This window comes from Petromyzon marinus, unplaced genomic scaffold, assembly GCF_048934315.1.
Source record: "Petromyzon marinus isolate PM22_M1 ecotype Great Lakes invasive population unplaced genomic scaffold, UKy_Petmar_22M1.pri1.0 PM_G_Scaffold_44, whole genome shotgun sequence".
Lineage (NCBI taxonomy): Eukaryota > Metazoa > Chordata > Hyperoartia > Petromyzontiformes > Petromyzontidae > Petromyzon > Petromyzon marinus.
This window is the reverse complement of record NW_027422996.1, coordinates 1-144179: the sequence shown is the minus strand read 5'-3', so window position 1 is coordinate 144179 and position 144179 is coordinate 1. Positions and strand designations below refer to the sequence as shown.

Sequence of the window (144179 nt, the reverse complement as noted above, 5' to 3'; positions counted from 1 at the left end):
CTAAGTTGCTGAAATAAACCTATTTAAAAATGCAATTTAATAAGCCTAAATTGCTGAAATAAACCTTTTTAATAAGGCTATTTAATAAGCATAAGTTGCTGAAATAAGCCTATTTAATAAGCCTAAGTTGCTGAAATAAGCCTATTTAATAAGGCTATTTAATAAGTCTAAGTTGCAGAAATAAACCTATTTAATAATGCTATTTAATACGCCTAAGTTGCTGAAATAAGCATATTTAATAAGCCTAAGTTGCTAAAATAAGCCTATTTAATAGGCCTATCTAATAAGTCTAAGTTGCAGAAATAAGCATAATTCATAAGCATATTTAATGAGCCTAAGTTGCTGAAATGTCTATTTAATAAGTCGATTTAATAAGTCTAAGTTGCTAAAATAAGCCTATTTAATAAGGCTATTTAATAAGCCTAAGTTGCTGAAATAAGCCTATTTAATAAGGCTATTTAATGAGCCTAAGTTGCTGAAATAAGCCTATTTAAAAAGCCTAAGTTTCTGAACTAAGCCTATTTAAAAAGGTATATTTAATAAGTCTAAGTTGCTGAAATAAACCTGTTTAATAAGGCTATTTAATAAGCGTAAGTTGCTGAAATAAGCCTATTTAATAAGCCTAAGTTGCTGAAATAAGCCTTTTTAATAAGTCTAAGTTGCTGAAATAAGCCTATTTAATAAGCCTAAGTTGCTGAAATAAGCCTATTTAATAAGGCTATTTAATAAGCCTAAGTTGCTGAATAAGCATATTTAATAAGTCTAAGTTGCTGAACTAAGGCTATTTAATAAGCCTAAGTTGCTGAAATAAACCTATTTAATAATGCTATTTAATACGCCTAAGTTGCTGAAATAAGCATATTTAATAAGCCTAAGTTGCTAAAATAAGCCTATTTAATAGGCCTATCTAATAAGTCTAAGTTGCAGAAATAAGCATATTTCATAAGCATATTTAATAAGCCTAAGTTGCTGAAATGTATATTTAATAAGTCGATTTAATAAGTCTAAGTTGCTAAAATAAGCCTATTTAATAAGGCTATTTAATAAGCCTAAGTTGCTGAAATAAGCCTATTTAATAAGGCTATTTAATGAGCCTAAGTTGCTGAAATAAGCCTATCTAATAAGCCTAAGTTTCTGAACTAAGCCTATTTAAAAAGGTCTATTTAATAAGTCTAAGTTGCTGAAATAAACCTATTTAAAAATGCTATTTAATACACCTAAGTTGCTGAAATAAACCTGATTAATAAGTCTATTTAATAAGCATAAGTTGCTGAAATAAGCCTATTTAATAAGCCTACATTTCTGAACTAAGCCTACATAAAAAGGTCTATTTAATAAGTCTAAGTTGCTGAAATAAACCTATTTAAAAATGCAATTTAATAAGCCTAAATTGCTGAAATAAACCTTTTTAATAAGGCTATTTAATAAGCATAAGTTGCTGAAATAAGCCTATTTAATAAGCCTAAGTTGCTGAAATAAGCCTATTTAATAAGGCTATTTAATAAGTCTAAGTTGCAGAAATAAACCTATTTAATAATGCTATTTAATACGCCTAAGTTGCTGAAATAAGCATATTTAATAAGCCTAAGTTGCTAAAATAAGCCTATTTAATAGGCCTATCTAATAAGTCTAAGTTGCAGAAATAAGCATAATTCATAAGCATATTTAATGAGCCTAAGTTGCTGAAATGTCTATTTAATAAGTCGATTTAATAAGTCTAAGTTGCTAAAATAAGCCTATTTAATAAGGCTATTTAATAAGCCTAAGTTGCTGAAATAAGCCTATTTAATAAGGCTATTTAATGAGCCTAAGTTGCTGAAATAAGCCTATTTAAAAAGCCTAAGTTTCTGAACTAAGCCTATTTAAAAAGGTATATTTAATAAGTCTAAGTTGCTGAAATAAACCTGTTTAATAAGGCTATTTAATAAGCGTAAGTTGCTGAAATAAGCCTATTTAATAAGCCTAAGTTGCTGAAATAAACCTATTTAATAAGCCTAAGTTGCTAAAATAAGCCTATTTAATGAGGCTATTTAATAAGTCCATTTAATAAGCCTATTTAATAAGCCTATTTAATACGCCTATTTAATAAGCCTATTTAATACGCCTATTTAATAAACCTATTTAATAAGTATTTAATGAGCCTATTTATTAAGTATATTTAATAAGCCTTTTTAATAAGCCTATTTAATAAAGCCTATTTAATAAGCCTATTTAATAAGCCTATTTAAAAAGCCTATTTATTGAGCCTATTTAATACGTCTATTTAGTAAGCCTTTTTAATAAGCCTATTTAATAAGTATGTATTGAGCCTATTTAATCAGTCTATTTAATAAGCCTATTTAATAGGCCTATTTAATAAGTCTAAGTTGCTGAAATAAGCCTATTTAATAAGCCTAAGTTGCTGAATAAACCTATATCATAAGCCTAAGTTGCTGAAATAAGCCTTTTTAATAAGTCTAAGTTGCTGAAATAAGCCTATTTAATAAGCCTATGTTGCTGAAATAAGCCTATTTAATAAGGCTATTTAATAAGCCTAAGTTGCTGAATAAGCATATTTAATAAGTCTAAGTTTCTGAAATAAGGCTATTTAATAAGCCTAAGTTGCTGAAATGAGCCTATTTAATGAGGCTATTTAATAAGTCTATTTAATAAGCCTATTTAATAAGCCTATTTGATAAGCCTATTTAATAAGCCTATTTAATAAGTCTATTTAATAAGTCTATTTAATAAGCCTATTTAATAAGTATTTAATGAGCCTATTTAATCAGCCTATTTATTGAGCCTATTTTATAAGCCTATTTATTAAGCCTATTTAATACGCCTATTTAATAAGCCTATTTAATAAGCCTATTTATTAAGCCTATTTAATGAGCCTATTTAATAAGCCTATATATTGAGCCTATTTAATAAGTCTATTTAATAAGCCTGTTTAATAAGCCTATTTAATAAGTATTTAATGAGCCTATTTAATAAGCCTAAGTTGCTGAATAAGCCTATTTAATAAGCCTAAGTTGCTGCAATAAGCCTATTTAATAAGCCTATTTAATAAGCCTAAGTTGCTGAATAAGCCTATTTAATAAGCCTAAGTTGCTGAAATAAGCCTATTAAATAAGTCTAAGTTGCTGAAATAAAGCTATTTAACAAGCCTAAGTTGCTGAAATAAGCCTATTTAATAAGCATAAGTTGCTGAAATAAGGCTATTTAATAAGTCTAAGTTGCTGAAATAAGCCTGTTTAATATGCCTAAGTTGCTGAAATAAGTATATTTAATGAGCATAAGTTGCTGAAATAAGCCTATTTAATAAGTCTAAGTTGCTGAAATAAGTATATTTAATGAGCCTAAGTTGCTGAAATAAGCCTATTTAAAAAGCCTAAGTTTCTGAACTAAGCCTATTTAAAAAGGTATATTTAATAAGCCTAAGTTGCTGAATAAGCCTATTTAATAAGGCTATTTAATAAGCGTAAGTTGCTGAAATAAGCCTATTTAATAAGCCTAAGTTGCTGAAATAAGCCTATTTAATAAGGCTATTTAATAAGTCTAAGTTGCTGAAATAAACCTATTTAATAAGCCTAAGTTGCTAAAATAAGCCTATTTAATACGCCTATTTAATAAGCCTATTTAATACGCCTATTTAATAAACCTATTTAATAAGTATTTAATGAGCCTATTTATTAAGTCTATTTAATAAGCCTATTTATTGAGCGTATTTTATAAGCCTATTTATTAAGCCTATTTAATAAGCCTATTTAATAAGCCTATTTAATAAGTCTATTTAATAAGCCTATTTAATAAGCCTATTTAATAAGCCTATTTATTAAGCCTATTTAATGAGCCTATTTAATAAGCCTATTTATTGAGCCTATTTAATAAGTCTATTTAATAAGCCTGTTTAATAAGCCTATTTAATAAGTATTTAATGAGCCTATTTAATAAGCCTAAGTTGCTGAATAAGCCTATTTAATAAGCCTAAGTTGCTGCAATAAGCCTATTTAATAAGCCTATTTAATAAGCCTAAGTTGCTGAATAAGCCTATTTAATAAGCCTAAGTTGCTGAAATAAGCCTATTTAATAAGTCTAAGTTGCTGAAATAAGGCTATTTAACAAGCCTAAGTTGCTGAAATAAGCCTATTTAATAAGCATAAGTTGCTGAAATAAGGCTATTTAATAAGTCTAAGTTGCTGAAATAAGCCTATTTAATATGCCTAAGTTGCTGAAATAAGTATATTTAATTAGCATAAGTTGCTGAAATAAGCCTATTTAATGAGTCTAAGTTGCTGAAATAAGGCTATTTAATAAGTCTAAGTTGCTGAAATGAGCCTATTTTATCAGCGTAAGTTGCTGAAATAAGCCTATTTAATAAGCCCAAGTTGCTGAAATAAGCCTATTTAATAAGGCTATTTAATAAGCCTAAGTTGCTGAAATAAGCCTATTTAATAAGCATAAGTTGCTGAAATAAGGCTATTTAATAAGTCTAAGTTGCTGAAATAAGCCTATTTAATATGCCTAAGTTGCTGAAATAAGTATATTTAATTAGCATAAGTTGCTGAAATAAGCCTATTTAATAAGTCTAAGTTGCTGAAATAAGGCTATTTAATAAGTCTACGTTGCTGAAATGAGCCTATTTTATCAGCGTAAGTTGCTGAAATAAGCCTATTTAATAAGCCCAAGTTGCTGAAATAAGCCTATTTAATAAGGCTATTTAATAAGCCTAAGTTGCTGAAATAAGCCTATTTAATAAGCGTAATTTGCTGAAATAAGGCTATTTAATAAGTCTAAGTTGCTGAAATAAGCCTATTTAATTAGCCTATGTTGCTGAAATAAGCCTATTTAATAAGCCTAAGTTGCTGAAATAAGCCTATTTAATAGGCCTATCTAATAAGTCTAAGTTGCAGAAATAAGCATATTTCATGAGCCTATTTACTGAGCCTAAGTTGCTGAAATGTCTATTTAATAAGTCGATTTAATAAGTCTAAGTTGCTAAAATAAGCCTATTTAATAAGGCTGTTTACTAAGCCTAAGTTGCTGAAATAAGCCTATTCAATGAGGCTATTTAATGAGCCTAAGTTGCAGAAATAAGCCTATTTAATAAGCCTAAGTTTCTGAACTAAGCCTATTTAAAAAGGTATATTTAATAAGTCTAAGTTGCTGAAATAAACCTATTTAAAAATGCTATTTAATACGCCTAAGTTGCTGAAATAAACCTGATTAATAAGGCTATTTAATAAGCATAAGTTGCTGAAATAAGCCTATTTAATAAGCCTATGTTGCTGAACTAAGCCTATATAAAAAGGTCTATTTAATAAGTCTAAGTTGCTGAAATAAACCTATTTAAAAATGCTATTTAATAAGCCTAAATTGCTGAAATAAACCTGTTTAATAAGGCTATTTAATAAGCATAAGTTGATGAAATAAGCCTATTTAATACGCCTACGTTGCTGATATAAGCCTATTTAATAAGGCTATTTAATAAGTCTAAGTTGCAGAAATAAACCTATTTAATAATGCTATTTAATACGCCTTAGTTGCTGAAATAAGCATATTTAATAAGGCTACGTTGCTAAAATAAGCCTATTTAATAGGCCTATCTAATAAGTCTAAGTTGCAGAAATAAGCATATTTCATAAGCCTATTTAATGAGCCTAAGTTGCTGAAATGTCTATTTAATAAGTCGATTTAATAAGTCTAAGTTGCTAAAATTAGCCTATTTAATAAGGCTATTTAATAAGCCTAAGTTGCTGAAATAAGCCTATTTAATAAGGCTATTTAATGAGCCTAAGTTGCTGAAATAACCTATTTAATAAGCCGAAGTTTCTGAACTAAGCCTATTTAAAAAGGTATATTTAATAAGTCTAAGTTGCTGAAATAAACCTATTTAAAAATGCTATTTAATAAGCCTAAGTTGCTGAAATAAACCTGTTTAATAAGGCTATTTAATAAGAGTAAGTTGCTGAAATAAGCCTATTTAATAAGCCTAAGTTGCTGAAATAAGCCTATTTAATAAGGCTATTTAATCAGTCTAAGTTGCTGAAATAAACCTATTTAATAAGCCCAAGTTGCTAAAATAAGCCTATTTAATGAGGCTATTTAATAAGTCCATTTAATAAGCCTATTTAATAAGCCTATTTAATACGCCTATTTAAAAAGCCTATTTAATACGCCTATTTAATAAACCTATTTAATAAGTATTTAATGAGCCTATTTATTAAGTCTAATTAATAAGCCTTTTTAATAAGCCTATTTAATAATGTCTATTTAATAAGCCTATTTAATAAGTCTATTTAATAAGTCTATTCAACAAGCCTATTTATTAATTATTTAATGAGCCTATTTAATAAGCCTATTTATTGAGCCTATTTAATAAGCCTATTTATTGAGCCTATTTAATACGCCTATTTATTGAGCCTATTTAGTAAGCCTATTTATTGAGCCTATTTAATAAGCCTATTTAATAAGCCTATTTAATAAGCCTATTTAATAAGCCTATTTAATAAGCCTATTTAAAAAGCCTATTTATTGAGCCAATTTAATAAGTCTATTTAGTAAGCCTATTTAATAAGCCTATTTATTAAGTATTTATTGAGCCTATTTAATCAGTCTATTTAATAAGCTTTTTAATAGGCCTATTTAATAAGTCTAAGTTGCTGAAATAAGCCTATTTAATAAGCCTAAGTTGCTGAATAAGCCTATTTCATAAGCCTAAGTTGCTGAAATAAGCCTTTTTAATAAGTCTAAGTTGCTGAAATAAGCCTATTTAATAAGCCTAAGTTGCTGAAATAAGCCTATTTAATAAGGCTATTTAATAAGCCTAAGTTGCTGAATAAGCATATAAGGCTAAGTTGCTGAATAAGCTTATTTAATAAGCCTAAGTTGCTGAAATAAGCCTATTTAATAAGCCTAAGTTGCTGAATAAGCCTATTTATTAAGCCTATTTAATGAGCCTATTTAATAAGCCTATTTATTGAGCCTAATTAATAAGTCTATTTAATAAGCCTATTTAATAAGCCTATTTAATAAGCCTATTTATTAAGCCTATTTAATGAGCCTATTTAATAAGCCTATTTATTGAGCCTAATTAATAAGTCTATTTAATAAGCCTGTTTAATAAGCCTATTTAATAAGTATTTAATGAGCCTATTTAATAAGGCTAAGTTGCTGAATAGGCCTATTTAATAAGCCTAAGTTGCTGAAATAAGCCTATTTAATAAGCCTATTTAATAAGCCTAAGTTGCTGAATAGGCCTATTTAATAAGCCTAAGTTGCTGAAATAAGCCTATTTAATAAGTCTAAGTTGCTTAAATAAGGCTATTTAATAAGCCTAAGTTGCTGAAATAAGCCTATTTAATAAGCCTAAGTTGCTGAAATAAGGCTATTTAATAAGTCTAAGTTGCTGAAATAAGCCTATTTAATATGCCTAAGTTGCTGAAATAAGTATATTTAATGAGCATAAGTTGCTGAAATAAGCCTATTTAATAAGTCTAAGTTGCTGAAATAAGGCTATTCAATAAGTCTAAGTTGCTGAAATGAGCCTATTAAATCAGCGTAAGTTGCTGAAAAAAGCCTATTTAATAAGCCCAAGTTGCTGAAATAAGCGTATTTAATAAGGCTATTTAATAAGCGTAAGTTGCTGCAATAAGCCTATTTAATAAGCGTAATTTGCTGAAATAAGGCTATTTAATAAGTCTAAGTTGCTTAAATAAGCCTATTTAATAAGCCTAAGTTGCTGAAATAAGCCTATTTAATAAGCCTAAGTTGCTGAAATAAGCCTATTTAATAGGCCTATCTAATAAGTCTAAGTTGCAGAAATAAGCATATTTCATAAGCCTATTTACTGAGCCTAAGTTGCTGAAATGTCTATTTAATAAGTCGATTTAATAAGTCTAAGTTGCTAAAATAAGCCTATTTAATAAGGCTATTTACTAAGCCTAAGTTGCTGAAATAAGCCTATTTAATAAGCCTAAGTTTCTGAACTAAGCCTATTTAAAAAGGTATATTTAATAAGTCTAAGTTGCTGAAATAAACCTATTTAAAAATGCTATTTAATACGCCTAAGTTGCTGAAATAAACCTGATTAATAAGGCTATTTAATAAGCATAAGTTGCTGAAATAAGCCTATTTAATGAGGCTATTTAATGAGCCTAAGTTGCTGAAATAAGCCTATTTAATAAGCCTAAGTTTCTGAACTAAGCCTATTTAAAAAGGTCTATTTAATAAGTCTAAGTTGCTGAAATAAACCTATTTAAAAATGCTATTTAATACACCTAAGTTGCTGAAATAAACCTGATTAATAAGTCTATTTAATAAGCATAAGTTGCTGAAATAAGCCTATTTAATAAGGCTATTTAATAAGTCTAAGTTGCAGAAATAAACCTATTTAATAATGCTATTTAATACGCCTAAGTTGCTGAAATAAGCATATTTAATAAGCCTAAGTTGCTAAAATAAGCCTATTTAATAGGCCTATCTAATAAGTCTAAGTTGCAGAAATAAGCATAATTCATAAGCATATTTAATGAGCCTAAGTTGCTGAAATGTCTATTTAATAAGTCGATTTAATAAGTCTAAGTTGCTAAAATAAGCCTATTTAATAAGGCTATTTAATAAGCCTAAGTTGCTGAAATAAGCCTATTTAATAAGGCTATTTAATGAGCCTAAGTTGCTGAAATAAGCCTATTTAAAAAGCCTAAGTTTCTGAACTAAGCCTATTTAAAAAGGTATATTTAATAAGTCTAAGTTGCTGAAATAAACCTATTTAAAATGCTATTTAATATGCCTAAGTTGCTGAAATAAACCTGATTAATAAGGCTATTTAATAAGCATAAGTTGCTGAAATAAGCCTATTTAATAAGGCTATTTAATAAGCCTAAGTTGCTGAAATAAGCCTATTTAATGAGGCTATTTAATGAGCCTAAGTTGCTGAAATAAGCCTATTTAATAAGCCTAAGTTTCTGAACTAAGCCTATTTAAAAAGGTCTATTTAATAAGTCTAAGTTGCTGAAATAAACCTATTTTAAAATGCTATTTAATACACCTAAGTTGCTGAAATAAACCTGATTAATAAGTCTATTTAATAAGCATAAGTTGCTGAAATAAGCCTATTTAATAAGCCTACGTTTCTGAACTAAGCCTATATAAAAGGTCTATTTAATAAGTCTAAGTTGCTGAAATAAACCTATTTAAAAATGCAATTTAATAAGCCTAAATTGCTGAAATAAACCTTTTTAATAAGGCTATTTAATAAGCATAAGTTGCTGAAATAAGCCTATTTAATAAGCCTAAGTTGCTGAAATAAGCCTATTTAATAAGGCTATTTAATAAGTCTAAGTTGCAGAAATAAACCTATTTAATAATGCTATTTAATACGCCTAAGTTGCTGAAATAAGCATATTTAATAAGCCTAAGTTGCTAAAATAAGCCTATTTAATAGGCCTATCTAATAAGTCTAAGTTGCAGAAATAAGCATATTTCATAAGCCTATTTAATGAGCCTAAGTTGATGAAATGTCTATTTAATAAGTCGATTTAATAAGTCTAAGTTGCTAAAATAAGCCTATTTAATAAGGCTATTTAATAAGCCTAGGTTGCTGAAATAAGCCTATTTAATGAGGCTATTTAATGAGCCTAAGTTGCTGAAATAAGCCTATTTAATAAGCCTAAGTTTCTGAACTAAGCCTATTTAAAAAGGTCTATTTAATAAGTCTAAGTTGCTGAAATAAACCTATTTAAAAATGCTATTTAATACGCCTAAGTTGCTGAAATAAACCTGATTAATAAGGCTATTTAATAAGCATAAGTTGCTGAAATAAGCCTATTTAATAAGCCTACGTTGCTGAACTAAGCCTATATAAAAATGTCTATTTAATAAGTCTAAGTTGCTGAAATAAACCTATTTAAAAATGCTATTTAATAAGCCTAAATTGCTGAAATAAACCTGTTTAATAAGGCTATTTAATAAGCATAAGTTGCTGAAATAAGCCTATTTAATAAGCCTAAGTTGCTGAAATAAGCCTATTTAATAAGGCTATTTAATAAGTCTAAGTTGCAGAAATAAACCTATTTAATAATGCTATTTAATACGCCTTTGTTGCTGAAATAAGCATATTTAATAAGCCTAAGTTGCTAAAATAAGCCTATTTAATAGGCCTATCTAATAAGTCTAAGTTGCAGAAATAAGCATATTTCATAAGCATATTTAATGAGCCTAAGTTGCTGAAATGTATATTTAATTAGTCGATTTAATAAATCTAAGTTGCTAAAATAAGCCTATTTAATAAGGCTATTTAATAAGCCTAAGTTGCTGAAATAAGCCTATTTAATGAGGCTATTTAATGAGCCTAAGTTGCTGAAATAAGCCTATTTAATAAGCCTAAGTTTCTGAACTAAGCCTATTTAAAAAGGTCTATTTAATAAGTCTAAGTTGCTGAAATAAACCTATTTAAAAATGCTATTTAATACACCTAAGTTGCTGAAATAAACCTGATTAATAAGTCTATTTAATAAGCATAAGTTGCTGAAATAAGCCTATTTAATAAGGCTATTTAATAAGTCTAAGTTGCAGAAATAAACCTATTTAATAATGCTATTTAATACGCCTAAGTTGCTGAAATAAGCATATTTAATAAGCCTAAGTTGCTAAAATAAGCCTATTTAATAGGCCTATCTAATAAGTCTAAGTTGCAGAAATAAGCATAATTCATAAGCATATTTAATGAGCCTAAGTTGCTGAAATGTCTATTTAATAAGTCGATTTAATAAGTCTAAGTTGCTAAAATAAGCCTATTTAATAAGGCTATTTAATAAGCCTAAGTTGCTGAAATAAGCCTATTTAATAAGGCTATTTAATGAGCCTAAGTTGCTGAAATAAGCCTATTTAAAAAGCCTAAGTTTCTGAACTAAGCCTATTTAAAAAGGTATATTTAATAAGTCTAAGTTGCTGAAATAAACCTATTTAAAATGCTATTTAATAAGCCTAAGTTGCTGAAATAAACCTGTTTAATAAGGCTATTTAATAAGCGTAAGTTGCTGAAATAAGCCTATTTAATAAGCCTAAGTTGCTGAAATAAGCCTATTTAATAAGGCTATTTAATAAGTCTAAGTTGCTGAAATAAACCTATTTAATAAGCCTAAGTTGCTAAAATAAGCCTATTTAATGAGGCTATTTAATAAGTCCATTTAATAAGCCTATTTAATAAGCCTATTTAATAAGCCTATTTAATACGCCTATTTAATAAACCTATTTAATAAGTATTTAATGAGCCTATTTATTAAGTCTATTTAATAAGCCTTTTTAATAAGCCTATTTAATAAAAGCCTATTTAATAAGCCTATTTAATAAGCCTATTTAAAAGCCTATTTATTGAGCCTATTTAATACGTCTATTTAGTAAGCCTATTTAATAAGCCTATTTAATAAGTCTAAGTTGCTGAAATAAGCCTATTTAATAAGCCTAAGTTGCTGAAATAAGCATATTTAATAAGCCTAAGTTGCTAAAATAAGCCTATTTAATAGGCCTATCTAATAAGTCTAAGTTGCAGAAATAAGCATATTTCATAAGCCTATTTAATGAGCCTAAGTTGATGAAATGTCTATTTAATAAGTCGATTTAATAAGTCTAAGTTGCTAAAATAAGCCTATTTAATAAGGCTATTTAATAAGCCTAGGTTGCTGAAATAAGCCTATTTAATGAGGCTATTTAATGAGCCTAAGTTGCTGAAATAAGCCTATTTAATAAGCCTAAGTTTCTGAACTAAGCCTATTTAAAAAGGTCTATTTAATAAGTCTAAGTTGCTGAAATAAACCTATTTAAAAATGCTATTTAATACGCCTAAGTTGCTGAAATAAACCTGATTAATAAGGCTATTTAATAAGCATAAGTTGCTGAAATAAGCCTATTTAATAAGCCTACGTTGCTGAACTAAGCCTATATAAAAATGTCTATTTAATAAGTCTAAGTTGCTGAAATAAACCTATTTAAAAATGCTATTTAATAAGCCTAAATTGCTGAAATAAACCTGTTTAATAAGGCTATTTAATAAGCATAAGTTGCTGAAATAAGCCTATTTAATAAGCCTAAGTTGCTGAAATAAGCCTATTTAATAAGGCTATTTAATAAGTCTAAGTTGCAGAAATAAACCTATTTAATAATGCTATTTAATACGCCTTTGTTGCTGAAATAAGCATATTTAATAAGCCTAAGTTGCTAAAATAAGCCTATTTAATAGGCCTATCTAATAAGTCTAAGTTGCAGAAATAAGCATATTTCATAAGCATATTTAATGAGCCTAAGTTGCTGAAATGTATATTTAATTAGTCGATTTAATAAATCTAAGTTGCTAAAATAAGCCTATTTAATAAGGCTATTTAATAAGCCTAAGTTGCTGAAATAAGCCTATTTAATGAGGCTATTTAATGAGCCTAAGTTGCTGAAATAAGCCTATTTAATAAGCCTAAGTTTCTGAACTAAGCCTATTTAAAAAGGTCTATTTAATAAGTCTAAGTTGCTGAAATAAACCTATTTAAAAATGCTATTTAATACACCTAAGTTGCTGAAATAAACCTGATTAATAAGTCTATTTAATAAGCATAAGTTGCTGAAATAAGCCTATTTAATAAGGCTATTTAATAAGTCTAAGTTGCAGAAATAAACCTATTTAATAATGCTATTTAATACGCCTAAGTTGCTGAAATAAGCATATTTAATAAGCCTAAGTTGCTAAAATAAGCCTATTTAATAGGCCTATCTAATAAGTCTAAGTTGCAGAAATAAGCATAATTCATAAGCATATTTAATGAGCCTAAGTTGCTGAAATGTCTATTTAATAAGTCGATTTAATAAGTCTAAGTTGCTAAAATAAGCCTATTTAATAAGGCTATTTAATAAGCCTAAGTTGCTGAAATAAGCCTATTTAATAAGGCTATTTAATGAGCCTAAGTTGCTGAAATAAGCCTATTTAAAAAGCCTAAGTTTCTGAACTAAGCCTATTTAAAAAGGTATATTTAATAAGTCTAAGTTGCTGAAATAAACCTATTTAAAATGCTATTTAATAAGCCTAAGTTGCTGAAATAAACCTGTTTAATAAGGCTATTTAATAAGCGTAAGTTGCTGAAATAAGCCTATTTAATAAGCCTAAGTTGCTGAAATAAGCCTATTTAATAAGGCTATTTAATAAGTCTAAGTTGCTGAAATAAACCTATTTAATAAGCCTAAGTTGCTAAAATAAGCCTATTTAATGAGGCTATTTAATAAGTCCATTTAATAAGCCTATTTAATAAGCCTATTTAATAAGCCTATTTAATACGCCTATTTAATAAACCTATTTAATAAGTATTTAATGAGCCTATTTATTAAGTCTATTTAATAAGCCTTTTTAATAAGCCTATTTAATAAAAGCCTATTTAATAAGCCTATTTAATAAGCCTATTTAAAAGCCTATTTATTGAGCCTATTTAATACGTCTATTTAGTAAGCCTATTTAATAAGCCTATTTAATAAGTATGTATTGAGCCTATTTAATCAGTCTATTTAATAAGCCTATTTAATAGGCCTATTTAATAAGTCTAAGTTGCTGAATAAGCCTATTTCATAAGCCTAAGTTGCTGAAATAAGCCTTTTTAATAAGTCTAAGTTGCTGAAATAAGCCTATTTAATAAGCCTAAGTTGCTGAAATAAGCCTATTTAATGAGGCTATTTAATGAGCCTAAGTTGCTGAAATAAGCCTATTTAATAAGCCTAAGTTTCTGAACTAAGCCTATTTAAAAAGGTCTATTTAATAAGTCTAAGTTGCTGAAATAAACCTATTTAAAAATGCTATTTAATACACCTAAGTTGCTGAAATAAACCTGATTAATAAGTCTATTTAATAAGCATAAGTTGCTGAAATAAGCCTATTTAATAAGCCTACGTTTCTGAACTAAGCCTATATAAAAAGGTCTATTTAATAAGTCTAAGTTGCTGAAATAAACCTATTTAAAAATGCAATTTAATAAGCCTAAATTGCTGAAATAAACCTTTTTAATAAGGCTATTTAATAAGCATAAGTTGCTGAAATAAGCCTATTTAATAAGCCTAAGTTTCTGAACTAAGCCTATTTAAAAAGGTCTATTTAATAAGTCTAAGTTGCTGAAATAAACCTATTTAAAAATGCTATTTAATACACCTAAGTTGCTGAAATAAACCTGATTAATAAGTCTATTTAATAAGCATAAGTTGCTGAAATAAGCCTATTTAATAAGGCTATTTAATAAGTCTAAGTTGCAGAAATAAACCTATTTAATAATGCTATTTAATACGCCTAAGTTGCTGAAATAAGCATATTTAATAAGCCTAAGTTGCTAAAATAAGCCTATTTAATAGGCCTATCTAATAAGTCTAAGTTGCAGAAATAAGCATAATTCATAAGCATATTTAATGAGCCTAAGTTGCTGAAATGTCTATTTAATAAGTCGATTTAATAAGTCTAAGTTGCTAAAATAAGCCTATTTAATAAGGCTATTTAATAAGCCTAAGTTGCTGAAATAAGCCTATTTAATAAGGCTATTTAATGAGCCTAAGTTGCTGAAATAAGCCTATTTAAAAAGCCTAAGTTTCTGAACTAAGCCTATTTAAAAAGGTATATTTAATAAGTCTAAGTTGCTGAAATAAACCTATTTAAAATGCTATTTAATAAGCCTAAGTTGCTGAAATAAACCTGTTTAATAAGGCTATTTAATAAGCGTAAGTTGCTGAAATAAGCCTATTTAATAAGCCTAAGTTGCTGAAATAAGCCTATTTAATAAGGCTATTTAATAAGTCTAAGTTGCTGAAATAAACCTATTTAATAAGCCTAAGTTGCTAAAATAAGCCTATTTAATGAGGCTATTTAATAAGTCCATTTAATAAGCCTATTTAATAAGCCTATTTAATAAGCCTATTTAATACGCCTATTTAATAAACCTATTTAATAAGTATTTAATGAGCCTATTTATTAAGTCTATTTAATAAGCCTTTTTAATAAGCCTATTTAATAAAAGCCTATTTAATAAGCCTATTTAATAAGCCTATTTAAAAGCCTATTTATTGAGCCTATTTAATACGTCTATTTAGTAAGCCTATTTAATAAGCCTATTTAATAAGTATGTATTGAGCCTATTTAATCAGTCTATTTAATAAGCCTATTTAATAGGCCTATTTAATAAGTCTAAGTTGCTGAATAAGCCTATTTCATAAGCCTAAGTTGCTGAAATAAGCCTTTTTAATAAGTCTAAGTTGCTGAAATAAGCCTATTTAATAAGCCTAAGTTGCTGAAATAAGCCTATTTAATGAGGCTATTTAATGAGCCTAAGTTGCTGAAATAAGCCTATTTAATAAGCCTAAGTTTCTGAACTAAGCCGATTTAAAAAGGTCTATTTAATAAGTCTAAGTTGCTGAAATAAACCTATTTAAAAATGCTATTTAATACACCTAAGTTGCTGAAATAAACCTGATTAATAAGTCTATTTAATAAGCATAAGTTGCTGAAATAAGCCTATTTAATAAGGCTATTTAATAAGTCTAAGTTGCAGAAATAAACCTATTTAATAATGCTATTTAATACGCCTAAGTTGCTGAAATAAGCATATTTAATAAGCCTAAGTTGCTAAAATAAGCCTATTTAATAGGCCTATCTAATAAGTCTAAGTTGCAGAAATAAGCATAATTCATAAGCATATTTAATGAGCCTAAGTTGCTGAAATGTCTATTTAATAAGTCGATTTAATAAGTCTAAGTTGCTAAAATAAGCCTATTTAATAAGGCTATTTAATAAGCCTAAGTTGCTGAAATAAGCCTATTTAATAAGGCTATTTAATGAGCCTAAGTTGCTGAAATAAGCCTATTTAAAAAGCCTAAGTTTCTGAACTAAGCCTATTTAAAAAGGTATATTTAATAAGTCTAAGTTGCTGAAATAAACCTATTTAAAATGCTATTTAATATGCCTAAGTTGCTGAAATAAACCTGATTAATAAGGCTATTTAATAAGCATAAGTTGCTGAAATAAGCCTATTTAATAAGGCTATTTAATAAGCCTAAGTTGCTGAAATAAGCCTATTTAATGAGGCTATTTAATGAGCCTAAGTTGCTGAAATAAGCCTATTTAATAAGCCTAAGTTTCTGAACTAAGCCTATTTAAAAAGGTCTATTTAATAAGTCTAAGTTGCTGAAATAAACCTATTTAAAAATGCTATTTAATACACCTAAGTTGCTGAAATAAACCTGATTAATAAGTCTATTTAATAAGCATAAGTTGCTGAAATAAGCCTATTTAATAAGCCTACGTTTCTGAACTAAGCCTATATAAAAAGGTCTATTTAATAAGTCTAAGTTGCTGAAATAAACCTATTTAAAAATGCAATTTAATAAGCCTAAATTGCTGAAATAAACCTTTTTAATAAGGCTATTTAATAAGCATAAGTTGCTGAAATAAGCCTATTTAATAAGCCTAAGTTGCTGAAATAAGCCTATTTAATAAGGCTATTTAATAAGTCTAAGTTGCAGAAATAAACCTATTTAATAATGCTATTTAATACGCCTAAGTTGCTGAAATAAGCATATTTAATAAGCCTAAGTTGCTAAAATAAGCCTATTTAATAGGCCTATCTAATAAGTCTAAGTTGCAGAAATAAGCATATTTCATAAGCCTATTTAATGAGCCTAAGTTGATGAAATGTCTATTTAATAAGTCGATTTAATAAGTCTAAGTTGCTAAAATAAGCCTATTTAATAAGGCTATTTAATAAGCCTAAGTTGCTGAAATAAGCCTATTTAATAAGGCTATTTAATGAGCCTAAGTTGCTGAAATAAGCCTATTTAAAAAGCCTAAGTTTCTGAACTAAGCCTATTTAAAAAGGTATATTTAATAAGTCTAAGTTGCTGAAATAAACCTATTTAAAATGCTATTTAATATGCCTAAGTTGCTGAAATAAACCTGATTAATAAGGCTATTTAATAAGCATAAGTTGCTGAAATAAGCCTATTTAATAAGGCTATTTAATAAGCCTAAGTTGCTGAAATAAGCCTATTTAATGAGGCTATTTAATGAGCCTAAGTTGCTGAAATAAGCCTATTTAATAAGCCTAAGTTTCTGAACTAAGCCTATTTAAAAAGGTCTATTTAATAAGTCTAAGTTGCTGAAATAAACCTATTTAAAAATGCTATTTAATACACCTAAGTTGCTGAAATAAACCTGATTAATAAGTCTATTTAATAAGCATAAGTTGCTGAAATAAGCCTATTTAATAAGCCTACGTTTCTGAACTAAGCCTATATAAAAAGGTCTATTTAATAAGTCTAAGTTGCTGAAATAAACCTATTTAAAAATGCAATTTAATAAGCCTAAATTGCTGAAATAAACCTTTTTAATAAGGCTATTTAATAAGCATAAGTTGCTGAAATAAGCCTATTTAATAAGCCTAAGTTGCTGAAATAAGCCTATTTAATAAGGCTATTTAATAAGTCTAAGTTGCAGAAATAAACCTATTTAATAATGCTATTTAATACGCCTAAGTTGCTGAAATAAGCATATTTAATAAGCCTAAGTTGCTAAAATAAGCCTATTTAATAGGCCTATCTAATAAGTCTAAGTTGCAGAAATAAGCATATTTCATAAGCCTATTTAATGAGCCTAAGTTGATGAAATGTCTATTTAATAAGTCGATTTAATAAGTCTAAGTTGCTAAAATAAGCCTATTTAATAAGGCTATTTAATAAGCCTAGGTTGCTGAAATAAGCCTATTTAATGAGGCTATTTAATGAGCCTAAGTTGCTGAAATAAGCCTATTTAATAAGCCTAAGTTTCTGAACTAAGCCTATTTAAAAAGGTCTATTTAATAAGTCTAAGTTGCTGAAATAAACCTATTTAAAAATGCTATTTAATACGCCTAAGTTGCTGAAATAAACCTGATTAATAAGGCTATTTAATAAGCATAAGTTGCTGAAATAAGCCTATTTAATAAGCCTACGTTGCTGAACTAAGCCTATATAAAAATGTCTATTTAATAAGTCTAAGTTGCTGAAATAAACCTATTTAAAAATGCTATTTAATAAGCCTAAATTGCTGAAATAAACCTGTTTAATAAGGCTATTTAATAAGCATAAGTTGCTGAAATAAGCCTATTTAATAAGCCTAAGTTGCTGAAATAAGCCTATTTAATAAGGCTATTTAATAAGTCTAAGTTGCAGAAATAAACCTATTTAATAATGCTATTTAATACGCCTTTGTTGCTGAAATAAGCATATTTAATAAGCCTAAGTTGCTAAAATAAGCCTATTTAATAGGCCTATCTAATAAGTCTAAGTTGCAGAAATAAGCATATTTCATAAGCATATTTAATGAGCCTAAGTTGCTGAAATGTATATTTAATTAGTCGATTTAATAAATCTAAGTTGCTAAAATAAGCCTATTTAATAAGGCTATTTAATAAGCCTAAGTTGCTGAAATAAGCCTATTTAATGAGGCTATTTAATGAGCCTAAGTTGCTGAAATAAGCCTATTTAATAAGCCTAAGTTTCTGAACTAAGCCTATTTAAAAAGGTCTATTTAATAAGTCTAAGTTGCTGAAATAAACCTATTTAAAAATGCTATTTAATACACCTAAGTTGCTGAAATAAACCTGATTAATAAGTCTATTTAATAAGCATAAGTTGCTGAAATAAGCCTATTTAATAAGGCTATTTAATAAGTCTAAGTTGCAGAAATAAACCTATTTAATAATGCTATTTAATACGCCTAAGTTGCTGAAATAAGCATATTTAATAAGCCTAAGTTGCTAAAATAAGCCTATTTAATAGGCCTATCTAATAAGTCTAAGTTGCAGAAATAAGCATAATTCATAAGCATATTTAATGAGCCTAAGTTGCTGAAATGTCTATTTAATAAGTCGATTTAATAAGTCTAAGTTGCTAAAATAAGCCTATTTAATAAGGCTATTTAATAAGCCTAAGTTGCTGAAATAAGCCTATTTAATAAGGCTATTTAATGAGCCTAAGTTGCTGAAATAAGCCTATTTAAAAAGCCTAAGTTTCTGAACTAAGCCTATTTAAAAAGGTATATTTAATAAGTCTAAGTTGCTGAAATAAACCTATTTAAAATGCTATTTAATAAGCCTAAGTTGCTGAAATAAACCTGTTTAATAAGGCTATTTAATAAGCGTAAGTTGCTGAAATAAGCCTATTTAATAAGCCTAAGTTGCTGAAATAAGCCTATTTAATAAGGCTATTTAATAAGTCTAAGTTGCTGAAATAAACCTATTTAATAAGCCTAAGTTGCTAAAATAAGCCTATTTAATGAGGCTATTTAATAAGTCCATTTAATAAGCCTATTTAATAAGCCTATTTAATAAGCCTATTTAATACGCCTATTTAATAAACCTATTTAATAAGTATTTAATGAGCCTATTTATTAAGTCTATTTAATAAGCCTTTTTAATAAGCCTATTTAATAAAAGCCTATTTAATAAGCCTATTTAATAAGCCTATTTAAAAGCCTATTTATTGAGCCTATTTAATACGTCTATTTAGTAAGCCTATTTAATAAGCCTATTTAATAAGTATGTATTGAGCCTATTTAATCAGTCTATTTAATAAGCCTATTTAATAGGCCTATTTAATAAGTCTAAGTTGCTGAATAAGCCTATTTCATAAGCCTAAGTTGCTGAAATAAGCCTTTTTAATAAGTCTAAGTTGCTGAAATAAGCCTATTTAATAAGCCTAAGTTGCTGAAATAAGCCTATTTAATAAGGCTATTTAATAAGCCTAAGTTGCTGAATAAGCATATTTAATAAGTCTAAGTTGCTGAACTAAGGCTATTTAATAAGCCTAAGTTGCTGAAATAAACCTATTTAATAATGCTATTTAATACGCCTAAGTTGCTGAAATAAGCATATTTAATAAGCCTAAGTTGCTAAAATAAGCCTATTTAATAGGCCTATCTAATAAGTCTAAGTTGCAGAAATAAGCATATTTCATAAGCATATTTAATAAGCCTAAGTTGCTGAAATGTATATTTAATAAGTCGATTTAATAAGTCTAAGTTGCTAAAATAAGCCTATTTAATAAGGCTATTTAATAAGCCTAAGTTGCTGAAATAAGCCTATTTAATAAGGCTATTTAATGAGCCTAAGTTGCTGAAATAAGCCTATTTAATAAGCCTAAGTTTCTGAACTAAGCCTATTTAAAAAGGTCTATTTAATAAGTCTAAGTTGCTGAAATAAACCTATTTAAAAATGCTATTTAATACGCCTAAGTTGCTGAAATAAACCTGATTAATAAGTCTATTTAATAAGCATAAGTTGCTGAAATAAGCCTATTTAATAAGCCTACGTTTCTGAACTAAGCCTACATAAAAAGGTCTATTTAATAAGTCTAAGTTGCTGAAATAAACCTATTTAAAAATGCAATTTAATAAGCCTAAATTGCTGAAATAAACCTTTTTAATAAGGCTATTTAATAAGCATAAGTTGCTGAAATAAGCCTATTTAATAAGCCTAAGTTGCTGAAATAAGCCTATTTAATAAGGCTATTTAATAAGTCTAAGTTGCAGAAATAAACCTATTTAATAATGCTATTTAATACGCCTAAGTTGCTGAAATAAGCATATTTAATAAGCCTAAGTTGCTAAAATAAGCCTATTTAATAGGCCTATCTAATAAGTCTAAGTTGCAGAAATAAGCATAATTCATAAGCATATTTAATGAGCCTAAGTTGCTGAAATGTCTATTTAATAAGTCGATTTAATAAGTCTAAGTTGCTAAAATAAGCCTATTTAATAAGGCTATTTAATAAGCCTAAGTTGCTGAAATAAGCCTATTTAATAAGGCTATTTAATGAGCCTAAGTTGCTGAAATAAGCCTATTTAAAAAGCCTAAGTTTCTGAACTAAGCCTATTTAAAAAGGTATATTTAATAAGTCTAAGTTGCTGAAATAAACCTGTTTAATAAGGCTATTTAATAAGCGTAAGTTGCTGAAATAAGCCTATTTAATAAGCCTAAGTTGCTGAAATAAGCCTTTTTAATAAGTCTAAGTTGCTGAAATAAGCCTATTTAATAAGCCTAAGTTGCTGAAATAAGCCTATTTAATAAGGCTATTTAATAAGCCTAAGTTGCTGAATAAGCATATTTAATAAGTCTAAGTTGCTGAACTAAGGCTATTTAATAAGCCTAAGTTGCTGAAATAAACCTATTTAATAATGCTATTTAATACGCCTAAGTTGCTGAAATAAGCATATTTAATAAGCCTAAGTTGCTAAAATAAGCCTATTTAATAGGCCTATCTAATAAGTCTAAGTTGCAGAAATAAGCATATTTCATAAGCATATTTAATAAGCCTAAGTTGCTGAAATGTATATTTAATAAGTCGATTTAATAAGTCTAAGTTGCTAAAATAAGCCTATTTAATAAGGCTATTTAATAAGCCTAAGTTGCTGAAATAAGCCTATTTAATAAGGCTATTTAATGAGCCTAAGTTGCTGAAATAAGCCTATTTAATAAGCCTAAGTTTCTGAACTAAGCCTATTTAAAAAGGTCTATTTAATAAGTCTAAGTTGCTGAAATAAACCTATTTAAAAATGCTATTTAATACACCTAAGTTGCTGAAATAAACCTGATTAATAAGTCTATTTAATAAGCATAAGTTGCTGAAATAAGCCTATTTAATAAGCCTACATTTCTGAACTAAGCCTACATAAAAAGGTCTATTTAATAAGTCTAAGTTGCTGAAATAAACCTATTTAAAAATGCAATTTAATAAGCCTAAATTGCTGAAATAAACCTTTTTAATAAGGCTATTTAATAAGCATAAGTTGCTGAAATAAGCCTATTTAATAAGCCTAAGTTGCTGAAATAAGCCTATTTAATAAGGCTATTTAATAAGTCTAAGTTGCAGAAATAAACCTATTTAATAATGCTATTTAATACGCCTAAGTTGCTGAAATAAGCATATTTAATAAGCCTAAGTTGCTAAAATAAGCCTATTTAATAGGCCTATCTAATAAGTCTAAGTTGCAGAAATAAGCATAATTCATAAGCATATTTAATGAGCCTAAGTTGCTGAAATGTCTATTTAATAAGTCGATTTAATAAGTCTAAGTTGCTAAAATAAGCCTATTTAATAAGGCTATTTAATAAGCCTAAGTTGCTGAAATAAGCCTATTTAATAAGGCTATTTATTGAGCCTAAGTTGCTGAAATAAGCCTATTTAAAAAGCCTAAGTTTCTGAACTAAGCCTATTTAAAAAGGTATATTTAATAAGTCTAAGTTGCTGAAATAAACCTGTTTAATAAGGCTATTTAATAAGCGTAAGTTGCTGAAATAAGCCTATTTAATAAGCCTAAGTTGCTGAAATAAACCTATTTAATAAGCCTAAGTTGCTAAAATAAGCCTATTTAATGAGGCTATTTAATAAGTCCATTTAATAAGCCTATTTAATAAGCCTATTTAATACGCCTATTTAATAAGCCTATTTAATACGCCTATTTAATAAACCTATTTAATAAGTATTTAATGAGCCTATTTATTAAGTATATTTGATAAGCCTTTTTAATAAGCCTATTTAATAAAGCCTATTTAATAAGCCTATTTAATAAGCCTATTTAAAAAGCCTATTTATTGAGCCTATTTAATACGTCTATTTAGTAAGCCTTTTTAATAAGCCTATTTAATAAGTATGTATTGAGCCTATTTAATCAGTCTATTTAATAAGCCTATTTAATAGGCCTATTTAATAAGTCTAAGTTGCTGAAATAAGCCTATTTAATAAGCCTAAGTTGCTGAATAAACCTATATCATAAGCTTAAGTTGCTGAAATAAGCCTTTTTAATAAGTCTAAGTTGCTGAAATAAGCCTATTTAATAAGCCTATGTTGCTGAAATAAGCCTATTTAATAAGGCTATTTAATAAGCCTAAGTTGCTGAATAAGCATATTTAATAAGTCTAAGTTTCTGAAATAAGGCTATTTAATAAGCCTAAGTTGCTGAAATGAGCCTATTTAATGAGGCTATTTAATAAGTCTATTTAATAAGCCTATTTAATAAGCCTATTTGATAAGCCTATTTAATAAGCCTATTTAATAAGTCTATTTAATAAGTCTATTTAATAAGCCTATTTAATAAGTATTTAATGAGCCTATTTAATCAGCCTATTTATTGAGCCTATTTTATAAGCCTATTTATTAAGCCTATTTAATACGCCTATTTAATAAGCCTATTTAATAAGCCTATTTATTAAGCCTATTTAATGAGCCTATTTAATAAGCCTATATATTGAGCCTATTTAATAAGTCTATTTAATAAGCCTGTTTAATAAGCCTATTTAATAAGTATTTAATGAGCCTATTTAATAAGCCTAAGTTGCTGAATAAGCCTATTTAATAAGCCTAAGTTGCTGCAATAAGCCTATTTAATAAGCCTATTTAATAAGCCTAAGTTGCTGAATAAGCCTATTTAATAAGCCTAAGTTGCTGAAATAAGCCTATTAAATAAGTCTAAGTTGCTGAAATAAAGCTATTTAACAAGCCTAAGTTGCTGAAATAAGCCTATTTAATAAGCATAAGTTGCTGAAATAAGGCTATTTAATAAGTCTAAGTTGCTGAAATAAGCCTGTTTAATATGCCTAAGTTGCTGAAATAAGTATATTTAATGAGCATAAGTTGCTGAAATAAGCCTATTTAATAAGTCTAAGTTGCTGAAATAAGTATATTTAATGAGCCTAAGTTGCTGAAATAAGCCTATTTAAAAAGCCTAAGTTTCTGAACTAAGCCTATTTAAAAAGGTATATTTAATAAGCCTAAGTTGCTGAATAAGCCTATTTAATAAGGCTATTTAATAAGCGTAAGTTGCTGAAATAAGCCTATTTAATAAGCCTAAGTTGCTGAAATAAGCCTATTTAATAAGGCTATTTAATAAGTCTAAGTTGCTGAAATAAACCTATTTAATAAGCCTAAGTTGCTAAAATAAGCCTATTTAATACGCCTATTTAATAAGCCTATTTAATACGCCTATTTAATAAACCTATTTAATAAGTATTTAATGAGCCTATTTATTAAGTCTATTTAATAAGCCTATTTATTGAGCGTATTTTATAAGCCTATTTATTAAGCCTATTTAATAAGCCTATTTAATAAGCCTATTTAATAAGTCTATTTAATAAGCCTATTTAATAAGCCTATTTAATAAGCCTATTTATTAAGCCTATTTAATGAGCCTATTTAATAAGCCTATTTATTGAGCCTATTTAATAAGTCTATTTAATAAGCCTGTTTAATAAGCCTATTTAATAAGTATTTAATGAGCCTATTTAATAAGCCTAAGTTGCTGAATAAGCCTATTTAATAAGCCTAAGTTGCTGCAATAAGCCTATTTAATAAGCCTATTTAATAAGCCTAAGTTGCTGAATAAGCCTATTTAATAAGCCTAAGTTGCTGAAATAAGCCTATTTAATAAGTCTAAGTTGCTGAAATAAGGCTATTTAACAAGCCTAAGTTGCTGAAATAAGCCTATTTAATAAGCATAAGTTGCTGAAATAAGGCTATTTAATAAGTCTAAGTTGCTGAAATAAGCCTATTTAATATGCCTAAGTTGCTGAAATAAGTATATTTAATTAGCATAAGTTGCTGAAATAAGCCTATTTAATAAGTCTAAGTTGCTGAAATAAGGCTATTTAATAAGTCTAAGTTGCTGAAATGAGCCTATTTTATCAGCGTAAGTTGCTGAAATAAGCCTATTTAATAAGCCCAAGTTGCTGAAATAAGCCTATTTAATAAGGCTATTTAATAAGCCTAAGTTGCTGAAATAAGCCTATTTAATAAGCATAAGTTGCTGAAATAAGGCTATTTAATAAGTCTAAGTTGCTGAAATAAGCCTATTTAATATGCCTAAGTTGCTGAAATAAGTATATTTAATTAGCATAAGTTGCTGAAATAAGCCTATTTAATAAGTCTAAGTTGCTGAAATAAGGCTATTTAATAAGTCTACGTTGCTGAAATGAGCCTATTTTATCAGCGTAAGTTGCTGAAATAAGCCTATTTAATAAGCCCAAGTTGCTGAAATAAGCCTATTTAATAAGGCTATTTAATAAGCCTAAGTTGCTGAAATAAGCCTATTTAATAAGCGTAATTTGCTGAAATAAGGCTATTTAATAAGTCTAAGTTGCTGAAATAAGCCTATTTAATTAGCCTATGTTGCTGAAATAAGCCTATTTAATAAGCCTAAGTTGCTGAAATAAGCCTATTTAATAGGCCTATCTAATAAGTCTAAGTTGCAGAAATAAGCATATTTCATGAGCCTATTTACTGAGCCTAAGTTGCTGAAATGTCTATTTAATAAGTCGATTTAATAAGTCTAAGTTGCTAAAATAAGCCTATTTAATAAGGCTGTTTACTAAGCCTAAGTTGCTGAAATAAGCCTATTCAATGAGGCTATTTAATGAGCCTAAGTTGCAGAAATAAGCCTATTTAATAAGCCTAAGTTTCTGAACTAAGCCTATTTAAAAAGGTATATTTAATAAGTCTAAGTTGCTGAAATAAACCTATTTAAAAATGCTATTTAATACGCCTAAGTTGCTGAAATAAACCTGATTAATAAGGCTATTTAATAAGCATAAGTTGCTGAAATAAGCCTATTTAATAAGCCTATGTTGCTGAACTAAGCCTATATAAAAAGGTCTATTTAATAAGTCTAAGTTGCTGAAATAAACCTATTTAAAAATGCTATTTAATAAGCCTAAATTGCTGAAATAAACCTGTTTAATAAGGCTATTTAATAAGCATAAGTTGATGAAATAAGCCTATTTAATACGCCTACGTTGCTGATATAAGCCTATTTAATAAGGCTATTTAATAAGTCTAAGTTGCAGAAATAAACCTATTTAATAATGCTATTTAATACGCCTTAGTTGCTGAAATAAGCATATTTAATAAGGCTACGTTGCTAAAATAAGCCTATTTAATAGGCCTATCTAATAAGTCTAAGTTGCAGAAATAAGCATATTTCATAAGCCTATTTAATGAGCCTAAGTTGCTGAAATGTCTATTTAATAAGTCGATTTAATAAGTCTAAGTTGCTAAAATTAGCCTATTTAATAAGGCTATTTAATAAGCCTAAGTTGCTGAAATAAGCCTATTTAATAAGGCTATTTAATGAGCCTAAGTTGCTGAAATAACCTATTTAATAAGCCGAAGTTTCTGAACTAAGCCTATTTAAAAAGGTATATTTAATAAGTCTAAGTTGCTGAAATAAACCTATTTAAAAATGCTATTTAATAAGCCTAAGTTGCTGAAATAAACCTGTTTAATAAGGCTATTTAATAAGAGTAAGTTGCTGAAATAAGCCTATTTAATAAGCCTAAGTTGCTGAAATAAGCCTATTTAATAAGGCTATTTAATCAGTCTAAGTTGCTGAAATAAACCTATTTAATAAGCCCAAGTTGCTAAAATAAGCCTATTTAATGAGGCTATTTAATAAGTCCATTTAATAAGCCTATTTAATAAGCCTATTTAATACGCCTATTTAAAAAGCCTATTTAATACGCCTATTTAATAAACCTATTTAATAAGTATTTAATGAGCCTATTTATTAAGTCTAATTAATAAGCCTTTTTAATAAGCCTATTTAATAATGTCTATTTAATAAGCCTATTTAATAAGTCTATTTAATAAGTCTATTAAACAAGCCTATTTATTAATTATTTAATGAGCCTATTTAATAAGCCTATTTATTGAGCCTATTTAATAAGCCTATTTATTGAGCCTATTTAATACGCCTATTTATTGAGCCTATTTAGTAAGCCTATTTATTGAGCCTATTTAATAAGCCTATTTAATAAGCCTATTTAATAAGCCTATTTAATAAGCCTATTTAATAAGCCTATTTAAAAAGCCTATTTATTGAGCCAATTTAATAAGTCTATTTAGTAAGCCTATTTAATAAGCCTATTTATTAAGTATTTATTGAGCCTATTTAATCAGTCTATTTAATAAGCTTTTTAATAGGCCTATTTAATAAGTCTAAGTTGCTGAAATAAGCCTATTTAATAAGCCTAAGTTGCTGAATAAGCCTATTTCATAAGCCTAAGTTGCTGAAATAAGCCTTTTTAATAAGTCTAAGTTGCTGAAATAAGCCTATTTAATAAGCCTAAGTTGCTGAAATAAGCCTATTTAATAAGGCTATTTAATAAGCCTAAGTTGCTGAATAAGCATATAAGGCTAAGTTGCTGAATAAGCTTATTTAATAAGCCTAAGTTGCTGAAATAAGCCTATTTAATAAGCCTAAGTTGCTGAATAAGCCTATTTATTAAGCCTATTTAATGAGCCTATTTAATAAGCCTATTTATTGAGCCTAATTAATAAGTCTATTTAATAAGCCTATTTAATAAGCCTATTTAATAAGCCTATTTATTAAGCCTATTTAATGAGCCTATTTAATAAGCCTATTTATTGAGCCTAATTAATAAGTCTATTTAATAAGCCTGTTTAATAAGCCTATTTAATAAGTATTTAATGAGCCTATTTAATAAGGCTAAGTTGCTGAATAGGCCTATTTAATAAGCCTAAGTTGCTGAAATAAGCCTATTTAATAAGCCTATTTAATAAGCCTAAGTTGCTGAATAGGCCTATTTAATAAGCCTAAGTTGCTGAAATAAGCCTATTTAATAAGTCTAAGTTGCTTAAATAAGGCTATTTAATAAGCCTAAGTTGCTGAAATAAGCCTATTTAATAAGCCTAAGTTGCTGAAATAAGGCTATTTAATAAGTCTAAGTTGCTGAAATAAGCCTATTTAATATGCCTAAGTTGCTGAAATAAGTATATTTAATGAGCATAAGTTGCTGAAATAAGCCTATTTAATAAGTCTAAGTTGCTGAAATAAGGCTATTCAATAAGTCTAAGTTGCTGAAATGAGCCTATTAAATCAGCGTAAGTTGCTGAAAAAAGCCTATTTAATAAGCCCAAGTTGCTGAAATAAGCGTATTTAATAAGGCTATTTAATAAGCGTAAGTTGCTGCAATAAGCCTATTTAATAAGCGTAATTTGCTGAAATAAGGCTATTTAATAAGTCTAAGTTGCTTAAATAAGCCTATTTAATAAGCCTAAGTTGCTGAAATAAGCCTATTTAATAAGCCTAAGTTGCTGAAATAAGCCTATTTAATAGGCCTATCTAATAAGTCTAAGTTGCAGAAATAAGCATATTTCATAAGCCTATTTACTGAGCCTAAGTTGCTGAAATGTCTATTTAATAAGTCGATTTAATAAGTCTAAGTTGCTAAAATAAGCCTATTTAATAAGGCTATTTACTAAGCCTAAGTTGCTGAAATAAGCCTATTTAATAAGCCTAAGTTTCTGAACTAAGCCTATTTAAAAAGGTATATTTAATAAGTCTAAGTTGCTGAAATAAACCTATTTAAAAATGCTATTTAATACGCCTAAGTTGCTGAAATAAACCTGATTAATAAGGCTATTTAATAAGCATAAGTTGCTGAAATAAGCCTATTTAATAAGCCTACGTTGCTGAACTAAGCCTATATAAAAAGGTATATTTAATAAGTCTAAGTTGCTGAAATAAACCTATTTAAAAATGCTATTTAATAAGCCTAAATTGCTGAAATAACCCTGTTTAATAAGGCTATTTAATAAGCATAAGTTGATGAAATAAGCCTATTTAATAAGCCTAAGTTGCTGAAATAAGCCTATTTAATAAGGCTATTTAATAAGTCTAAGTTGCAGAAATAAACCTATTTAATAATGCTATTTACTAGCCTAAGTTGCTGAAATAAGCATATTTAGTAAGCCTACGTTGCTAAAATAAGCCTATTAAATAGCCCTATCTAATAAGTCTAAGTTGCAGAAATAAGCATATTTCATAAGCCTATTTAATGAGCCTAAGTTGCTGAAATGTCTATTTAATAAGTCGATTTAATAAGTCTAAGTTGCTAAAATAAGCCTATTTAATAAGGCTATTTAATAAGCCTAAGTTGCTGAAATAAGCCTATTTAATAAGGCTATTTAATGAGCCTAAGTTGCTGAAATAAGCCTATTTAATAAGCCGAAGTTTCTGAACTAAGCCTATTTAAAAGGTATATTTAATAAGTCTAAGTTGCTGAAATAAACCTATTTAAAAATGCTACTTAATAAGCCTAAGTTGCTGAAATAAACCTGTTTAATAAGGCTATTTAATAAGCATAAGTTGCTGAAATAAGCCTATTTAATAAGCCTAAGTTGCTGAAATAAGCCTATTTAATAAGGCTATTTAATAAGTCTAAGTTGCTGAAATAAACCTATTTAAAAAGCCTAAGTTGCTCAAATAAGCCTATTTAATGAGGCTATTTAATAAGTCTATTTAATAAGCCTATTTAATACGCCTATTTAATAAGTCTATTTAATAAGCCTATTTAATAAGCCTATTTAATAAGCCTATTTATTGAGCCTATTTAATAAGCCTATTTAATAAGCCTATTTAATAAGCCTATTTATTGAGCCTATTTAATAAGTCTATTTAATAAGCCTATTTAATGAGTATTTAATGAGCCTATTTAATCAGTCTATTTAATAAGCCTATTTAATAGGCCTATTTAACAAGTCTAAGTTGCTGAAATAAGCCTATTTAATAAGCCTAAGTTGCTGAAAAGCCTATTTCATAAGCCTAAGTTGCTGAAATAAGCCTTTTTAATAAGTCTAAGTTGCTGAAATAAGCCTATTTAATAAGCCTAAGTTGCTGAAATAAGCCTATTTAATAAGGCTATTTAATAAGCCTAAGTTGCTGAATAAGCCTATTTAATAAGTCTAAGTTGCTGAACTAAGGCTATTTAATAAGCCTAAGTTGCTGAAATGAGCCTATTTATTAAGCCTAAGTTTCGATTTAAAGCTTTCGTGACTGCAATGATTCATCTTCTTTGGTTCTTTCGGTAAAGTCACGTAGAATGAGAATAAAATAATAAATTGATAAAATAAAATAACACAATAATATTCTCACGACGTTTCGGCCACAACACAAGCGGCCTTCATCAGGTGAAGGGGGCGAGACTGTCTGGTAGGACAGCGCTGGAGTGAGAGAGCCACGTTCAGATCACGGCTTTTAAGCTGTGTGAGAGGAACAAAGAGCCTTGACAAAGGAATTAGCATAAAATTTAGCATTGAAATGGCTGAATGATTAGCTTGTGACTGGTCACAGAAATAGCTATGTTAAAAGTTAAAGCATACACATCCGCAGAGGCACCCATTGTTAAAAGGAATTAGCATAGAATTTAGCATTGAAATAGCTAAGTTAAGGCATACACATCCGCAGAGGCACCCCTTGACAATGGGATTAGCATAGAATTTAGCATTGAAATGGCTGAGTGATTCGCTTGTAACTGCTACAGAAATAGTTACGTTGAAGTCAGAGCATACACATTCACCGAGGCACTTAGTACAAATCAAACAGGAGAATTTAGCATTGAAATAACTAGGCGAATTTAGCATTGAAATAACTGGGGGATTTGCTAGTGACTGGTCACAGAAATGACTACACATCTGAGCTATTCACAGTACTATATAGTGAACCAATAAAAACTAAAATATAAATTACCTTCATGTTATCAATAAACTCTATATTCTCCAATCAGCTAAGCTACCAACCATAAGTCGTTATATATCACAATGCTATATGGCGAAAAAATGGGTGGATTCTTACCCTCAAATTTCCGTACCACGGATAGCTACGGGCCCCGTTCAGACGGACGAGTTCGTCCATGGTCGGAACAGAGGAGGGGGAGAGAGACAGCTGCGAAGCCCTAGTATACTCCATGTTGTAAACCATACCATTAACCGTGGTGTGAGAGGTATTAAGAGGCAATGCTGGCGAAAGAGCTGCGGTCTGAAGGTCATCGTAAAATTACAATTAATTAAGAACAGAAATGATTTAACACATCTTTCCAGTGGTTACTAAGCCTGAATCCATCTTCTCGGTTGAAATTGTCTCTGTGCTTGTATATGTGAATGGCCTCATGAACGAATCTCTCATGGTAGCCAGTTGGTTTGCAAAGAACCTCCGTCTTGGAGAAGTCAATGTCATGTGAGCCCACTGAATTGTAACAGTGATCTGCCACGGCAGAGGAGTTCGTCTTACCGTGTTTCAAGTCTGCTTCATGTTCGTGGATGCGGTCCAAGATATGTCTTTTGGCCGAAACGTCGTGAGAATATTATTGTGTTATTTTATTTTATCAATTTATTATTTTATTCTCATTCTACGTGACTTTACCGAAAGAACCAAAGAAGATGAATCATTGCAGTCACGAAAGCTTTAAATCGAAATTTAACCACCTCTACGGGGAGGGATTCCACACATCCTTAAGATCATTCAACAGACTTCGGGATAAGAAGGCTCAACTAATCGAGTCTCTCACCTTTCTGAAGAGATGCCGCGACTCTAAGGTAATACCAACCGCATTTACACTAACCTCTGCTGTTGCAACTTCTCTCAATGCAAAACGAATTCTAGCTAGAACTAGCTTCGCTCTTATCTCGGAAAAAATCAGACTTACACGCCACGAACTCGATCAGTTAGACAAGACACTCTACAAATCACACTTAAAATTGACAGCAACAATGTCTACATCGGATTGGGAACATGTAGACAATATGACTACCTTTTCGGCTGCAACTATGTCGAACAAATGTAGGGACAATTTGATTTCCAAATTCAATCACCTCTCCAGCAAAAAATCGGATCCACACACCGAAAAGATAGACGTCAACAAAGTCGTAATTAATCGCAGTAACAGTTCCATTTATGATGGTCTGAAATCCGTTTTAGCTAAAGGTCTAAACTTTGCTGTATCATTGCCCATGTCGACGTTGCACTCAAGGGCTTGAGTCACATCTCTGCAGACGTAGCAAGATCTGAAATCGCTGCAACCCTCAAAAACGCTAAGTTGCCACCTAGCAACATCAGCAAAGACGAACGTTTTGAATTATCTCAATTAAAAAAGAGGGATGATATTGTCGTTCTCTCAGCCGACAAAGGCAATGCCACTGTCATCATGGACAAAACAGAATATAACAACAAAATTCAAGAACTACTCAACGATGGCAGCTATACAAAAATAAAAAGAGATCCCACCAACAGCCTGGTCACCAAAACGAACAAAATTATCTCTGATTCAACAGCATTAATTGATGAGATCAAACAGTTCTCGTTGAAACCCTCTGCTGACAGACCACCAAGATTATATGGCCTTCCAAAGATACACAAAGAAGATACACCCCTTCGTCCCATCGTCTCTACTATCAGCTCCCCCACCTACAAACTGGCACGTTTTCTGGCTGATATACTGCGACCTTTCACTGGAAAAACCACCTCTGCGGTACTAAATTCTACTCACATGGTATCGACAATCAAAGACATTTCCCTGTCCCCAAACGACCTGCTTGTCAGTTTTGATGTGGTGTCCTTGTTCACCAAAGTCCCGGTACCTGACACCATCGCTATCATTGAAGACCTGGTTCATCAAGGACTGCATACTGATGTACCCCCCCTGGTGAGACATTGCTTAACCAACACATACTTCACCTGGAATGGAACTTTCTACAAACAAACTGAGGGCACCCCAATGGGCTCCCCCCTATCTCCGGTTGTAGGCAACGTATTCATGGAAAAATTTGAAACTGACGCCATCCAGACTGCCACTCTACGCCCGACCTTATGGAAGAGGTACGTTGATGACACCTTTGTCATCTGGCCACATGGCCAGCCTGCTCTAGACCAATTCCGCGACCACATCAATTCCATACACCCAGCCATCAGATTTACCATGGAGGTCGAAAAAGATGGCAAACTACCCTTTCTGGATGTCTTAATTAAAAGGAGACATGATGGTTCAATGAGCCACTCTGTCTACAGGAAAGCTACCCATACAGATGCTTACTTGAAATCGGATTCCCACCACCATCCATCCCAGAAGAACTGCCTCATCAAGACTCTATACCATAGAGCCCAATGCATTTCCGACCAGGAACACATTACCAGTGAACTCAAGCACGTACACCAGGCTCTCAGGGCTAATGGCTACTCCGACTACACAATCCGCAAAGCCATCACTCCAGTCATGAAGAAGGATCCTCTTGTGGAGCCACTCAAAACCATCACCTTACCCTACATTGCAGGGGTCACTAAAAAGATCTCCAAAATCCTGAATAAACACAAGATCCAGGTCCGATTCAACACAGTACACAAAATCCGTGATTTAGTTCCATCTGTAAAAGATGCTCTTCCAGACATACAGTACCCGGGCGTTTACAAACTAAAGTGCCTCTGTGGTAGTAGCTACATTGGAGAAACCAAAAGACATATCTCGGACCGCATCCGCGAACATAAAGCAGACTTGAAACACGGTAAGACGAACTCCTCTGCCGTGGCAGATCACTGTTATAATTCAGTGGGCTCACATGACATTGACTTCTCCAAGACGGAGGTTCTTTGCAAACCAACCGGCTACCATGAGAGATTTGTTCATGAGGCCATTCACATATACAAGCACAGAGACAATTTCAACCGAGAAGATGGATTCTGGCTTAGTAACCATTGGAAAGATGTTTTAAACCATTTCCGTTCTTAATTTTGGTACCGCCAAAGGTGGTCTAATGATGTAGATGACTTCCCCACGCTCAGATTTTAATCTGGCTGAAAGAAAAAAATCATCCAATCCAAATCGATGTTATATCTGCCGAGTTTCCAAATCCAGAGGAAGACCCAAAATCTGTTTGCAGTAGTGACCGCAAATATGATTCATGGACCATGCGGAAACCTTAATGTCAATGCAGCAGCATGTATGAAGGACATAGAGAGCAGCAAGAAATATCCGAGACAATTTATTAAAGACACACAAACTGGAGATGATGGATATCTTCGCTATAGAAGGTGAGCTCCAGCAGACGGTGGATACACAGCAAGACTGAAGATTAGAGGCAACACGGAAATCGAAATGGACAACAGGTGGGTTGTTCCGTATTCTCCGCTTCTTTCTAAAATGTTTCAGGCGTAGATGTGTTGACCACGCTCCACCTCCTCCAGTCAGTGTGTGTATCATGGTGTGTCAGTGTGTGTGTCAGTGTGTGTCCGGCAAAACAACCCCCTACCTCCTCGCGGTGCCGGACGGGCAACTCTGTCGTGGACAGTGCTGTGGGGGGAGATCCAATTTTGATTGGCTCCTCCCCTCATGGCATATGTGTCCACCACAGGGGCTAAACGGGGGCTCTGGATAGGTGCGAGGGGCTGGTAACCCCTCCACCTTCAATTAATTACCACGAAACCACGAATTAAACTGAAATATGTAACTAATAAGCTTGTGCCGGAGGCCCCGGGGGGCCAGGCGTCTATGACGTCTCCTGGCCAAACCCCAATTGGCGGAGCCAGGAGATTGAATACCTACCCTCGGGGCTACTCCAGAAACAACGAAAAGCCACTACGGGTGGCCACGTGGAATGTTCGAACGCTCAGTGCAGAGGAGAGGCTGCCACTCCTCTGTCGGGAGCTGGACCGGTACCGCCTGGATCTATGCGGCATTCAGGAGGTCCGGTGGACCGGCTCTGGCTCCTGCCACCATGAGGGGTGGACAGTCCTCTACTCGGGGCAGCAGACTGCCAAACAACAGGGTGTGGGTCTTCTTTTGAACAAAAGAATGAAGGGGGCGTGGGAGCGTGGCGGTGAGGTGTGGGAAGCTGTAAGCCCCAGGCTACTTTGGGCTCGCCTTCCCATCAACTGGAGGCGAGGAATGGTGGTCGTGGTTACTTATGCCCCCACCGAAGATGAACATCCGTGGAGGGATGCAGGCAAAGCCGATGAGTCAGATGCCTTCTATGACCTCCTGTCACAGGTGCTGGCTAAAGTGGCCCCTCGGGATAGAGTCATCATGTTGGGTGACTTCAATGCCCGAGTTGGTCATGATACTGGCACCTGGTCTGGAGTGATTGGAGGGCATGGGCCAGATCAGCTCAATAACAACGGTAGGAGGCTGCTAGATTTTTGTGCAGCCCATGGGCTTGTAATTACCAACACGCTGTTCCGGCATCGGCGCATCCACACAACATCATAGATGCATGCCGGGTCCAAGCAAGAACATCTGCTGGACTACATAGTGACAGACCAGCGAATGCGAGCCCATGTCCTTGACACCAGGACCTACCGTGGAGCTGATCTGCCCTCTGACCATCGACTAGTCATCTGTAAGATGCGCCTGCCATTCTTCCACTCCGGTGGTGGGTGTACACCCAGGACCCCATTCCAACATAAAGTGGCCTGGTCTCAGTTATCTGATGAAAGTTGCAAGCGAGAATTTCATCATCGCTTGCGGCTGGGATTGGCATCGTCCCCGACTCCTCCTGATGTCGAGGGTAAATGGGCGAGGTTTAGGACTGTGACTCATGCAGCTGCAATGGCTGCTTTGGGTACGCGGTCCAGACCTCCCCAGAGACCCTGGCTGACAGAGGAGGTGTTCAGGATGGTTGAGAAAAAGCGACAGGCCCACTGTCATCGGCTACAGAATCCCACGTCAGAGAATGTGGAGGCTTACCGCAGCCTTCGCTCGGAGGTTCGGAGAGCCGTGAGGCGCTGCAAGGATGGGTGGTGGTCGCGGGTTGCTGAGGAGATGGAGTCTGCCTCAGTGGCCCGTGATCACAAATCTCTATTTAACTCCATCAAAAAAGTAACCTGCAGCGCCACACCTATTACCATCATTAGGGGAAAAAACGGTGATCCAATCTCCGACCCCCAGGAACAGGTTCGCAGATTTGCTGAGCATTTCTGTGAGGTCCTGGGGGAGGGAAAATCCCTCAGCCAGGAAAACATCGTGGCACAAAGTGAGGATGACCCTGCTGAGGCTGCGGTGCCTCAAATATTGGAAGAAGTCACCCCCTGTGAGTGGCTGGCTGAGGTGCCATCTGCTGAGGAAGTATTGAATGCGATCCGGAGTCTGAGACCAGGAAAGGCAGCGGGCAGAGATGATCTCCCAAGCGAAATGCTGAGGGAGGGTGGCGTTTGTGCACAGACTGCCCTATATGACATCATAGCAACAGGGGTGAAGAACTCACCCCTGTGAGTGGCTGGCTGAGGTGCCATCCGTTGAGGACAGCAAGTTGGCACAGTAGGTGGTGCATCAGCCTGTCGTCTCAGTCAGTCGACCTGTCGCATCTGGGTCTGCCCCGTGACCTCCTGCCAGCGGGCGTTCGACAATTCACGTGGCCTCAAGGTGCACATCGCCTGGCACAAGCGTTGTGGTGATGTCACCGCCACTTAGTGGCGAACTGCGGTTGTTGTTGTTGATAGTGGAGCTGCTGGTAGTATATTTGGAGTGTGCGTGTCTCTGCCTCGTGGTTGCATGGATTTGTTTCTGGTTCCTCCGGTTTCCCCCCCTCCAGATTTAGAATTAACGTCACGCATTTAAAATATTTAACTGCGATACATTTCCACACGATGAAGTCACTTTGTGTTGAGCTTTCATTCGTGATGGCCAGGTCGCTTGTGAAAAAAAGCTACATAGCTCAGTGGGCCTTACCTTGTACAATAAAATAGAAAAACTAGTTTATAGTTTAAGAGAGATTAGTTGGATCTGTCACGTGGGTTATTTTAAAAAAAAGGTTATTCGTTTCATCAGGTCATGTGCACAAATTAAAAAAACATTTGGAGGGAAAAAAAAACATGCTGGCCGTTATGTGACTTCACCGAAAAAGCCAAAGAGTACGTTATGGTCAAGTTTTATCAAAACATTTTTTTTAGGATATTTGCTCTTAATGTGCTTACTTTCACCCAGCACATTCACTGCATTGTCTTGGTGAATGCGAGGCATCGCGTGGTCATAACCCACCGGGATATTTTCCCCTTACGCGTCAAGAGATTTACATTCTCAATGGAAATCATTTCAGGTATTCACTGAAAGTGTCAGAGATGAATTTTCAGGAAAAAACTGAACATTCGTGCTAAAGATTGGTGCCATATTGTACGATTATAATTGTGCAAAATGCAACCAGAACACAATTAGCACGGTTAGCTACGTACCGCTACAGTCTACATTATAGACTGTCAGTACACTCACTCAGCTTAATAACCAGGCTACATTCTACATTATAGACTGTCAGTACACTCACCATACTTAATAACCATTACTACAGTCTACATTATAGACTGTCAGTACACTCACCATACTTAATAACCAGGCTACAGTCTACATTAGACTGTCAGTACACTCACCATACTTAATAACCAGGCTACAGTCTACATTATAGACTGTCAGTACACTCACCATACTTAATAACCAGGCTACAGTCTACATTATAGACTGTCAGTACACTCACCATACTTAATAACCATTACTACAAGTCAGTCTACATTATAGACTGGCAGTACACTCACACAGCTTAATAACCAGGCTACAGTCTACATTATAGACTGTCAGTACACTCACTCTGCTTAATAACCATTACTACAGTCTACATTATAGACTGTAGTACACTCACTATACCTAATAACCATTACTACAGTCTACATTATAGACTGTCAGTACACTCACCATACTAAATAACCATTACTACAGTCTACATTATAGACTGTCAGTACACACACCCAGCTTAATAACCAGGCTACAGACTACATTATAGACTGTCAGTACACTCACCATACTTAATAACCATTACTACAGTCTACATTATAGACTGTCAGTACACTCACCATACTTAATAACCAGGCTACAGTCTACATTATAGACTGTCAGTACACTCACCATACTTAATAACCAGGCTACAGTCTACATTATAGACTGTCAGTACACTCACCATACTTAATAACCAGGCTACAGTCTACATTATAGACTGTCAGTACACTCACCATACTTAATAACCAGGCTACAGTCTACATTATAGACTGTCAGTACACTCACCATACTTAATAACCAGGCTACAGTCTACATTATAGACTGTCAGTACACTCACTCAGCTTAATAACCATTACTACAGTCTACATTATAGACTGTCAGTACACTCACCATACTAAATAACCATTACTACAGTCTACATTATAGACTGTCAGTACACACACCCAGCTTAATAACCAGGCTACAGACTACATTATAGACTGTCAGTACACTCACCATACTTAATAACCATTACTACAGTCTACATTATAGACTGTCAGTACACTCACCATACTTAATAACCAGGCTACAGTCTACATTATAGACTGTCAGTACACTCACCATACTTAATAACCAGGCTACAGTCTACATTATAGACTGTCAGTACACTCACCATACTTAATAACCAGGCTACAGTCTACATTATAAACTGTCAGTACACTCACCATACTTAATAACCAGGCTACAGTCTACATTATAGACTGTCAGTACACTCACCATACTTAATAACCAGGCTACAGTCTACATTATAGACTGTCAGTACACTCACTCAGCTTAATAACCATTACTACAGTCTACATTATAGACTGTCAGTACACTCACCATACTAAATAACCATTGCTACAGTCTACATTATAGACTGTCAGTACACACACCCAGCTTAATAACCAGGCTACAGACTACATTATAGACTGTCAGTACACTCACCATACTTAATAACCATTACTACAGTCTACATTATAGACTGTCAGTACACTCACCATACTTAATAACCAGGCTACAGTCTACATTATAGACTGTCAGTACACTCACCATACTTAATAACCAGGCTACAGTCTACATTATAGACTGTCAGTACACTCACCATACTTAATAACCAGGCTACAGTATACATTATAGACTGTCAGTACACACACCATACTTAATAACCAGGCTACAGTCTACATTATAGACTGTCAGTACACTCACCAAACTTAATAACCATTACTACAGTCTACATTATAGACTGTCAGTACACTCACCATACTTAATAATCATTACTACAGTCTACATTATAGACTGTCAGTACACTCACCATACTTAATAACCAGGCTACAGTCTACATTATAGACTGTCAGTATACTCACCATACTTAATAACCAGGCTACAGTCTACATTATAGACTGTCAGTACACTCACCAAACTTAATAACCAGGCTACAGTCTACATTATAGACTGTCAGTACACTCACCAAACTTAATAACCATTACTACAGTCTACATTATAGACTGTCAGTACACTCACCATACTTAATAATCATTACTACAGTCTACATTATAGACTGTCAGTGCACTCACTCAGCTTAATAACCATTACTACAGTCTACATTATAGACTGTCAGTACACACACCCAGCTTAATAACCAGGCTACAGACTACATTACAGACTGTCAGTACACTCACCATACTTATTAACCAGGCTACAGTCTACATTATAGACTGTCAGTATACTCACCATACTTAATAACCAGGCTACAGTCTACATTATAGACTGTCAGTACACTCACCATACTTAATAACCAGGCTACAGTCTACATTATAGACTGTCAGTACACTCACCATACTTAATAACCAGGCTACAGTCTACATTATAGACTGTCAGTACACTCACCATACTTAATAACCAGGCTACAGTCTACATTATAGACTGTCAGTACACTCACCATACTTAATAACCAGGCTACAGTCTACATTATAGACTGTCAGTACACTCACCAAACTTAATAACCATTACTACAGTCTACATTATAGACTGTCAGTACACTCACCATACTTAATAATCATTACTACAGTCTACATTATAGACTGTCAGTGCACTCACTCAGCTTAATAACCATTACTACAGTCTACATTATAGACTGTCAGTACACACACCCAGCTTAATAACCAGGCTACAGACTACATTATAGACTGTCAGTACACTCACCATACTTAATAACCAGGCTACAGTCTACATTATAGACTGTCAGTATACTCACCATACTTAATAACCAGGCTACAGTCTACATTATAGACTGTCAGTACACTCACCATACTTAATGGTTTGCAAAGAACCTCCGTCTTGGAGAAGTCAATGTCATGTGAGCCCACTGAATTATAACAGTGATCTGCCACGGCAGAGGAGTTCGTTCTACCGTGTTTCAAGTCTGCTTTATGTTCGCGGATGCGGTCCGAGATATGTCGTTTGGTTTCTCCAATGTAGCTACTACCACAGAGGCACTTTAGTTTGTAAACGCCCGGGTACTGTATGTCTGGAACAGCATCTTTTACAGATGGAATCAGATCACGTATTTTATGTACTGTGTTGCATCGGACCTGGATCTTGTGTTTATTCAGGATTTTGGAGATCTTTTTAGTGACCCCTGCAATGTAGGATAAGGTGATGGTTTTGAGTGGATCCACAAGAGGATCCTTCATGACTGGAGTGATGGCTTTGCGGATTGTGTAGTCGGAGTAACCATTAGCCCTGAGAGGCTGAGAGCCTGGTGTACGTGCTAAAGTTGAGGGTAAGAATCCACCCATTTTTTCGCCATATAGCATTGTGATATATAACGACTTATTGTTGGTAGCTTAGCTGATTGGAGAATATATAGAGTTTATTGATAACATTGAGGTAATTTATATTTTAGTTTTTATTGGTTCACTATATAGTATTCATTATATAGTGTAGTGTATACCCAGTTACTGTGAATAGCTCAGATGTGTAGGCTTTAATAGGTGCCTCTGTGAATGTGTATGCTGACTTTAACATAGCCATTTCTGTGACCAGTCACAAGCTAATCACTCAGCCGTTTCAATGCTAAATTCCAAGCTAATTCCTTTGTCAAGGCGCTTTGTTTCTGCTCACACAGCTTAAAGGTCGCGATCTGAGCTTGGCTTTGTTCGCTCCAGCGCTGTCCTCCAGACAGTCTCATCCCTTCACCTGATGAAGGCCGCTTGTGTTGTGGCCGAAACGTCGTGAGGATTTTTTGTGTTATTTTATTTTATCAATTTATTATTTTATTCTCATTCTACGTGACTTTACCGAAAGAACCAAAGAAGATATCCTGGATCGTTTTGGTGAACGCTACAACAACAATACTCATTTCTATACAACGTCTGCCTCACGTGATTACTCTGTGTGGTTCATAAGGTGGGGCGTGTGCTGCTTTGATGATGGCAATTCAACCCCCGACCCACCACCCTCCCCAACAACTCGCTCCAACCATTCTGCGGTCATGATTTGGGACTGTGATTCCATTTGCAAGTAAACTCACATTTCAACAATGAGGGTTTGAAAGCATTAAGCATTAGCTCTGTCTGCATGTCTGCTCTGTTGTAAAGATGATCCAATATGAACACAATTGTAGTACAACAGCTCACGTTGCTATTAGGGACCTAACAATGTTGAAAACTGGCCAAAATTGATTAAACGGCCCACTCATGGTCCAGAGCAGAACTCAGTACCACCTAAGGTAGCAAAACTTCAGTCGTACCCATTTATTTGGATGGAAAATGAAAGTAAATTACTTGATAGTCTCACTCATTGCATTTGTTTATCACTGGCCACATAGAGAAATTGAAACTGCTCAATGTAGGCCACCTCACGTGGTACCGACAAAGGAGACATCTCATGGGCTATGAAAAAATAAGAATAGGTTGTATCCTTTCTGGCAATAAAACAGATCTTAAGATTCATTGAAGAAGGTTTCTGTTTGGTGTTTGAACATCTAAACACCCGTTTTATTGCCAAAAAAGGATCAAATCTATTCTTATTTTGTCATACTTTGATACCGTCAAAACGGTCTCATTGTGAAGCGTCTCATGGACTATTGGATGGGGAGAAAAAAACCGGCGCTAAAAGTCAGCGCCGACCTCTCCTGTCGTGCCCAGTGACGTCATCACGGGCGAAGTTCACCGCGCGAAGTCAAACGCCGCCTCGTGGGCGCCGCTCGAAACGCAAAATCATCGCTCGGTGAACATTTCCGAGGACAAACAAGCGTATGCCGGGAACCGTGTGAGTTTGTGTTTCTTGTTTCCTCTGCGCAATGTGGGGGAGGGCTTCATCCAGCAGTGGATTGACAAAAGCGCTGTATGCATACTGCACAGGCTACGCTAACGTCACATTTAGGCCCATGGACCGAACAAACGCGGCTCTCTTTCTCCATCCGTCTCCACTCTCTCTCTCTTCCTCTCTCCACTGCTGGCCTGTAGGTTTGGGCCGAGCGAGTTCCTGCCGGGGATTTGGCTCTTCAGGAGCTGATTCCCCCCGTGGCTTTGTCGGCACGAGGCGACTGCGAGGAGTGTCAAGGGCTCCACCGGGCCCCAAGGCGCCGCCCCGGCACCACCGTAGTAGCCAAACCATCGGCGCTCGGCATGGCCTGTATGAAGGTCCTGCTGGACCGCATGTTGCGCACGGGGTACAACATCGTCCAGGAGAACGGACAGAGGAAGATCGGACCACCGCCCAACTGGCAGGGGCCCCCTCCCGCCCGTGGCTACGAGGTGTTTCTGGGGAGGATCCCGCGCGACCTCTACGAGGATGAGCTGGTGCCCGTGCTGGAGACGGTGGGGAAGCTCTACCAGCTCCGCCTCATGATGGAGATTAGCGGAGAGAACCGCGGCTATGCGTTCGCTACCTACGCGACGCTCGCCGAAGCCACGGATGCCGTCAAGAAACTCAACAAATTAGAGATCCGTCCCGGACACCGCATTGGAGTCCACTTTAGCGTGGACAATCGCCGCCTCTTCATTGGGGGTGAGCGGTGCCACGGAGGGCGTGGTGGACGTCAAGATGAGCGTCTGTCGCTGGAACAAAACTCTCAACCGAGGCTACGCGTTCATCGAGTACGGGAGCCCCTTTGTGCTTTTGCGTGAGCCGGATTTCAACACAATTCCCGATCCGTTGTGGTGCCACGGTCTCGGAGCAACTCCGCCAGCGCCTCGACTCTCCCGTGGCCCCCCACACCGAGCACGCACCTGCAGCGCGCACACGTAGCGTCCTGGCGGGGGTTTGCCCGTCACGACGGGTTTTCATCCGAAGGGTCTCTGGGATGAAAGTCCCGCAGTTTCCCGGTGCCAGGAGAATGGCCGACCCTCGCAGAGCGAGGCACATTGCGGCGCCCCTGAGTTGGCTTAAAATTGTTTGGGCGCGAAGGTTCGCCGGGTCGGCGGCGACGAGTCGCGCGCGACGCTCCCCGCCTTCTCAAGCCGCTCGCGGCATCCGTGCGATGCCGGCGAGCGCCGCTACGATGCGGCGATAGGCAAAGTTCCCTTTTGTCTTCGTCCCTCCGACTCTCACGGCGTCCACGCGACGCCGTGAGCACGGCCGCGAGGTACGTGACGGGGAGTGCGAGCACTTGCGGACTTGGGTAGCGGTAGGCCTAGGCTCTGCTCGTAGAATATTCCCTCCGGGCGGTGCGGGGTTTGTGCCACGAATAAAAGTTAGCAGAGAGCATCGGTGTGGTGCGTGTGTGATTCCTGTGCGGAGCGGCTCCGTGGGTGGATGCGCGGCGAGAGCGAGGGCGGAGTCACGGCCTGAGCTCACGCGTTGAGATCATCGCCCGTCGGCGTGGACGCGAGTGGGCCGCCGCGTGCTGCGCCAGCGTCAGCCGTAGTGGGCGCGCGGCGTGCACGGACGCGCCTTGAGATAATCGCCCGCAGGTGCGAGACCGTTCGGGCCCCGTGTTAACGATGGCTGCGGTGCGCGCGGATGCTCGTGGAGGTAATCGCTCGCCGGTGTAGGCGCTAGCGTGCCGCTGTCCGCTGCGTTAGCGATAGCCGCGGTGCGCGCGGGGGTGCGTGGGTTTACTCCGTGCGGCCGTGAGCCAGCAGCACGAGTCTGTCCCTCGGAGAGGGCGCTAGCGCGGCGGGCCCGATCGCTCGGTCGGCGGGGGCCCGGCGGGAGCCGACCGACGTGGTGGAGGAGGCGGCGGAAGGGGCGGACGTCGCACCCCACCTGCCCAGCGAGGGCGGTGGGGTGGACGTCGGCCCCCACACCGCCATGGCCCTGTACACAACTCAAGGAGCAGGGAAAATGGTAATGTTGCTTGGATTTAATTTTAATATTATTGCAACTGTATAGTTTTGATATGTTTTATTGAAAAACATTCACGTGCATTGGCATGTCCCTCTGTCTCAAACATTAATAATGTATCATCTGCAAATGTCCTTTAGCAATGTAAATGTTTGTTCAACATTGGTATGCAGCTTGAAGAATGACGGAGTCTTATAACTGAAGACACTTCGGATTTTCAATCAAAATTTACAAATAATCCACTCTACCATAAACATGCTACATTCCAGCTAAAGTATAGTAGTATATTACTGTAAAGTAGTATGGTGTATAGCACAGATATTTTGTACAAATCCAGTGAGATGGGAGTGCTGCTTTGATGCATTACGCTTGGATCGGATCTCATGGGTTTAATTCAGGCTAACCCCTAAGGGTACAATTTTATTTTTACAGTTTCAATCGGACCAAGTACCTGGGGAGGTTTATTCCAAGTCAACATGGCTTAAAATCTGCCATGCTGAAATAAAATAGCTGGACGTTATTGCTTCTGACGTGAGTGCAGGACTCGCTATCCTTGCCAAGGTGCAGAGGCTCATTTGGGCGACCAAAGGAATTCCGAATGCATGTTACAATCACGTTAATTTCCGATGACTGGATTCATTGGTAGAGTGCTCCAACTTGGGCAGAGATTTCTGGCTGGAAAGTGATGTTGTTAAAACGTTTGTCTCGCAGTTTTAAAGGTTGCAATTTCAAAATACAGTTTGCGCATCAGAGCTCAATAAATTGAGTACTATTCTGTGTGAGGTTAACAGTCATCCAATGGAGAGACTGGGCCATGCCATATAAATGTGGAATTTATATCAGTTGACAGGTCAAACGTACTCTTTGTCTTTTTTGGTCACTTTATTATTATAGGCTAGTGGTGTTTGTGTGTTTTAATCACAGAGATGGGGGGGGGCATTGCACCTCGCTACACTCATCCACTGCTGATCCAGTCATGACCAAAAGTGATTGCTGATTTTAAAACCGTCGTCTCGGTTGAATTTGTGTCTGTATATATGGATGGCTTCGTGAACGAATCTTTGTGGATAGCCAGTCGGCTTGCAAAGTACCATCGTCTTCGAGAAATCAATTTCATGTGAACCTGTTTTATATGAGCCTTTTCCTCATCAAGACTCTGCACCATAGAGCCCAATGCATATCCGACCAGGAACACATAGCCAGTGAACTCAAGCATGTACACCAAGCTCTTAAGGCTAATGGTTACTCCGACTACACAATCCGCAAAGCTATCACTCCAACCATGAAGAAGGACCCTCTTGAGGAGCCTTTCAAAACCATCACTTTACCCTACATTGCGGGGATCACAAAAAATATCTCCAAAATCTTGAATATACACAAGATCCAGGTCCGTTTCAACACATTACATAAAATCCGTGATCTAGTTCCGTCTGTAAAAGATGTGATTCCGGACATACAGTACCCTGGCGTCTATAAACTAAGTTGCCTTTGTGGTAGTAGTTACATTGGAGAAACCAAACGACATGTCTCGGACCGCATTCGTGAACACGTAGCAGACCTAAAACACGGTAGGACCAACACCTCGGCCGTGGCAGATCACTGTTATAATTCAGTAGGCTCACATGACATTGACTTCTCCAAGACGGAGGTTCTTTGCAAACCATCTGGCTACCATGAGAGATTCGTTCATGAGGCTATCCACATATACAAGCACAGAGACAATTTCAACCGAGAGGAAGGAATTCTGGCTTAGCAATCATTGGAAGGATTTGATAAACCATTTCGGGTCTTAATTGATTGTTCACGCTTACGGTGGCTTTCAGACAGCATACATTAATTTTAGTCCCCCCCCTCTTTTCAAAACATAGATGGACTCGTCCTTCTAAATAAACTGCCAAATCACTCTCCGTGGAGCTAACGTTAATAAATAAATAAATGCGAACCGCCACTTCTTTCAAATGTTTCTTGCCGTTGGTTTTCACACCTGATGATGACTGCTTGTGTTACAGTGGAAACATCGTGAGAATTTTATTGTTTTATATATTTATTTTATTTTATTGTTTCCCTTCAACGTGACTTTACCGAAAGAACCAAGAATATAATTCATTGTTTATTATGTTCGTGTTACATTTTAAACAGAAAATGTTTACGTTTGCGGGACCTCTTTGGCCCAGAATTAAAATGGTGACAGAGAAAGGGACGTGGCGTGAACACCTACACACACTCAGTGTACACACACACTCAGTGTACACACACACAGAGAAAAGGACGTGGCGTGAACACCTTCTGCCTATAAACAAACAGCAGCAGCAGCAGTGGCTGTGAAGGTGTTGATCTGACTGGTGTCAGAACATCAACATCAACAACCACCACCACCAGGGTGATGGGGGGTGGTGGTGAAGGGTGGTGCGGGGGTGGTGGGGGGTGGTGGAGGACTCCCCGGGTCTGCCAAGTGGTGGCCTGTGTCTGCGTGTGTACACACAGAGAGTGTACACATACAGAGTGTAAACAGTGTACACACACACAGTGTACACACACAGTGTACACACACACAGTGTGTACACACAGAGAGTGTACACATACAGAGTGTAAACACACGTCGTGAAAATTTTATTGGGTTATTTAATTTTATTCTCATTCTACGTGACTTTACCGAAATAACTAAAAAAGATGAACACACAGTGTAAACACAGTGCATACACACAGTGTACACACACAGTATACACACAGTGTACACAAACACAGTGTACACACACACAGTGTAAACACACAGTGTACACACACAGTTTACACACACAGTGTACACACACACAGTGCATACAGTGTACACACACACACTGTAAACACAGTGTACACACACAGAGTACACACACAGTGTACACACGCACACTGTATACACACAGTGTACACACACACAGTGTACACATACACAGTGTACACACACACACAGTGTATACACACAGTGTACACACAGTGTACACACACAGTGGACACTGTACACACACACAGTGTACACACACACACAGTGTACACACACACACAGTGTACACACACACACAGTGTACACACACACAGTGTAAACACACAGTGTACACACACACACAGTGTATACACAATAATGTCCACTTTGTTGTTGTAGCTGAGCCCACACACCCAAGGGAGGGAGCAATGGAAAATGAATCTAAATCAACTTAAACTCCAATTCCGCTCTGTGACGTCACCTCTCAGCATTACTTCATCGGCGTGAAACGCCAGGGGGAGGTGTACCTCGCTAGTGACGTCATGTCACCAAGGTATTCACCCCTCCCCCGCGCTGGTGACCATGACGTCACCTCCGCTTGGGTCACTGCCGATATCGTTCCAGTGCCAATCCTTATTTGGGCAAAGCTACGCCCAGTGACCGGCGGCTCATTAACATAATGTATCCGTTAAAGCCGTCGCGAGTTTATTGCAACGGGTTCAGCACTCACGACATATGGGCGCAACATTAACATAATTTATTCATTCAATAATTTAGTTACGGAGCCGCTCATTGTGGGAGGAGCGTGTCTCGTACCCCGGATGTGACGTCACGTTACATGCTTCTGTGTGACGTCACGAGCTAAACAGGAAGCTATCGCTTCCGGCACTGAAATCCGAGGTGAGAAATTCTCATTGCGATTGTGGTTGTTGTGGTGGTGGTTGTTGTGGTGGTTGTTGTTGTTTACCAAGGTAGAGCCTCGCTCTCTCGTAGGGATGTCAGTTGAGTAGCAGCGAGCATGGGAATCGATGTCCAGGTTGGAACTTTACAACGCGGGGCCTAGCCACGCAGGGCCTTGCCTCCTGCCATCGCCTGATTGCATTCACTTTAATTATCTGGCTTAAGTTTAATTTGTCTTCACCCGGCTCGCCACTTTGTAACTTTGTTTTATTGTAAATATTCACGCAGTTTTTATTTTCTTTTGTTAGCAGGCCAAGCCCGCTTGAGCTGCTATACCGCTGTTGTTATTAGAAGCGACCTGCCCACAACAACACAAGGTGAGGCTTTGTCAACGTGTGTGAATGTTTTGACTTAAAACTTTGGTTACTGCAGGAATTAATATTCTTGGTTCTTTCGGTAAAGTCACGTAGATAGAACATAAAATTAAAATAACAGTTAATATTTTTTTCTTTTTTACAATGAAGCAAAACACCCCACGACGTTTCTATGGCAACATTAATGTTGAAGATGCGAGGGCTTACAGGAATATTTATGACATTTGCCCTCTCATTGCGTGCCATGACAGTGCTGTTTGCACAGTCACACATAGTCACTGTAAGATGTTTTTCTTGGTCGTGTTTTTGTTTTTTTGCTTGTTGTGGTTGCACCCGATTCAAGAGCCGAATGGCTCACGGGACTATAACCAAAATAAATCAAACTGAAAATCAAAATACTGAAACCGCGTGATGAATTTGGGAAAGTTTTTCACTGCATCTCCAAATATATATAAAAGGCAAAGTTGTGATTTTGTGTGTTGTCTGTTCAAAATGTTTAGCGTACTTCGCGACATGCAACAAACTGGAAATTTGCCATGTGGGTACTTTCCAGACTGTACACCGTGCAAACATTATACAAATACACTTTTGTGTTTTTTAGGGGGGGAGGGGAGCTCAATAATGTATAGATTTTTTGGACGGCAAGTGAGCTGTGACGTCAAATCTGTCACGTGACCCTCGCATGTGGAAGAGGAACGCATTGTAGTGTAGCGGTTAGCGTTGTCTGTGTGTTTGTGTCTGTGTGTGTCTGTGTGTGTGTGTCTGTGTGTGTGTGTCTGTGTGTGTGTATCTGTGTGTGTCTGTGTGTCTCTGTGTGTGTGTGTCTGTGTGTGTGTGTGTGTCTGTGTGTGTCTGTATCTGTGTGTGTATGTGTGTCTGTGTGTGTGTGTCTGTGTGTGTCTGAGTGTCTGTGTGTGTATCTGTGTGTGTGTGTGGAAGAGTAACTCATTGTAGTGTAGCGGTTAGCGCTACGCTGCGCTACGAACCCGGCGACCCGAGTTCGATTCCCGCTCACGGCCACCACCGGTGACGATTACTTGAACCGCTTCTGGGCCTCCCCTAGGTCGACTCAGCCTCAAACGAGTAACTGCTGTGGTGTGAACATCGCCACTGGGGAGACAAAGGCGGCCGGACGTGGTGGATCCAAGTCCCGGGCGAAGCCGGGTAGTACAGCTAGTCATGAATACATGAATGAATATAGACGTGTAAGTCACGTGTGACTGTATATATTCATTCCTCCATGGCTCGATACTGACGTGTAGATGGTGTGGATATTCTTATTTTCTGTCTGCAGCTGACGCTGGTCTGATGGAGCAAAGGCAGTCAGCACAGCAGCTCGGTACGACAAGTCAACATTGCGACCGGCGTGCATACAGCACGGATCGGACGGGAAATTTGACACAGCACCAGAGAACTCGCAAAGGAGAGAAACCCTTCAAGTGCACTGTGTGTGACAAGGCATTTGCATGGCCATCAGTTCTTGAGACCCACCAGAGAACACACACAGGAGAGAAACCCTTCAAGTGCAGTGTGTGTGGGAAGACATTTTCAGATTCATCTGCTCTTAAAAAACACCAGAGAATACACACGGGAGAGAAACCTTTCAAGTGCAGTGTGTGTGGGATGGCATTTTCACGGTCATCTGCTGTTAAAACACACCAGAGAACACACACGGGAGAGAAACCTTTCAAGTGCAGTGTGTGTGGGAAGACATTTTCATATTCATTTGCTCTTAAAACACACCAGAGAACACACACGGGAGAGAAACCCTTCAGGTGCAGTGTGTGTGGGAAGACATTTTCAGATTCATCTGCTCTTAAAAAACACCAGAGAACACACACGGGAGAGAAACCTTTCAAGTGCAGTGTGTGTGGGAAGACATTTTCATATTCATTTGCTCTTAAAACACACCAGAGAACACACACGGGAGAGAAACCCTTCAGGTGCAGTGTGTGTGGGAAGGCATTTCCAGATTCATTTAATCTTCAAAGGCACCAGAGAACACACACGGGAGAGAAACCCTTCAAGTGCAGTGTGTGTGTCAAGGCATTTTCACAGTCATCTGCTCTTAAAAAACACCAGAGAACACACACGGGAGAGAAACCCTTCAGGTGCAGTGTGTGTGGGAAGGCATTTTCACGGTCATCTGCTCTTAAAACACACCAGAGAACACACACGGGAGAGAAACCCTTCAAGTGCAGTGTTTGTGGGAAGACATTTTCAGATTCATCTACTCTTAAAAACACCAGAGAACACACACAGGAGAGAAACCCTTCAGGTGCAGTGTGTGTGGGATGGCATTTTCACGGTCATCTGCTTTTAAAACACACCAGAGAACACACGGGAGAGAAACCCTTCAGGTGCAGTGTGTGTGGGAAGGCATTTCCAGATTCATTTAATCTTCAAAGGCACCAGAGAACACACACGGGAGAGAAACCCTTCAAGTGCAGTGTGTGTGTGAAGGCATTTTCACAGTCATCTGCTCTTAAAAAACACCAGAGAACACACACGGGAGAGAAACCCTTCAGGTGCAGTGTGTGTGGGAAGGCATTTTCACGGTCATCTGCTCTTAAAACACACCAGAGAACACACACGGGAGAGAAACCCTTCAAGTGCAGTGTGTGTGGGAAGACATTTTCAGATTCATCTATTCTTAAAAAACACCAGAGAACACACACGGGAGAGAAACCCTTCAGGTGCAGTGTGTGTGGGATGGCATTTTCACGGTCATCTGCTCTTAAAACACACCAGAGAACACACACGGGAGAGAAACCCTTCAGGTGCAGTGTGTGTGGGAAGGCATTTCCAGATTCATTTAATCTTCAAAGGCACTAGAGAACACACACGGGAGAGAAACCCTTCAAGTGCAGTGTGTGTGTGAAGGCATTTTCACAGTCATCTGCTCTTAAAAAACACCAGAGAACACACACGGGAGAGAAACCCTACAGGTGCAGTGTGTGTGGGAAGACATTTTCAGATTCATCTGCTCTTAAAAAACACCACAGAACACACACGGGAGAGAAACCCTTCAAGTGCAGTGTGTGTGGGAAGGCATTTCCAGATTCATATCATATTAAAACACACCAGAGAATGCACGCAGGAGAGAAACCCTTCAAGTGCAGTGTGTGCGGGAAGGCATTTGCACATTCATCAAATCTTCAAGTACACCAGAGTACACACATGGGAGAGAAACCCTTCAAGTGCAGTGTGTGCGGGAAGTCATTTGCACATTCATCAAATCTTCAAGTACACCAGAGAACACAGAAGCATCAGAAGATCCACAAGGAGTGTAGTCTGAAATCAGCTTGTGAAAGTCAAAGTGCCACCATGAGCCCATCCCTCATGAAACACGAACCAGAAGAAAATCCCAGCTTGGACACTTTTAAAGTTATCGAGGTGAAATATGAAGAAGTGATGGTGAAGAGGGAAGAAGTGATGAGCGAAGAAGTGAAGGTGAAATGTGAAGAAGTGATGGTGAAGAGGGAAGAAGTGAAGGTAAAATGTGAAGATGAAGATTCAACTCCAAAATGGGACCTTCATATCGATGGAGGCAACGTGAAGCAGGAGGAGAATTCTGACTGTGAGGCAGAGCGAGGCAACTCCCAGCAGTTTGTGGCAGTGGAGGTGTGGGTGGACTTCCTAGACAATACAAAGTCAAGTGGAGACCCGGTAGATGTGTAAGCCAGAGACGATGTTGCTACAATAGGTGCACCTTTGTCACAGGCCTTTAATGACAAGAACGTGAAGTTGAACACTCAGCTCCTAGGTTCAACCTGCAGAGTAAGAACGGCCAGTCTTTGTGGACCTGTGGGTTGGGTCAATCTCTGACCAGGAGCGAGAGCCAATAAGCTCCCAAGCATTCACGATGTTCTCATGATAATTGCTTTTACGCGGTGCTCGCTTAATCGCCTCGGCATCTCGGAGTTTCGTATCTCGTCTGAGACGCTCGAAGAGCATCCCCAAATAGCAGCTGCCCCTGTGTGGCACCGGGTGGTGGCCCTGCACCGGCCTGCATGTGGACAAGAGCCTGTCAGTAGGGGGCAATGATTGATGCGTCATCTAGGTTGTGTAGTTTGTCGGCAATCTTGATTCGAAGCTTTCGTGACTGCAGGAATCCATACTCTCTCGTTATTTCGGTAAAGTCATCACGTGGGTAGAAACATAACAGATAACGGCGTTTAGATCACAACACAAGCAATCGTCATCAGGTGGGACAACCACAGCAAGAAGAAGACGCTGAAGTAGGCGCCTACTTCAGCAGTTTTGTCTTCTTGCTGCTGTGGTTGTCCCACCTGATGACGATTGCTTGTGTTACGATCTAAACTCCGTGATCTATTATTTGTAGCTAATGTTTAGAATTTGCTACATTTTGACCCAGACGCCAGCATGCAATGGCCTACTCGTTTTGAATGACACTGCAATAGTTTGTTGTACATACACTGTTAAGCAGGAGTTGCGTATTTTTTAAATAGCTTCTTGTTAATACGATGTAACCTGATGCAGTATATTTCACTGCAGTAATTCAATTTTGTTAATATGCCTGTCAATAATTACGAATGAATACTTGTCTGTGCGTATTTTAAATGTTATTCTTTTATAAGGTGATGTTGATATCGAAAACTGACACATAGCTGGCATGCCATAAATAGGAAATTAACTCTGCTTATTCGAATCAATGTATTCATATATGTTGATAAACTGTTTCAAGCAGATTTTGTCTCTTAACGGCGACTACAGGGACCACGTGATTGTTTAAAAATGTCTTTGATTATAACTATAATTGCCTACAATTCGTCATGTGTAGCTTATTTAGACTACAATTTATTCACTACCCAAAATGTATTTACTTGAAAACATAGAGCTGATATTTGTAAGCAGTCTTTTTTATTTATACGTTTGAAAAAATATATTTGCACAAATTGAACTTGTTCAGATACAAGGTGAATTCACAAGGCTTTGTAAAAAATCCAATATTTCAGAATTTTGCCTTAACGGAGAATATTTTAAAAAATGTTGGTAACAATAAAGATTCAGAAATATATATTGTGCCGTGTCTACAATTTTATTGTAAAGTGGAATTGGTAAAAAAAAAATGTATTTGTACACGTATAGGCGTTGTGGTCCATAAGTCTGGTGACACAGAGGAATTGTGGTCCATAAGTCTGGTGACACAGAGGCATTGTGGTCCATAAGTCTGGTGACACACAAGTTTCATTTATTAGGTATAGCCCTGTGAGCCATGCGGCTCATAAGTCGGGTGCAACCGCAACAAACATAAGTCTGGTGACACAGAGGCGTTGTGGTCCATAAGTCTGGTGACAGAGGCGTTGTGGTCCATAAGTCTGGTGACACAGAGACGTTGTGGTCCATAAGTCTGGTGACACAGAGGCGTTGTGGTCCATAAGTCTGGTGACACAGAGGCGTTGTGGTCCATAAGTCTGGTGACACAGAGGCGTTGTGGTCCATAAGTCTGGTGACACAGAGGCGTTGTGGTCCATAAGTCTGGTGACACAGAGGCGTTGAGGTCCATAAGTCTGGTGACAGAGGCGTTGTGGTCCATAATTCTATGGGCTGTGTTGAGTCTATGGCAGTGTTGAGTCCATGGGTAGTGCTGAATCTATGGGCAGTGTTGAGTCTATGGGCAATGTTGAGTCTATGGTAGTGTTGAGTCTATGGTAGTGTTGAGTCTGTGGGTGGTAGTGTTGAGTCTATGGGTGGTAGTGTTGAGTCTATGGTAGTGTTGTGTCTATGGTAGTGTTGAGTCTATGGGTGGTAGTGTTGTGTCTATGGTAGTGTTGAGTCTATGGGTAGTGTTGAGTCTATGGTAGTGTTGAGTCTATGGTAGTGTTGAGTCTATGGGTGGTAGTGTTGTGTCTATGGTAGTGTTGAGTCTACAGTGAGGGAAAAAAGTATTTGATCCCCTGCTGATTTTGTACGTTAGCCCCATGACAAAGAAATGATCAGTCTATAATTTTAATGGTAGGTTTATTTGAACAGTAAGAGACAGAATAACAACAAAATCCAGAAAAACGCTTCGCTACGTGGCCACGAGTGACGGTGAAATATGAAGAAGGGGCGACCCTGAAGCGTGAAGGTCAGGAATCTTCTCCGGGTGCTCCTCCTCCCACGTTTGCAGGCGCCTATCACCGTCATCACAGCATCCCAATGGCAGTATTCTCGACACGAATATCTCGAGACTCAAGGAGGCTATTCTGGACAAATTCATTCGCGGTATTCTTATTATTGTAATCCTCATGTGTGTATGTTGAACTTCTTTCGCACAGTACGTAGCAAACCTTGCTATACATCCTAAATAGAAGAGTCATCCTATGCAGAGGCCGGTGCCTGCCAATAAATGTATAATTTCCACCCTCAAGCTCAGATGAGAGCCGTCAAATGTATATTTGACAATGGTGACACTTTGATTTGTGTTTCTGGATAAGGTTAACATATAGGTTGCATTTTGCATTCAAACAGATGCTTATACAGGAATACAGCTTCTGACCTTCAAGTGTGCATAGCGTTAATTTTATTTAAGCCGAGATGCCATTCATTAATGTGAATGGAAATAAGCTCAAATATATGTTTTATGAAAGTATACCACATTGATGAAATGTATGGTGTGCATTATTGAAGGTCTGTGAACTTTCTAACAGTTTTCCCAGGAAGTGAAGAAACTTGTCAAGCATTTCTAAAACACTTTATATAAACAAGGTTAATGTTTTAATGGTATCTGTGAAAGCAGAGGATGGAGCTCTTTTTTCATCAGCGGAGTACGGTGCCCACACTCCTCTTACACAGCAACTCTTTGAGTTATGGATCACGCAGAGATCGTAAAACTCTGCACGCCCGACTTGAAGGGCAGCACTGTGGTGTCTGTAAGAGCATTCATTTTTATCTATGCACGTAGTCTTCAGTCTCGGTGGTGCTTTCCTGGGTAAATATTCTAATGAAATATGGATGATGAACGTTAGCAACTGCTCAATCTGCTGTGTGTGTATATTTACATTTCTGCTCTAATTTGATGCGTGAGAAGGGGAGATCCATTTTTCACTTAATGGGAACCAGTCTCCCCGAAAAAAGACTGCAGTATAGTGGTTGTACAAATATACTTACAGCTTTGTTGAACAGCACCACTCACCTTCATTACAGTGGAGATAACCCATGTATATCAGTTCACCAACATTGATCTGTTGTTCACACATTACTAAGGTTGTGGTTATGGTGCTGGAAACAGAAAAATGCATTTGTGGGGGCTACCGTCCCCCGCCATCACCGAATTGTCGGGGCCGTTGGCTCCCGACTCCCCCGTTAAATTCATACCACTACCACAACTGCAACACCCGTTGTATGATTATGCCCGTGGGTACCCGTGTACCTCACGGCGCAGCTCTACTCACGCGGTAACCACCGCCAGCAGCATCGCGTGCTTGAATTGTGTAATCTTGTTTCATTTACCTTCGCAGCCGGTCGGAAGCAACTAATTAGGTCGCGCTGCGCAATTCCCGGCACGCGCGGCGCGTGCCGTGAGCGCCGCTGCTCCTGCACGTCCCCGTACTGGCGCGGGCGAAGTGCAACCAGTACCACACAATGCAGAGGCTCACCACACCACGCACGAGTGCATTTAATGATCGAAGGACCCGTACTTTTATTCCCAGGGCGATAGCACGTTGCTGCTGCCCCGGCATGCCCGTCAAGCCCCGAGTGGACTCACCCGTGCGAGCGTAAACACGTGGGTAAAATTAATCACTCACGCGCAAACAAAAGAATCACCGCGGGCAGGCTCGCCACACCACGCACCGCCCCTCCGTACTCACAGAGACAACACGATGCGGTTTATACCCTACGGACGGTTTATTCCCCACGAATAAACGAACTAGACTGTGCGTGTCAGTACGGACCAGCAGGACAGGTCTAACCTATCTCGCTACTGCCTGATACTTAATCGACCTGTCTGCCCTCTATTTTCTCTCCCCGTGCTTCCCCAAAGCGTCCCTTTTTATCCTCCTTTCAAAGCCCTCGCACCGCCCATCCGCGGTGCATCACGGGTCAGGCCGTTAATCCGCGGTGCATCATGGGTAGGGCCGTTAATCCGCGGTGCATCATGGGTAGGGCCGTTAATTCGCGGTGCATCATAGGTAGGGCCGTTAATCCACGGTGCATCATGGGTAGAGACGCTAACCCGCGGTGCACCATGGGTAGAGACGCTTAACCCGCGCTGCCCCGCTCCCCACCTGTCTGCTGGTCCGCGTGTGTCCTAGGCATCTCCTCACTGCAGTTCTCAGCGAGTTCTCCATGGTCATTTAATTCTAAGTTAAGCCACGGCGCCGCAGTGCCATTTGGCCTGGGGGGGGGGGGGTGCCTGCCAATTCCCTAACCCTGAGAAACCGTGGAGCACCCCCACGAGGGGGCCTCTCGGGTAACAACTCAGGGCAGGTGCCCCCCCCCTCCCCATGAGGCCCTACTTGAGTGTGTGTGTGTTTAGGTGGGGGGGGGGGGGGGGGGCAGGGGAAGTGCTGTGATGGGAGCCAGGTGGCTTCTCGGTCGCAGCAGCACAGCGACTGCCCCGGTTTCGACGGAGCGGCTTCTCTGTTGTGGCACCACAATGGCAATTGTCATCCCGGCCGAGGGCCGCCTGACAGCGAGGGACATCCGTCGCTTCATTACTGAGAACTTCCCCTTCTATCAGAACAATGACAAGAAGCGGGGAAACTCTGTCCGTCGCTGCCTCACGTTTGAAGACTGCTTCGTTAAAGTGCCCAGAAGGCCGGGCCGGCCGGGCAGAAGCAATCACTGGGTCGTGGACCCGGCGGCTGCGAACATCTTTGATGACGGCTCGTATCAGCGCAGGAGGAAGAGGTTCAAACGGTGCGGTGTGGTGTGGGGTGAGTGGGCGAATGACTGGATGGGTAGGTGAGTGGGTGGGTAGGTGAGTGGGTAGGTGAGTGGGTGGGTGAGTGGGTGGGTAGGTGAGTGGATGGGTAGGTGTGTGGGCGAATGACAGGGTGGGTAGGTGAGTGGATGGGTAGGTGAGTGGGCGAATGACTGGGTAGGTAGGTGAGTGGATGGGTAGGTGAGTGGGTGGGTAGGTGAGTGGGTGGGTAGGTGAGTGAGTGGGTAGGTGAGTGGGTAGGTGAGTGAGTGGGTAGGTAGGTGAGTGGGTGGGTAGATGAGTGGGTGGGTAGGTGAGTGAGTGGGCGAATGACTGGATGGGTAGATGAGTGGGTGGGTTGGTAGGTGAGTAGGTGGGTAGGTGAGTGGGTGGGTAGGTGAGTGGGTGGGTAGGTGAGTGGGCGAATGACTGGATGGGTAGATGAGTGGCTGGGTAGGTGAGTGGGTAAGTGAGTGAAAGGGTGGGTGAATCGGTTGGTGGGTGAGTGGGAGGGTGGGTGTGGATGTGTACTGTGATGCATCTGCCAATTGCCTCAAGTCAGTCAACCCATGGCATCTGGGTCTGTCCCGTGACCTGTCAGCGAACTTGGCCTAAGCTCCGTGGTGATCTCACGGGTGGTCGGGGCATTTAAACTGGAGCATGATGTGTTTATTTTGCTCCCCATAGAATGTGGAGATTTTACGTGGTAACAACTTCTTTAAACACCACCGAGGCGTCGTTAAGCGTCTCTTTCAAACCGTGATAGTTTGCGAACGGTAGTTTCCCTTATCTCCAGATATATAAAAGGCAAAGTTGTGATTATGTGTGTCTGTTCAAAATGTTTAGCGTACTTCCCGACATGCAACAAACTTTAAATTTGCCATGTGGGTACTTTCCAGACTGTACACCGTGCAAACATTATAAAAATACACTTTTAGCTTCTATTTTAGGGGGGGGGGGGGGAGCTCAATAATGCATTTATTTTTTGCACGGCAAGTGAGCTGTGACATCAAATCTGTCACGTGACCCGCGCACGTGGAAGCGTAACGCATTGTAGTGTAGTGGTTAGCGTTGTCTGTGTCTGTCTGTGTGTGTGTCTGTGTGTGTCTGTGTGTGTCTGTGTGTGTCTGTGTGTGTCTGTGTGTGTGTCTGTGTGTGGCTGTGTGTGTGTCTGTGTGTCTGTGTGTGGGGGGGGGAGCGGTAGTGTAGTGGTTAGCGCTACGCTGCGCTACGAACCCGGCGACCCGAGTTCGATTCCCGCTCACGGCCACCACCGGTGACGATTATTTCAACCGGTCCTGGGCCTCCCCTAGGTCGACTCAGCCTCAAACGTGTAAATGTTGTGGTGTGAACATCGGGAGACAAAGGCGGCCGGACGTGGTGAATCCAAGTCCCGGGCGAAGCCGGGTAGTTAAAGCTCGTGCTGTTATATTCACAATCAGATGTTTTTATTTCGACTCGAGGAAAATCGGTGAAATCAGAAGCCAACGATAGGCCCCAGTTGTGGGCCCTTCTTAACCTGGTAACAAAATAATATTCTTAATCAGTGATGTCCTCACCTAAGCGTGTGAGACGAGACGGACGCACAAGACTCTAGTCTCCCTTTGCTGTACATCACTCACAGAGCACCACAGCGCCCCCCCCCCCCACCAGATCCACAACAGCGTTCGCCCCGCAAGACTAAGGCAGCTTCTCCCTGCCTCAGCTGGACCATCAACAACGGCAACATTTGTGTCAACAACAGCAGCAACAGCTAACTTGGCGCCTTTATCATTACGTCTTCAGCACGGCAGCAGCAGCAGCACGGAACAACTTCAGGGCATGACTCAGTCGCAACTCGCGTTTAAAATCGTCACGCAAGACGGCTCTCCGCGAGACGTCGCGGGCACACGGCGAGTTACTTTTTTCCCCGAATAAAACTCGGGACAACGTGAATGCGTGGAAACGAGAAACGATGTCGGAACGCAACGGGGCATCGCAAATCGTAAAGATTTTTGCGAGAGCGAGAAAGAAAAGCTTCCTTCTAGACGTCGCCGCCGCACGCCAACGACGGCACCAGCGCGAGCAGAAGCGCCGTGGGCCAAGCGGCACCGGGGCAGCAAGACGCCTTGCTGGTGGCGGACGCCCGCCCCGCTGACGTCGTCACCACTGACGTCGTCGCCGCTGCTGATGATGCCATCGCCGCTGCAAAGGGGCAAGCGGAGAAACGAGACGTCAGTCGCCATCGCTACGATGAGAGCGATGTACGAGTACCGGGGGGGCCTCCTATAACCCTCCGCCTCCTCCTCCATTTCCACCACCACCAACAACACCAACACCACCAACACCACCAACACCAACACCACCACCAACATCACCACCAACACCACCACCAACATCACCACCAACACCACCAACATCACCACCAACACCACCAACACCACCACCAACATCACCACCAACACCACCAACACCACCAACATCACCACCAACACCACCACCAACACCACCAACACCACCACCAACACCACCACCAACACCACCAACACCACCAACACCAACACCACCAACACCAACACCACCAACACCACTAACACCACCACCGCCACCACCTCCTAGGGGATGGAAGATTTGTTGGAGGTTGTTGGTAGTTGAGACTGAAACCTCTTCCTCACTTGTTCACTCAGCCACTCACCCACCCACCCAATCACTCATTCAGAGAGACGATCCATCACACTACGTTTAAAACTATTTGGTAAATTAAAACGCCGACTGTCACATCATTGACGTCAGGTGCCCGATTGTAACTCCTCTGCGGTGAGCGGTGGACCACCACCACCACCACCGCCACCCGCGTGTCAACAACGCTCTTTGCCAAAACAGCAAACCCCTGCCCAGAGTTGCGATGCTGAGAATCGTTTTATTGTCAAAGCGTTATTTTATCTCCGTTTGACCGCAAATTGGTTGACTGCCCTCGATGTGTGCACCTCCATGAGTCCATGGGAGCCTTTAACATTTAAGTCTATGGGAGCCTTTAACATAGAAGTCTATGGGAGCCATTTAACATTGAAGTCTATGGGAGCCTTTAACATTGAAGTCTATGGGAGACTTTAACATTGAAGTCTATGGGAGCCTTTAACATTGAAGTCTATGGGAGCCTTTAACAGTGAAGTCTATGGGAGCCTTTAACATTGAAGTCTATGGGAGCCTTTAACATTGAAGTCTATGGGAGCCTTTAACATTGAAGTCTATGGAAGCCTTTAACATTGAAGTCTACGGGAGCCTTTAACATTGAAGTCTACGGGAGCCTTTAACATTGAAGTCTACGGGAGCCTTTAACATTGAAGTCTACGGGAGCCTTTAACATTGAAGTCTGTGGGAACCTTTAACATTGAAGTCTGTGGGAGCCTTTAACATTGAAGTCTATGGGAGCCTGTAACATTGAAGTCTATGGGAGCCTTTAACATTGAAGTCTATGGGAGTCTTTAACATTGAAGTCTATGGGAGCCTTTAACATTGAAGTCTATGGGAGCCTTTAACATTGAATCCAAGCATGAATGGAGCAAGCACTTGGGAACCCGAGCAGCCAATGGAGATTCACGGGGTGGCCAGAAACCAAGTTTTTTTAAAACCCAGGACTTTCCGCGCCGCCGATCTCATTGGGCTGACCACGGCCATTTGCATCGTCAGGGTGGTCAGACGATCCAAGCCGCCGCCCTCCCGCGTACCTGGCGAGGTAGCTAACAGCTCGTCGTCGTCATCCTCGCCCTCATCAGCACCGCCGTCACGGCCGCTACCGGCGTTGGGGGCCGATGGCGAGGACGTAGAGGCCTCCTTGCCATCGTCCTGGCCCTCCTCCTCGTCCTCCTCCTTCTCGTCCTCCTCCTCGTCCTCCTCCTCGTCTCCCTCCTCGTCCTCCTCCTCGTCCTCCTCGTCCTCGTCCTCCTCCTCGTCCTCCTCCTCACCGCCCGGCGCCACTGTGGGGGTGGTTGTGGGGGTGATGGTGGTGGTAGTTAATGGTGGCGGTGGCGGGTGTAGCGGTCTACACCGCGCTACACCGCGCTACGAACCCTGCGAACCCGAGTTCGATTCCCGCTCACGGCCACCAACACGCGGTGACGATTATCTGAACCGGTCTTGGGCCTCCCCTAAGTCGACTCGGCCTCAAACGAGCACCCGGCGCGGTGTGTGGCGAACATCGCCAGCACCGGGGAGACAAAGGCGGTCGGGCGTGGCGCCGGCCACCCGCCCCCTCGTGCGCCGTGCCGGCCTTCACAGGCGCCGCTCGCTAACGGCGCTCGCCCCCGCGGCCTGTTGAGGCTACACGGCGGGGGATCTTCGTCTTCGACGGCGGCGGTTAATGGCTCGGCGCCGGATCGGAGAGGGATTCCGGCCGGCGGGTTTGTTGCCGGCGGCGACTTTGCTCACCTTCGACGGAGAGGTGCGCCCGCAGCTGGTCGCTGTTCAGGTTGTTGGTGGCGAAGCAGGTGTAAGTGTCCGTGTCCTCGCGCCGCAAGTCCAGGATGCGAAGGGTGCCGTTCTCGAAGATCTGGAAGCGCTCGCCCTTAACTTTCAAGCTCCGGTAGTTCCTGAACCTGGCGGTGCGCGGGAAGGCATGGGGGGGGGCAGGCGGGGGGCAGGTGGGGGGCGTGAACCGTTGCGGTTTGACGGCGATGCCGTCGGGGGTTTTGAGATCCGGGGTCGGCGGCTTCGGGAGACGCGGAGGCGAACGTCCCGGGGGACGTTGGAGCGGCGAGGTTCACGCGGCCCTCCGCCGCGTTGAGTGCCCTTCTCTCGCTCTCTCGCTCTGAGCCACATCCGCGTGGCGGCCATCGACAGTCGCCCAACCCCGCCCCCGCACGCGCGAAATTATAAATGTTAGCCTATGGGAGCCTTTAACATTGAAGCCTATTGGAGTCTTTAACATTAATGTCTATGGGAACCTTTAACATTGAAGTCTATGGGAGTCTTTAACATTGAAGTCTATGGGAGTCTTTAACATTGAAGTCTATGGGAGTCTTTAACATTAATGTCTATGGGAGCCTTTAACATTGAAGTATATGGGAGCCTTTAACATTGAAGTCTATGGGAGTGTTCTATGTTGAACTTTTTTCGCTCCGTACGTGGCCAGCCATGCAAACCCGCTGGCGGCATTCACAAAACAGACTCAGCTCCCGTACCTCTTATTAGCACGGTTGGCCATGTAGGGTGCGAAAGAAGTTCAGGGCACGTACAGCCCTCGCGACAGGGAGCGTCGAGGCGCGATGACGGCATGCCGAATGAACGAGGAGCCTCTTCGTCGTCAGGGCTGTCGTTTGCGACATGGCCGGGTAGCTTCTGAAAAACAGCTGCACGGCTCGGTGGGCATCAGGCGGTGAAATAAACAAAAAGAGTCTCCAGCGAACGGAGAGCGAGAGGAGAGGCGGAGCGGGATGGACGCTCAGGCGCGGCGTTCGGTCTCACCACAGGATGGTGGCGGGCGGCCACACCGAGCACTCCATGTACACCGCCTCTCCCTCTCTCGCCCTGTACATCCTGTCTGGCTCCGTCAGCATCGACGGGGGGCTGGCTGTGTGAGGCGGTGGTGGGGGGGGCAGAGACAGCGAGCGGGCAGAGGTCGCTCCCGAGGGTGGTGGGGGGGGTCGCTCCGGGCCGAGCAAGTACTTGCAGTGCTGCACCTTAACAAACTGCGTACTCAACTGGGCCCTGTACGTGTGTGTGTGTGATGTCGCAACCGTGCACCTTTCCGTCGTGTGTCCGGAGGTTGCTGCTTTGCTGCATACACCTGATGTGAGCTTCTTTGGTACCGTACGTGGCCAGAGATGATAACCGCAGCTGCGGGCGAAAATACAGCAGAGTGTTAGTAGGGTCTCTGTGTGAGTAGTGTGTGGGTCTCTGTGTGAGTAGTGTGTGTGTCTCTCTGTGTGAGTAGTCTGTGGGTCTCTGTGTGAGTAGTGTGTGGGTCTCTCTGTGAGTAGTCTGTGGGTCTCTATGTGAGTAGTGTCTGGGTCTCTATGTGAGTAGTGTGTGGGTCTCTGTGTGAGTAGTGTGTGGGTCTCTCTGTGTGAGTAGTGTGTGGGTCTCTCTGTGTGAGTAGTGTGTGGGTCTCTGTGTGAGTAGTGTGTGGGTCTCTGTGTGAGTAGTCTGTGGGTCTCTGTGTGAGTAGTCTGTGGTTCTCTGTGTGAGTAGTGTGTGGGTCTCTCTGTGTGAGTAGTGTGTGGGTCTCTGTGTGAGTAGTGTGTGGGTCTCTGTGTGTGAGTAGTGTATGGGTCTCTGAGTGAGTAGTGTGTGAGTCTCTGTATGAGTAGTGTGTGGGTCTCTGTGTGAGTAGTCTGTGTGTCTCTGTGTGAGTAGTGTGTGAGTCTCTCTCTGAGTAGTGTGTGGGTCTCTCTGTGAGTAGTGTGTGGGTCTCTGTGTGAGTAGTGTGTGGGTCTCTGAGTGAGTAGTCTGTGGGTCTCTGTGTGAGTAGTGTGTGGGTCTCTGAGTGAGTAGTGTCTGGGTCTCTCTGTGAGTAGTGTGTGTGTCTCTGTGTGAGTAGTGTGTGGGTATCTCTGTGAGTAGTGTGTGGGTCTCTCTGTGAGTAGTGTGTGGGTCTCTGAGTGAGTAGTCTGTGGGTCTCTGTGTGAGTAGTGTGTGGGTCTCTGAGTGAGTAGTGTCTGGGTCTCTATGTGAGTAGTGTGAGGGTCTCTGTGTGAGTAGTGTGTGGGTCTCTGAGTGAGTAGTGTGTGGGTCTCTGTGTGAGTAGTCTGTGGGTCTCTGTGTGAGTAGTCTGTGGGTCTCTGTGTGAGTAGTGTATTGGGTCTCTGTGTGAGTAGTGTGTGGGTCTCTGTGTGAGTAGTGTGTGGGTCTCTGTGTGAATAGTGTGTGGGTCTCTGTGTGTGAGTAGTGTGTGGGTCTCTGAGTGAGTAGTGTGTGAGTCTCTGTGTGAGTAGTCTGTGTGTCTCTGTGTGAGTAGTGTGTGGGTCTTTGTGTGAGTAGTCTGTGTGTCTCTGTGTGAGTAGTGTGTGAGTCTCTGAGTGAGTAGTGTGTGGGTCTCTCTGTGAGTAGTGTGTGGGTCTCTGTGTGAGTAGTGTGTGGGTCTCTGAGTGAGTAGTCTGTGGGTCTCTGTGTGAGTAGTGTGTGGGTCTCTGAGTGAGTAGTGTCTGGGTCTCTCTATGAGTAGTGTGTGTGTCTCTGTGTGAGTAGTGTGTGGGTATCTCTGTGAGTAGTGTGTGGGTCTCTCTGTGAGTAGTGTGTGGGTCTCTCTGTGAGTAGTCTGTGGGTCTCTGAGTGAGTAGTGTATGGGTCTCTGTGTGAGTAGTGTGTGGGTCTCTGTGTGAGACCCACAGATACCCACACACTACTCACAGAGAGACCCACACACTACTCACACAGAGACCCACACACTACTCACACAGATACCCACACACTACTCACACAGAGACCCACACACTACTCACACAGATACCCACACACTACTCACACAGAGACCCACACACTACTCAAACAAATACCCACAAGTGTTTCGAGTACTCGGCCCCGCTTGAACGTCGAAGTGCTTCGTTGAAGCTATCATTTGCAAGAGCCGGGGCGCTTCTGAAAAAAAAAAGAGCCACGAAGCTCAGTGGGCATTGCCTGGTGAAGTCAAAAGAGTCGAGTTTAGTCAATGGCCTTTAGTGGGAGTAGCGTTGAGAGGGGGCATCGTCTCAAGTGGGGTAGCGGCGCTGTTTGCTACTCACAGTCAAGGGGCAGGGCGAAGGGGTTGTGACGGTCGCCCAGCACAACGACCAGCAAGGCCACTAAACGGGTGGTGGTGTGGAAAGTCTCCATGGGGGGGGGGGGGGGGTGGCAGATGGTCGGCCTGGCGGCTTCCTTCACTTGGCTAGGAGGGGTGAAGGGGAGGGAGTAGGAGGAGCAGTGGGAATGATATTTATTTAGACTGCAAGAGGAGGAATCCAAAGCGCTATGAAGCTCTTTTTTCACAGATGTCCAGCTGTGGCGCTGGGTCAGAAACATGACAACAAACACAAAACAAAAACACGGCGTGAGTGCAGAGTTACAGGAAGAGTAAAACAAATCACTTTAAAAAAATATATATACTAATAAAACGAGAAACGTCAACTCCAAAGATAGAGCAGGGAGTGTCAGGGTCGGTATCAAACCCCACGACCTCCTGTACACCAGGTGACAACCATGCCGGGTTAAAGACCTCCTCCTTCACAACGGGACAATTGGATGCATGCCTAAGGCTCCCTCACTGATGGACACGTTCCTCCTGTGTTGAGCAAAATGTTTAGGTTCTCATCGTTTCGCAGAGGCTGCATTTTTTGCCACCGCAGAAAACGAACGTTGGGGGAAACGCCTCCTCGCATCGGACTCTTTGTTTTTTTTTGCTGAAGTCACGTAGGTAAAAAAAATCTATAAAATAAATAAATGAAAAAAACAACTCAATTAAAATCACGACGTTTCGGAGGCAGCAGCACAAGCTTCCGTCTTGAGGTGGAAACCGTCACAGCAAAATTGCTGCATCAGGTGAAGAGAACTCTAAGACACCCGAGATTGTATACAGGTTAAGGGGGGGGGGATAAGAAGGGCCGTGGGGGGGGGGGCTAAGTTAAGCCACCTTCTGTTATGCTGCAGGGGGTTGGGGACGGAGAGATGGCCGTGTGCAGGTTGAAGAGCGTTACACACGTGAACCAGAGGCAGGAGGCAGTAGTTAAGCTGACAAACTGGTTGCCTTGCAGAGTATACTGCTGTAAACTATAAGGCTGCTAAAGTTTAACTTGGGTTTAACTTGATTTTTTTTTACCTCCGCGGCTTTACCGAAAAAAATCCAAAGAGTATGAATCCTTGCACATCACGAAAGCTTCAAATCTAGCGCCTCACATCGTGTTAGTTTGGCACCGATGTTCGTGCTGATGTTTTAAACTAGATCAATAAAACAACATTGATTACAGCCCCAGCTCAGGTTTTTTCCCATCAATGAAACAGCCCCTGAAGTGAGAGCACCTCCCAGGGTATAAACCAACACTGCCGCACATCTGTCCAAGAGCTGTGTAATAAAAACAATTGAGTTGAAAAAAATGTCAAACCGACAGGGAAAGGGGCTCCTGGCAAGTGTGACCGCCAGCCAGGTTGATGTATTGGTAATGAGAATGTGCAATTTTTTTTGTCCTTGGAAACACGGACTATGAATAAAACGAGATATTCTTAGCTCTTTCAGTAAAGTCACGTTGAAGGGAAACAATAAAATAATAAAATATATAAAACAATAAAAATTCTCACGACGTTTCGACCATAACACACCGGTCGTCATCAGGTCGAAACGTCGTGAGAATTTTTTTTGTTTTATATATATTTTATTGTTTTATTGTTTCCCTTCAACTCTGACTTTACCGAAAGAGCTAAGAATATGAATTACCGCAGTCACGAAAGCTTCAAATCAAAATTTAAAACGAGATACTCGCAGAGTTTACGCTTCTGAATGTGCACTTGTTCAAGCAATTCACTCGGCCTAAGAGGCAGACGCACGGTAAATTATTGGGCGGCACTTTGTAAGCTCCTAAGGTAGACAAAGCGAGCTTGAACGCGACGCGCTCTAGTGAAGTCTTTCGAGCGACGCATAGTTCATAGTTGATTTATTTGGTATAGCCCTGTGAGCCATTCGGCTCTTGAATCGGGTGCAACCGCAACAAACAAAAAACATGAACAAGAAAACATCTTAAAGTGATTATGTGACTGTGCAAACAGAAAATACAGGAAAAAATATCAAAATATCCCTGAAATAGCACCGTACACCAACGCTGTGTGCAAAAATCCCAGTGGGATACAAGTCAAATAACAACAACCACAAGACAACTAAGATTAAAGCCATCAGTCTAACTCCGTACTACAATAAACAAAAACATGGCCAAAACAAAAAAACTTTTCGAAATCACCAAAATAAAAGCCATAAATCCAATGTAACAGTGATCATAGGGACTGTGACCGAATTTTTAACAATAAACTACATAAATAAATTATAACACCAAAATCTAGAGCCATAATTTAGGCCACTGAATAGCAGTGGCAGCTAGGGTTGTACAACTCCTCTAGAGCACATTGACACGCGTGCATTGCAAATAATTCAAGTTTAAAACACGCAGCAAATATTCGTTACAGAAGCCTAGCGGCAGCCTTCAGGCATCCTTTGGAAGCTTGCTAACCCACAACATAACCTAGAGACCATCTTCCAGGTCTCTATGGAGACCATCCCATGACAGCGGCATCTGTAGCCGGCCAAAGTGCCGCCTCGGCCGGCTGGGCAATCTAGCCGAGACCGGTGACACTCCCGGAATAGGCCTCAACGCGGCACTCACCAGCGCAACGCTGCGTAGGTGTCTGGGGAGGGGGTCTTGAGCTATATCCTCCTTCGTGGTGAGGTTACAAACAAAACAATGTCCTCGTGTGGTCGTGGTGGAGGAGGAGATTCGACGTTCCGTGCCTCGAATCATGGGCAGGCGACTCGGCGGGGCTGTTATCACGTGAGGCCTTAGCAGGGTGCTTTTATAAATCGTAGTGCGGATAGGCGAACACGCAGTGCGAGCGAGGCTCAGATTCTGTAGAATTGATAAACACTGCCCATAGACTCAGCACTGCCCATAGACTCAACACTGCCCATAGACTCAGCACTGCCCATAGACTCAACACTGCCCATAGACTCAGCACTGCCCGTAGACTCAACACTGCCCATAGCCTCAACACTGCCCATAGACTCAACACTGCCCCATAGACTCACCACTGTGATCTCTACATTGGGTCAAACTTAACATCTCTTAATGTTCGACAGCTTGTGCACCAGATCTTATTTATTCACGATGTACTTACAAAAAATTCCGCAGACTACCTACTGGATCTCCTCTCTGTTTCAAAGAACAAATTTGACCTCAGGTATTCGCTCATTTACCAGCTTCACATTCCCATTGCCGTACAAAAACTGGAGGAAGGGCCTTTGCTATTCATGACCCCAGGGTCTGGAATGCTATTGCCAATAAACTGCAACTTGAATCACTACCTATGAGATCTTCACTCAAAACTGCTCTAGAGGAGTTGTACACCCCTAGCTGCCACTGCAATTCAGTGGCCTAAAATATGGCTCTAGATTTTGGTGTTATAATTTATTTATGTAGTTTATTGTAAAAAAAATCGGTCACACTCCCTATGATCACTGTTACATTGCATTTATGGCTTTTATTTTCGTGATTTCGAAAAGTTTTTTTTGGTTTTGGCCATGTTAATGTTTATTGTAGTACGGAGTTAGACTGACGGCCTTAATCTTAGTTGTATTGTGGTTGTTGTTGTTATTTAACTTGCATCCCACTGGGATTTTTGCACACAGAGTTGGTGTACGGTGCTATTTCAGGAATATTTTGATATTTTTTTCCTGTATTTTCTGTTTGCACAGTCACATAATCACTTTAAGATGTGTTCTTGTTCATGTTTTTTGTTTGTTGCGGTTGCACCCGATTCAAGAGCCGAATGGCTCACAGGGCTATACCAAATAAATGAACAAATGAACTAAAATGAACTAATATCGAAAGGTACATTAACATAATTTGTTCATACTCTAATTTATTTATTTACGGAGAAGCTCATTGTGGGAGGAGCGTGTCCCGTTCCCCGGAAGTGACGTCATGTCACCTGCTGCCGCTTGACGTCACGAGGTAACAACAGGAAGCTATCGCTTCCTGCACTGAAATCCGAGGTGAGAAATTCTCATTGTGGTTGTGGTTGTTGTGGTGGTGGTTGTGGTGGTTGTTGTTGTTTACCAAGGTAGAGCCTCGCTCTCTCTCGTAGGGATGTCAGTTGAGTAGCAGCGAGCAGGGGAATCGATGTCCAGGTTGGAACTTTACAACGCGGGGCCTAGCCACGCGGGGCCTTGCCTCCTGCCCTCGCCTGATTGCGTTTACTTTAATTATCTTGCTTAAGTTTAATTTGTCTTCACCCGGCTCGCCACTTTGTAACTTTGTTTTATTGTCAATATTCACGCAGTTTTTATTTTCTTTTGTTAGCAGGCCAAGCCCGCTTGAGCTGCTATACCGCTCTTGTTATCAGAAGCGACCTGCCCACAACAACACAAGGTGAGGCTTTGTCAACGTGTGTGAATGTTTTGACTTAAAACTTTGGTGACTGCAGGAATTAATATTCTTGGTTCTTTCGGTAAAGTCACGTAGATAGAAAATAAAATTAAAATAAATAAAAATAAATTGTAAATAAAGCAAAAAAACTCACGTTTTGATCGCAACACAAGTGCTCTTTATTTAATGTAATTGTATTATCTGTTATTGTTATTTTCTATCTACGTAACTTTACCGAAATCAACAAGAATACGTGTGTCAATGTCTATCGGTCAAAGACGCTAAACGGAGTGACGTGCAAACTCCAAATATACAGCAGGCGTCAGGGTCGGGATCGAACCCACGACTTCCTGTATACCAGGTGAGGTAGTTAACATCTCACCACGGAGAGAGACACGCAAACTCCAGTTAGCCTTGGCTATGTTCGTTGATCCTCAATTAATTACTTGGTGGAGTGAGAAAGCATTCATGCCAAGCAGATGAAGGTGGCCAGGCATGATTCTAGACACGCCACCGCCTGTTTACCCAGTGACAGCGTACAGTTTGTGTTTGCAGTAACGTCTATTAACTCTGTTGAACACGGAGGTTATATCATAACAGTAGTTTCGTTTTGTTTTCCTCTGCAACTCTTCATAAGAATGGAAACAGGAAGTTAACACAGCACACACATTCAGCTGAAGTCGGAACTGTTCATCCCAGCATTTAAGGACATCTTAGCCTAGATTCGCACCTCTAAGTTGCGATTGAACATTAATTTATGCATTTCTGCCGAACACAAATAGTATTGTTTTAAACACCCTTTGCTATGTCAGCTGAATTTAGCTTTCATAAATATTCATTTTTTTCGTTATTTTATTTTCACCTACGTGACTTTACCCAATAGAACCAAAGAGTATGGATCCTAGCAGTCACGAAAGCTTTAAATCTATAATTATTCATTTTGAAGCCAGACAGCTGAAATTGTGTGCTTGGAGTTTTGGGTGAACATTCATTTTGAAGATACGAATGCTTCCAGGCATGTTTATAACCATTTGCCCTCTCATTGTGTGCCATAACAGCCTGTGTGATGAATTTGGGACACTTTTCACTATATCATGAATATATGAATAAGTATAGATGTGTAAGTCACGTGTTACTGTGTATATATGCTTTCCTCTGTGCATCGATACTGACGTGTAGATGGTGTGGATATTATTTTTTTCTGTCTGCAGCTGACGCTTCCTCTGATGCTTCCTCTGCAGAATTGGTCTGATGGAGCAAAGGCGCTCGGCGCAGCTCGGTATGACGAGTCAACAATGCGACCGGTGTGCATACAGCACGGATCGTACTGGAGATTTCACACGGCACCAGAGAACTCACACGAGAGAGAAACCCTTCAAGTGCAGTGTGTGTGGGAAGGCGTTTACACATTCATCTGCTCTTGTAGCACACCAGAGAACACACACGGGAGAGAAACCCTTCAGGTGCAGTGTGTGTGGGAAGGCGTTTGCACGTTCATCAAATCTTGAAGTACATCACAGAACGCACACGGGAGAGAAACCCTTCAAGTGCAGTGTGTGTGGAAAGGCATTTGCACAGTCATCTGCTCTTGTAATACACCAGAGGACACACACAGGAGAGAAACCCTTCAAGTGCAGTGTTTGCGTGAAGGCGTTTGCACATTCATCTGATCTTGTAAAACACCAGAGAACACACACGGGAGAGAAACCCTTCTGGTGCACTCCGTGCGGGGAAGGCGTTTTCACAGCAACAACATCTTCAAGTACACCAAAGAACACAGAAGCATCAGAAGATCCACAAGGAGTGGAGTCTGAAATCGGCTTGTGAAAGTCAAAGTGCCACAATGAGCCCATCCCTCATGAAACAAGAACCGGAAGAAAATCCCAGCTTGGACACTTTTAAAGGTATCGAGGTGAAATGTGAAGAGGTGATGGTGAAGAGGGAAGAGGTGAAGGTGAAATGTGAAGAAGTGATGGTGAAGAGCGAAGAAGTGAAGGTGAAATGTGAAGATGTTTTCCTCTGCAACTCTTTGTAAGAATGGAGTCAGGAAGTTAACACAGCACACACGTGCAGCTGAAGTCGGATCTGTTCATCCCAGCATTCAAGGACTTCTGTGCCTGGCTTCACATCTCTTAAGTTGCGATTGAACATTAATTTATGCATTTCTACCGAACACAAATAGTATTGTTTTAAACACCCTTTGCTATGTCAGCTGAATTTAGCTTTCATAAATATTCATTTTTTTTGTTATTTTATTTTCACCTACGTGACTTTACCCAATAGAACCAAAGAGTATGGATCCTAGCAGTCACGAAAGCTTTAAATCTATAATTATTCATTTTGAAGCCAGACAGCTGAAATTGTGTGCTCGGAGTTTTGGGTGAACATTCATTTTGAAGATACGAATGCTTCCAGGCATGTTTATAACCATTTGCCCTCTCATTGTGTGCCATAACAGCCTGTGTGATGAATTTGGGACACTTTTCACTATATCATGAATATATGAATAAGTATAGATGTGTAAGTCACGTGTTACTGTGTATATATGCTTTCCTCTGTGCATCGATACTGACGTGTAGATGGTGTGGATATTATTTTTTTCTGTCTGCAGCTGACGCTTCCTCTGATGCTTCCTCTGCAGAATTGGTCTGATGGAGCAAAGGCGCTCGGCGCAGCTCGGTATGACGAGTCAACAATGCGACCGGTGTGCATACAGCACGGATCGTACTGGAGATTTCACACGGCACCAGAGAACTCACACGGGAGAGAAACCCTTCAAGTGCAGTGTGTGTGGGAAGGCGTTTGCACATTCATCTGCTCTTGTAGTACACCAGAGAACACACACGGGAGAGAAACCCTTCAGGTGCAGTGTGTGTGGGAAGGCGTTTGCACGTTCATCAAATCTTGAAGTACACCACAGAACGCACACGGGAGAGAAACCCTTCAAGTGCAGTGTGTGTGGAAAGGCATTTGCACAGTCATCTGCTCTTGTAATACACCAGAGGACACACACAGGAGAGAAACCCTTCAAGTGCAGTGTTTGCGTGAAGGCGTTTGCACATTCATCTGATCTTGTAAAACACCAGAGAATACACACGGGAGAGAAACCCTTCTGGTGCACTCCGTGCGGGAAGGCGTTTTCACAGCAACAACATCTTCAAGTACACCAAAGAACACAGAAGCATCAGAAGATCCACAAGGAGTGGAGTCTGAAATCGGCTTGTGAAAGTCAAAGTGCCACAATGAGCCCATCCCTCATGAAACAAGAACCGGAAGAAAATCCCAGCTTGGACACTTTTAAAGGTATCGAGGTGAAATGTGAAGAAGTGATGGTGAAGAGGGAAGAGGTGAAGGTGAAATGTGAAGAAGTGATGGTGAAGAGCGAAGAAGTGAAGGTGAAATGTGAAGATGGATATTCAACTCCAAAATGGGCAAACCTTCACATTGATGGAGGCAACGTGAAGCAGGAGGAGAATTCTGACTGTGAGGCAGAGCGAGGCAACTCCCAGCAGTTTGTGGAAGTGGAGGTGTGGGTGGACTTCCTCCGAGACAATACAAAGTCAAATGGAGACCCGGTAGATGTGTAAACTTCACGTTTTAATAATTGTGTTATTTTATTTTGGGCACCTTTATAATATATGCCACAGGACCCGCACGAGCTTAATCCGGCACTGTCCGGGATACCGTTCCAGTGCCCAACCAGGCTGTTGAAAACACCGTGAGTGGATATTCTTAGCTCTTTCGGTAAAGTCACGTTGAAGGGAAACAATAAAATAATAAAATATATATAAAACAATAAAAATTCTCACGACGTTTCGACCATAACACAAACGGTCGTCATCAGGTGTGTCGAAACGTCGTGAGAATTTTTATTGTTTTATATATATTTTATTGTTTCCCTTCAACGTGACTTTACCGAAAGAGCTGCAGTCACAAAAGCTTTAAATCAAAATTTAACCGCGAGTGGAATTGAGGGTGACGGTGGAGGGCGCGAAGGGGGCGAGTGATGCCGATGGGCGGCGAGGGGGTCATCCGAGAGGATGCCCAGTGGGGAGATTAAGCAATGAAATCGCTCCACGTGTCAGGCGCTGGGTGGATCACCGCACAGCGGCATCGTGGGAGATGGCGACGGCTCAGGGAGGTCTCTACCCGCCAGTGGATTGACGGTGGCTGATGGTGACGACGACGACGATGGATGTTGCTCACTCAACTCTGCGAGGTACGAAACGCCGGAGACGCACGGCGATGTGCGGGGTGTCCAGCGGCACGGTAGAGCCGATGGCCTCCTTGCTGCCGCTGTACAGCTGACGCACGACGTGGAGCAGGGCAGGGAGCACGCTGTCCACTATGTCCTGGCAGCCACTGCACAGCTGACCCATAGCCTGCGGTAGGGCAGGGAGCACGCTGTCCACTATGTCCTCACTGTGGCTACTGCACAGCTGACCCATAGCCTGCACTAGGGCAGGGAGCACGCTGTCCACTATGTCCTCACTGTGGCTACTGCACAGCTGACCCATAGCCTGCACTAGGGCAGGGAGCACGCTGTCCACTATGTCCTCACTGTGGCTACTGCACAGCTGACCCATAGCCTGCAGTAGGGCAGGGAGCTAGCTGTCCACAATGTCCTCACTGTGGCTACTGCACAGCTGACCCATAGCCTGCACTAGGGCAGGGAGCACGCTGTCCACTATGTCCTCACTGTGGCTACTGCACAGCTGACCCGCAGGCTGCAGGAGAGGAGTCGGCGCGCTGTCCATGAGCCAGGACATCCCAGGGGGCCAGGCTGGGCCGTCCCTCTCCTGTCCGTCTGCGTGGCCGCTGGTGAACATCGGTCCCCAGGTGGCGACCGCTGCCGGTGGAGAGACGTTCTTCACGAGTCCCGAGTAGTTGTTGATCGTGGTGGTGGTGGTGGTGGTGATGGCGTTGGAGCCGTTGATGTTCGAACCCCCACGCCGAGATCCTCCGAGGAGTTCCACCATCGGCTGCGTGAGCAGCAGAACCACAGTGAGCACAGCCGTGAAGATCGCCACGCTGGTGGTGGTGGTGGTGGCGAAGTTCTCCGCAGACCTCGAAGTGGAGGAGCGGCGTGGGGCGAGGTGGTTGCCTCTCCCGGAGCCGACTCCACTCTGGTCGCTCCAATGGATACACCTTAGTCACAGGCCTTTAATGACAAGAATGTGAAGTTGAACACTCAGTTCCTAGGTTAAACCTGCATGGTGAGAGTGGCCAGTCTTTGTGGACCTGTGGGTTGGGTAGATCTCTAACCAGGAGCGAGAGCCAATAAGCTCCCAAGCATTCACTCGGTTTTAATAATTCCATTCTAGATTTGAAGCTTTCGTGACTGCAAGGATCCATACTCTTTGGTTCTATTCGGTAAAGTCACGTAGGTAAAAAGATAAAATAACAAAAATCACGACGTTTCAGCCACAACACAAGTGGCCTTCATCATGACAGCACGGTCCCTTCACCTGATGAAGGCCACTTGTGTTGTGGCCGAAACGTCGTGATTTTTGTTATTTAATTATTCCACTTATATGGTGCTTGCTTAATCGCCTCTGGCAATTCGGACTTTTGTATCTCGTCTCAGACACACGAAGAGCATCCCCAAGTAGCAGCTGCCCCTGTGTGGCACAAGGTGGTGGCCCTGCACCGGCCTGCATGTGGACAAGAGCCTGTCAGTAGGGGGCGATGGTTGATGTGGCATCTTAGCTGTGGAGTTTGTAGGCAATGTTTAGAATTTGATCAATTTTGACCCACACGCCAGCATGCAATGGCCTACTCGTTTTGAATGACACTACAATAGTTTGTTGTACATACACTGTTAAGCAGACGGTGCATATTTTTAAAAATAGCTTTTTGTTAATACGATGTAACCTGATGCAGTCTATTTCACTGCAGTAATTCAATTTTGTTAAAATGCCTGTCAATAATTTAGAATGAATACTTGTCTGATTGTGCGTGTGCATGTAACATTTTGTCTGAGGGTCAAACATTGAATAAGTGATGTTAGGACAAAGTGTGTGTGTGTTTGGAAGTAACCTGTACAGAGAACTCGGGTGAGACCCGTTGTTCTTGTGATACAGGTCAAAGGGTACTTTTGTGTTTCACGAAGCGTCTGCCTCTGGAGCAACTCATCGTCTTTGAAATAGGGAGCACGCTCGGATCATTCATCAGTTACAAGGCATACCACTTGAAAGTTACACGTATAGGAGGAGGTACATTCTCTACAACACGAATTGTAGTTTTGTCTTACATGTTGACGTAGATTTTGTCTAACTGGGACTAGAAATGGTCCTTGCTGATTGACGTGTGGATGTTCGTACCTATCGGTTGAAGCAAACCCCACTGCTGTTGTTGAGACGCTGTGCACCAATAATAGTCCAACACATTGACGGCCTTCAGGCCAGGAAAGTCACAACATTTGCACACGAAGGACGCATTCACGCAAGCACCCGGTGCTCTGTTTTGAAGTTTTAAAATGAAACATCTTTGAATCGTGTTGTGTTTTGAATTAGATGATTGTTATTTCTTCATTAAAAGCTTATTTCATTTTACATCCGGAAGGCTTCATTGAAAAGGACATTTCGTGTGAATTTTCTCTCGTCGTTAAGTAGACGGCCTTGCCGGGGGTTCGGTTCGATGCGGACTTTCACCTGGTAGGGGATCGCGGGATCGAGATGAGGCGACACGGAGCGGCTGGCCGTCTGCAGATCGATTCCAACGTAATCGAGCGTCTGTCCCTGCGCCTCCGTAGTTGGTACAGGGGGTGCTGGATAATGTTTGGAATTACCCCAATTTTGACCGTGACACCAACATGCGTTGTGAATGACGCAACGTTATGTTTTACATCCGCCGTTTAGCAGACTGCGCATATTGTGGTGAATGTTACTGGGGTAGCCAGGTGTGCCTGTCCGTCGTTCGCATGTAGGGGGTGCGTGTAGGTTTACAGCGCCCCCTGCGTGAAAACGACGGAAAGGGCAGCGTTCATCACGGATAAAGTTGTGCGCTTTTATTTTAAATGTTATTCTTTTATAAGGTGATGTTGATATCGAAAACTGACACATAGCTGGCATGCCATAAATTGGAAATTAACTCTGCTTATTCGAATCAATGTATTCATATATGTTGATGAACTGTTTTCAAGCAGGTTTTGTGTCTTTAACGGCGACTACAGGGACCACGTGATTGTTTAAAAATATCTTTGATTATAACTATAATTGCCTACAATTCGTCATGTGTAGCTTATTTAGACTATAATGTATTCACTACCCAAAATGTATTTACTTGAAAACATAGAGCTGATATTTATTCTTGGTTCTTTCGGTAAAGTCACGTAGAAGGGAAACAATAAAATAACACAAATATAAAACAATTACATTCTCACGACATTCCGACTGCAACACAAGCAATCATCATCAGGTGTCACACAGGCACACACACAGAGACTCAGGCACACACAGAGATACAGACACACACAGTGTGTACACACACACAGTGTACATACATAGTGTACACACACACAGTGTAGACACTGTATACACACACAGTGTACACACAGTGTACACACACACAGTGTATACACAGTGTACACACACACACAGTGTGTACACACAGAAACAGTGTGTACACACAGTAATGTCCACGTTGTAGTTGCTGAGCTCACGCATCCAAGGGGTCTCTGTTCAAGAGATGGAGCAATGGAAAATGAATCTAAATCAACTTAAACTCTATTCCCGCTCTGTGACGTCACTACTCAGCATGACCTCATCGGTGTGAAACGCCAGGGGGAGGTGTGCCTCGCTAGTGACGTTATGTCACCAAGGTATTCACCCCACCCCCGTCCACCGCTCTCTTGAGCGTGACGTCACCTCTGCTTGGTCACTGCCGATATCTGTTCCGGTACAATCCTTATTTGGGCAAAGCTACGCCCAGTGACTGGTGGCTCATTAACATAATGTGTCCGTTAAAGCCGTCGCGAGTTTATTGCGACGGGTTCAGCGCCCACGCCCCCATCCCTCCACATATGGGCCGGCCTCATTAACATAATTTATTCAGTTACAGAGCCGCTCGGGGGAGGGAAGTGACGTTATACTACTTCCTGCTGTCGCTAGGTAACAGGAAGCTGCCGTGTGCGCGCTTGCACTGAAATCCGAGGTGAGAAATTCTCATCGTGGTGGTGGTGGTCGTGGTGGTGGTTGTTGTTGTTTACCAAGGTAGAGCCTCGCTCTCTCTCGTAGGGATGTCAGTTGAGTAGCAGCGAGCATGGGAATCGATGTCCAGGTTGGAACTTTACAGCGCGGGGCCTAGCCACGCGGGGCCTTGCCTCCTGCCCTCGCCTGATTGCGTTTACTTTAATTATCTCTCTTAAGTTTAATTTGTCTTCACCCGGCTCGCCACTTTGTAACTTTGTTTTATTGTCAATATTCACGCAGTTTTTATTTTCTTTTGTTAGCAGGCCAAGCCCGCTTGAGCTGCTATACCGCTCTTGTTATCAGAAGCGACCAAGCCCGCTTGAGCTGCTATACCGCTCTTGTTATCAGAAGCGACCTGCCCACAACAACACAAGGTGAGGCTTTGTCAACGTGTGTGAATGTTTTGACTTAAAACTTTGGTGACTGTAGGTATTAATATTCTTGGTTCTTTCGGTAAAGTCACGTAGATAGAAAATTAAATGAAAATAACAATAAAAATGAATGTAAATAAAGCAAAAAAAGTCACGTCGTTTTGATCGCAACACAAGTGCTCTTTATTTAATGTAATTGTATTATCTGTTATTGTTATCTTCTATCTATGTAACTTTACCGAAAGAAACAAGAATACGTGTGTCAATGTCTATCGGTCAAAGACGCTATACGGAGAGACGCGCAAACTCCAAATATACAGCAGGCGTCAGGGTCGGAATCGAACCCACGACTTCCTGTATACCAGGTGAGGTAGTTAACATCTCACCACGGAGAGAGACACGCAAACTCCAGTTAGCCTCAGCTATGTTCATTGATCCTCAATTAATTACTTGGTGGAGTGAGGAAGCATTCATGCCAAGCAGATGAAGGTGGCCAGGCGTGATTCTAGACACGCCACCGCCTGTTTACCCAGTGACAGTGTACAGTTTGTGTTTGCAGTAACGTCTATTAACTCTGTTGAACACGGAGGTTATAGCGTAACAATAGTTTACTTTTGTTTTCCTCTGGAACTCTTTATAAGAATGGAAACAGGAAGTTAACACAGTACGCACATGCAGCTGAAGTCGGAACTGTTCATCCCAGCATTCAAGGACATCTGAGCCTGGATTCACACCTCTAAGTTGCGATTGAACATTAATTTATGAAGTATTGTTTTCAACACCCTCTGCTATGTCAGCTGAATTTAGCTCTCATAAATATTCCTTTTGTAGCCAGACAGCTGAAATTGTTTGCTCGGAGTTTTGTGTTAACATTCATTTTGAAGATACGAGGGCTTGCAGGCATGTTTATAACCATTTGCCCTCTCATTGTGTGCCATAACAGCCCGTGTGATTAATTTGGGAAACGTTTTTATTACATAATGAATATATGAATAAGTATAGACATGTAAGTCACGTGTGACTATATGCATTCCTCTGTGCCTCGATACTGACGTGTAGATGGTGTGGATATTATTTTTTTCTGTCTGCCGCTGACGCTTCCTCTGACGCTTCCTCTGCAGAATTGGTCTGATGGAGCAAAGGCACTCAGCGCAGCTCGGTATGACAAGTCAACAATGCGACCAGTGTGCATACAGCACGGATCGTACAGGAGATTTGACACGGCACCAGAGAACTCACACAGGAGAGAAACCCTTCAAGTGCAGTGTGTGTGGGAAGGCGTTTGCACATTCATATAATCTTGTAGAACACCAGAGAACACACACAGGAGAGAAACCCTTCAAGTGCCGTGTGTGTGGGAAAGCGTTTGCACATTCATCTGCTCTTCTAGCACACCAGAGAACACACACGGGAGAGAAACCCTTCAAGTGCATTGTGTGTGGGAAGGCGTTTGCACAGTCATCTAATCTTGTAGAACACCAGAGAACACACACAGGAGAGAAACCCTTCAGGTGCAGTGTGTGTGGGAAGGCGTTTGCACAATCATCTACTCTTGTAGAACACCAGAAAACACACACGGGAGAGAAACCCTTCAGGTGCAGTGTGTGTGGGAAAGCATTTTCACGGTCACCTGCTCTTGTAATACACCAGAGAACACACGGGATAGAAACCCTTCAAGTGCAGTGTGTGTGGGAAGGCGTTTGCACAGTCATCTCCTCTTGTAATTCACCAGAGAACACACACGGGAGAGAAACCCTTCAGGTGCACTCCGTGCGGGAAGGCGTTTGCACAGCAACCACATCTTCAAGTACACCAGAGAACACAGAAGCATCAGAAGATCCACAAGGAGTGGAGTCTGAAATCAGCTTGTGAAAGTCAAAGTGCCACAATAAGCCCATCCCTCATGAAACAAGAACCGGAAGAAAATCCCAGCTTGGACACTTTTAAAGTTATCGAGGTGAAATATGAAGAGGTGATGGTGAAGAGGGAAGAAGTGATGGTGAAGAGGGAAGAGGTGATTGTGAAGAGGGAAGAAGTGAAGGTGAAATGTGAAGATGAAGATTCAACTCCAAAATGGGACCTTCACATCGATGGAGGCAACGTGAAGCAGGAGGAGAATTCTGACTGTGAGGCAGAGCGAGGCAACTCCCAGCAGTTTGTGGAAGTCGAGGTGTGGGTGGACTTCCTCCGAGACAATACAAAGTCAAATGGAGACCCGGTAGATGTGTAAGCTTGAGACGGTCGCTACAATAGATGCACCTTTGTCACAGGCCTTTAATGACAAGAATGTGAAGTTGGACACTCAGTTTCTAGGTTCATCCTGCAGAGTAAGAGTGGCAAGTCTTTGTGGACCTGTGGGTTGGGTAGATATTTAACCAGGAGCGAGAGACAATAAGCCCCCAATGATTCACTATGTTATAATAATTGAATTTACACCGTGCTTGCTTAATCGTCTCAGCAACTCGGAGTTTTGTGTCGTACCTCGTCTGAAACACTTGAAGAGCATCCCCAAGTAGCAGCTGCCCCTGTGTGGCACAAGGTGGTGGCCCTGCACCAGCCTGCATGTGGACAAGAGCCTGTCAGTAGGGGGCGATGATTGATGCGTCATCTCAGTTGTGTAGTTTGTAGGCAATCTTGATTCGAAGCTTTCGTGACAGCAGGAATCCACACTCTTGAGTTATTTCGGTAAAGTCACCACGTGGGTAGAAACATAACAGATTACGGCGTTTCGATGGCAACACAAGCAATCGTCATCAGGTGGGACAACCACAGCAAGAGAAACTGCTGAAGTAGTAGGCGCCTACTGCAGCAGTTTCTTCTTCTTGCTGCTGTGCTTGTCCCACCTAATGACGATTGCTTGTTTTGCCATCGAAACGCCGTGATCTATTATTTGTAGCGTAATGTTTTAAATTTGCTACATTTTGACCCAGACGCCAGCATGCAACGGCCTACTCGTTTTGAATAACGCAACAATAGTACGTTGTACATACACTGTTAAGCAGACGGTGCGCATTTGTAAAATAGCTTCTTGTTAATACGATGTAACGTGATGCATTCAATTTCGCTGCAGTAATTCGATGTTAATATGCCCGTCAATGGTTTAGAATGAATACTTGTCTGATTGTGCGCGTGCATGTAACATTTTGTATGAGGGTCACACATTGAATAAGTGATGTTAGGACAAAGTGTGTGTGTGTGTGTGTTTGGAAGTAACCTGTACAGAGAACTCAGGTGAGACCCGTTGTTCTTGTGATACAGGTCAAAGGGTACTTTTGTGTTTCACGAAGCATCTGGAGCAACTCATTGTCTTTGACATAGGTAGCACGCTCGGATCATTAATCAGTTACAAGGCATACCCCTTAAAAGTTACACGTATAGGAGGAGGTACATTCTCTACAACACGAATTGTAGTTTTGTCTTACGTGTTGTCGTAGATTTTGTCTAACTAGGACTAGAAATGCTCCTTGCTGATTGACGTCTGGATGTTCGTACCTATCGGTTGAAGCAAACCCCACTGCTGTTGTTGAGACGCTGTGCACCAATAATGGTCCAACACGTTGACGGCCTTCAGGCCAGGAAAGTCACAACATTTGCACATGAAGGACGCATTCACGCAAGTACCCCATGCTCCGTTTTGAAGTTTTAAAATGAAGCATCTTTGAATTGTGTTGTGTTTTGAATTGGATGATTTTACTTCTTCATTAAAAGGTTGTATCAATTTACATCTGGAAGACTTCATTGAAAAGGACATTTCGTGTGAATTTTCTCTCGTCATTAAGTAGATGGCCTTGCCGGGGGTTCGGTTCGATGCGGACTTTCACCTGTTTGGGATTGCGGGATCGAGATAAGACGACATCGAGCTGCTGGCCGTGCGAGAAGACCGCCGTCTGCAGATCGATTCCAACGTAATCGAACGTCTGTCCCTGTGCCTCCGTCGTCCATGCAGGGGGTGTGTAAGTTTGCAGCGCCCCCTGCATGAAAACAACGGAAAGTGCAGCGCTCATCACAGATAGATAAAGTTGTGCGCTTATATTTAAAATGTTATTTTATAAAGTGATGTTGAAATCGAAAAGTGTTTGGCCAGTTCATGATTGCAATCAGATTGATTCATTTATTATGAACCACATATTTGAGCTTTTGTGGTCCTGTTGAGCTAAAGTTGGAAAAAGTCCGTGACTATAACTTCGCTCAATATTGTAAACGTGTTTCTATTATTTAGTTATTTAATACAAACTACTTCAGATAATGGGTTTCAAGATGCACTTGAATGGCACGTTCGTTGTTCCGGTGTTTAATGGCTTGGACGTCATGGCAAATGGTGTATGACGTCACAGAGCAGTCCTTATAAGGGCCTCAATGCACGTTGGTGTATGACGTCACAAAGCAGTCCTTACAAGGGCCTCAATGCACGTTGGTGTATGATGTCGCAAAGCAGTCCTTATATGGGCCTCAATGCACGTTAGTGTATGACGTCACAAAGCAGTCCTTATAAGGGCCTCAATGCACGTTGGTGTAGGACGTCACAAAGCAGTCCTTACAAGGGCCTCAATGCACGTTGGTGTATGACGTCACAAAGCAGTCCTTATAAGGGCCTCAATGCACGTTGGTGTATGACGTCACAAAGCAGTCCTTATAAGGGCCTCAATGCACGTTGGTGTATGACGTCACAAAGCAGTCACGAGGCCGTCCCACAGCGCGACAAAGCTGCAAACGTCACCCACCGACGTGGGGGTTGGCCATGTTGCGCACGCACGCAGTTTTGTTGGGGTCCGTGGCTATCCCGGACTCGCTGATGATGTGCCCCAAGTAGCGAACCGATGTCTGCAAGAGATGACACTCCTGTGGTTTAAACGTAAGATTGGCCGCCCGAACGTTTAACAAACACCGATCGCGACCGCTGCAGCTGCTCCTGGAACATGCATCCGAAGACGATCACGTGGTCCAAATAAATAAGGCACGAGTCCCATTGGAGGCCTGCTAGGACCAGCTGCGTGAGTCGCTGGAACGTGACCGGAGCCGAGTGGAGTCCCATCGGGAGACAATTAAACTGGAATAGAGCCCGAGGTGTTCAGAACGCAGGATTTGGTTTAGAGCTCTCATCAAGAGGCAACTGCCAACACCCCGACGACAAGTCAAGTGTGGTAGAAAACCCACACGGCCGACAGGGCATCCAATGAATCGTCCATCCGTGGGAGCGGGTGTGCATCTGCCACGGAGACCCTGTTCAATTGGTGGAAATCCACGCGAAGCCGCAGACTCCCATCGTGTTTCTTAACGGGAACAACGAGAGCTCCCCTCGTCGACCGCAGTGGCGAACGTGGTCCTCCTCCTGACGACTGAGCCCGTGTGAATTCTGGCGTACGGAAGCGGCGTTGCCCGTGTCAATGCGGTGCTGCCATTAGGGACGTGCGCCCAAAGTGTCATATTTACCCTGACTGAAAATGTTTTGAAAATTCGCCCCGCCGCTCGCCGGATAAAATCGGAATTCTTGCAGCGCAGCGCGTCCATCCATGATTCGTCCGGCTCGCTCCTCCACTTCACCATGGCCACGAGACATCTGTGGTCGCCTTGCCGGCCTCCCCACGACACGCGGCCACTGCGTGGGCCAGAACGGTGCCCGCCTGGACGACCGCAGCACCCAGGCCGACGTTGAACACTCTGAACGGCTACGTATGCATAGTCACACCGTTAGTGTCAGTAGCATAACTCTCAACCACTTATCAGTGCCCTACCTTATTACAGACCAACTCAGACCTTACTGATCACCCCGTGGCCCTTATAAATCTCAACGTTCATCCTATACATTATACTACACTATACACTACACAGCTGTCAACCCCTTATCGGCGCTCTGCCTTATTACAGACCAATTCAGACCTTGTCGATCACCCCGTGCCCCTTATAAATCTCAACGTTCATCCTATACATTATACTACACTATACACTACACAGCTGTCAACCCCTTATCAGTGCCCTACCTTATTACAGACCAATTTCAGACCTTACTGATCACCCCGTGCCCCTTATAAATCTCAACGTGCATCCTATACATTATACTACACTATACACTACACAGCTGTCAACCCCTTATCAGTGCCCTACCTTATTACAGACCAATTCAGACCTTACTGATCACCCCGTGCCCCTTATAAATCTCAATGTTCATCCTATACATTATACTACACTATACACTACACAGCTGTCAACCCCTTATCAGTGCCCTACCTTATTACAGACCAATTCAGACCTTACTGATCACCCCGTGCCCCTTATAAATCTCAACGTTCATCCTATACATTATACTACACTATACACTACACAGCTGTCAACCCCTTATCAGTGCCCTACCTTATTACAGACCAATTCAGACCTTACTGATCACCCCGTGCCCCTTATAAATCTCAACGTTAATCCTACAAAGTCCCATCACAAGGAAGAAACACAAACAAATCGACACAGATTTTTATTGTTGTTTGCCCGTATTGAAACGGCTGTACGCCCGTACGGGCCTGAGAACTCACTTTGCCTGCGCAAAGACCACGACGGGGTAAAAGCGTGATGGGCTTCTACAGCTCCGCAATAGTCGAGTGTGAATAGTCGCCTAATAGTCGCTATTGGCTATCAGAGGTTCTCCCCAACAACCAGTCAAACAACGTGTGGGCGGTCATCTTAGGTAGGGGGGGGTGTGTGGTGGATTCTCCCTTACCAAGATGGCAACCCCCCTCCCACCACGAGTCACGTGGTGTTGATATTTTGTGGGTGTTTTTTAATTGGTCAGCTCCATTGCACGTGACATTGAACTTTATTTCATAGCCCGGAGTAAGGCCCATGGTAAATAGCATAGACTAGATAAGGCGCTGCTGCGTTTCAGATTATACCAAGCATAGCCCGGAAGAGGGGGATGAAAAGCATCAAAACTCAAGACGCGCTGAATAAATGTAGCGAATTTGTTTGATGTTTAATTATTTCATCCATAGCGACAAGAAGCAAGAGGGGCTCACTGGCGTTAGTGAAAGGTGGAGTTTGCTGTGTACCCCCCTAAATTAAAACAATTTAAGTTCGCCGGTGGCATTCACCCCTCCATCGCCCGCTGCTCGCGTTGGTTTCGCCCACGACCCTCTCCCTCCACCACCGAAGAGTCGCGTTTTGGCGGGAGAAGGCGGCTGTGTGTTCTGAGGAGACTAACAACCAGCACCACCATCACCACAACATCTATAATCGTAAGTATAACTACTACTATAATAACAACATCTACAATCATAACTATAACACTAATAATAACATCAACAACTTACAACAGCAATAATATAAACAATTACAATAGTAAAAACATGAACTGCTATAATAACTAATACTGTAATATCAACAACTACTACGACTATAATAAAACAAAAACGTGAACGAGAGCGGGCGACACAACAACGAGGGCGGTGAGTGAGAGAGTGGAGCCGACCTCTCGCCCTCACAGCCTGAGGCCCACAAAGACGCGCGGGCTCTGTCAGCCTCACGCAGCCCGTCAGGGAGACTACACGGGGAGACATTTGTGTTGTGTCTGTGTCTCTGTGTGTGTCTCTGTGTGTGTCTCTCTGTGTGTGTGTCTCTGTGTGTGTCTCTGTGTGTGTGTCTCTGTGTGTGTCTCTGTGTGTGTGTCTCTGTGTGTGGGTGTGTGTGTCTCTGTGTTGTGTCTCTGTGTGTGTGTCTGTGTGTGTGTCTCTGTGTGTGTGTCTCTGTGTGTGTGTCTGTGTGTCTCTGTGTGTGTCTCTGTGTGTGTCTCTGTGTGTGTCTCTGTGTGTGTGTGTCTCTGTGTGTGTGTCTGTGTGTGTGTGTCTCTGTGTGTGTGTCTCTGTGTGTGTCTCTCTGTGTGTCTCTGTAAGCCTCACGCAGCCCGTCAGGGAGACTACACGGGGAGACATTTGTGTTGTGTCTGTCTGTGTGTGTTGTGTCTGTGTGTGTGTCTGTGTGTATCTGTGTGAGTCTCTGTGTGTGTGTGTCTCTGTGTGTGTGTGTCTCTGTGTGTGTGTCTCTGTGTGTGTGTCTCTGTGTGTGTCTCTGTGTGTGTGTCTCTGTGTGTGTAAGCCTCACGCAGCCCGTCAGGGAGACTACACGGGGAGACATTTGTGTTGTGTCTGTCTGTGTGTGTCTCTGTGTGTGTGTCTCTGTGTGTGTGTGTCTCTGTGTGTGTGTCTCTGTGTCTGTGTGTGTATCTGTGTGAGTCTCTGTGTGTGTCTCTGTGTGTGTGTCTGTGTGTGTGTGTTGTGTCTGTGTGTGTGTCTCTGTGTGTGTGTCTGTGTGTGTGTGTCTGTAAGCCTCGCGCAGCCCGTCAGGGAGACTACACGGGGAGACATTTGTGTTATGTCTGTCTCTCTGTGCGTGTCTCAGTGTGTGTGTGTCTGTGTGTGTTGTGTGTCTCTGTGTGTGTGTCTCTGTGTGTGTTGTGTCTGTTGTGTCTGTGACTTTAATGCCCGAGTTGGTCATGATACTGGCACCTGGTCTGGAGTGAGTGGAGGGCATGGGCCAGATCAGCTCAATAGCAACGGTAGGAGGCTGCTAGATTTTTGTGCAGCCCATGGGCTTGTAATTACCAACACGCTGTTCCGGCATCGGCGCATCCACACAACATCATGGATGCATGCCGGGTCCAAGCAAGAACAGCTGCTGGACTACATAGTGACGGACGAGCGGATGCGAGCCCATGTCCTTGACACCAGGACCTACCGTGGAGCTGATCTGCCCTCTGACCATCGACTAGTCATCTGTAAGATGCGCCTGCCATTCTACCACTCCGGAGGTGGGTGTACACCCAGGACCCAATTCCGACCTAAAGTGGCCTGGTCTCAGTTATCTGATGAAAGTTGCAAGCGAGAATTTCATCATCGCTTGCGGCTGGGATTGGCATCGTTCCCGACTCCTCCTGATATCGAGGGTAAATGGGCGAGGTTTAGGACTGTGACTCATGCAGCTGCAATGGCTGCTTTGGGTACGCGGTCCAGACCTCCCCAGAGATCCTGGCTGACAGAGGAGGTGTTCAGGATGGTTGAGAAAAAGCGACAGGCCCACTGTCATCGGCTACAGAATCCCACGTCAGAGAATGAGGCTTACCGCAGCCTTCGCTCGGAGGTTCGGAGAGCCGTGAGGCGCTGCAAGGATGGGTGGTGGTCGCGGGTTGCTGAGGAGATGGAGTCTGCCTCAGTGGCCCGTGATCACAAATCTCTATTTAACTCCATCAAAAAAGTAACCTGCAGCACCACACCTATTACCATCATTAGGGGAAAAAACGGTGATCCAATCTCCGACCCCCAGGAACAGGTTTGCAGATTTGCTGAGCATTTCTGTGAGGTCCTGGGGGAGGGAAAATACCTCAGCCAGGAAAACATCGTGGCACAAAGTGAGGATGACCCTGCTAAGGCTGCGGTGCCTCAAATATTGGAAGAAGTCACCCCCTGTGAGTGGCTGGCTGAGGTGCCATCTGTTGAGGAAGTACTGAGGGCGATCCGGAGTCTGAGACCAGTAAAGGCAGCAGGCAGAGATGATCTCCCAAGTGAAATGCTGAGGGAGGGTGGCGTTTGTGCACAGACTGCCCTATATGACATCATAACAACAGTCTGGACCACTGGACGGGTTCCGCAGGATTGGAAGGATTCCCTGGTGGTCCCCCTCTTTAAGAAGGGGGACCGCACAGACTGTAACAACTACAGGGGCATCTCAATCCTCAGTGTGCCGGGAAAGGTCCTGGCAAGGATTATTCAGCATCGCCTTGCCAGGCACGCTGAGGAGAGGCTTGCGGAGCCCCAATGCGGCTTCAGGAAAGGGCGGTCCTGCACAGATGCCATATTTTCTGTCCGTCTGCTACAGCAGAGATGTAGGGAATTCCAACAAGACCTACATTTCTGCTTTATTGACCTGGTCAAGGCCTATGATACCATCAGTAGGCCTGGGCTCTGGGTCGTTCTTCGTGCTTTTGGAGTACCTGACCCTCTGCTCACGATCATTAAGGACCTTCATGATGGTGAGCGGGCCCGGGTAAACTACGTGGCCGGGAGTCAGAGCCATTCCCTGTACACCTTGAGGTGCGACAGGGGCAAGTGCTGTTAAGTGCTGTTAGCGAGTAGCAGCACCTATGAAGGCTACCGGCACTGTGGCACACGAGGGGGCGGGTGGCCAGCACCAGGCCCGGCCGCCTTTGTCTCCCCCAGTGCTAGCGATGTGCACCGCTCTACTACACCGCTACACCGGCTACTTATTTGCGGCTGAGTCGAACTGGGGGAGGCCCAGGACCGGTTCAGATAACGGCCGTCACTGGGTGTGGGTTGAGTCGCGAGCGGGAGACAAACTCCCCAAACACCACCACCACCGAGAGAGAGGGGGGGGGCACAGGGGGGTGAATGAGAGGGGGGCCCCAGGGGGTGAATGAGAGGGGGAACCCAGGGGGTGAATGAGAGGGGGTGGGGACCCCAGGGGGGTGAATGAGAGGGGACCCCAGGGGGGTGAATGAGAGGGGACTCCAAGGGGTGAATGAGAGGGGGTGGGGACCCCAGGGGGGTGAATGAGAGGGGACCCCAGGGGGTGAATGAGAGGGGACCCCAGGGGGGTGAATGAGAGGGGACCCCAGGGGGTGAATGAGAGGGGACCCCAGGGGGTGAATGAGAGGGGACCCCAGGGGGGTGAATGAGAGGGGACCCCAGGGGGTGAATGAGAGGGGACCCCAGGGGGGTGAATGAGAGGGGACCCCAGGGGGTGAATGAGAGGGGACCCCAGGGGGTGAATGAGAGGGGACCCCAGGGGGGTGAATGAGAGGGGGTGGGGACCCAGGGGGGTGAATGAGAGGGGACCCCAGGGGGGTGAATGAGAGGGGACCCTGGGGGGTGAATGAGAGGGGACGCCAGGGGGTGAATGAGACGGGACCCCAGGGGGGTGAATGAGAGGGGCCCCAGAGCGGTGAATGAGAGGGGGGGGGACCCCCGTTACCTGAGACTGTTGCTCTGTGATCAGCGCCACCGCCGCCACCGCCAGCAGCAGCAGCAGCATCACGCGGCGCTCCATCAGCCTCACCCACGGGGTTCTCTCTTCAGTGCCACACTCACTGATGCTGCTGCTCATGGCGACATTAAGCAGGAAGTGACATTATCAGGTGACATTAAGAAGGAAGTGACATCGTCAGGCGACATTAAGAGTAAAGTGACATCATCAGGCGACATTAAAAGGGAAGTGACATTTTCAGGCGACATTAAAAGGGAAGTTACATCATCAGGCGATATTAACAGGGAAGTGACATCAGGCGACATTAAAAGGGAAGTGACATCATCAAGCGACATTAAAAGGGAAGTGACATCATCAGGCGACATTAAGAAGGAAGTGACATCATCAGGCGACATTAACAGGGAAGTGACATCATCAGGCGACATTAAAAGGGAAGTGACATCATCAGGCGACATTAACAGGGAAGTGACATCAGGTGACATTAAAAGAGAAGTGACATCATCAGGCGACATTAAAAGGGAAGTGACATCATCAGGCGATATTAACAGGGAAGTGACATCTTCAACAGGTGACATTAAGAAGGAAGTGACATCATCAGGCGACATTAAGAGTGAAGTGACATCATCAAGCGACATTAAAAGGGAAGTGACATCATCAGGCGACATTAAAAGGGAAGTGACATCATCAGGCGACATTAAGAGGGAAGTGACATCATCAGGTGACATTAAGAAGGAAGTGACATCATCAGGCGACATTAAAAGGGAAGTGACATCATCAGGCGATATTAAGAGGGAAGTGACATCATCAGGTGACATTAAGAGGGAAGTGACATCGTCAGGCGACATTAAGAGGGAAGTGACATCATCAGGCGATATTAACATGTAAGTGACATCATCAGGCGATATTAACATGTAAGTGACTACGAGATTACGAGTTAAATGTTCTTGCTGTGGTTTTCACACCTGACGGTGATTGCTTGTGTTGCGGTCGAAACGTCTTAAGAATTTTATTGTTTTATATTTTTATTATTTTATTGTTTCCCTTCTACGTGGTGACTTTACCGAAAGAACAAATAATATGAATCGCTGCAGTCACGAAATATTTAAATAATTAAATAGAATCACAAGAGATTGTGTTGCGTGCAAAAGAGAGTCGCGTAACCGATCACTCAGAAGTGGGACCTGCGCCTTTAGTGGCACCCCGACGTGAAACGAGCACACGGCACCAACTGTCCCCACCTGAAACGGAACGGGGTTTTACAATCGATGCACGTGCAACTAGTCTAAATGATTGTTGCGCACAGGAGTGCTTCAGGAGAGCATCAGCGAGGTTTTACTGTTCCTCCTCCACTGGAGGGGCGCAGGCTACAGCACAGCGGTTTACCACCAGGCACTCCGTAGTTTGGGTTGTGTGGACACAACATCGCAGGGCTGTGAGACTTCTTGAAGGAGGAGATGTGGCACATCAGCCTGTTGATGTTTTGATTTAAAGCTTTCCTTACTGCAGTAATTCATATTCTTAGCTCTTTCGGTAAAGTCACATTGAAGGGAAACAATAAAATATATATTGTGTTTTATATATATTTTATTGTTTCCCTTCAACGTTACTTTACCGAAAGAGCTAAGAATATGAATTACTGCAGTCACGAAAGCTTTAAATCAAGAGTCCATCTATGTTCTGAAAAGAGGAGGGGGGAGACGAAAAATTAATTTATGCTGTCTGAAAGCCACCGTAAGCGTGAATAATCAATTAAGACTTGAAATGGTTTATCAAATCCTTCCAATGATTGCTAAGCCAGAGTCCATCTTCTCGGTTTAAATTGTCTCTGTGTTTGTATATGTGGATAGCCTCATGAACAAATCTCTCATGGTAGCCAGATGGATTGCAAAGAACCTCTGTCTTGGAGAATTCAATGTCATGTGAGCCTACTGAATTATAACAGTGATCTGCCATGGCCGAGGTGTTGGTCCTACTGTGTTTAAGGTCTGCTTTGTGTTCACGAATGCGGTCCGAGACATGGCGTTTGGTTTCTCCAATGTAACTACTACCACAGAGGCAACTTAGTTTGTAGACACCAGGGTACTGTATGTCGTGATAGCGAACTAATGCGTATAACGCTCCCACATTTATAATGAACTTAGGTGGGTGACCACTTGATTCCCATGTCACAGGGCTATACCTAATACATGAAAACTTGAAATGAAACTTGAAATAACAGACTGTTGAGGCAATTGCTGTTGGCGAGTAGCAGCGTCTATGAAGGCTGGCACAGCACACGAGCAGTGCGTGGCCAACAGCGGGCCCGGCCACCAGAGACCCACAGGGACACACAGAGACCGACAGAGACACACAGAGACCCACAGAGACTCACAGAGACCGACAGAGACACACAGAGACCCAGAGACACCCACAGAGACATACAGAGACCAACAGACACACAGACACTCACAGAGACCCACAGGGACACACAGAGACCCGTAGAGACCCGTAGAGACTCATAGAGACCCATATAGACCCAGAGTGACTGAGACTCGTAGACACCCATAGAGGCTCAGGGACTCACAGAGACCAATAGAGACACCATCACCACAACCATCATCACAACCATGATCATCACCACCATCACAACCACCACCACGATCACACTGCACCAGGTACTCATTTAAAGCTATGCCGACCCATGGAAAGCGGTTTAAATATTCGGCACCGTTATTGGTTGTGAGTGGGGAGGAATTGAACTCTGTTCACTGGGTTCGCAACACAGCGTTGCAAGCCACCACACTGCCGCTCCCCATTAGGACGACGCGCACGGCATTGACAACCTTGATGCTTCCGGTTGCTTGCGATGAAGTGACCGGTTGGCTCAGCCTGCCAAGAGCACCGAGCTGTACCGCTGAGACCATGGGTTTGAAATTCAGGCAACTTGCTTGTGATTTTAAACCAGGTTTCTCAAGCGTATTGCATTTGGCTAAATTCCAGCTGAGAATGAAAATATCAGTTTCACTCTCTTACGTGAAACATTTTTCTCGGTGGCAGGGCGTGTGGGGAGGTGCTGCTCATGACTGTTTGGGGGGGGGGGTAGTGGTGGCGCGTGGCCCCCCAATGATCCGATCAAGATCCCTCATTTCGATCGGATCATTGGGGTTTACAGTGAGGGAAAAAAAGTATTTGATCCCCTGCTGATTTTGTACGTTTGCCCACTGACAAAGAAATATAATTTTAAGAAATATAATTTTAATGGTAGGTTTATTTGAACAGTAAGAGATAGAATAACAACAACAAAATCCAGAAAAATGCATGTCAAAAATGCTATAAGTTGATTTGCATTTTAATGAGGGAAATACGTATTTGACCCCCTCTCAATCAGAAAGATTTCTGGCTCCCAGGTGTCTTTTATACAGGTAACGAGCTGAGATTAGGAGCACACTCTTAAAGGGAGTGCTCCTAATCTCAGCTCGTTACCTGTGTAGTGGGTTCCAGGACACGGAGACGGCAGAATAGAAGCAGCACTATTTATTTAAACCTTAACAAGGGTTACACTATAAGGGGTAGCGGCCCCTCCACCCGTATAACTCAGGAACACACCCCAGGCTCTCTAGCCTAAGCTCTAGGCTCCCAGTTCCTCCTGGTAGGGCTCTAAGGGAGGCTATCAGATCCGGCCCTGGTTAGGCACAGATCTCGGCACCCCGCCGACCAGACCGGCCCTTAGAAGGACTCTGACTCTGGGGCTCTGGGGCTGCACCACTGGCTTGCTGTGCCGGCCCTGAAAAGGGCAGCGGTCACAGAAGTTCCAGGGTCTCACCTAGCTGGCCTTCTTTCTTCACTGGTTGCTTCAGCCTCGGGCCCCACACTCTGCCCCGAGCTCCCTGGCTCCCCGCACATTATACCCACTGGAGCCTTAGCGGACGTTGTTGTAGCCACCAAGGTGTGGGTGAACCACACCTTCCCGTGCCATGTGTTTATTCCCCATAGCACCCCTACATCACCCCCTCCCGTGTAACCCGCAGCCGTCCCGGCTGCAACAATACTCGAACAATAAACACAACAAACCCCCACCCGTGCGTGCCTCATAAGAACGAACACCCCAATAAATAACCCAACCCACCTATACAAAATTACACTATATACACATATACATTGTACCCCCCCATCAACGCAGCAAGAAAACTTAACAGTGAACAACAAGAGTAACAAGAACCATTATTACAACAAGCGGCGCATTTTGGCACGAGTCCGTTTTGCGGGTCCATCGTAGGGGGAGGGTCGGGTCGGCCCGGCAGTGGGCACCGGCTGTGCAGGTGCACCGTCTTCCGTCACCCAGGAAGGGCAAACTCCGTCCCCACCGGGTGGCGCAGGCGCGCTGGAAGCCGTCATTCTTGAGGCGCCTGAAGGTGGAACAGTTAGCGAAGCATCAAGGGCAGGTGACGAAGACGCCGTCCGGGAGTCAGCGGACACATCACATGCTCGGCCCGTGTAATGTGGTGGAGGGACGCGCGGCACCACAAACGGCTTCAGACGCGAGGGGTGTACGTACCAGCGGCGTTTCCCCCACTGGATACGAACGCACTGCGGCCGCATAACCTTCACAATAACCACAGGGCCCCTCCAAGGCCGCAACAATTTCGCCGAGGTCGCCAACGGCACCTGAGGGCAGTGCAGCCAGGCTTGATCGCCTGGTTTCCACGCATGTGTGCGTGATTGGCGCGATCGCAACCTCTCGTTGGCCTTCTGCCGAGAGGAAGAGTTTTGGGCCACTGCCTCCCGCGCCTCGGTCAACCTCAGGATATTAAATTTAACGTGGTCGGCCAATTTAGATTTTCTGCTGGTTTCTGAGACGCGGAGCTGAGTTGCAATTGGTGGGTCAACGTCGCGACCGTACATCAAAAAGAACGGCGAGAAGCCGGTTGCCGCGTGAGGAGCCATTCTATAGGCGGCCAAAACCCCCGGAATGTGAAGGTCCCAATCGGTTTGGGAGTCACACACCTGGTGACACAACATAGATGTAAGCATCCTATGCAGCCGCTCCACCATGCCATCGGTTTGTGGGTGATAGGGGGAAGTGCGAATCTTTTTCGTACCAAGAAACGCACACACCTCGTGCAGAAGGACGCCAGAGAAGTTCTTCCCTTGGTCAGTCAGCAGCCGTTCGGGAGCACCCTTGTCGAGGACATAGCCCTGGACAAAGGCCTCGGCAACGGCTGCTGCTGACTGGTTAGCGAGAGGCCATGCCATAGGCCATCGGGTGAAATATTCCACGCCAACCTGCAGGTACTTGTTACCCCTAGGGGTCGCAGGGATGGGCCCCAATATATCGAGTGTGACGAGTTCGTTAACCCGAGAGACCGTGATAGATTGTAGCGGTGGGCAGGCGCCTTTCGCTGGTGGTTTTCGTTGGGCGCACTGAGTGCATGCACCCAGGAGGTCATCCACATCCCTTGCCATACCCGGCCAGAAGAAATCCAGCTGGAGCACGGCAAGGGTCTTGTGGGTCTCCAGGTGCAAAAGCCGCTCGTGTGCGGTCCAAACGGCCTTACCCCGCAAAGCGGATGGCACCACAAGCCTGTGACGGCAGGCCCTCCCATCCCAATGCATTAGGAGCCCCTGGAGCAGCCCGTACGAATCAATCCCCGCGACCCCCCGCACGGAACCCCCTGCGCGACGACGCAACGCGAGGAGGGATGCGTCCTCCATCTGGAGGCGCCCCCATTCCGCAATGGACAACCCCAGCAAGGAGTCCGCACCTCCCTCCCCGACAGGACCCTCAGGCAAGGGGTCCTCAGTGGCAGCAGCGAGAACCGGGATATCTAAGGGGGAGCTATCCTCTTGCGGCTTACAACGCCCCGATCCCCTGAGACAAGCGCAATCTGAGGCGGGCGGCAGGCGAGACAGCGCATCCGCATTAGTGTGCCGAGCACCCTTCCGATATGTGGTCGTGAAATCATAATCCTGAAGGATTTCGAGCCATCGGGACAATTGCCCCGAAGGCTGCGTCACCCGCAAGGCATATTGTAATGCCGCATGGTCCGTACGGACAGTGAAATGCCGACCGTACAGGTATGGGCGATACTGTTGCATAAAAAATACAATAGCCAAGAGTTCCCGACGCGTGACGCAGTATCTCTGTTCCACCGGAGACAAAACCCTACTGCCATAAGCCACGACGCGTTCCACACTACAGATCACCTGTGAGAGCACACCCCCAATGCCCGTATTGCTGGCGTCTGTATCGAGCAGGAAGGGTTCCGAAAAATCGGGGTAGCTCAATGGAGGGGCCCGCACGAGAGCGTCGCGAAGGGAACAAAAAGCGACCTCCTCCTCCTGGCCCCAGTGAAATTTCACTCCCTTCGCCGTCAGAGCGTGTAAGGGCTTAGCAATGGTCGCAAAATCCGCGACGAACCGCCGGTAATAAGACGCAAATTCAATGAAACTCCTGACCTCAGCCACCGAGGTGGGGGTTGGCCAGGAGCTGACACACTGCGTCTTTGCGGGATCGGTGGATATGCCCGAGCGGCTGACGATGTGCCCCAAATAGCGTACGGATTCCCGTAGCAGGTGGCACTTTTGTGGCTTAAATTTCAAATTCGCAGCACGCATTTTGAGGAACACGGCGCGCAAGCGCAAAAGGTGTTCGTCAAATGTCTTGTTGAACACGATGACGTCATCCAGATAGATCAAACAGACGTTCCACTGTAAGCCAGCCAAAACCAGTTCCATAAGGCGCTGAAATGTCCCCGGAGCGGAGTGTAATCCCATAGGTAACCAGTTAAATTGGAATAGGCCATGTGGTGTGCGAAACGCAGTCTTTGGCTTGGACTCATCATCCAATGGGAGTTGCCAGAATCCGGATAACAAGTCCAACGTAGAAAAAAAACGTGCGCCAGCCAGAGCATCCAGAGATTCGTCCATCCGGGGAAGTGGATACGCGTCGGCCACGGAGATCTTATTAAGACGGCGAAAATCCACACAGAATCACAAGGACCCATCGCGCTTTTTGACAAGCACTATGGGTGCTCCCCATGGACTGGTGGAAGGGGCTATAATGTCTGCAGCCAGCATGTCATCCACTGCCGATTTGACATGATCTTTTTCGGCCGGACTTAACCGAAAAGGATTCTGGCGTACCGGGGCATTGTCACCCGTGTCAATGTGGTGATGCAACAATTTCGTGCACCCAATGTCATATTTGTGTTTACTAAAGACATCGGAAAATTCCGTCAGAAGGGTGCGTAGGCCGGCACGCTGGGAGTCGGACAGATCACTTGTGCCCGAACATAGTGCGTCCATCCAACTATCGTCCCCCTCAGAATGCGGTTGAGCCAGAGGATCGGTCCCCACATTACCCATAACCGTGTCTACCACGGGGACCGGCGTCGCGTGCGTGAGCACAGTTCCCTGAGGAACGACGGCCGTCTGTACGCCAACGTTAAGGACGAGGATAAACGGGTCATCGCTCCCCTTAACGAGCGTTTAAGCGGCCACCAGATCCAGCCCGTTTTCCCCAGCCCTCGAGGGCCCTAATAGAATTCCCTGGTCCAGAACACCAGGCACGAAAGGCCGACGCAAGCGAAGGGGCACGAGCATTTGCGCCCCGGGAGGTACACGCACCGTCCGAGTGACGAACGCTTGTATCGACGCGCACGCTGCCCTTGAGGTGACAGGGGAAGGCAGGAATGTTACCCGTTGGCCCGAGGGAAGCTCGATGCAACCCTGATCAATTAGAATTTTAATCGGCATTTTGCCCAAAAAGTCCGTCCCCAACAAGCACGGAACCGCCAGCGAGGACGAGACTAATATCGGCCCGGAGAGTTTGATATCGCCAATGCAAATTTGTGCTCGAATTTGGCCTATGATACCCAGCGAACCCCCGTTCGCTGCGTAACACGGAACGGTGACTGGGAGCAAGGGGCGGCTTTGAACGGGAAGAATATTATAAATCAAGTCTGACACAATGGTCGCCGAAGCTCCCGTATCGACGAGGATACGCACCTCGACCCCGTCAATGCGACCCGCGACCACGGACGAGCCTGCCAATGCAGCAACAATGCGGTAGGCCAATTCCGTCCACTGCCCTGGCCCGAGCACCCTCTCGACCCCGCCGCCACCCAACTAACCAATGGGCGTACCCCGAGGCCCGTACACCGAAACGCGCGAGGTGGGGACAGGTGTGTGCACAGGCTGAGCATGTGGGGTGCCGCGACTTGCCGGGTTGCGATGCGGAGGCCTGTAGGCTGGAGCGCCGTCCGACCGTCCCGGCTGTCGTTGACGAGGCGCCTGGCATTCCGCAGCCACGTGGCCCTTGCGGCCACAGTTGTAGCACGTGATGAGCACCTTGGGGTGCTCCTGGCGATCCAGTGTTGTCCCAGCCGGCCTCCCTCCGGATCTCCACTCCACCGGGCGACCCGCCGCGAAGACCTCCTCGGAGGGGGGGATGGTCGGCGTCCCAGCGCACACCGCAGCTGCGCCCTTGGGGACGAGAGGTCATCGACGCTGCGCTATCAGGTGCGCGTGGATGTGTCTTGCTGCCCGCAAGTAGCACATGTCCGCGTCGTCCTCTGCGACGATGACGATCTGTAGCTCCTGGGCCAACGCCAGGAGCGTCTCCGTCACCATCGCGTCCACCCCTTCGCCGTCCATCCGCGGGAAAGCCGCTTTTGCGAGGGCCAGGAGAGCCGTGCGATACGCCAGCGGTGGCTCCTTTTGGCCCCTGCACCGCTCGTGGAAGAGTTTGCGGCAGTCCGACGATGGCCCGTAGGCTATGGTGAGGACCTGGAGCGCCGACTGTAGCGTAGATCGCGTTGATCTGGGAGCTGTGATGAGCGTAGCAAGGGCGTCATCGTCCAGCATGGCCGGTAGCGCACTCAACGTCTCGTTGTCCATCCAGCCGGCCATCTCTTGATGAGCGAGAAAGCGGCGTTGAAAGGCCCCCCCAGTCGCCGCCGTCTGAAACGAACTCCTTCAACACCGGCAGGCGTTGTTGAAATGATGGCTTCGTCTCTGAGAGGTGCCGCGCGCCATCTCCGGCCTCCCCGCCGGTGTTGGAGGGGCTGGGGACACCCATCGGCGGTCGCGCAGGTGATGACGATGCGCCCGCCTTTTGGTCCTGACAGCGGGCGTCCGTTGGTGATGACGTCACCACCGCTGATTGGCCCACAGCGTCCACGTCGAGCTGCGACCCTCCAATCGCCGTGGCGGACACTGTCATGGCGGAAAATCCGAAATCTGGTGGCTGTGTTTCGGCGGGAATGGCCGTTGAACGGCGTTCGTCTCTCTGCCGCCTTTGCGCCCGCAGCTCCGCGCGGTTGATTTCCTCCAGCGTGGAAGCCGCGGCATACAGCAGCTCAGCCAGTCGAGAGTGAGCTGCCTGCAACCCGTCCTCCATCGGCGGCCACTCCTCCAGCGGCGGCTGCTGTTGGGGCGTCTGGGGCATCCCAGGATCGTCGGCCGCGGCCTCTGGCGCAATCCCAGGCGAGCCGTCCTCCTCCTGGGGTGCCTGTGATCGGTTTGTACTCCTTGTGTTCATTTTAAGACTACTTCTGACACCAGTTGTAGTGGATTCCAGGACACGGCAGAATAGAAGCAGCACTATTTATTTAAACCTTAACAAGGGTTACACTAGAAGGGGTAGCGGCCCCTCCACCCGTATAACTCAGGAACACACCCCAGGCTCTCTAGCCTAAGCTCTAGGCTCCCAGTTCCTTCTGGTAGGGCTCTAAGGGAGGCTATCAGATCCGGCCCTGGTTAGGCACAGATCTCGGCACCCCGCCGACCAGACCGGCCCTTAGAAGGACTCTGACTCTGGGGCTCTGGGGCTGCACCACTGGCTTGCTGTGCCGGCCCTGAAAAGGGCAGCGGTCACAGGAGTTCCAGGGTCTCACCTAGCTGGCCTTCTTTCTTCACTGGTTGCTTCAGCCTCGGGCCCCACACTCTGCCCCGAGCTCCCTGGCTCCCCGCACTTTATACCCACTGGAGCCTTAGCGGACGTTGTTGTAGCCACCAAGGTGTGGGTGAACCACACCTTCCCGTGCCATGTGTTTATTCCCCATAGCACCCCTACACCTGTATAAAAGACACCTGTCCACAGAAGCAATCAATCAATCAGATCCCAAACTCCCCACCAGTCAACGCCCTACCTGGTTGATTGACGTTGAGAGACCACGCCCACACACGTGATCGTCTAACGTGGTTGATTCCCACGTCTACACAGTCGGAATCGATTAATGAAGGTTCATTTTAGACCACTGTTGATTCCCATGTTATCCCAATACAAATCGATTTTTTTTAGCCTAAGCCACAATTAATCGATTCCAATGTTATCCCAAAGGAAATCGACTCATACATCCGTAACTCTACTATAATCGATTCCTAATGTTATCCCATTAGGAATCGGCACGAGTATAGTTAATCGAAATTTAAATCGATTTTCTCTGCAGGTGACTTGGCGTGGAGTGAATGGGGATGCGGAACTCTTCGTCCTGCACCTCGTCACGTGGTGAAGCAGCCTCGTCACGTGGTGCAGCAGCCTCGTCACGTGGTGCAGCAGCCACGGTGAGCCGAGCCGATCGACATCGGGTGCCAGGTTGTGGTGGACGTGGGGAGCGGTGGTGCAGTGGTTAGCGCACTGTGTGTGTGTGGGGAGCGGTGGTGCAGTGGTTAGCGCACTGTGTGTGTGTGGAGCGGTGGTGCAGTGGTTAACGCACTGTGTGTGTAGTGGAGAGCGGTGGTGCAGTGGTTAGCGCACTGTGTGTGTAGTGGGGAGCGGTGGTGCAGTGGTTAGCGCACTGTGTGTGTGTGGGGAGCGGTGGTGCAGTGGTTGGCGCACTGTGTGTGTGTGGGGAGCGGTGGTGCAGTGGTTAGCGCACCGTGTGTGTGTGGGGAGCGGTGGTGCAGTGGTTAGCGCACTGTGTGTGTAGTGGGGAGCGGTGGTGCAGTGGTTAGCGCACTGTGTGTGTGTGGGGAGCGGTGGTGCAGTGGTTAGCGCACTGTGTGTGTGTGGGGAGCGGTGGTGCAGTGGTTAACGCACTGTGTGTGTGTGGGGAGCGGTGGTGCAGTGGTTAGCACACTGTGTGTATGTGGGGAGCGGTGGTGCAGTGTTTAGCGCACCGTGTGTGTGGGGAGCGGTGGTACAGTGGTTAGCGCACTTTGTGAGTGAGTGTGGGGAGCGGTGGTGCAGTGGTTAGCACACTGCGTGTGTGTGGGGAGCGGTGGTGCAGTGGTTAGCACACTGTGTGTGTGTGGAGCGGTGGTGCAGTGGTTAGCGCACTGCGTGTGTGTGGGGTGCGGTGGTGCAGTGGTTAGTGCACTGTGTGAGTGAGTGTGGGGAGCGGTGGTGCAGTGGTTAGCACACTGTGTGTGTGTGGGGAGCGGTGGTGCAGTGGTTAGCTCACTGTGTGAGTGTGTGTTGAGTTTGTGTGCGTTGGGGTGGTAGCTGTGAACACAGTGGGGACTGTGGTTAGTAGTGAGTAGTACATTATTATACAGCAGTGCCTTAAACTTGTTATTAGATTCAAGTATAACGTTGCAATGACTATTGTTTGCTAAACATAACTTAACATTTTTAATGACTGAGTTGAGTTTATGCGTGCGCTGGGGTGGTAGCTGTGAACACAGTGGGGACTGTCTGTGTACTCAGTAGTGAGTAGTTCATTATTATACAGCAGTGCATCTCATACACACACACACATCTCATACACACACACATCTCATACACACACACATCTCATACACACACACGCATCTCATACACACACACACATCTCATACACACACACACACATCTCATACACACATGCATCTCATACACACACACACATCTCATACACACACACGCATCTCATACACACACACACTCGCATGCATCTCATACACACACACAAAGACAAAGACCCCCGTATAGCCTCAACAGACTCGGGGCAATGGCTGGGAGCCAACACCTATGAAGGCCGGCCCAGCACACGATGGGGTGGGTGGCCAAACACCACGCCCGGCCGCATTTGTCTCCCAAGTGGCGATGTTCACACCCTGCACCAAGTACTCATTTAAGGCTGAGTTGACTTCAAAGACGGAAACAGGAATACTTCTTCACAATTATGGCAAATCGCCTGATGAAGCTGGTTGTAATAATCAGTGAAACGTCATACTCTAATGGTAAATGTTCTGGGTTTACTATCCAATACACCAGTGTGCTGAAGCAGTAACTAATTGGCACGTTTTGTTTACGTGAAATATGCTCTGACTTTAACATAGCTATTTCTGTGACCAGTTACAAGCTAATCACTCAGCTATTTCAATGCTAAATTCTATGCTAATTCCTTTGTCAAGGGGTACCTCTGCAGATGTGTATACTTTAACTTAGCTATTTCAATGAGCCATTTCAATGCTAAATTATATGCGAATTCCTTTGTCAAGGCGCTTTGTGTTTTTCTTCTCACACAGCTTAAAGGTCGTGATCTAAGCGTGGCTTCTCTCACTCCAGCGCTGTCCTCCAGACAGTCTCGTCCCTTCACCTGATGAAGGCCGCTTGTGTTGTGGCCGAAACGTCGTGATTTTTTGTTATTTTATTTTCACCTACGTGACTTTACCCAATAGAACCAAAGAGTATATTTTATACTTTTTGCATTGTTTACAGTCTGGAAGCTACCCACATGGGAAATTTAAAGTTGTTGCATGTCGGGAAGTATGCTAAACATTTCGAACAGACACACATAATCACAAATTTCCCTTTTATATATACAGACGAAGGGGTGGGTGACAGCACCACGCCCGGCCGCCTTTGTGTCCCCAGTGGCGATGTTCACACACCACAGCAATTACTCGTTTTAGGCTGAGTCGATCTAGGGGAGGCCCAGGAGCGGTTGAAATAATCGTCACCGGTGGTGGCAGTGAGCGGGAATTGAACTCGGGTTGCCGGGTTCGTAGCGCAGTGCGCTAACCACTACACTAATTCGTTACGCTTCCACATGCGTGGATCACGTGACAGATTTGACGTCACAGCTCACTTGCCGTGCAAAAAAATGCATTATTGAGCTCCCCCCCCCCCTCCTCCCCCCAGAAAAAACACAAAAGTGTATTTTAATATTTTTTGCGTGGTGTACAGTCTGGAAAGTACCCACATGGCAAATTTCAAGTTTGTTGCATGTCGGGAAGTACGCTAAACATTTTTAACAGACACACATAATCACAACTTTGCCTTTTACATATGTATGGAGATAATTTCGGCCAGGGCTGCCCTGTGTCAGCGACTCTGAAAAACCTGCTGACACCCGGCACACCACGTCCCGTGTGTACCTTTCGCTATCGCCGTGGCTACCGGGGCTGTGCTGCCCACTCCACTTCGCACCAGCGACCCGGAAAATATTCAGTGACAGATTAAGCCCTGATTATTATTCACACAATTACACATCCAGTGGAATTTGAACACGTGATTTTGTGCTTACGGGACAAGGTGTTTACTCGGTGGGCCATAGCTGCAGCTCCCCAATGCTGCATAAACCCATGGTTCTTGTTATAATTCCAGTTACAGTAATGCTACTTTATCAGGCACTGGCTGTATTTCCACTGAAATACACAAGGAGAATTCTCTGTTATTACGAATCTTATATCTGACATGTTTAAGTGGTGCTTTTCTGTTCGGTGAAATGTGTTGCTATTAAATGTGATGCGAGCAAAGAGACGTGTTTATTGATCGCTGATCGATCGATTGACTTCATGGCCAAGCGGTAGCGCGTTGCAGATGTTTGTGGTACGAGTCCCACGACCGCCCCGGTTAACGCTGTGGGTGTATGAACTGTAAATATTGCGCACTGTCTGCTTCACAGTCGGATGCTAAAGATCTCGGAGATGTAATTTAAATAAGTAGTATGCCACGTGTGTCGGCACAACTCTGTAAATGCGACAACTACTGTGGGCTGTCCGTGAAGCGTAGCGCCTCCAGGGTGTAGCCTCGTGTGTACTCTGAGCTTGTTTCGCACCGTACGTAGCCAACCGTGCTCATCGGAGGCGCCTTGCGCTGCACGAATGGAGCGAACGCCAACGTGCACTCGCAAAACCCAAAAGCTTTTTGATTGCCCTCGTTTTGTCCGTTGAAGACGATGCAAGCCGCGCCGCAGGACGATGGCCGCGAGCACGAGAAGCCGTGCCTCAGCGAGTCCCGCGCGGCGGAGCTGGTGGAGCGCCTCTACGGGGTGAGCGTGGCGGGGGTGAGCCCGCTGGCGAGCTACGTCGACCAGAACTACCGCGTGCTGGCGCGCGACGGTCGCCAGTTCGTGCTCAAGGTCACCAACACGTGGGACAGCCAGCGGCCGCAGATGCTCGAGGTGCAGATGGCTATGATGAGGTTCCTGCGGGAGAGGGGCTTCCCATGCAGGAGGTGGTGGACAACATCAGCGGGAAGATCATGTCGCTCGAGAGCATCGGTGAGCTGCGCCTGCGTGGGTCCCGGGAGCAGAGACATTGGAGAAGAGATGTACATAATACTAAATCTTGTTCTACTTGATGTGCGTCTCCATCTCCCTTTGTCTCCCCCTACATGCTAAGGCCTCGGCACAGAGACCCTATCTCTCTGTGCTCCGTACGTTGTGTCTCTCTTTGTGTCTCTGTGTGAACTCCCTTCTACTTAGGTGTCTGTATATATATCTGCGGTTCTATGTTTCCTCTCTCTCTCTTAAATTTAGCTCTTCTATGCCTGATGATGATTGCTTGCGTTGCAATCGAAACGTCGTATGCTATTATGTAATTTTATTATTATTTCTTATTTCTACGTGACTTTACTGAAAAAAACCAAAGAGTCATTCCTGCAGTCACGAAAGTGACAAATCAAGTTTAATAGATGTACAGTGCAGTACAATTGATTTTGCTGCAACTGAACTCTGGCCCCCACAACATAGCACCACGCAGCAGCCTGTGATGCCTGTTTAATGCACGATTGTCACCCATAGAAGCCCTAATCCAGGCTCAACCTGCTTAGCTTTCAGATCTTATGATAGGGCACATTCCAGGTGATTTAGTCATAGGCTGATAGTAATCATACGAACACAGCATTGGTTTATACTTGCAAAGACAACGATCAATATCCGAGCATGAGGCGGTGGTATAATACTGGGTCGCACTCCACTGACGATAAGTGATGTAAAAGGATCATACTTTTTAGTTTTTGTGAGGTTGGTGGATGTAACGCACTGCTTGTTGGTACTGGCCCAAGGTCCACATTGTGATATTTTGTAAATTCTTCATATATATTAAAAAAACAATGTTTGGTGTGTGGGATGAAACTGGAATGACTGCTCACAGCAAAGCCACACGGACGAGACGATAACATCTGTGGTGAGAGATCAGAAGCACACTTGCTGTTTTCTCATCTACTGACCTGCAGGTTGGTAGATATAATGTTTGTACAGTTCACCGACGCCGCCATTCGCCAACTGCACAGTGTGTTCCACCTCCCCACACCTCCGATGAGCACGGTTGGCTACGTACGTATGGTGCGAAAGAATTTCAACATACTTACAAAACCTAAATCGTAATTTTTGTTTCTGCTTATCTTCCCACGAGACCCTGAGAAGCAAACGTCAAACTCTTTGCATCGAGTTCCGGATTGGCTGACAAGGGGAACACGTCAAACCAAAACCATGTATTACATGAACAAGCATAGACGGGAAAGATATGTCACAAGCGATATATTGTAGAGATATGAGAGAGATTTATTCATGATAAAGGTTTTTGGGTGAGATCGCGTTATTTATAAATGTGTCATAACCCTCCACCACCCGACATAGCCAAACAGTAAAAAAATGTGTCACGTTGACAACAGACAAAATAGTTCACTACTTTAGCCCACCGGTGTGATGAGTGAATCCACAACATTTACAATATTTGAATACGACGTTTCGCTGGTAATTACATCCAGCATCATCAGGCAATTCGCCAGAATGGTGAAGCCCTCACTTGCTCCTGGTCTTAAATAGAGCAGCAGGGTCATGTCATCATTTAACTCATTCAGAGAGAGATTTAATCAGAAATATGATATTTATATGGAAGAGATAGGAGAAAGATCTATCCGCAAGAGGAGAGATTTAGAGAAATGCAAACATGTCGATACAGAGCTTATCTCTCCCCCACACCCACTTCGACCTGCATCGCATCACTTCTATTAATATTATTATTATTGTAATCATCATCGTTACACTTGTTTTCACAGCAGAGCCTCACTGAATATCGGGAGGGTCTTGTCAAACTTTTCAGTTGGGGGGCGGGCGTGGGGGCGACGGTTGTCGTGTGTAATTTCAAGTGAGTATTGCTGACTGAGACATGTACTTAATTAGTTCCTGTAAGGCGTGGCGGGATAGTTGTCCTGTAGACCAGAATGAATTAATTTTGGTGGTTCGGGCTTGGCCCACGGGCTGTAGTTGGGACAACACTGGGCTGCTAAACATTTGTAAAGCAAAGTGCTTCATAGCTCATCAGATTCCTCCAGTAAAAGTACATATTCTGATTATAATGCCTGGGCTAGCAGCGCTCCTTTAAACCCAGGCTCGGGGTTCATCGCGTGAGCTGACATCACCGCCCAACGCCGTGTTTGGAATGCGAAGGATCACGGAAAGCCGCTGACCCTTATATTTACGTGATGGAACGAGCGATAAAAGTCGCCTCCTGATGCAGATGGGCCCCCATTCACCCTGCTCCTAAGTAATTTGCTCAAGCTGAACCCAGGGAATTCAGCTAGACTCGTGTGCTGACGTATCCATTCTGGCCCGAACCTGGGCGAATTGCCCGCGGTTCCGGTCAGCGTGCGCTAAGGCACGAGGGTTGCATGCCACGTTGCAACTTTGGCCGATGCCTTACGCATGGGTGTGGCGAGGTATTATTCCTCTCAAATGCTTTATTTAGCTATAGCGGTTTAGACAACAAGGCCATATAGGAATGCGAATTTCGGAATGCGTTCGTGTTATTAATTTCTGCGTTAATAGTACCGTGAAAGAAAGTCATGAGAAAAAAATCACTCCAATTTACTATTTTTTTTGGGGGGGGGGGGGGGAACAGAAATACTCGTTTCAAGTTGCTTGAGAGATTGGCGTTTTAAAGACTACACGAATTTTATGTGCGTTATATATCGGACTTGGCACGTTCATTATTGTTATTAACCATTTAATGCTGAGCAGCAAATTGTCGCTTAATTTCCTAAAAAAAGAATAGTAGCCTTGGCTATCAGTTGAGCAATTCATTAGAGACCCTGTGTAGTATAGCACGTGGGTAATGAACACAGGGCGCAAAGTGGTGAGTTGACACTTTGGCCAGACCTTGGAGGTTCCGATATCAGCTTCCGAACAGCTTTTTATGTTCCAGCAAAAGGAAGCGACGGTGAGATTTCACTAACCGTGGTGACCTCTTGACCTCGGTGGCGACTCCTGCTGTGAATTCTCAGACTGCGGCGAAGGAGAGAAGGAGTTCAACGTGCGGCTGCTCACGAACCTGCCCGGCGTGCTGCTGTCCAGGGTGCTGGTGGATGGCAGCCTGTACTACCAGGTGGGCAAGCTGGCAGCGAGCATCCACCAAGCCCTGCAGCAGGTACGAGCGCACGAGCGCCTCTTGACAGGTGACGTGAGACTGCAGGGATTCATATTCTTGTTGCTTTCGGTAAAGTCACCACGTAGAGGGGGAAACAATAAAATAATAAAAAATATAAAACAATAAAATTCTCACGACGTTTCGACTGCAACACAAGCAATCGTCATCAGGTGTGAAAACCACAACAAGGAAATTTGAAAAAAAAAATTATTGCTGTGGTTTTCACGCCTGATGATGATTGCTTGTGTTGCAGTCGAAACGTGAAAATTCTATTGTTTATATTTGTTTTATTTTATTGTTTCCCTTCTACGTGACTTTACCGAAAGAAACAAGAATATGAGAATATTCGCCAAAGTAAAAAGCCAAAAAAGAAATAACTCGCAAATTACTTCATTGGGAAATGCGGAGCGATAGTTTCCCCAACCCCTTACTGCGACAATCTTAAAAAAAAACTCTTGAGTTTCGGCGAGCCTTTTCTCTCGGTAAGCAAGTGTAATGTGACGTAACGAGCCCACTTGCTCGGAACGTACGCAGCTGTTCATAATTAGCAACGTGAGAGTCCTTCCAAGTGATCGAATGACTGGTTTTCAAGCGGCGTATTTTTGGTTTAACATGTAGGCTTTCGAGACCAATATTATTCATAATAAAGGTTTTTGGGTTAGATCGCGTTTATTTATAAATGTGTCGTAACCCTCCACTACCCGACACGGCCAATCAGCAAAAAAAGTGTCACGTTGACAAAAAGACAAATAATTCACTACTTTAGCCCACCGGTGTGTTGAAGAGTGAATCCACATTTACAGTTTGAGTACGACGTTTCACTGGTAATTACATCCAGCATCATCGGGCAATTCTCCAGAATGGTAAAGCCCTCGCTTGCTCCCGGTTTTATATAGAGCAGCAGGGTGACGTCATCACTTAACTCATATCAGCTTCAGTGATTAGAGGCGGAGGGGGGGGTATTGTAATTATATAATCGATTAGTAATCAGTCATTGGTTATGATTAGTAATGAGTTGTAGATTAGTAATTCTTTCCATCAAAATGTAATGTGTATTAATTAATAATATGCTTCCAGGCCGCACTAAGCCTGTAGCTGTCAGAGCGATTAAAGTTATTCTTGTTCCTCTCAATTTCAATGGATTCTCAAATTAGTCTTTGCCAGTAATAATTAGTTTTACACACCACTGCAACGTTGTCAAAGTCAATTCAGTGTCCTTGTTGACAAGCATGTTCTGCCACTGCCGACAGTTGTGTTTGAGATAATTTAATATTTCTCTGATGTTCTTTTAGTCTTACGCTGATGTTACGTCCCGTCTGTCCAATGTAGCAGCTGCCACATAAACAATGAATCCGATATACACCTTCTGTTGATAATTTAGGTAATGCGTCTTTAGTCCCAGATGCTAGTTTTTTTTTATTTTGTGTACTGTACCAAATCTTGCTTTTGCAAAACACGGGCTAATTTGTCAGTTACTCCCGAGATATATGGATTTTTTATTGTTTTAACAATCTGGTCGCTTTCAGCAGTATTGCTTTGCAATCGTGATTTGGCATTCAGTGCTCTGTTAATTTGAGCATTATTGTAGCCATTCTGTCATAGTGCGTCTTTAACGTGGTTAACCTCTCTCACTAGACTCTCACCATCTGACACTGTTTTAGCCCGATGTATGAGCGTCTTGATAAGAGAGGATTTCTGAGCTGGATGATGATGTGATTCTGCATTCAGATAGGTATCAGTGTGCGTTTGCTTTCTGTAAACGCTGTGTGTTATTTTACCGTTTAGGCCATGTCCAAGCAAAATATCTAGGAATGGGAGTGTGTTATTCACCTCCATTTCCATGGTGAATTGGATGGCCGGGTTTTGTGCATTGAGATGATTTAGAAAATCATTCAGTGTATCTTTAGCATGTGGCCAGACAACCAAAGTGTCACCCACATATCTAAACCAAAAGGATGGTTTTAATGTGCTCGAGGCAAGTGCTCTTATTTCAAAGTTTTCCATGTACAAATTTGCTGTAGCAGGGGATAAAGAAGAACCCATTGCTGCTCATTCCTTTTGTTTAAAGAAATTCCCTCTCCATAAGAAGTAAGTGTTATTTAAACAATGGCCAGCAAGTTTCGGAATATCTTTTGGTAAACCGGTATTCTTTACTAGTGTATCAAGTAATTTAAGCGATTCGTCCACTGGAACCTTAGTGAATAGAGAAATCACATCAAAACTTACCAGAATATCATCAGGAGTAAGTTTAATATCTTTAAGCACATTCACAAGATGTTCTGAATTTATTTTTTTATGAATGAAGATGTCCTACCGATGTAGGGCTGTATTTGTTGGGTTATATATTTTGCTAATTGATATGTGGCAGAGCCAATTGTACTGACTATGGGTCGTAATGGGATGCCGATTTTATGAATCTTTGGTAGCCCATAGATTCTAGGTGGTTTTGAGGCCCTTGGCTTAATTTGGTATTGCTCATTTTTAGGGATTAATGAATTTGCAATTATTGCAGTGGTCTTACGTTCTAAAGTATTAGTTGGATCTCGTTTAATTTTAATGTAGGTACTTTCCTCTAGTAAATTTCTAATTTTATTATCATAATCGGCTCGTGACATCACTACAGTAGTGCGGCCTTTATCAGCTGCTAGGATTTGGATATCCTTGTTTACACGCAGCTCTCTTAAGGCTTTTGCCTCGTTAGAGCTAATATTTACTTTTGGAACTTTGCTATTCTCAATTATTTTAGCAATCTCATGTCTAGTCATCTCTGCCTCATTATGTGGAAGGAGTCTAACTGCTGATTCTACCTCAGCAATTATCTCATCCACTGGAATTGTGTGTGGGGTAACGGCAAAGTTAAGGCCTTTAGAAAGGATAGAGACCATGTCACCGGTTAATACAGTGTTAGTCAAGTTCAGTACGGTTTTGTTTTTAAATTTTTGGTTTTCAGTAGGGATTTGTTTATTATGTAGTCTAGAAAATGTATTAATTTGGTTAGTTTTTGTTAGTTTAAACACATTATGAGCCGATTGTTGTGTTATGTTATCGATTATATTCCAATAATGCATAGATACACTATTGCTTATATCTAAGTGTAACTGCTTTAGCGATTCCGAAATGTAAGATAATTCACTCCTATTGTGCTGTATTCTCTCTATTAATAATAATTCGCTAGCTTTGTGTAGTATTTGGTTAGCTTTAGAAGACTTTATGTGATGTGTTATTTTAACTGCGTTTGGTATTACCTTTGAATCTCTGCACCTTTTGAGGAACGCCAGTGAAGATATCAATTTCATCCGCTTAATGCGGAGCTTCTCCAATTTTCTGGTTTTAAGAAAAGTATCCTCCCCATAGAAGTTAGTCAGTTTAACATGTAGGCTTTCGCGACCAATATTATTCATAATAAAGGTTTTTGGGTTAGATCGCGTTTATTTATAAATGTGTCGTAACCCTCCACCACCGGACACGGCCAATCAGCAAAAAAAGTGTCACGTTGACAAAAAGACAAATAATTCACTACTTTAGCCCACCGGTGTGTTGAAGAGTGAATCCACATTTACAGTTTGAGTACGACGTTTCGCTGGTAAATACATCCAGCATCATCGGGCAATTCGCCAGAATGGTAAAGCCCTCGCTTGCTCCCGGTTTTATATAGAGCAGCAGGGTGACGTCATCACTTAACTCATATCAGGTGCAGTGATTAGAGGCGGAGGGGGGGGTATTGTAATTATATAATCGATTAGTAATCAGTCATTGGTTATGATTAGTAATGAGTTGTAGATTGGTAATTCTTTAAATCAAAATGTAATGTGTATTATTTAATAATACGCTTCCAGGCCGCACTAAGCCTGTAGCTGTCAGAGCGATTAAAGTTATTCTTGTTCCTCTCAATTTCAATGGATTCTCTAATTAGTCTTTGCCAGTAATAATTAGTTTTACACACCACTGCAACATTGTCAAAATCATTTGACTGTCCTTGTTGACAAGCATGTTCTGCCACTGCCGACAGTTGTGTTTGAGATAATTTAATATTTCTCTGATGTTCTTTTAGTCTTACGCTGATGTTACGTCCCGTCTGCCCAATGTAGCAGCTGCCACATAAACAATTAATCCGATATACACCTTCTGTTGATAGTTAGGTAATGCGTCTTTAGTGCAAGATACTAGTTTTTGAATTTTGTGTACTGTACCAAATCTTACTGTAATGTTTTGCTTTTGCAAAACACAAAATAACACAGCGTTTACAGAAATCAAATGCACACTGATGCCTATCTGAATGCAGAATCACATCATCATCCAGCTCAGAAATCCTCTCTTATCAAGATGCTCATACATCGGGCTAAAACAGTGTCAGATGGTGAGAGTCTAGTGAGAGAGATTAAACACGTTAAAGACGCACTACGACAGAATGGCTACAATAATGCTCAAATTAACAGAGCACTAAATGCCAAATCACGATTGCAAAGCAATACTGCTGAAAGCGACCAGATTGTTAAAACAATAAAAATTCCATATATCTCAGGAGTAACTGACAAATTAGCCCGTGTTTTGCAAAAGCAAAACATTACAGTAAGATTTGGTACAGTACACAAAATTCAAAAACTAGTATCTTGCACTAAAGACGCATTACCTAACTATCAACAGAAGGTGTATATCGGATTAATTGTTTATGTGGCAGCTGCTACATTGGGCAGACGGGACGTAACATCAGCGTAAGACTAAAAGAACATCAGAGAAATATTAAATTATCTCAAACACAACTGTCGGCAGTGGCAGAACATGCTTGTCAACAAGGACACTCAATTGATTTTGACAATGTTGCAGTGGTGTGTAAAACTAATTATTACTGGCAAAGACTAATTAGAGAATCCATTGAAATTGAGAGGAACAAGAATAACTTTAATCGCTCTGACAGCTACAGGCTTAGTGCGGCCTGGAAGCGTATTATTAAATAATACACATTACATTTTGATTTAAAGAATTACTAATCTACAACTCATTACTAATCATTACCAATGACTGATTACTAATCGATTATATAATTACAATACCCCCCCCTCCGCCTCTAATCACTGCACCTGATATGAGTTAAGTGATGACGTCACCCTGCTGCTCTATATAAAACCGGGAGCAAGCGAGGGCTTTACCATTCTGGCTAATTGCCCGATGATGCTGGATGTATTTACCAGCGAAACGTCGTACTCAAACTGTAAATGTGGATTCACTCTTCAACACACCGGTGGGCTAAAGTAGTGAATTATTTGTCTTTTTGTCAACGTGACACTTTTTTTGCTGATTGGCCGTGTCCGGTGGTGGAGGGTTACGACACATTTATAAATAAACGCGATCTAACCCATAAACCTTTATTATGAACAACGTATTTTTGTTGTTTCCCCCCCAAATTTTATTCCAAGCGTCGGGGTGGAGCGGTGGCGCAGTTGTGCGCACACTGCGCTACGAACCCGGCCACCTGAGTTTTATTTCCGGCCACGGCTAACATTCGTGGCAAGTGATATCTGAACCAGTCCTGCCCCCCCCCCACCCCCCCTTGTCCTCTATCCTTCACCAACCTACACTGACCAGTTTGGCGAAGTATGGTCAAACACCCTACATGACCAACACTGAATACGGCAGTGCCTTGATAAGGGCTGTATGAGTTGTGCTAATTGGTGCCATGTCATGAGATGGAAAAAAACATCTCATTCTGTGCATCACCTCTGGTTAGAGAATGGCCCACAGAAGGTGATCTCACAAAACTACTTCTCAGATCCATTCAAGTGTCCTGTTATTCACAAATACCAATCAAACATTTGCCAGCCGCACGCAGGACTTGGGCAGCCCCACCCTCAGCTGCATAATAAGTCTAGATTTTTAGCTTTCGTGACTGCAAGGATTCATACTCTTTGGTTTTTTCGGTAAAGTCACGTAGGTAAAACTATAAAATGATAGAATGAAAAAAAATGTAGTTTTTTCATTTATTCTTTTATTTTATAGTTTTACCTACGTGACTTTACCGAAAAAAACCGAAGAGAAAATAATAAGTCAAGGAGAACATCTTTTCTGAAACGAAGACTATCCTTTGCTAGCTTGACGTTTTGCTGCCTTTAACTTACATGTGTACTCAACTGGCCAATGCTATGTTAATCTCGTATTGCATTTTTTGTCATCTTACCGCCTTCGTTTTTAAACATCTGCATAGTTTGAGCACCCGTTCCTGCACTCCCTGCAACGAGACGATTTCATCTGGAACCTATCAAACACCCACCTGCTCGAGTCCTACCTCTTCACTCTGGACGGCGACCCCAACCAGGGTCTGGTCAGGGAGGTCATCGCCAAGTTCCGCGAGGAGATCCAACCCAACCTGCACAAGTTTACCAGATGTACGCTCGCCTCGCAGCTTCACCCGGGACGTAGCTCCATGCCTCAGGGGGCGAGGGGCGCTTCAGGCCACCGACGAGGCCTTGAAGCCACGACGGGTGCCGCGTACGTGTGTACGTTGAACTTCTTTTGCACCGTACGTAGCCAACCGTGCTAATCGGAGGTGCGGGGGAAGGACAACAAACTAAACACAAAAAATCAGTTCAAAAATAAATTAGTGTTCAATCTAGGTTTAAAAGTGCATAGCTCCAGTGCCTTCCTAATATCGGAAAGAAGAGCTTTTCAGACGGCCGCAGAAGTGCATCTGAAAGCGCGCGATGCGGTGACCGTCTTTGTTTGTTCGATGGTTAGCCAAAAGCCGCTGCGAGGATCACCCGAGTTCGCATGATGGTTTATGCTGCTTGACGAGATCAGCAAGGTATTGTGATTCATTTGTGGCAAGCATTTTCTTTGCAATGTGCTTTACGTGATTACTTTTACCCAGCATACACAGATGCATTACAAGGCATGCATGTAATGGGGAACACTCGCACAGACACTGATCACAGGTGAAATCAAATGACAGGGTTATTACATTCAGACTACCAAATCATTTTTCAATGCATGCTAAATTGTGTTCAACAGTTTTTGTTACACATATACTCTTAATAATAATGTACAGCCCTTTGTCAATGCACTATCTGGACGAAGGCTTTCCCAGGCTGTGTAGGGTCATGGGGGTTGTTTTGCCACCTTCACCATGCTGGTCGGTGAGGATGTAGGTAGGATCCCAGGACTGGTTCAGATATCAGTGATGTTCTCCATGGCCGGGAATCAAGGGCTCGTGATGCGGTGTGCATACCACTACACACCGCTCCATATCTCGCCCCCGTGCAGGGTTGTACGACGCTGGTGGGTTATTGTAATTCTGTGCCTTTGAAGGCAGGAGAAGAAGTTGGTGATTCACTGAGACTCTGCGGGGGCCATTCTTAGACTCGCACACGCGGCTTGCGCAACCCCAATCGTGCAGCCGGAATAAAAACGTCACGGGCACGAACGATGACGACGGCGACGAGGGGAGGACGGTCAACAATAAAAGACAACGGACGAAATCAAATTCGACGTTTTCCCCCCTCGCCGCAGGCATAATCCATGGTGACTTCAATGACGACAACATCCTGGTGCAGGAGGTGGCCGCAGGAAGCGAGCAGCAGCAGCAGCAGCAGGGGCCCAAGTCGGCGGAGGGAGCGCCGCGGCACCGCGTCTCTGGCATTGTGGACCTCAACTCGATGATGTTCGGCTACCACGTGTACGACCTGGCCATAGCCATCATGTACATGATGGTGGAGAGCGGCGAGGCGATGGAGGCCGGGGGTCACGTCCTGGCCGGCTACGAGAGCGTGCAGGCCCTCACCGAGGACGAGAGGAGGGCCGTTTACTTCCTGGTGGCGTGCAGGTAAGAGCGGAGGGGGGCCGGGGCAGTTCGGGTCGGGTCTGCCCGGATCGCCGTTGGCCGCATCGGGAAACGTTGGCTTCAAAAACCTGTGGCGGTTGCGTAACGAGAATTAATCCAGGTCTGGCGAGAATCCGATAAACTCGATGATTGTGCGGCAAAAAAAAAGTGCTTTATTTTCTTTGGTTCTTTCGGTAAAGTCACGTAGAATGAGAATAAAATAATAAATTGATAAAATAACAATAATATTCTCACGACGTTTCGGCCACAACACAAGCGGCCTTCATCAGGTGAAGGGACGAGACTGTCTGGTAGGACAGTCCAAAGAAGATGAATCATTGCAGTCACGAAAGCTTTAAATCGAAACGTGCTTTATTATTTATTTAAAGCTCTTCATCAGACCAATGATGAATGAAGGTCTTGCCAATGCCATGTCGATCGGCGCGGTAGTTGACCATACTTCACCATGCTGGTTAATGTGTGTTGGTGAACGGGGGGGATCAGTAACAGTTAAGACATAATAATGCTGATTACCATGATGTTGCTAACAGCACTTTTACGGATGCTGCTGATGACGGTGATGATGATTATAGAAAAGACACTCATAGCGATGTTGTTTACGATCATGTTGCTGATCACACTGCTGCTGCTGCTGGAGACGAGGAAGATGAAGACAGCGACTTTCCTTCTGCTGGCACTTCTGCTGCTGACCACGAGACTTGATCCAACTATGGCTGCAATTCCTGGACGCTAAAATCCCAGCCGATCAACAAGTCGGCAGCAAAAACCCTCTTGAATAACAAACGATATTAACCGTCACGACAGCAACGGCGACAACAACAACATGGTCTACTTTTCCCCGCAGGTTCTGCCAGTCGCTGGTCATGGCCCGCTACACGATCCTGCGATACCCGCAGAACGCCGACTACCTGCTGATAACGGCGCGCACCGGCTGGGTGAAGCTACGCGAGCTCTGGACCAGGGGCCTGGAGGACATGCAGAGGCTGTGGTCCGATATTGCGGCACGGTACAGAAACTAGAACCGCGGTGGAAATCGAGACGGACGGCGAGGAGAGAGAAGGGGGAGTTTGGGGTCGGGGGGGGCCCACCGTGAGACACGTCCTCCCACTCGCCCCACCGGTACCTCCCGAGGCTTCGCAAGGAACCGGTTTCAACTTGAACGTGGCGCCGTTGGTTTTGGACACGTGCGATCTTTGAATACGGAATCTGAAAAATGTGAATTGCTCATGCCAGGCACTTAATGCATAGGGGAGGTTTTTCGTAGCTTCAGGTTAGGAACGTATTGTTGCTGCATCCAGCGCTGTTGACAAAACGGCATTCACATGCGCATCCGTGGGTGATAATAATAATAATACTGTCAGAATATTTTTTTCCCGTTCATTTACTCAGGAAATCCTGACTGTTTCTGAGATTTTGTATTCATGAAGTTCCAGCGTTCAGATGTTCGACCAATTCCTTTGTAGCTTGTTTGGCTCGTGAGAGGAAACCGGAGTAACTCGGAGATTACCTGTGCATACGAAAGGTGGTGGGGGGGGTAACACTCGACAACTGCATAGATGTTTTATATTTTTATTATTTTATTGTTTCCCTGCTACGTGACTTTACAGAAAGAACCAAGAATATAAAAAGCGTCACCGTACACCGACATCTGTTGGCCAACTTGCAGCGCAAGGCATAAAACGTCTGCTTTTCCCAGACAGTCTTCAAATTAAGCACTAAACCCAGGCTCTTCCCCGGTTGAGCTTCAAAGATCTGACGAGATTTGGTGCATTCTGGGTTAATTTTGTTATTTTGTGAGTTGCAGTTGCATTCAGATATTTTTGTTAATCTAAACTACAGTTGACCTTAGAACCCTCAGACACGGGCGTGGGGAGTCCTGGCCTCGTGAAAGATCAGTCGACTTTCTTGCGTTGCCATGACCTTCCACTCGGCGGACTTTGGGAACGGTAGTGTGGTGGGGGTGGTGGGTGTTTGATGATTTTGCTGTAAAGGTTTCCTCTACAAAAGTGGGACACTCCTGGGTTTTGCCACCAAGTACTAAGTCATGTTTTGCAGAGGGGTCAAATACTTATTTCCCTCATTAAAATGCAAATCAATTTATAACATTTTTGACATGCGTTTTTCTGGATTTTTGTTGTTGTTATTCTGTCTCTCACTGTTCAAATAAACCTACCATGAAAATTTTAGACTGATCATTTCTTTGTCAGTGGGCAAACGTACAAAATCAGCAGGGGATCAAATACTTTTTTCCCTCACTGTAAGTTCGATTACAGGGAATGACTATAACATGAATTGGAAGTGATATCTGGACCCCTTCAAACAAACCGCATTGACCAGTGTGGTGCAGTATGGTGAAGCAACCCATATAATATGGGGAAAGGCATCATCCAGCAGTGGATTGATCTGAGGCTGTGAAAATTGGCTAAGCCTCGAATGCAGATGCACCACGTATACACTGCCGCCTCCTGTCTTATGCCATTGCCGACGAGAATGTTGCGTTCTCATACTAAATTAAAACTATTTTTTATTTTACCGGGGCCCACTGAGCTATAAAGCTCTTTTTTTTTAGAAGCGACCTGGCCACAAATTATAGCTCAACGAAGTGGCTTATCGTGTGAAAATTTCTAGCAGCCAAATACTCCAAACGCATGCTTCTGAATTGGGAGGGAAAAACCGGAGGACTCGGAGAAAAAGCCACACGATCAAGGGGAGAACATCCAAATATACAGCAGCAGGCATCAGTCGAGATCGAACCAACGACCTCCTGTATACCAGGCGAGATAGTTAACATCTGGCCACTGTGCTTGCAGCCCATCTTACCCGAGTGAATGTGAGCTTGCATTCTGTGCTCTGGTAACCCGAAAGTACACCGCCAGTTTTTCAGGTCGCCCTATCCGATGAGAGCGATCAAACACGAAGCGCGATTCTCAGAGACAGCAATAATATAATCCCATTCCTCTAGAATTACTGTCAGCTGTGCCCCTATGATAGGAAAGGTTATGCCACTCTTCAGAGGTATGAGGTGCTCTCCTTTCCTTCTCACCTCATCTATGCCAACCGTGTCACGATGTATTTATTTCAATTGTGCCTCTCGTTCGCCAGTCTGATTCTTCAGCTTGTGTACGTCTTGTATCGAGTAGGTGGTGTGGCCAACACCACGCCAAAGGGGCCGTCCATAAATGACGTCACGCACCTGGGGGGGGGGGGTGTCAGACATTTGTGACGATGCGTGACGAGGGGGGGGGGGGTGATAAATGTGACGTCACATCAAAATGCGCAACTTTAAATAAATATAGACAACACGTTCCACTTAATTAAATAGACTTGTTAATAAATGTTTTCTCCTACAACATCAGAGTGCAGCGGCACAATAAATACGCACTACAATGACAATAGTTTAAAGCGATTTGAAGCATGTTTTATCTTTCGATTTAAAGCTTTCGTGACTGCAATGATTCATCTTCTTTGGTTCTTTCGGTAAAGTCACGTAGAATGAGAATAAAATAATAAATTGATAAAATAACAATAATATTCTCACGACGTTTCGGCCACAACACAAGCGGCCTTCATCAGGTGAAGGGACGAGACTGTCTGGTAGGACAGTCCAAAGAAGATGAATCATTGCAGTCACGAAAGCTTTAAATCGAAACGTGCTTTATTATTTATTTAAAGCTCTTCATCAGACCAATGATGAATGAAGGTCTTGCCAATGCCATGTCGATCGGCGCGGTAGTTGACCATACTTCACCATGCTGGTTAATGTGTGTTGGTGAACGGGGGGGATCAGTAACAGTTAAGACATAATAATGCTGATTACCATGATGTTGCTAACAGCACTTTTACGGATGCTGCTGATGACGGTGATGATGATTATAGAAAAGACACTCATAGCGATGTTGTTTACGATCATGTTGCTGATCACACTGCTGCTGCTGCTGGAGACGAGGAAGATGAAGACAGCGACTTTCCTTCTGCTGGCACTTCTGCTGCTGACCACGAGACTTGATCCAACTATGGCTGCAATTCCTGGACGCTAAAATCCCAGCCGATCAACAAGTCGGCAGCAAAAACCCTCTTGAATAACAAACGATATTAACCGTCACGACAGCAACGGCGACAACAACAACATGGTCTACTTTTCCCCGCAGGTTCTGCCAGTCGCTGGTCATGGCCCGCTACACGATCCTGCGATACCCGCAGAACGCCGACTACCTGCTGATAACGGCGCGCACCGGCTGGGTGAAGCTACGCGAGCTCTGGACCAGGGGCCTGGAGGACATGCAGAGGCTGTGGTCCGATATTGCGGCACGGTACAGAAACTAGAACCGCGGTGGAAATCGAGACGGACGGCGAGGAGAGAGAAGGGGGAGTTTGGGGTCGGGGGGGGCCCACCGTGAGACACGTCCTCCCACTCGCCCCACCGGTACCTCCCGAGGCTTCGCAAGGAACCGGTTTCAACTTGAACGTGGCGCCGTTGGTTTTGGACACGTGCGATCTTTGAATACGGAATCTGAAAAATGTGAATTGCTCATGCCAGGCACTTAATGCATAGGGGAGGTTTTTCGTAGCTTCAGGTTAGGAACGTATTGTTGCTGCATCCAGCGCTGTTGACAAAACGGCATTCACATGCGCATCCGTGGGTGATAATAATAATAATACTGTCAGAATATTTTTTTCCCGTTCATTTACTCAGGAAATCCTGACTGTTTCTGAGATTTTGTATTCATGAAGTTCCAGCGTTCAGATGTTCGACCAATTCCTTTGTAGCTTGTTTGGCTCGTGAGAGGAAACCGGAGTAACTCGGAGATTACCTGTGCATACGAAAGGTGGTGGGGGGGGTAACACTCGACAACTGCATAGATGTTTTATATTTTTATTATTTTATTGTTTCCCTGCTACGTGACTTTACAGAAAGAACCAAGAATATAAAAAGCGTCACCGTACACCGACATCTGTTGGCCAACTTGCAGCGCAAGGCATAAAACGTCTGCTTTTCCCAGACAGTCTTCAAATTAAGCACTAAACCCAGGCTCTTCCCCGGTTGAGCTTCAAAGATCTGACGAGATTTGGTGCATTCTGGGTTAATTTTGTTATTTTGTGAGTTGCAGTTGCATTCAGATATTTTTGTTAATCTAAACTACAGTTGACCTTAGAACCCTCAGACACGGGCGTGGGGAGTCCTGGCCTCGTGAAAGATCAGTCGACTTTCTTGCGTTGCCATGACCTTCCACTCGGCGGACTTTGGGAACGGTAGTGTGGTGGGGGTGGTGGGTGTTTGATGATTTTGCTGTAAAGGTTTCCTCTACAAAAGTGGGACACTCCTGGGTTTTGCCACCAAGTACTAAGTCATGTTTTGCAGAGGGGTCAAATACTTATTTCCCTCATTAAAATGCAAATCAATTTATAACATTTTTGACATGCGTTTTTCTGGATTTTTGTTGTTGTTATTCTGTCTCTCACTGTTCAAATAAACCTACCATGAAAATTTTAGACTGATCATTTCTTTGTCAGTGGGCAAACGTACAAAATCAGCAGGGGATCAAATACTTTTTTCCCTCACTGTAAGTTCGATTACAGGGAATGACTATAACATGAATTGGAAGTGATATCTGGACCCCTTCAAACAAACCGCATTGACCAGTGTGGTGCAGTATGGTGAAGCAACCCATATAATATGGGGAAAGGCATCATCCAGCAGTGGATTGATCTGAGGCTGTGAAAATTGGCTAAGCCTCGAATGCAGATGCACCACGTATACACTGCCGCCTCCTGTCTTATGCCATTGCCGACGAGAATGTTGCGTTCTCATACTAAATTAAAACTATTTTTTATTTTACCGGGGCCCACTGAGCTATAAAGCTCTTTTTTTTTAGAAGCGACCTGGCCACAAATTATAGCTCAACGAAGTGGCTTATCGTGTGAAAATTTCTAGCAGCCAAATACTCCAAACGCATGCTTCTGAATTGGGAGGGAAAAACCGGAGGACTCGGAGAAAAAGCCACACGATCAAGGGGAGAACATCCAAATATACAGCAGCAGGCATCAGTCGAGATCGAACCAACGACCTCCTGTATACCAGGCGAGATAGTTAACATCTGGCCACTGTGCTTGCAGCCCATCTTACCCGAGTGAATGTGAGCTTGCATTCTGTGCTCTGGTAACCCGAAAGTACACCGCCAGTTTTTCAGGTCGCCCTATCCGATGAGAGCGATCAAACACGAAGCGCGATTCTCAGAGACAGCAATAATATAATCCCATTCCTCTAGAATTACTGTCAGCTGTGCCCCTATGATAGGAAAGGTTATGCCACTCTTCAGAGGTATGAGGTGCTCTCCTTTCCTTCTCACCTCATCTATGCCAACCGTGTCACGATGTATTTATTTCAATTGTGCCTCTCGTTCGCCAGTCTGATTCTTCAGCTTGTGTACGTCTTGTATCGAGTAGGTGGTGTGGCCAACACCACGCCAAAGGGGCCGTCCATAAATGACGTCACGCACCTGGGGGGGGGGGGTGTCAGACATTTGTGACGATGCGTGACGAGGGGGGGGGGGGTGATAAATGTGACGTCACATCAAAATGCGCAACTTTAAATAAATATAGACAACACGTTCCACTTAATTAAATAGACTTGTTAATAAATGTTTTCTCCTACAACATCAGAGTGCAGCGGCACAATAAATACGCACTACAATGACAATAGTTTAAAGCGATTTGAAGCATGTTTTATCTTTCGATTTAAAGCTTTCGTGACTGCAATGATTCATCTTCTTTGGTTCTTTCGGTAAAGTCACGTAGAATGAGAATAAAATAATAAATTGATAAAATAAAATAACACAATAATATTCTCACGACGTTTCGGCCACAACACAAGCGGCCTTCATCAGGTGAAGGGACGAGACTGTCTGGTAGGACAGCGCTGGAGTGCTGTCCTACCAGACCAAAGAAGATGTTTTATCTTTTTTTTTGGGGGGGGGGGGTCAGACATTTGTGACAATGACGAGGGGGGGGGGGTCAAAAATCGTCCAAAATCGCGTGACGTCATTTATGGACGGCCCCAAAGCCGCTTTTGTCGCCCCAATGCTGACGTTGTATCCACAGCACACCAGGTACTCATTTAAGTCTGCGCCGACATAATTGAGGCCCAGGAAGTCACCGTTGTGACCACATACACACGCACGAACATTCGCCAATGCGTCATCATCGCCACTCCGATCACTTGGCGGCCGACGACAACGACGACGACGATGTCTGGGGCAGCTCTACCCGATGCAAGGATTCTGCCGACGGCTAAAGGCTCCTCCTCCCGTGCGCCTCTGGCGATGCCCCCCGAACAGCGCTGTGCCGAGATGGCTGCGTCAACGGCGGGCGCTGCGCGGCTCCCTGGCGTGTGCACCTGCAGGGACGGCTACTCGGGGCTTCGCTGCCACAAGCGTACGGCCACCATCTGCTGCTGCTGCTGCCGCCTCTCAAATCCCCGCCGTCAACTCTTCGTAGAGAGAAATTGGGGGGGGGGGTATCCGATTGGGATTTCCTTGGCATTTTTCCCTCTAGTCCTCTGCATTCTCAAACTGAAGTTTGTGGGCCAGTCTTCCACGGTCCATTCGCATCTCCCATTAGTCGCCATTGAAGTGTTAATTGGACCGTATCGCTGCATTGTATTGCAGGCTGCTGATTTTGTGGGAGTTGAAAAGTGGGCCGCAGAAAGGTGTATCTACTGGCTTTACGAAACACCTGTTGTAGCCTATAGTTACCTGTGTACTAGAGGACATCGAAAGAACTGGTTAACTCCTTGGCAGGTCGGTAAGCTGTACAATGTGGTTATTTATATAAGCATCGTGTCTATCTGTTGATTTGAGAGCTGGAATTGAGACATTCTTCCATATAAGCTGGTATGCTTGATTTGTCACATCGTGTTCCCTGAGATATCACAAATAGTGGCATCAAATGACTGCATCTAACAGAGAAATCCATTTTGATTTAAAGCTTTCGTGACTGGAGTAATTCATATTCTTAGTTCTTTTGGTAAAGTCACGTTGAAGGGAAACAATAAAATAATAAAATATATATAAAACAATAAAAATTCTCACGACGTTTCGACCATAACACAAACGGTCGTCATCAGGTGTGTCGGTTTGCATACATTTTTTTTTTAAAACGGTGTATTTATTTATTTATAAAAACGTTAGCGCCGTGCGTAGCGATTTGGCAGTTTATTTAGAAGGACTAGTCCATCTATCTTCTTTGGTTCTTTCGGTAAAGTCACGTAGAATGAGAATAAAATAATAAATTGATAAAATAAAATAACACAATAATATTCTCACGACGTTTCGGCCACAACACAAGCGGCCTTCATCAGGTGAAGGGGGCGAGACTGTCTGGTAGGACAGCGCTGGAGTGAGAGAGCCACGTTCAGATCACGGCTTTTAAGCTGTGTGAGAGGAACAAAGAGCCTTGACGAAGGAATTAGCATAAAATTTAGCATTGAAATGGCTGAATGATTAGCTTGTGACTGGTCACAGAAATAGCTATGTTAAAAGTTAAAGCATACACATCCGCAGAGGCACCCATTGTTAAAAGGAATTAACATAGAATTTAGCATTGAAATAGCTAAATTAAGGCATACACATCCGCAGAGGCACCCCTTGATAATGGGATTAGCATAGAATTTAGCATTAAAATGGCTGAGTGATTCGCTTGTAACTGCTACAGAAATAGTTACGTTGAAGTCAGAGCATACACATTCACCGAGGCACTTAGTACAAATCAAACAGGAGAATTTAGCATTGAAATAACTAGGCGAATTTAGCATTGAAATAACTGGGTGATTTGCTAGTGACTGGTCACAGAAATGACTACACATCTGAGCTATTCACAGTACTATATAGTGAACCAATAAAAACTAAAATATAAATTACCTTCATGTTATCAATAAACTCTATATTCTCCAATCAGCTAAGCTACCAACCATAAGTCGTTATATATCACAATGCTATATGGTGAAAAAATGGGTGGATTCTTACCCTCAAATTTCCGTACCACGGATAGCTACGGGCCCCGTTCAGACGGACGAGTTCGTCCATGGTCGGAACAGAGGAGGGGGAGAGAGACAGCTGCGAAGCCCTAGTATACTCCATGTTGTAAACCATACCATTAACCGTGGTGTGAGAGGTATTAAGAGGCAATGCTGGCGAAAGAGCTGCGGTCTGAAGGTCATCGTAAAATTACAATTAATTAAGAACAGAAATGATTTAACACATCTTTCCAGTGGTTACTAAGCCTGAATCCATCTTCTCGGTTAAAATTGTCTCTGTGCTTGTATATGTGAATGGCCTCATGAACGAATCTCTCATGGTAGCCAGTTGGTTTGCAAAGAACCTCAATGTCATGTGAGCCCACTGAATTGTAACAGTGATCTGCCACGGCAGAGGAGTTCGTCTTACCGTGTTTCAAGTCTGCTTTATGTTCACGGATGCGGTCCGAGATATGTCTTTTGGTTTCTCCAATGTAGCTACTACCACAGAGGCACTTTAGTTTGTAAACGCCCGGGTACTGTATGTCTGGAACAGCATCTTTTACAGATGGAACTAAATCACGGATTTTATGTACTGTGTTGAATCGGACCTGGATCTTGTGTTTATTCAGGATTTTGGAGATCTTTTTAGTGACCCCTGCAATGTAGGGTAAGGTGATGGTTTTGAGTGGCTCCACAAGAGGATCCTTCTTCATGACTGGAGTGATGGCTTTGCGGATTGTGTAGTCGGAGTAGCCATTAGCCCTGAGAGCCTGGTGTACGTGCTTGAGTTCACTGGTAATGTGTTCCTGGTCGGAAATGCATTGGGCTCTATGGTATGGAGTCTTGATGAGGCAGTTCTTCTGGGATGGATGGTGGTGGGAATCCGGTTTCAAGTAAGCATCTGTATGGGTAGCTTTCCTGTAGACAGAGTGGCTCATTGAACCATCATGTCTCCTTTTAATTAAGACATCCAGAAAGGGTAGTTTGCCATCTTTTTCGACCTCCATGGTAAATCTGATGGCTGGGTGTATGGAATTGATGTGGTCGCGGAATTGGTCTAGAGCAGGCTGGCCATGTGGCCAGATGACAAAGGTGTCATCAACGTACCTCTTCCATAAGGTCGGGCGTAGAGTGGCAGTCTGGATGGCGTCAGTTTCAAATTTTTCCATGAATACGTTGGCTACAACCGGAGATAGGGGGGAGCCCATTGGGGTGCCCTCAGTTTGTTTGTAGAAAGTTCCATTCCAGGTGAAGTATGTGTTGGTTAAGCAATGTCTCACCAGGGGGGGTACATCAGTATGCAGTCCTTGATGAACCAGGTCTTCAATGATAGCGATGGTGTCAGGTACCGGGACTTTAGTGAACAAGGACACCACATCAAAACTGACAAGCAGGTCGTTTGGGGACAGGGAAATGTCTTTGATTGTCGATACCAGGTGAGTAGAATTTAGTACCGCAGAGGTGGTTTTTCCAGTGAAAGGTCGCAGTATATCAGCCAGAAAACGTGCCAGTTTGTAGGTGGGGGAGCTGATAGTAGAGACGATGGGACGAAGGGGTGTATCTTCTTTGTGTATCTTTGGAAGGCCATATAATCTTAGTGGTCTGGCAGCAGAGGGTTTCAACGAGAACTGTTTGTTCTCATCAATTAATGCTGTTGAATCAGAGATAATTTTGTTCGTTTTGGTGACCAGGCTGTTGGTGGGATCTCTTTTTATTTTTGTATAGCTGCCATCGTTGAGTAGTTCTTGAATTTTGTTGTTATATTCTGTTTTGTCCATGATGACAGTGGCAATGCCTTTGTCGGCTGAGAGAACGTCGTTCTCTCAGCCGACAAAGGCAATGCCAAAAATATCTGAAATCGCTGCAACCTTCAAAAACGCTAAGATGCCAGCTAGCAACCTCAGCAAAGATGAGCGTTTTGAATTATATAAATTAAAAAAGAGGGATGATATTGTAGTCCTCTCAGCTGACAAGGGCAATGCTACTGTCATCATGGATAAAATAGAATACAACAACAAAATTAAAGAATTACTCGACGATGGTAGTTATACAAAAATAAAAAGAGATCCCACCAACAGCCTCGTCACACAAACCAACAAAATAATTTCTGATTCAACCGCATTAATTGATCAATCTAAACAGTTTTCGTCGAAACCTTCTGCTGCCAGGCCACTAAGATTATACGGCTTAACAAAAATACATAAAGTAGATACACCCCTTCGTCCCATCGTCTCTACTATCAACTCCCCCACCTACAAACTGGCTCGTTTTTTGTCTGAAATCCTGCATCCTTTCACTGGAAAAACCACCTCTGCGGTACAAAATTCTACTCACCTGGTATCGACAATCAAGGGTATTTCCCTGTCCCCAGACGACCTGCTTGTCAGTTTTGATGTAGTTTCCTTATTCACCAAGGTTTCTGTACCTGACACCATCGCAATCATTGAAGACTTGGTTCATCAAGGACTAAACACTGAGGTACCCCCCCTGGTGAGACACTGTTTAACCAATACATACTTCACTTGGAATGGAACTTTCTACAAACAAACTGAGGGCACCCCAATGGGCTCCCCCCTATCTCCGGTTATAGCTAACATTTTCATGGAGAAATTTGAGACTGACGCCATCCAGACTGCCACTCTGCGCCCAACCTTATGGAAGAGGTACGTGGATGACACTTTTGTCATCTGGCCACATGGCCGGCCTGCTCTAGACCAATTCTTCGACCACATCAATTCCATACACCCAGCCATCAGATTTACCATGGAAGTCGAAAAAGATGGCAAGCTACCTTTTTTGGATGTCCTAATTAAAAAGAGACCTGATGGTTCAATGAGCCACTCTGTCTACAGGAAAGCTACCCATACGGATGCTTATCTGAAGCCGGATTCCCACCACCATCCATCACCGAAGAATTCTCTCATCAAGACTCTGTATCAAAGAGTCCAATGCATATCCGACCAGGAACACATAGACAGTGAACTCAAGCACGTACACCAACCTCTTAAGGCTAATGGTTACTCCGACTATACAATCCGCATAGCTATCACTCAAACCATGAAGAAGGACCCACTTGAGGAGCCTTTCAAAACCATCACTTTACCCTACATTGCGGGGATCACAAAATAGATGTCCAAAATCTTGAATAAACACAAGATCCAGGTCCATTTCAACACATTACATAAAATCCGTGATCTGGTTCCGTCTGTAAAAGATGTGATTCCGGACATACAATACCCCGGTGTCTACAAACTAAGTTGCCTCTGTGGTAGTAGTTACATTGGAGAAACCAAACGCCATGTCTCGGACCGCATTCGTGAACACAAAGCAGACCTTAAACACGGTAGGACCAACACCTCGGCCGTGGCAGATCATTGTTATAATTCAGTAGGCTCACATGACATTGACTTTTTCAAGACAGAGGTTCTTTGTAAGCCATCTGGCTACCATGAGAGATTCGTTCATGAGGCTATCCACATATACAAGCACAGAGACAATTTCAACCGAGAAGATGGATTCTGGCTTAGCAATCATTGGAAAGATTTGATAAACCATTTCAGGTCTTAATTGATTGTTCACGCTTACAGTGGCTTTCAGACAGCATACATTAAAATTTTTCGTCTCCCCCCTCCTCTTTTCAGAACATAGATGGACTAGTCCTTCTAAATATACTGCCAAATCACTGCGTGTGGCGCTAACGTTTTTATAAATAAATACACCGTTTAAAAATAAATATATGCAAACCGACACACCTGATGACGACCGTTTGTGTTATGGTCGAAACGTCGTGAGAATTTTTATTGTTTTATATATATATTTGATTATTTTATTGTTTCCCTTCAACGTGACTTTACCGAAAGAACTAAGAAAAAGAGAAATCCATGTTTAGGAGTCTGTCTCCTTCCTGTTTTATTTCCTCGTAATGATGAATATTTCATATTTTCAGATTCTGGTTAATGTATCAAGATGCGTTAAAATTGTGGGAAAGATATGTGACCGTTAGTCATTATACCCTGGTCAATGCAGGTTGGTGAGAAAACTCACCCGACGTGGATAACCACACACCACTTCCACTCAGATGACCCCAACCACTCGGGACTCAAGCAGATACACGGATAGCACCGGGAGGTCTTCATCCAGCTGTGGATTGATCGTGGTCAATGATGACATTCAATGTTTAAGGTGTAGTAGCGGTGCAATTGTTAGCGCAATGCACTATGAACCCAGCAGCGACTCAAGTTTGATTACTGATCATGGATGACATCACTAGCGAGTGATATCTGAACTAATTCTGGGCACCTACCTGTCCACCAATCCACACTGACCAATGTGGTGAATGATGGTCAAACAACCCCCATGGCAGAAACATCGTGGTGGAGGAATTTATCCAGCAGTGGATCGACAAAGGTCTTCACATTTAAATAAAATGTTTAGTGCCAAGTGATTGGACTACACATTTTAATTCTAGATTTAAAGCTTTCGTGACTGCTAGGATCCATACTCTTTGGTTCTATTGGGTAAAGTCAGCGCTGTCCTCCAGACAGTCTCATCCCTTCACCTGATGAAGGCCGCTTTTGTTGTGGCCGAAACGTCGTGATTTTTTGTTATGTTATTTTCACCTACGTGACTTTACCCAATAGAACCAAAGAGTACTACACATTTTACCCAGCAGAATGGCGGTGAGTGTCGCACGCGCAAAACGAAATTGTCTCGCAAGTTCACAGTGTCATATTGTGCGTCTTCATTCTTTGTGCCGTCTGCCTTTTGCTCAGGCCAAGCGCGACATCCCGTGTAGTCACGGTGCTGTCACTGATCACCAATCGATTATATAATTACTGCACCTGAATGAGTTAAATGAAGACGTCACCCTACTGCTGCTCTATTTAAGACCGGGAGCAAGTGAGGGCTTTACCATTCTGGCGAATTGCCCGATGATGCTGGATGTAATTACCAGCGAAACGTCGTATTCAAACTGTAAATGTTGTGGATTCACCCTTCAACACAGCGGTGGGCTGATGTAGTGAACTCTTTTGTCTTTTGTCAACGTGACACTTTTTTGCTGATTGGCCGTGTCGGGTGGTGGAGGGTTACGACACATTTATACCTAACGCGATCTAACCCAAAAACCTTTATTATGAATCACGACACTAATTACACCATAACTAGCTACGTGTCCACCAGGCTAACTACACTAATTACAACGTAACTAGCTACATAACCACCAGGCTAACTACACTAATTACACCGTACCTAGCTACGTAACCACCAGGCTAACTACAATAATTACACCGTAACTAGCTACGTGACCACCAGGCTAACTACACTAATTACACCGTAACTAGCTACGTAACCACCAGGCTAACTACACTAATTACACCGTAACTAGCTACGTGACCACCAGGCTAATGACACTAATTACACCGTAACTAGCTACATAACCACCAGGCTAACTACACTAATTACACCGTAACTAGCTACGTGACCACCAGGCTAACTACACTAATTACACCGTAACTACACTGGGAGTAGCTACAACGGACAGGACCCCAGCTTGGGTCCAGGTCCACGTGTTGGTGACTCTTCACGGACGTCGAATGTAGATCTTCAGGATGACAACAGCAATTCTGGGGACCCAGCTTATATCCTCCATGGTCGTGGCTGGCCGCACCCTTGGCCACGACCACCTTCTAGAATCCTCGAGCAGGATCTCGCCCCGACACGTGACCACCCCTAGCCCCCCACTTGGGGACCCTGTGTAGACTTTACCAGTCACGTGTTCTCCGGGGTCAACCAGAGTGCCATGGCCTAAAGTAACCCGATTCCATGGCTGACACTCTCACACCCCATCCTGTAGGGGTCGGCAATGCACACCTGAGCGTGGTGTCACTCAGCGCTATGACTCAGCGCTCACAGAGCCCCCTCTAGGGCCAGCACGACACCCGCATACAAGTGGTGTCCACGATGTGAGTACATCGCACGCCGTGCCTCTCTAGGGCCTGCATTACACAGTGACATCCACGATGTCACTATATACGTGGTGTCCACGATGTGAGTACATCGCACACCGTGCCCCTCTACCGCCGGCATTACACAGCGACGTCTGCGATGTCAGTACATCTGCATTCCTCTTTCCATCCCGGAGTAACTCTCAGCATGCACCGCTCCACGCTTTTTTCCTAAATACTTTTCAGCTTTTGTTCCATGTTCTTGTTTGATAATTCTTATTTATCACCGGTGCTATGGTATAAGCCATGGTCCTTGTGTATTCTGTGCAATGGCATGGACCATAAATAGCTCGGCACACACCCGGCTTGTTGATGTCCAATTGAACGATGCAATGCGGTGGCACTTGAACCTTAAAGCAGGATCCACAATCCTGGCTTCTCGAGTTGCCACGCATCACTTCCCCATCCATTTGCCTCAATACTGCAACTGTCCGGGAAGCACAGCAAATCGTGGAAAAACGAACGTCTCCCCATCCACTCGGATCTCAATACAGTCCCTCGCCAGCACTCGAGTCGCGCAAGCCTTTTTGGACCCACGCGCTTAACCTTCAACAATGTAACTTCAAACGTGATATTCTTGGGTCTTTCGGTAAAGTCACGTAGATAGGTTCAAAGAAAATAACAAAAAAACTACGACGTTTCGATCACAGCACAAGCAATCGTCATCAGGAGAGCAATCTCATTATCTCTGAGATCAGGGCTAGGCCAGCCCTGAACAAGATCCGTCGACTCGATCAAGTGACTCACATTTCTGAAGAGATGCCGCAACACTAAGGTAATACCGATTGCCTTCACACTGACATCTGCTGTTGTCACTTCTCCCAATGGTAAACGGATCTTGTTCAGGGCTGGCCTAGCCCTGATCTCAGGGATAATAAGATTGCTCTCCTGATGACGATTGCTTGTGCTGTGATCGAAACGTCGTAGTTTTTTTGTTATTTTCTTTGAACCTATCTACGTGACTTTACCGAAAGACCCAAGAATGTGAATTCCTGCAGTCACGAAAGCTTTAAGTCAACATTCAAACGTGATTCTTGGAAATCCGAATGAAGTCCATAAGACACAAACACCTCATGAAAGACCCGATGTAAAAGGTACCTGGCTTCGATCTTCCGTAAAGCTTACGGGCTACCTTAAACAACATCCGGTCGATGCACAAAAAAGGAAAATAGAAAAAACTCTCCAGTGTGCGACTGGGCTCACCCAGAACCATGGAACATATAACAATTCAATGCCCGATTCACAAACATAATGGAGGCATTACAGTGATACAATCTGCTACAGCTGACGCAGTCATCCGGCTCTACCACCTCAAAGAAACATTATTGTAGTTGCTACACGTCTGCACATACGAATAAGATGTTTGTGAAACTTGAATCGATGTGGTCATGCTATATAAAGCTGCTGCACTGGCTGAAATTGTCAGTTTGTATTTATGCATGTTGTTGTTGCAACGCGTTTTCTCAGTGGTCCGTGAACAGTACACGTCGTGTTGAGTGACCAGAACGACACGTACTGCCCCTTCGAGCTTAGTTGTTCCCCTAACTGATAAATGGAGGCTAATGAAAACACTGTTCGTACAGACGTGTCTAATGCCAGACAAGACATTGATGTATGGCACCAATTACCGCAAATGCGAGCTGTTACCTGAGCAAAATGTAACCAAGCAAAAAGTACATTTAAAATGAATAAATCCAACACTCAGTTCAGCAGAAAATACTGAACGTATGACCACCAAAAATAGAATGCGACTTCTAGATTTGAAGCTTTCGTGACTGCAAGGATGAAATTGTCAGTTTGTATTTATGCATGTTGTTGTTGCGTTGCAACAACAACATGCATAGTGGTATTCCAAACTCCCAGGGTGGTGTATTATCATCTTGTGCTAATTCCAAGCTTTGTCAGTGGTGCGTTTCATGCTAATTTCCTTTGTCAGAGCGTTTGCTGTTTGCCCCCTCACAGCTTAAAGGGAGGCGACCAGCGCTTGGCTTTCTTCACTCCAACGCTGCCCGCTGGACAGGTTGGTCCCTTCACCTGATGAAGGCCGCTTGTGTTGTGGCCGAAACGTCGTGATTTTTGTTGTTTTAATTTTTTTACCTACGTGACTTTACCGAATAGAACCAAAGAGTAAGAATGCCACTTATAATTATACACATTAAACAGGATGTAATTGAATGGAGTGGTGGCACTAGGAAACTGACGAAACAACCAGTTCAATTCCCAGCCACAGTTAACATCAGTGGGTGAAGAATGACCGACATGGTGTGGTGAGGCCTTCGTTTAAGCAGTGGGTTGACAAAACGCTGTAAATGATGAACAGTGAACACATTACAATTCTCCAGTGAACTGTTTATCAACACATGGTAAACATGCCTTTAAAAGTGGCAAGGAAATATACACTTAAGTTTACCTTTGGCTCCAAAATACTTGTTAAAATGTTGCTGTTGGGTGTCAATTGAAATTTTACATATCCACATATCTGTAACATTCCCAGAGTAAAGAACATGACAACTTAAACTGGACATATTTCCAGGTACATTCATGTTTATTCAACTTTTAAATACACTGCAAAATAGATTCAAAGCTTTCGTGACTGCAGGAATGACTCTTTGGTTCTTTCGGGTAAAGTTGTGTAGTAATTTCTTTCGACGAGACTTTACCGAAAAAAGTGTAACACTGCAAAATGTCATAAATGAAAATATTAACATTATCAAAAACAATTTTAATGAAAAAAATGTGGAATAAGTGGTGCAGAGCTAAAAGCAGCTTTTTTTCTTATATCCAAATACTGATTTCTAGAAGAGATCAGATAACGGTAATATATTTACCATATGAAAAGGGTTTATATTGCCATTTATAATGCAAATCAATTTAGAAAACACGTAATATACAAAGAATGGTTCATTTTGCAATTCCAATCATCTGCTGACAATTCATTGTAAAAGGGCCTTACAAAACATTTATATTACATCCAAAACAGTATTATCTGTAATGGAAAAAGATAAAAGGTCAAACATTGGGGCACTATACCGCATTACTAGCTTCAAGTTTATATTTTTGTATTACAATTGTAGCAACATTTTTTAATTAAACCAATTAACATATTTTCATCTCTGAATATGCATAAAAACTCGTGGGAAGAACCCAAAACTGTCTTGCATGCAATCACACTTTTTCAAAACACACACTTTTTACAAAGACCATATTATTATTTCTGCAATTATATATATTTTTTTGGCAGTTACAGTATATCCATTTTCCAATAAACATTTACATTTGGCGCAAAGTATTTTCAATTTCGGAAGTCATACAAGGCAACAATTTGAAGAGTACATTATCGGTAACTGCCTGATACATTTCAGGGTTCAATTAGTCCACCGCACTGGCTGCACTCTGCTAAGAGTTTTTGTCACACTCACTTACGACAGCATAGACTTGCTGCAGATTAGAACCCCAATCAGATTTCAATGCTTTAACTCTCACCATGACAACAAATAACTTCCCCGAATCACCTAATCAGTTTTTAATTGAATAGGTAGAGTGCAATGTACCATATACATCTTTAGCATCAAATATATATAAGGACGAAACTAAAATATTAAACAAATAACAAAATAAATAGACTGCTTACAACACTGGCTATCCTTAATTTTGCATGTATTATCCAACTTGTTTTGTACGTTTAACACGTAAAAAAACCTCCAACATTCTCGTCGTTTGCATTTGTTCATATCCCAACACATTGCATTAGATTGTAATATTCTTCAAATCGACTCAAATCCATGACACTGCTCATTTGTTGTACTTTCATATTATATCCTGCAGCTTTGAATATTATTTAAATCTGTGCTTCCAAATCTATGTGTGTAATCCTTCAAAGCTTATGCAATTTTATGTACAATTTAATTTTAAGTGAGAGGTTACGTAAAACAGCGCTGATGCAAAAATTATGGTCCTTCCAATCACGTAAAACTCTGGGTTGACATGATGCTACGAGTTGGTAATAGATGAAATTCATAATAAAAACAAATCATTACAATATAATACGAAACAAAACTTAGAAACACAGCACATCTTGTTTCCGTGAATACAAACTACTAAATTGATGGAAATAAGATTTACTTTTGTTGTAAGTCAAAAATCTTTGGGTCATACATGAAAGCCCATACAAGCAAAAAAGTGAAATGTTATGAACTGCGTAACATGGCCAAATTGATGCTGTGCCTTGCCTTTTCTTACACCGAGTACTCCATCCATGCTTTGTTATACGCAGGATACACGACTGCAATATTATCTTTGTCAGTCTTCAAACTCGGCAATCATAGTACTCCTGTTCTAGTCAATGCATAAGCTGTCTGTGCAATGAAAAATCAATCTGAAAAGTTTACCTCTTGAATTAAGGCCTTATATGGCTTGGCACATTCTTATCTTTCAGAACTGGTTGTTCTCTATGCCACTATCTGTAACCTTGAGTACACAGACACTGGACGAATACTCATCCTTCATGTTAAGGTAGACATTGCAGGGTTTTAGACCATTCTGTTTTTACTTAACTAAACAATTGAACCAAATTGTCCTGCCACCTAGGGACAATCACATCGAACGTTTTATTTTACACTCTCTCAATTGGGATATGTCGTGGTGTTTATTAGGCTGTAGTTTTCCATTTTTTCTACATATGTACTTGTTTATAGAGTTGTAGATGTATAGATGTAGCACTATATTACATGGTAAAGTGAATTTGGCCACCTTTTTGTGAAAGTAAATAAATTTGCTTAAATTAACATTATTTTCAAAGCAGAGGAAAGTTGGTAGTCTGATGCAAAGTCTTCACGGTTGTTTGCATGGAGGCCACAGGTAAATAACCGCACCGTGCAGCCCAAGTTTTCTTGGTCATAGATGTTCTTTGCCTGCCACCGTTAAGTCTGTTTGAGACGCTTGCATGGAGGTCCCAGCTGTGGAGACTGGGCCGTGGCCAAGGCACGGAAAGCATCCGCAACCAGGTGAGGGCGAGACAGAACCATGGACTTCCAGCCCGCCGTCTCCATTACGTCCATCGCATGACTGCAAGTACAAGTCAGGGTTAAGCGAGCTCCTAATAAGCAGTGTCTATAAGGATTGGGGCAAACGGTTAGTCTCCATTAAAAGGGACTGTAATGCAAATTGCCATGTAAGCATCATCAATGTTACGCAGCTCAGTGACAGTCACACTCTCACTAGACTTGCCTGTTTATTATGAAGTCAATGGCCCGGGCCTTCAACTGCTCTGCACTGTGCAAATCGGCCAAGATCAAAGTCTCCGCAACATTTTCCACCGACAAGTTTGTGCATAGTGCATTCTCGCACATCACCTTCAACCTCTCTAATGCATACTTGAGAAAAGTAAAAATAAAGTGCAATTTCAGTATTAAGAACACTATTTTCTCTACCTATTTCGCTTGTTTAATATTCCCTCACCCCATCAACTACTTTATAAACGCAGTATACAGCAGTCAAATGTTTGATAATTTTCTTAAAACATGGCATCAACCTTTCAGCATATTTATGTTTTAAGTCATGTATTTATTGATCTCTACTATAATTAGGGGTCCTTGTCCTAAACTTGATTATATTGGTTACAAAGTCATGCAAATTACAAAGGAGGTGAGATGTTGTTTTCCAAGAGCTTAAAGAGTTTGGTTGTTAAGCTGATAAACAATGCAACTGCAAGCCACCATATTTCAACTCTAGCAGAATATGAAACTTTAATGAACAAAGCTTAAACATGCGACTTTATACGATTTGTATTCTTATTTTATTACAATCGCTTTAGGAACTATTGAATATGATGTTCCAGAAGGGAGAGTAATGACTCTTAACTGATTATCTGGCAGATCTTCAGGAACAGCAGGATATCCGTTTCCTTAATAAAAGTATATTTGTTCCAATTTATTTCTATACAGCCATGCCACATCAAACAATCTTTTAAAACACTTCCCTTTATTTTATTACTAATTGTATCAATTGTTAATGTGATTAACAAAAAACCCTCAATACAAGAACACACAGCCAAATGGTTGCACTTAGGATAAAAATGCTGCATGTGAATGCACTTCAATGCACACGTACTAGCCTCTAGCATGGACTAATACCAGTTTGACATTCAATTCCATTGTGAAATTGCATGACAATTTATATTTTTTGTTGAAAATTCAATCATCTCCCAGGACATCAATTCCAAAACCTGAAAGCACTAATGTGAACGTCTGCATCATATACATTTGCTATTCATATTATTTGTGACATGAGCTTTAGAAAATACCTAAATGCTGTTTTAATTTCACTTGCGACCTACAACTGCATACCGATACATCACAAGGTGGTGCGATCTCATGTTAACATTTTAAGCGTGTAACCTTGTCAGCAGCGGCCAGCAGGTCATCGGCCATCTTCTCGAGGTTTGGAGCCCTTCCCGTATAGACAAAACGCATCATTTCCTTGAACACGTCAGGCTCCACATCATTAATCTCCACTCGATTCTGCAAGGTAGCAACACAATATATTCAAATTAACTTCGGCATATATTGGGAGACGAAAATATAGCATTCAATTAAATAAAATAAACATCCGTTATATCTACACAACACATGTAAAGTGGCTCCATTAAAGTTGTATTCAACTTGCCGATGACTATTTATTGCGCGTAATAAATCCATTCTTGACACACATGCAATGGCCTTCTGTGAAATGTTATATAAAAAATAGCTATAAAATACAATCTAACATTCCCTCGGAATGAATACTTTTTGATAATAAATGTGCAATGCGCCAAAAGAGTTACTAGGGTAATAGTTCAACATTTGACAGCACTCTCAAGAGATACTTATCAACCGATCCATTGTGACAAATGCACCTTGGAAATGTATGATCACAGTATTAATGTGCTGTATTAAGATTGCATTTAAAGATACCTTTTTGCTCTCTTCCATTTCATGTTCAAACATAGCATTAAAAACAAGTGACCGACCTGAAAAAGGTAAAGCAACTGTTAACAAATACAGTGAAACCTTCGATTGCGAGAATAATTTGTTCCGGAAACGTGTTTGTAATCCAAAGCACTCGTATATCAAAGCACTCGTATATCAGTTGTGATTACGTGACGCTCGGCAGACAAAGCGTATACGTACTACTCGTATTGCAAAACCTCACTCGTTTATCAAATTAATATTTATTAAAAAATTTGGCTCGTCTTGCAAAACACTTGCAGACGAACTTACTCGCAATTCAAGGTTTTACTGTACAGTTAATTGGAAAAACACCGGAATGTGGTACAGACACATTTAGATGTTATATCTAGAGATCAAATAATCTAGATACAAAAGAGGTACAATCCAGATCCATATTTTATTTCATATGGCATATCCATTACAGATTTGTCAAACATGGACGCAAATAAATGTCCAAATTAGAGGCTCAAAACCTACACCATAATTGCATTGTGTAAAATGAATTCCTGCACAACGATGATATAGTGAAGTAAATAAAAACGGAATAAAAACTTTAGCAACAGGATTATTAAATATGTTTATCTCTCACATAATACAATATTACATTTATATATATGTAGTGACATCGCGAATGTCATTGTGTAATGCCGGCTATAGAGAGGCACGGCGTGCGATGTATTAACATCGTATTAACATCGAGGGCACCACGTGGATGTGGGTGCAGTACCGGCCCGAGAGGGGCATGGTGAGCGCTGTCTGACAGTGCTGAGTGGCACCACGCTCTGCGTGCGGTGCCGACCCCTACAGGATAGGGTGTGAGAGTGCTGGCCATGGGAATGGGGTTACCAAGGGCCATGGCACTTGACCCCGAAGGACACGTGACCGGTAAAGTGTACACAGGGCCCCCAGGTGGGGGCTAGGGGTGGTCACGTGTCAGGGCCGGGAACCCGCTAGAGGATTCCAGAAGATGGTCGTGGCTAAGGGCGGAGCCACCCCCGCCACAGAGGATAAAAGCCGGGTCCCTGAGAGGGACCGGCTGCTGTTGTTCATCCTTAAGAATCTACGTCCTACAAGAGTCACCAACACGTGGACCCGGACCCCGTGTAATTAGTGTAGATAGCCTGGTGGTCCACCACCATAGGTTGTTCATGTGTTAAGGGGTAGTACCCCGTGTGTTGGTTGAAGAAGTGCGTCTGTGACTCAGTTGAATTCATTACACATATTTACTGATGTATCCTTTAACAAAAAGCATTACAAATTGACGTAAGCATTTGCCAGTGTTAGTTAATTAAATTCAGTGTAAAACAGGAAATGGCTGTAGTTGATTACCCCAAACTAATTACAGTATCATTAATTATATGGTTCTATTGTACACTAAACGACGCATGTGTTGCTTGTTGTGGCACAGACCTGCCAATACGGCCTTGTGGGCTTTAAACTCCTGGCCACCAACACGAAGCAGGCAGTCAGTGAAGCGGGAATTGTCCCAGATCTCCCCGAAGTCAACTGCCAGCCGGCAATCTGGTACTTTGAATGTACTCATGCTGGATTGACCAGAAATGTTCACGGAATCCTGCCCCACACTAACCTGCATAAACATCAACCAGCTTTGAGAAGGCATTTGATGATTTTTTTATACAAATCCTCACTTAACTTCACATTTTGCATGAAGATGTAGGCTTTGGTTCAATCAAGCAAGCAAATCTGCACAAACATCCTATATCAGAACAAGTGTTGTGAATAATGCCAAAATAGTGGTCCGTGAAATGTTTTTCATATTAATCAATTTTCATTCTATATTTTTGTCAAGTTATTTTACACTGTATAAACAGTTTCAACAGGTAGTGAGGCCCCTAATTATGGGTTCTGCACAGCAACAGAGGAAGTGAACAGCCCTCCTTGATGTGCTTCCTTTCATTATCAAAAATGCTTGTATTTTGTAAAGGATTTTAAAGGTAAAAAAATTTAATCTGGTGATTAAAAGGACCCCCCCAAGGACAATAAACATTTACATCAAACTGGCTGATGTCCGAGAATAGGAAAAGGAATTCATGTGGCGACATTTAAACAAAACACATTATGTAATACCTGACATTCTAGTTTATAAAAATGTCAAGGTTTAAATATAAACACTATCCAGAGGGAGAAAACCTAAAAAAAATTAAGCTTGATTATTTAATTGTTGTGCTATGTTAACTCTAGCACCAGTGGAGGAAAAAAGTGCTTGGAAAACTCATATTAACAATTTCCTTGTATGGAACAGGGAAAGTAATTATTACAATCTTCAATTAAGTAGAATATTGACTCCAACTGTGCAATTGTAATGAATAAAATAGAAAATTACACAATAGCCGCAGCATGTCATACTTACTTCACCAAAGAGTGTCAGTTTGTTATCTGGAAGCAAGCTATTAGATTCATCAAGCAAAAAATCTCTTCGAATGAATTTTTTAAATCCCCAGTCTTTTCCTTGGACAAAGCGGTATGCTCGCGGGGTCTCTGTAAAAAAATAGGTTTCAAACAATACTCACCAGTTCTTACAATAAACTGTGGTAATTTCATGTAATGGGAAAAAAAAAACTTCATTATATTTTCAAAATGTAAAGATAGCAATGTATTCTAAAGCCCTGCGCCACGGTGGCAGTCAACTACCTCGCCTGGTATATAGGTCATGGGTTCGATCTCAACCCTGATGCCTGTATATTTGGAGTCTGCATGTTCTCCTTGTGCTTGCATGTATTTTTATCCAGGTCTTCCGGTTTTTCCCTCCATATTTATAAAAATCCAGAGTATTTGGCTGCTATGCATTTCCACACAATAAGCCATCTCGTTAGGCTATTGTTTGTGGCCAGGGCACTTCTGAAAAAGAGCTATGTACAGTGAGGAAAAAAAAGTATTTGATCCCCTGCTGATTTTGTACGTTTGCCCACTGACAAAGAAATGATCAGTCTATCATTTTAATGATAGGTTTATTTGAACAGTGAGAGACAGAATAACAACAAAATCCAGAAAAACGCATGTCAAAAATGTTATAAATTGATTTGTATTTTAATGAGGGAAATAAATATTTTACCCCTCTGCAAAACATGACCTAGTACTTGGTGGCAAAACCCTTGTTGGCAATCACAGAGGTCAGACGTTTCTTGTAGTTGGCCACCTGGTTTGCACACATCTCAGGAGGGATTTTGTCCCACTCCTCTTTGCAGATCTTCTCCAAGTCATTAAGGTTTCGAGGCTGACGTTTGGCAACTCGAACCTTCAGCTCCCTCCACATATTTTCTATGGGATTAAGGTCTGGAGACTGGCTAGGCCACTCCAGGACCTTAATGTGCTTTTTCTTGAGCCACTCCTTTGTTGCCTTGGCCGTGTGTTTTGGGTTATTGTCATGCTGGAATACCCATACACGACCCATTTTCAATGCCCTGGCTGAGGGAAGGAGGTTCTCACATGGCCCCGTCCATTTTCCCTTTGATGCGGTGAAGTTGTCCCGTCCCCTTAGCAGAAAAACACCCCCAAAGCATAATGTTTCCACCTCCATGTTTGACAGTGGGGATGGTGTTTTTGGCGTCATAGGCAGCATTCCTCCTCCTCCAAACACGGCGAGTTGAGTTGATGCCAAAGAGGTCCATTTTGGTCTCATCTGACCACAACACTTTCACCCAGTTGTCCTCTGAATCACTCAGATGTTCATTGGCAAGCTTCAGACGGGCATGTATATGTGCTTTCTTGAGCAGGGGGACCTTGCGGGCGCTGCAGGATTTCAGTCCTTCACGGCGTAGTGTGTTACCAATTGTTTTCTTGGTGGCTATGGTCCCAGCTGCATTGAGATCATTGACAAGATCCTCCTGTGTAGTTCTGGGCTGATTCCTCACCGTTCTCATGATCATTGCAACCCCACGAGGTGAGATCTTGCATGGGGCCCCAGACCGAGGGAGATTGACAGTTCTTTTGTGTTTCTTCCATTTGCGAATAATCGCACCAACTGTTGTCACCTTCTCACCAAGCTGCTTGGCAATGGTCTTGTAGCCCATTCCAGCCATGTGTAGGTCTACAATCTTGTCCCTGCCATCCTTGGAGAGCTCTTTGGTCTTGGCCATGGTGGAGAGTTTGGAATCTGATTGATTGCTTCTGTGGAAAGGTGTCTGTTATACAGGTAAGCTGAGATTAGGAGCACTCCCTTTAAGAGTGTGCTCCTAATCTCAGCTCGTTACCTGTATAAAAGACACCTGGGAGCCAGAAATCTTTCTGATTGAGAGGGAGTCAAATACTTATTTCCCTCATTAAAATGCCAATCAATTTATACAATTTTTGACATGCGTTTTTCTGGATTTTGTTGTTGTTATTCTGTCTCTCACTGTTCAAATAAACCTACCATGAAAATTATAGACTGATCACTTCTTTGTTAGTGGGCAAACGTATAAAATCAGCAGGGCATCAAATACTTTTTTCCCACACTGTAGCTCAGTGGGCCTTGCCTGGTAAAATAAAAATAGTTCAGTTTAGCTTTTAACTTCAAGGTAGATGAAAATCAGACCTGGATTTAAGTGTATGAAGATATAGTTCATATGGATTAGGTGAATGTGTTTGTGTATTAATAATGCTTGTCTTTGTAAACATGGTTGTGTGACGTGAGTTACATGTTCAAATAAACCTACCATGAAAATTATAGACTGATCACTTCTTTGTTAGTGGGCAAACGTATAAAATCAGCAGGGCATCAAATACTTTTTTCCCACACTGTAGCTCAGTGGGCCTTGCCTGGTAAAATAAAAATAGTTCAGTTTAGCTTTTAACTTCAAGGTAGATGAAAATCAGACCTGGATTTAAGTGTATGAAGATATAGTTCATATGGATTAGGTGAATGTGTTTGTGTATTAATAATGCTTGTCTTTGTAAACATGGTTGTGTGACGTGAGTTACATGTTCAAATAAACCTACCATGAAAATTATAGACTGATCACTTCTTTGTTAGTGGGCAAACGTATAAAATCAGCAGGGCATCAAATACTTTTTTCCCACACTGTAGCTCAGTGGGCCTTGCCTGGTAAAATAAAAATAGTTCAGTTTAGCTTTTAACTTCAAGGTAGATGAAAATCAGACCTGGATTTAAGTGTATGAAGATATAGTTCATATGGATTAGGTGAATGTGTTTGTGTATTAATAATGCTTGTCTTTGTAAACATGGTTGTGTGACGTGAGTTACATGTTCAAATAAACCTACCATGAAAATTATAGACTGATCACTTCTTTGTTAGTGGGCAAACGTATAAAATCAGCAGGGCATCAAATACTTTTTTCCCACACTGTAGCTCAGTGGGCCTTGCCTGGTAAAATAAAAATAGTTCAGTTTAGCTTTTAACTTCAAGGTAGATGAAAATCAGACCTGGATTTAAGTGTATGAAGATATAGTTCATATGGATTAGGTGAATGTGTTTGTGTATTAATGCTTGTCTTTGTAAACATGGTTGTGTGACGTGAGTTACATGTTAACATTACCAAAGACAACACCAAAGCAAATACTAAGAAAAAAACATGAAAGTTTAAAACAAAAAGATAGATTTAGACTCTCAGAGAAATGTTAATAGCCTTAGCAAAGCACAGTAAATGTATGGATGTCATCACTTAAAATAGTTATCGCGCATTGAAAGAGTATCCTGAAAGTAATAAGGCAATTATAAAACAAACAATATGAACCACTAAAGCAAGGTAAAGGAGAAGTGTGAAATGGGATGAAAATGCCAACCTTTGTAAAACCACCAGAAATGAATAAAAAAATGGATGAGAATACAAACAAAAATAATGAAGTTGTAATAAACAGTGAGTGCAAGCAGAAAAAATAAAGCCGTCACTTGATAAATTACAATGGAATAACACATGGTGAAGATTGTAAAACTAGGAAAAGAAATGTCCGTGAATGACAATGTCCAGGTACACTAAGCAAAATAAAATTATTATTGGAGGGTCAATATCATGGAAAACACAAAAATATGCATAATGGAAACTCCTGAAGGTGGAACAGGATCAAGATCACTTTTGGAATATGAATTTGATAATGAAAAGTTGCAATGTGCTACAGGATGAAAGATTCCAATCTAGTGCATATTACCTACTATGAAACACTGATTACAAATAGAAACACTGACAAATGGAATAAAACTACAAAGTACACAAAGCGTGGAGAGAAGTATGTTGAGAATTACAGTGAGAAACTGAAAGAGGAACACGTTGGTCAAATCAAAACGGCAAATTAGAGACATCATATTCACTGTTGTAAATATAGATTGGGCTTGGACAGGACACATCGCTAAATGGGATGGTTGATGGATGAGACTAGTGGTCGAATAGGAAGAAAAGTAAAGTACATGCCCAAGACGATGTCAAACGTAGACAAGGAGATATTAGATCAGCTCATGTGAAGGATGAGGGATGGTGTTCGTAAGGTTTATAAAATGTTTCAAGCAGTCGATAAATAATGGCTGATTATGATATAATCCTGTTACCAAATACACATATGACGTGAATTGATACTTTAATACAAGTAGTTTCACCCATAGCCTTGGTTTCCTCTCCCTTGGCATTAAGAATAGAAATCTTGAACTTGGCGTAGACTTCACTCTTGGGACAGCTGACCAATAACAAGGACAACGATAGGTAATCTTTGCTCTCTTCGTCAAAACCCTCGGGGTTTATGCGTAGGCACCTGATTGAACATATGAACAAGACATGGTCGTTAATATTAGGTGTGTATGTACGCGCAGACTACATTACTAAAACAATATAGTATGAACTAAAACATGCACTATGCAAAATTGTTCTAGTAAAGCACCTCCGTGAGCATTGTGATTTTTTTTTAATGTCATAAAATAGCCAGAATTTACTGTACCATTTCAATGTATCATTGGTGCCTGCTGAAAATGTAGAACTCTTGAGAACTTGGCCCATTTCTTCAAGACAGAAGCTGAAATTGTTGATGGTCCACATATAAGAGAACTTTACGACCTTAACCTGAAACACACGAGCACATAACAGCTATAAAGCTCATGCATTACCATAAATACATGCCCATTGACAAACCCTCAAGCATTTCACCCACACATCTGAATATTGTGCTCAAAAAACACAAACTGTCTATAAGGAAAGAAACATTACTGTAAATGAAAGGGTCTTATTAGTGTTCTGGGATTACCTTGCATGTTCATTACTGCACAGCGTTAACACAACAAGTCTCAACATGTCATAGATTAGAGTGTGCAATAAAAGGCCTTTTTATTTTTTTATTTGATAAAAACTGCTGCCCCTTTTGTAAAAATACACTACCAGTCAAAATCAGAGACAATTATCTAGTATAATGTTGTTAGTGCAATTCTATGAACTTTGCAATCTGATGTACAAAAATAGCCTGTACAATGATAATCCATAATTGCACTTACACATAATTATGAAACCATTTTGGATGGCTTTGCGCGATGAACAAAAAAACGTGTAAAAGTTAAATACATTAGCCATGCGCATACTTTGATCGGCACAAGACGGGAGACCCGTTGAATGTGATTGGCCACAACAGGGGAACAAGTTACCTGTGTGTAGCACCAGCTTTCTGCGATGGGCACATTGGACATTTCAGACGGAGGTGGAGGGCTCGGGGCCCTGGACATGTTTGCATTGAATACGAGGGAAGTGACATCATCAGGTGACATTAAGAGGGAAGTGACATCAGGAGGTGACATTAAGCAGGAAGTGACATCATCAGGCGACATTAAGAGGGAAGTGACATCATCAGGCGATATTAACATGTAAGTGACATCATCAGGCGATATTAACACGTAAGTGACTACGAGATTACGAGTTAAATGTTCTTGCAGTGGTTTCACACCTGACGGTGATTGCTTGTGTTGCGGTCGGAACGTCGTGAGAGGGGAGGGAGGGTGGGGAGGGAGGGAGGGGAGGGAGGGAGGGGAGGGAGGGAGGGAGGGGAGGGAGTGGAGGGAGGGGGAGGGAGGGAAGGGAGTGAGGGAGGGAGGGAGGGGATGAGGGGAGGGGGGGGAGGGGAGGGAGGAGGGAGGGGAGGGAGTGGAGGGAGGGAGGGGAGGGAGGAGGGAGGGGGAGGGAGGGGAGGTGAGGGAGGGAGGGGAGGGGGAGGAGGGAGGGAGGGAGGGAGGGGAGGAGGGAGGGAGGGAGGGAGGGAGGGAGGGAGGGAGAGAGGGAGGAGGAGGGAGGGAGAGGGGAGGGGAGGGAGGGAGGGAGGGAGGGGAGGGAGGGAGGGAGGGGAGGGAGGGAGGGGAGGGAGGGAGAGGGAGTGGTGAGGGAGGGGAGGGGAGGGTGGGGAGGAGGGAAGGGAGGGAGGAGAGGGGAGGAGGGAGGGG

The 144179-nt window shown here is 42.7% G+C and overlaps 5 protein-coding genes and 1 long non-coding RNA gene across 15 annotated transcripts; 4 read left to right on the top strand and 2 right to left on the bottom strand.

Annotated features, from left to right (window-relative positions):
- Positions 1 to 49244: 49244 nt before the first annotated feature.
- On the top strand, positions 49245 to 50384 carry LOC142917252 (uncharacterized; the record flags this gene model as incomplete). Its single annotated transcript, XM_076061869.1, has 2 exons — positions 49245 to 50131; positions 50297 to 50384. Coding segments are annotated over exons 1-2 (975 nt in total), but the record flags the coding sequence as incomplete, so codon positions are not given.
- A 7850-nt stretch (positions 50385 to 58234) lies between these two features.
- On the bottom strand, positions 58235 to 67332 carry LOC142917262 (uncharacterized). Of its 5 annotated transcripts, none has more exons than XM_076061883.1 (7): positions 67125 to 67332; positions 64506 to 64648; positions 62530 to 62622; positions 62251 to 62356; positions 61216 to 61382; positions 60516 to 60764; positions 58235 to 58992 (listed from the first exon to the last, which is right to left on the bottom strand). In XM_076061883.1, the coding sequence occupies exons 2-7, from the start codon at positions 64594 to 64596 to the stop codon at positions 58832 to 58834; spliced, it is 867 nt and encodes a 288-aa protein (XP_075917998.1). In that variant the 5' UTR covers positions 64597 to 64648; positions 67125 to 67332; the 3' UTR covers positions 58235 to 58831. The 5 variants fall into 5 exon arrangements, with proteins under 5 accessions (XP_075917998.1, XP_075917999.1, XP_075918000.1 ...); XM_076061884.1 differs by lacking the exon at positions 64506 to 64648 and adding an exon at positions 64285 to 64362; XM_076061885.1 differs by lacking the exon at positions 67125 to 67332 and adding an exon at positions 64285 to 64362 and having other exon boundaries at positions 64506 to 64595.
- A 2777-nt stretch (positions 67333 to 70109) lies between these two features.
- On the top strand, positions 70110 to 74925 carry LOC142917261 (uncharacterized). Of its 2 annotated transcripts, XR_012936951.1 has the most exons (3): positions 70110 to 70913; positions 71524 to 73101; positions 73598 to 74925. XR_012936951.1 is itself a non-coding variant. In XM_076061882.1 (2 exons), the coding sequence occupies exons 1-2, from the start codon at positions 70726 to 70728 to the stop codon at positions 72467 to 72469; spliced, it is 1134 nt and encodes a 377-aa protein (XP_075917997.1). In that variant the 5' UTR covers positions 70110 to 70725; the 3' UTR covers positions 72470 to 73354. The 2 variants fall into 2 exon arrangements, 1 of the variants encoding a protein (XP_075917997.1); XM_076061882.1 differs by lacking the exon at positions 73598 to 74925 and having other exon boundaries at positions 71524 to 73354.
- A 2413-nt stretch (positions 74926 to 77338) lies between these two features.
- LOC142917260 (uncharacterized) lies at positions 77339 to 81163 on the top strand. Its single transcript, XR_012936950.1, has 2 exons — positions 77339 to 77448; positions 78567 to 81163. It is a non-coding gene; the product is annotated as an uncharacterized LOC142917260 (long non-coding RNA).
- Positions 81164 to 84335: 3172 nt separating this feature from the next.
- Positions 84336 to 115998, top strand: LOC142917259 (hydroxylysine kinase-like). 4 transcript variants are annotated; one of them, XM_076061879.1, is made up of 8 exons: positions 84336 to 84665; positions 88435 to 88573; positions 98853 to 98967; positions 102507 to 102833; positions 105839 to 105981; positions 112181 to 112361; positions 113482 to 113794; positions 114657 to 115998. In XM_076061879.1, exons 4-8 carry the CDS (start codon positions 102779 to 102781, stop codon positions 114829 to 114831), a joined length of 867 nt encoding a protein of 288 aa, XP_075917994.1. In that variant the 5' UTR covers positions 84336 to 84665; positions 88435 to 88573; positions 98853 to 98967; positions 102507 to 102778; the 3' UTR covers positions 114832 to 115998. The 4 variants fall into 4 exon arrangements, with proteins under 4 accessions (XP_075917994.1, XP_075917993.1, XP_075917996.1 ...); XM_076061878.1 differs by lacking the exon at positions 88435 to 88573; XM_076061880.1 differs by lacking the exon at positions 84336 to 84665 and having other exon boundaries at positions 88406 to 88573.
- Positions 115999 to 131352: 15354 nt separating this feature from the next.
- Positions 131353 to 143505, bottom strand: LOC142917258 (speckle-type POZ protein-like). 2 transcript variants are annotated; one of them, XM_076061876.1, is made up of 9 exons: positions 143394 to 143505; positions 142700 to 142821; positions 142365 to 142516; positions 138188 to 138315; positions 137227 to 137404; positions 135781 to 135836; positions 135226 to 135348; positions 134057 to 134202; positions 131353 to 133894 (listed from the first exon to the last, which is right to left on the bottom strand). In XM_076061876.1, the coding sequence occupies exons 1-9, from the start codon at positions 143469 to 143471 to the stop codon at positions 133750 to 133752; spliced, it is 1128 nt and encodes a 375-aa protein (XP_075917991.1). In that variant the 5' UTR covers positions 143472 to 143505; the 3' UTR covers positions 131353 to 133749. The 2 variants fall into 2 exon arrangements, with proteins under 2 accessions (XP_075917991.1, XP_075917992.1); XM_076061877.1 differs by lacking the exon at positions 143394 to 143505 and adding an exon at positions 143247 to 143353.
- Positions 143506 to 144179: the final 674 nt, after the last annotated feature.

Excerpts from the sequence above, each read along its gene's own strand:
- LOC142917261 (XM_076061882.1), top strand. The coding sequence starts at position 70,726 with ATGAGCCCATCCCTCATGAAACAAGAACCGGAAGAAAATCCCAGCTTG. Across the intron at positions 70,914-71,523 it reads GTTTTCCTCTGCAACTCTTT|AATTGGTCTGATGGAGCAAA; the intron begins GTAAGAATGGAG and ends CTTCCTCTGCAG.
- LOC142917258 (XM_076061876.1), bottom strand. The coding sequence starts at position 143,471 with ATGTCCAGGGCCCCGAGCCCTCCACCTCCGTCTGAAATGTCCAATGTG. Across the intron at positions 135,837-137,226 it reads CCACAAGGCCGTATTGGCAG|GTCGGTCACTTGTTTTTAAT; the intron begins GTCTGTGCCACA and ends TACCTTTTTCAG. Across the intron at positions 133,895-134,056 it reads ATTGACTTCATAATAAACAG|TCATGCGATGGACGTAATGG; the intron begins GCAAGTCTAGTG and ends TTGTACTTGCAG.
- LOC142917262 (XM_076061883.1), bottom strand. The coding sequence starts at position 64,596 with ATGGAGACTTTCCACACCACCACCCGTTTAGTGGCCTTGCTGGTCGTT. Across the intron at positions 62,357-62,529 it reads TCCGGACACACGACGGAAAG|CCAGCCCCCCGTCGATGCTG; the intron begins GTGCACGGTTGC and ends CGCCTCACACAG. Across the intron at positions 60,765-61,215 it reads GGCGCACCTCTCCGTCGAAG|TGGCGCCGGGCGGTGAGGAG; the intron begins GTGAGCAAAGTC and ends CCACCCCCACAG.
- LOC142917259 (XM_076061881.1), top strand. The coding sequence starts at position 102,779 with ATGCAGGAGGTGGTGGACAACATCAGCGGGAAGATCATGTCGCTCGAG. Across the intron at positions 105,982-112,180 it reads TCCACCAAGCCCTGCAGCAG|TTTGAGCACCCGTTCCTGCA; the intron begins GTACGAGCGCAC and ends ACATCTGCATAG. Across the intron at positions 112,362-113,481 it reads CCTGCACAAGTTTACCAGAT|GCATAATCCATGGTGACTTC; the intron begins GTACGCTCGCCT and ends CCCTCGCCGCAG.